The sequence below is a fragment of the Pan troglodytes genome, chromosome 19, assembly GCF_028858775.2.
Source record: "Pan troglodytes isolate AG18354 chromosome 19, NHGRI_mPanTro3-v2.0_pri, whole genome shotgun sequence".
In the NCBI taxonomy this organism is placed as follows: Eukaryota; Metazoa; Chordata; class Mammalia; order Primates; family Hominidae; genus Pan; species Pan troglodytes.
In genome coordinates this window covers 19,128,862-19,269,226 of record NC_072417.2, presented here as the reverse complement: position 1 = coordinate 19,269,226, position 140,365 = coordinate 19,128,862, and the positions used below count along the sequence as shown (strand labels likewise).

Sequence of the window (140,365 nt, the reverse complement as noted above, 5' to 3'; positions counted from 1 at the left end):
TGTTGGTCAGGCTGGTCTTGAACTCCCGACCTCTGGTGATCCGCCCACCTCGGCCTCCCAAAGTGCTGGGATTACAGAAGTGAGCCACCACTCCCAGCCACAGATTCTCTTTGACCAAACTTTAGTTAGGCTCCTCTGAGCCCTCTTTGACCTTGGGCTTCCATGTCTGTCCTTACTGAGTCTGATTTCAGCAAGAATCTTTTTTGCTTTTTGGCTTCTTTTTTTTTCCTTTTTGTGAAGAACCGAGTCTAGCTATATTGCCCAGGCAGGTCTCAAACTCCTGAGCTCAAGCTATCCTCCCGCCTCTGCCTCCCTAAAAGCTGGGATTACAGGCGTGAGCCACTGCACCCAGCAGTTTTGGCAACATTCTTAAGGCAGTTTAAAGAGAACCCTCCACCCTTGATAACTGATCACCCTCAAAAACTGATCAAATTCCTCACCCCCCACTCTTCTTTTTTTTTTTTGAGATGGAGTCCTCACTGTCGCCAGGGCAGGAGTGCAGTGGCACGATCTCGGCTCACTGCAACCTCCACCTCCTGGGTTCAAGCAATTCTCCTGCCTCAGCCTCCTAAGTAGCTGGGATTACAGGCGCCCGCCACCACGCCCAGCTAATTTTTTGTATTTTTAGTAGAGACAGGTTTCACTATGTTAGCCAGGCTGGTCTCAAACTCCTGACCTTGTGATCCTCCCACCTTCCCCTCCCAAAGTGCTGGGATTACAGGCATGAGCTGCTGCGCCCAGCCTCCCCCACTCTTCATATGTGATCAATCTCTAGCCTGCCTTTGGCAAGAATCCTGTTAAGTTGGTTTAGCAAGAATCCCCCCCCACTCTTGATGTCTCCTCTTAATAATTTTCCATCCGTGGATTTTCCTCACTCTGCTCCTTAGCTATAAATCCCATTGGTCGTTATTGTATTTGGAGTTGAGCACACTCTTTTTCACCTATTGTAATGTCCCTAATGCAACAGTCCTGGATGAAGTCCTCCTTACTATTTTAACAGGCTTCAGAATGATTTTTTCTTTAACATCTTTCCTATGAAGCCTTCCTGCTTGCCCCTAGGAAAAATTGATTCTGTGCTCTCTTAGCACTGTGTAAAAATTCCTTTTCTAAAGCCAATATCTTGGCCAGGTGCAGTGGCTCACGCCTGTAATCCTAGCATCTTGGGAGGCTGAGGCAGGCAGACTACCTGAGGCCAGGAGTTCGAGACCCACCTAGCTAACATGGCGAAACCCCATCTCTACTAAAAAATATAAAAATTAGCTGGACATGATGACATGCGCCTGTAATCCCAGCTACTCAGGAGGCTGAGGCAGGGAGAATTGCTTGAACCCTGGAGGCAGAGGTTGCAGTGAGTGAGCTGAGATCGCACCACTGGACTCCAGCCCGGGCAACAGAGTGAGACTACATCTCAAAAAAATAAATAAATAAAATGAATATCTTGTGGTATTATAGTCATTTATGTGTTTGTCTTCCCTTATAGCTTGCTGAATTCTTCATTAAAAACATAATGAGGATAGTGGTTAAGAATGGGGCCAGGCGAGGTGGCTCACACCTGTATCCTAGCACTTTGGGAGGCCGAGGCAGAAGGATTACCTGAGGCCAGGAGTTCGAGACACACCTGGCCAACATAATGTGAGATCCCATCTCTAGATAAAATAAAAAATTAGCCAGTTACATTGGGTGCGGTGGCTCACGCCTGTAATCCCAGCACTTTGGGAGCCTGAAGTGGGCGGATTACGAGGTCAGGAGTTCGAGACCAGCCTGACCAACATGGTGAAACCCCATCTCTACTAAAAATACAAAAATTAGCTGGGCCTGGTGGTGTGCACCTGTAATCCCAGCTACTCAGGAGGCTGAGACAGGATAATTGCTTGAACCTGGGAGGTGGAGGTTGCAGGAGCCGAGATCACACCATTGCACTCCAGCCTGGGCAACAGAATAAGACTCTGTCTCAAAAAAAAAAAAAAAAAATTAGCCCGTTACAATGGTGCATGCCTATAATCCCAGCTACTCAGGAGGCTGAGGTAGGAGCATTGCCTGGGCCCCAGAAGTTGAGGCTGCAGTGAGCGGTGATTATGACACTGAACTCCAGCCTAGTGACAGAGTGAGATCCTGTTGTTACTGGAAAGGAGTCCTGATCCAGACCCCAATGGAGGGTTCATAGATTTCCAGCAAGAAAGAATTCGAGGTGAATCCATAGAGTGAGAGCAAGTTTATAAGGGAAGTAAAGGAATAAAAGAATGGCTACTCCATAGGCAGAGCAGCCTGGTGGGCTGCTGGTTGGATATTTTTATGGTTCTTTCTTTCTTTCTTTCTTTCTTTCTTTCTTTCTTTCTTTCTTTCTTTCTTTCTCTCTCTCTCTCTCTCTCTCTCTCTCTCTCTCTTTCTTTCTTTCTTTCTTTCTTGAGATGGCATTTCACTCTTTTGCCCAGGCTGGAGTGCAGTGGCGCAATCTCGGCTCACCGCAACCTCCACCGCCCCCCACCCACCCCGTTCAACTGATTCTCCTGCCTCAGCCTCTCAAGTAGCTGGGATTACAGGTGCCGCCGCCACGCCTGGCTAATTTTTGTATTTTTAGTGGAGACGGGGTTTCACCATGTTGGCCAGGCTGGTCTCGAACTCCTGACCTCAGGTGATCCACCAGCCACGGCCTCCCAAAGTGCTGGGATTACAGGTGTGAGTCACTGAGCCCAGTCTCTTTTTTTTTTTTTTTTTTTTTTTTGAGATGGATTCTCGCTGTGTTGCCCAGGCTAGAGTGCAGTGGCGTGATCTCGGCTCACTGCAACCTCCACCTCCTGGGTTCAAGCGATTCTCGTGCCTCAGCCTCCTGAGTAACTGGGACTACAGGCACGTGCCACCATGTCCAGCTAATTTTTTGTGTTTTTAGTAGAGACAGGTTTCACCATGTTAGCCAGGATGGTCTTGATCTCCTGACCTTGTGATCCTCCCACCTTGGCCTCCAAAAGTGCTGGGATAACAGGCGTAAGCCACTACGGCCAGCCCATTATTTCTTGATTATATGCTAAACAAGGGGTGGATAATTCATGAGTTTTCTAGGAAAGGGGTGGGAAATTCCTGGAAATGAGGGTTCTTCCCCTTGATAGACCATATAGGGTAACATCCTGACATTGCTATGGCATTTGTAAACTGTCATAGTGCTGGTAGGAGTGTCTTTTAGCCTGCTAATGAATTATAATCAGAGTATAATGAGCAGTGAGGACGACCTTTCATCGCCGTCTTGGTTTTGGTGGGTTTTGGCTGGATTCTTTACTGCAACCTGTTTTATCAGCAAGGTTTTTATGACCTGTATCTTGTTCCAACCTCCTGCCTCATCCTGTGACTAAGAATGCCTAACCTCCTGGGAATGCAGCCCAGTAGGTCTCAGCTTTATTTTAGCCGGCCCCTATTCAAGATGGAGTCACTCTGGTTCAAACACCTCTGACACTGACTCTTTAAAAAAAAAAAAAGTGAAGGGTACAGTACTGGAGTCAGAATGCTTTGCTCAAATTCTTCTGATGGCACTTATTAGCTATGTGAGCATGGGAAAATAATTTTATGTCTCTAAGCCTTGCTTTTCTCATCTATAAAATGCGAATAATAAAAATACTTCCCTTAGAAGAATGAAATGAGATAAACTACTGTGTCATGCACAGAGTAACCACATACCCCCTCAATCTTTTTTTTTTTTTTTTTTGCCCTGAGACTTAGCAGTTGAAGATAGAAGTGAAAGATTTTCTCTGTAGGTCTGAATATAAATTCCCATTCCTTCCATATCCAGTTATAAAGGGTTGCAGCTACAGCCCTCCCACGACATTTCTATTAGAAATAAATCAGATTAAGGCCTGGCTCAGTGGCTCACGCCTATAATCCCAGCACTTTGGGAGGCCGAGATGTGCAGATTGGTTTTGTTTGTTTGTTTGTTTTTAATTTTGAGATGGAGTCTCGCTCCATCACCCAGGCTGGAGTGCAGTGGCGAGATCTCAGCTCACTGCAAGCTCCGCCTCCCGGGTTCACGCCATTCTCCTGCCTCAGCCTCCCGAGTAGCTGGGACTACAGGCGCCCACCACTGCGCCTGGCTAATTTTTTGTACTTTTAGTAGAGTCGGGGTTTCACTGTGTTAGCCAGGATGGTCTCAATCTCCTGACCTCGTGATCCGCCCGCCTCGGCCTCCCAAAGTGCTGGGATTACAGGCGTGAGCCACCGCACCTGGCCCGAGATGGGCAGATTACTTAAGGTCAGGAGTTTGAGACCAGCCTAGCCAACATGGTGAAACCCCGTCTCTACCAAAAATACAAAAATTATCTGGGCATGGTGGCATGCACCTGTAATCCCAGCTACTTGGGAGGCTGAGGCAGGAGAATCACTTGAGCCCGAGAGGTGGAGGTTGCAGTTAGCTGAGATCACACCACTGCACTCCAGTCTGGGTGACAGAGCAAGACTCCATCTCAATAAATAAATAAATAACTACATAAATACATAAATCAGACTAGCCTGGGCATGGTGGTTTATGCCTATAATCCCAGCACTTTGGGAGGCTGAGGCAGGAGGATCACTTGAGCCCAAGAGTTCGAGACCAGCCTGGGCAACACAGTGAGGCCCCATCTCTACTTAAAAAAAAAACAACACACAAAAAAAAACAGGTGCAGTGGCTCATACCTGTAATACCAGCCAGCACTTTGGGATGCCAAGGCGGGCGGATCACCTGAGGTCAGGAGTTCAAGACCAGCCTGGCCAACATGGTGAAACCCTGTCTCTACTAAAAATACAAAAATTAGCCTGGCATGGTGGTGGGCACCTGTAATCCCAGTTACTTGGGAGGCTGAGGCAGGAGAATTGCTTGAACCCAGGAGGCAGAGGATGCAGTGAGCTGAGATCATGCCACTGCACTCCAGCCTGGGCAACAGAGGGAGACTCCGTGAAAGAAAAAGAGACAGAGAGAGGGAGAGAGAGAGAGAGAGAGAAATCAGACTAATTGTTTTATTTTGTGCTATTGAATTTAGGTGCTGAAAATATCAACAAAATAACCTGTTGATAAAACAAAGTCTAGTTTATCCTTACTGCAGTGAGAAGAGCACTACTTTGACGGAGTTGTGGAGGCTCAAAGTAGGGAGCACATAGTGGTATATACTGAGTCTTTGAAATTTGGTTTAAGTGTAGGCTCTTTCAATGCGGGTTGGGGGTTGATTAGGATGGGGTAAGGATCATGATACAATCATTTAGGACTGGTAGACACAACAGAGTATTTTGAGGCCAGCGGTTGTATAAACACCCAACGAGTTCTTGTCCACTGCTCAGAGAGAGCCAATTTATCAAGACAGGGGAATTGTAATAGGGAAAGAGTTTAATACCCATAGAGCCAGCTAAATGAGAGAGCAGAATTTTATTATTATTCAAATCAGTCTTTCTGAAAATTTGGAGGCTGGGTTTTTTAAAGATAGTTTGGCAGGCAGGGGGCTAGGGAATGGATGCTGCTAATTGGTTGGGGATGCAATCACAGGGGTATGGAAAATATTTCTTGTGTGCTAAGTCTGTTTCTGGGTGGGGAGTCACAGGACCAGTTAAGAGTCCTGGGTTCTGGTGGAGCCATCTGATTGTCAGAAATGCCAAAGCCTGAAAGGATCTATCAAGAGGCCAATCTTAGGTTCTACAATAGTGATGTTATTTATGGGAGTAATTGGGAAAGTTGTAAATCTTGTGACTTCCAGAATAATGGCTGGTAATCATTTAACTATGCCAACATGTTAGCAGAATTCAGGCCCCTCTCATAATTCTAAATCTGTGGCCTTTTATTAGTTTTATAAAGGCAAGTTTAGTTTTTTTTTATTTTTTTCTTTCTGAGACAAGGTCTCGCTCTGTTGCCCAGGCTCGAGTGCAGTGTGCAATCACTGCTCATTGCAAACTCAAACTCCTGGGCTCAAGTGATCCTCCTGCCTCATCCTCCTGAGTGGATGGGACTACAGGCTGGAGTGCAAAGGTGCAATCTCGGTTCACTGCAACCTCCGCAATCTTGGTTCACTGCAACCTCCGCCTCCTGGGTTCAAGCGATTCTCTTGCCTCACCCTCCCGAGTAGCTGGGATTATAGGCGGCTGCCACCATGCCCAGCTAACTTTTGCATTTTTAGTAGAGATTGGGTTTCACCATGTTGGCCAGGCTGGTCTCAAACTCCTGACCTCGTGATCCGCCCGCCTCGGCCTCCCAAAGTGCTGGGATTACAGGCATGAGCCGCCATGCCCGGCCGGCCTTCATTTTTAATTTACTGAAATAGTTATCATGTTAATGTAGACAATAAGCTGTGTGGGTGCAGATGGTTTTCATTCTCAGTGCTTTTAGAAAATCTAATAAGTAAAATTAAGGGAAATGTATCCAGGATACTGAGGGCACTTGTCCCTGCAGACCGAGTTTAAAATGGAAGATATTATTTTGGTAACTCAGAAGGTGATTTGAACTTTAGACGGATGACCCCCTTCCTGGCTTACTCATCATTTCCCACCATCCGTTCAACTCAGTTGAATGCCACCAGTCTTGTGAGGAAGCAGATTAGGAATGCTCATTCCCGCTGGGTGTGGTGGCTCATGCCTGTAATCCCAGCACTTTGGAAGGCTGAGGCTGGTGGATCACAAGGTCAGGAATTCAAGACCAGCCTGGCCAATATGGTGAAACCCCGTCTTTACTGAAAATACAAAAATTAGCCGGGCGTGGTGGCGGGCGCCTGTAGTCCCAGCTACTCAGGAGGCTGAGGCAGGAGAATCATATGAACCCGGGAGGTGGAGGTTGCAGTGAGCCCAGATCATGCCACTGCACTCCAGCCTAGGCGACAGGGCAAGACTCTGTCTCGACAAAAAAAAAAAAAAAAAAGGAATGCTCATTCCCCTGCCTGAGATGGCACAGAAAAATTTCTTTCCACATTTAAACAGTGGAAGAAGGGGCACTTCCGAATTTAATCTTTCATAGACAGCATATACAGCATTTAACATCTTCTGGATGTTAAAGAAAAAAATATTCTGAAACTTGTTAAAATGGCAAGGAAGAATTTATTCAGGACCAAAGGGGAGATTATGCTGCACTCTGAATACAATAATGACAAGTGGGATTTATAGCCAACAAGCAGAGTGAGGGGTCACTGCATGGAAAATTACTAAAAGGAGATTCTTGTTAAACCAACTTAACAGGACTCTTGTTGAAGGCAGGCCAGGGTTATTAGATATTAAGGATGGGGGATTTTCTTTAAATTGACTTAGCAGAATTCTTTTCTTACTGAGTTTATTCTTTTTTTTTTTTTTTTTTTTTTTTTTTGAGACAGGGTCTCGCTCTGTCTCCCAGACTGGAGTGCAGTGGTGTGATCATGGCTTATGGCAGCCTCCACCTCCCAGGCTCAAGTGATCCTACCACCTCAGCCTCCTGAGTAGCTGGGACTACAGGGGCCCACCGCCACACCTGGCTAATTTTTTTATTTTTTGTGGAGACAGGGTCTCCCTATCTTGTCCAGGATGATCTGAAACTTCTGGGCTCAAGAGATCTCCCACCTCGGCCACCCAAAATGTTGGGATTACAGGCGTGAGCTACTGTGCCTGGCCATGAGTTTATTCTCTTTTTTCTTTTTGAGACGGAGTTCAAGGCCAGCCTGGCCAACATGGTGAAACCCCGTCTCTACTAAAAATACAAAAAAATGAGCCGGGCATGGTGGCGGGTGCCTGTAATCCCAGCTACTGGGGAGGCTGAGGCACGAGAATAGCTTGAACTCAGGAGGCAGAGGTTGCACTGAGCCAAGATCGCCCCGCTGCACACCAGCCTGGGCAACAGAGTGAGACCCTGTCTCAAAAAAAATAAAGACTCTTCGTGAAGTAGTGTTAAGTGGACCCAGGAGAAAAATGAAGATGACCTCTTAATGGCCCTTCAAATGTATAAAGCTTTCTCATTCAGGGAAGAAAGACATAAAGATGTAGCCCAGGCGCGATGACTCAGGTCTGTAATCCCAACACTTTGGGAGGCCGAGGCAGTTGGACCTCTTGAGCCCAGGAGTTCAAGACCAGCCTAGGCAACATGGCAAAACCCCATCTCTACTAAAAATACAAAAATTAGCCTGGCGTGGTGGCGGGCGCCGTATGGGCACCATGGTTGTCCCAGCTACTCAGGAGGCTGAAGTGGGAGGATCACCTGAGCCCGGGAGGTCGGGGCTGCAGTAAGCCGTGTTCGCACCACGGCACTCTAGCCTGGACGACAGAAAAAGAAAAAAGAAATAAAGGTATAAAAGAAAAAAAGAAAAGTAAACAGCTTCTTCCAGGGGATGAAGTAGGTTTCTTTCGGTGAGATTGCTGCTCAGGACTTAGGAGAGCCATCAAAGGCAGAAGACCGCTCCTGGGGCCCGGTCACCTGAACACTACAAGTCCCAGCAAGCGCCGCGCGGGGGCGGGGCTTGCTGACCGTTGTGACGTGTGGGCGGGGCCAGGCGGGACGGGCTCTCCCTTGGGTGCTTAGCCCCGCCCCCGTCCCACTCTGCCCTGTTGCTGTCGCGCCGCTGCTGGTTGCTGTCCCTGGTGAGTGCCTCAAGTGGAAAGGGGCAGTTAGGCCCTCGGGGTGCCCACATTCAGACTTGCAGTCCTGAGAAGGGGCCACGGGGGTAGAGGTGTGGCAAGTTTCGGTTCTCACCGCAGTTCACCCTCTGGGGTGATAGTGGGAGTGGTGTTCTGAAGGCCCTGGAGCCCCTCCCGCGGCCCGGGAGGGTTGCGGGGCAGTTTTGTCCTGCGGAGGGCAGCGCTGCAGTGCTGTGTGGCAGGGTGGGAGGCTCCTCGGGAAGAAGTGACACCCCTGGCGGCGGCGAGGGTCTTGAGGCGGCGGCTGCCGCCCCACGGGTCGTGGCGTCCCGTCCCCACCCGCGGGCCCAGGCTGTGGTGGTTCCGTAATCCCTCGCCTGGATGTCATCGCCGTTGGCTTCGAGGCGGAGGTGGAGCCTTGTTGCGTCACCCTGAGCAAGTTACTTTCTTTTTGGGCCTCAGTGTCCCTCTTTACGAGTAGGTTTGATCCCTGAAGCGCCTTGCTTTTTGCATGCTGCAGCTGTCGGAGAAGACGTTCTAGGCAGGAGGAAAGACGGTGTCGTGACCTGCCTCTACAGTTAATCCATTGCCCCTCCACCACTGACCCAGCTTAGTTTGGGAGCTAATGTTCCCACTCGTATATTATTTCAACCCCACTGGACGTGTTAACTCTTTTCTATCACTTGGATTCTTGCTTCACATGCAAGCCAACAAGTGACCATGGTTGAAGCTGAGTAAAATATGGATAATATAACTTATTCTATTATTGGAAACACCATTGCAAGTAAAGGACTTTATGTGGTAGGTCTTTGTAGCTTGTGGAGAATACATGATTAAGGAATATCCAGATGGCTCAGTTTCCCAGGTATTTTCAAGGGACCTGGAAACTCTATCCTTTGGCAGACATGACAGCTGTGGAATGGAAAGGGCCTTGAAAAAGGTAGTCGATAATCCTGAGTTACCTGGCACTAACAGGTCATATTGTCTTTCGAGTCAGATAGTACATCTGTGGCTCTTTAAAAATTTAATTTGGCTGACTAGGCGCGGTGGCTCACGCCTGTAATCTCAGCACTTTGGGAGGCCCAGGCGGGCAGAATCACCTGAGGTCAGGAGTTCAAGACCAGCTTGGCAAACATAGCAAAACGCTGTCTTTACTAAAAATACAAAAATTAGTGGGGCCTGGTGGCGGGCGCCTGTAATCCCAGCTACTTGGGAGGCTGAGGCAGGAGAATCGCTTGGACCCAGACAGCGGAGGGTGCGGTGAGCCGAGATGGCGCCACTGCACTCCAACCTGGGCAACAGAGTGAGACTCCGTCTCAAAAAACAAACAAACAAAAATTTAATTTGGCAGTATGTATTGATAGAATGTCATGTATCCTTAATTATTTTTAGATGAAAAGAGAGTTAAATGAACTCTTTCACTTCTTTTTTCCTTCACTTAGGATCATCATTATATCAGGCAAGGTCCTTGAAGATTTTCTAGCCTTAGCCATGCATTTTGCTGATGAGGAAACAGGCCAGAAAAGGGTACTGTGACTTGGCCAAGCTCTCAGAGTGGCAGAACTAAGATAGGAACCCAGCTCCCTTGGCTGTTAGCCTAGTCCCCTTTCCACCACACTTCAAACACTGTCACTGCCCATGTCACAGGGACATGGCATGTTAGAATCACCCCTGTCAAGGGAAAAGTGGATGGTCTCAGTAAAATGGAGATTAGTACACAGCTTTGAGCCCTTCAGAGTTTCCAGTTGCCCGCACCTGTTGTCCCAGAACTATTTTTTCCATCTTCCCCTAGAACTGGCGCCAGCACTATGGTGGTGTGGATGTGAGATGAGGGCCTGTTTAGAAAAAGCTGGACAGCAAATTCAAACAATTGTTAATGAGTAGTAATAAAGGCCTCCTGGGGTGTAAAATTTTTGTAAGACACTCTGAAACATTTTCATATTTTAGGTAAGGGTCTAGAATTAACTTGGAAATTTTGGGCTAGAGCAAATGGCTCGATAATTTGAAGACCAGTGATTGTGTCTTTGCTTTTGCTACCTGTTTCAGGGCCATCTACACACACCCATAGTATCCACTGCTGGTATTCTTTAAGGCTGGTTATGTGTAAGCATTTCTGCCGTGGCCAGGGAGAAACGGGATTCAAATCAATTCATCCATTTTTGCTAATTGCTAATCGTTTAGAAAGAAAAGTAAGCAGAAGGCCGGGCACAGTGGCTCACGCCTGTAATCCCAGCACTTTGGGAGGCCAAGGTGGGTGGATCACGAGGTCAGGAGTTAGAGACCAACTTGGCCAACATAGTGAAACCCCGTCTCTACTAAAAATACAAAAATTAACCGGACATGGTGGCACATGCATGTAGTCTTGGGAGGCTGAGGCAGGAGAATCACTTGAACCCAGGAGACAGAGGTTGTGGTGAGCTGAGATCACACCACTGCACTCCAGCCTGGGCAACAGAGAGAGACTCTGTCTCAAAAAAAAAAAAAAAGAAAAAAAAAAAAGTAAGCAGAAAGATAAAGGAATCCAATTAAATTGGGTTTGACTTTTATCTTTGTTTTTACTGTTCTCAAATGAAGAATTGATTTGCATGTCTTTCTTGCCTGTAGAAGCATTTGATTTCCTTCTGTGAACTAATCTGTAGTCTTCATTTCTCTTGAAATATATGCCCACTGGTATAAAAAAGGCTAATGTAAACATGTTGGCCATTTAAAAAATTTTCTGCTAAAAAACCTATCAGTGTAGTTTGCAGATGCAGTTAGAAAGAGCAGAAGTAGGCTGGGCACGGTAGCTCATGCATGTAATCCCAGCACTTTGGGAGTCCGAGGCAGATGGATCACCTGAGTCCAGGAGTTCAAGACCAGCCTGGGCAACATGGTGAAACCCTGTCTCTACAAAAATACAAAAATGAGCCAGGGATGTCAAGGCTGCAGTGAGCCGCATTCATGCCATTGCACTCCAGCCTGGATGACAAAGCAAGACCCTATGTCAAAAAAAAAAAAAAAAAAAAAGCAAGAGCAGAAGTAGAACAGGCTGCTGTTCCTTTTCTTCAGGAAGACATAAGAGGATCTATGTCCTCATGGAACAGCCCTGGGAGTAGTATACTAGGCTTGAAAAGCTCATTAGATGAAGATGTGTCAGGTTTTCTTGGAAGCTAGGAGACAGTTCAGGGGACTCATTTAAAAATACTTTCCCATTATTGCCTGCTCCTCTGAGGGCCCTAATCCTTTTGGAAACTGAGCTGAAAAAAGGTAATGACTATGTCAGAGGCCAAATAAAGTTGCCTCTGACAGTTTGTGGAATTTGTGCATTATTTTACCCATGCTTGATAGTTTGGTTTTTGAAAATCCCTATTTGTTTTCTCTGTTCATTCCTTATGTGGCCAATCTTTGATTTGAGGGTTGGAATAAGGAATTAGGTAAAATACCACTTTATAATTTCTAGGGGACCTAGCTCGTCCCACTAATTTTTCATAACTCAGTAGTTCTCTTGGCTTCTAAATTTAACTTTTGCTCTTATATTTCTTCTCTTTTCTTTACCTCTATGAATTGCTGCCAAGTTAGAAATGGATGGTAGACAGGTTCTATAGTGGGAAAGGTGGTTAAAGGAGGGGAAGTTGATGCTTAAGTCATTTTAATTTTCATGGGCCGGGTGTAGTGACTCACGCCTGTAATCCCAGCACTTTGGGAGGCCAATGCGGGAGGATTGCTTGAGTCCAGGAATTCAAGACCAGCCTGGGCAACATAGGGAGACCCTATCCCTACAAAAATACAAACATTAGCTGGGCATGGTGGCGCATACCTATAGTTCCAGCTACTTGGGAGGTTGAGGTGGAGGGTCACTTGAGCCTGGGAGGTTGAGGCTGCAGTGAGCCATGGCTGTGCCACTGTACTCCAGCCTGGGTGACAGAGTGAGACCCTGCCCCCCCCCCAAAAAAAAATAATTCTCTTTACATATCTTCCCTCCCCTGTCCACAAATACTCATTTCTAGACTACTTTGTCAGAAAGGTAATTTCCCAAGCCATTGTTGGAGCCCATTTCTCCCAGGAATTTTATCACTGGGAGGAAGGGAAGACTAAAGATTACTGACCTTAAAACTCAGTAGATACCCTCCCTCCAGGAAAAGCTGGAATACTTCCTCACTGACCAAGTTCGGGTTGGCATGGTTATGTTCTAGTTTACTCATGGCCCTTTGTGTCCACAGCTTGGTAAAAAGGAGAGAAGCCACTGCTGTTCTCATCTACTTGCCTCCTCAAACCTTTCCCCAGCCTTGGCAGAGGAGAATTTTAACCTTATTTCAAGAATGATTGAGTTCTCAATACCTCACATGCCATTGGATGCCCTCTGAGTCCCTTCTGGGAAGGTGATGAGATTTCTGAAATGGGAAACTCCATGGGGTCTTTTGCATTTTTGATAAGCAAGGAACCAAAGCTGTTCACTTTTCCAGACAGATTATTAGGTTTTCAGGTGAATGAAAAGAGCTAGAATTTCCTTTGACTATACACTCAAGCCTCAGAACATGAGCTCTTTTGTGTTGTCTATATATGTGCTGTCCTTTCTTAAGCATTCTGCTTATGAGCTAACTTAGATTGGTTGTTTTTCTTTTCTTTTCTTTTTTTTTTTTTTTTTGAGACAGAGTTTTTTGCTCTTGTTGCCCAGGCTGGAGTGCAATGGCATAATCTCGGCTCACTGCAACATCCGCCTCCTGGGTTCAAGTGATTCTCTTGCCTCAGCCTCCTGAGTAGCTTGGATTACAGGCACCTACCACCACGCCTGGCTAATTTTTTGTATTTTTAGTAGAGACAGGGTTTCACCATGTTGGCTAGGCTGGCCTCGAACTCCTTACCTCAAGTGATCCACCCACCTCAGCCTCCCAAAGTTCTGGGATTACAGGTGTGAGCCACGGCGCACGGCCAGATTGGTTGTTTTTCTGGGAATGAAAGAGAAACTATACCAAGCTACCCCATGCCCTTAGCTGGTCTTGCCTTTCAGAGTAGCATCCATTTTCACAACAGCTTGCCAGAGTTTGAGTGTGTGTAAGGTAGGTAATGGAGTGTGAATTTGATGGGTTCTTAAGGAAATCAAATCTGTTCCTTTTGGTTTTTTGGCACCATGCCACTTGAACCAGCCATGCCAGCTGAACCAGCCATACCAAGAAGTGACTTAGCACTTGGAGATTATCATCTCCTCACCCTATTTTAGAAAAGAGAAAGCTGAGAAACAGCAGTTTCTCCAAGGGTCAACAACAAATTAAGAGGGCTTAAAAAAATAAAACATACACACTCTTAGCCCCAGAGTCACCCTTACCATTGTTTACCTACAAAGCCCCTTCCTTTTTTACTTTTTGATGAATGATGTGCATATCTTGTGAGTTCATTTATCCAACAAATACTTAATCAGTGATTACTACACCTTAGGCATTGTGTTATGTATACAATGGTGATAGTGTTGTGAAGGAAAAGAAATGGGGGTAAGGTACTTGGTACCTGTGTACAATGAGGGTTTCTCTTGGATGCTATGGGAGAATGGGCAGGGAGGTTTCTCAGCTTGCAGACCCTTTATTTCCAAGTGGTCTACCGACATATGGAGGCCAGCGTATGAGGGGCAGTCCCGGAAGTCACTCTTTTTTTTTTTTTGGAGATAGAGTTTTGCTCTTATTGCCCAAGCTGGAGTGCAGTGGTGCGATCTCAGCTCACTGCAACCTCCGCCTCCCAGGTTCAAGCTATTCTGCCTCAGCCTTCTGAGTAGCTGGAATTACAGATGCATGCCACCACACCCAGCTAATTTTTTGTATTTTTAGTAGAAATGGGGTTTCACCATGTTAGCCAGCCTGCTCTTGAACTCCTGACCTCAGGTGATCTGCCTGCCTTGGCCTCCCAATGCTAGGATTACAGGCATGAGCTACCACACGCAGCACTCAGAAGAACACTCAGAACACTCTTATCTGAGTGTTCTTCATGATCCGCAAAGGACAAGTTAAGTAATTTTACATGCACAGATAAATTGGTGCTCCAGGCTTAGGACAGAGGGATATGCTGGCCTCCATATGACGGTAGACCACTTGGAAATAAAGGGTCTGCAAGCTGAGAAACCTCCCTGCCCACTCTCTCATAGCATCCAAGAGAAACCCTCATTGTACACAGGTAACAGTTTATTATAGGGAAAAATCTTGACCTAGACTGGAATGTGAACATTCCCCCACCTTTGAAAAACTCTTTTGAGCCGGGCGTGGTGGCTCATGCCTGTAATCCCAGCACTTTGGGAGGCTGAGGTGGGTGGATCACCTGAGGTCAGGAGTTCAAGACCAGCCTGGCCAACATGGTGAAACCCCCTCTGTACTAAAAATACAAAAAATTAGCTGGGCATGGTGGCGTGCACCTGTAGTCCCAGTTACTCAGGAGGCTGAAGCAGGAGAATTGCTTGAACCCCAGAGGCGGAGGTTGCAGTGAGCTGAGATACCGCCACTGCACTCCAGCCTGGGGAACAGAGCGAAACTCTGTCTAAAAAAAAAAAATGGAAAGAAAAACTTTTGAGGTTTGAGGTTGAGGATGTGGCTAAACTGTGTCACAAACCAGAAAGTCAATGCATTTTTTAGTTCCTTAACTCAATTTCAAGAATAGACAGTTTAGTGCTCCAAAGTCCTGTTGCCTTCTTTATGAAAAAACTGACTTCTGGGGAGTTGGAAGAGCAGGCCTGGTTGCTTAGACTTCAAAGTAAAACCAGTAAATAGATAGGATGGGGCTAGAATAAGTATTATGGTTGTTTGGGGGGTCTTGTTTTTTTGGTTATTGTACTTATTTATTTTTAAAAATTATATGTGTGCCAGCCAGGCGCGGTGGCTGACATTGAAGCAGGACGAGCCACAGACAAAACTCCTCAGACACCGAGTTAACGAAGGATGGGGTTTATTAGGCCGGGGGCATCAGCAAGACTCCTGTCTCAAGAGCCGAGCTCCCCGAGTGAGCAATTCCTGTCCCTTTTAAGGGCTAACAACTCTAAGGGGGTGCGCGTGAGAGGGTCGTGATCGATTGAGCAAGCAGGGGGTACATGACTGGGGGCTGCATGTGTCGGTAATTAGATCGTCACAAAACAGGACAGGGATTTTCACAGTGCTTTTCTATACAATGTCTGTAATCTATAGGTAAAATAACCGATTAGGTCAGGGGTCGATCTTTAACTACCAGGCCCAGGGTGTGGCGCCGGGCTGTCTGCTTGTGGATTTCATTTCTGCCTTTTAGTTTTTACTTTTTTTTTCTTTGGAGACAGAAATTGGGCATAAGACAACATGAGGGGTGGTCTCCTCCCTTCATGTCTGTAATCCTAGCACTTTGGGAGGCCGAGGTGGGCTCATCACGAGGTTAGGAGATCGAGACCATCCTTTCTAACACGGTGAAACCCTGTGTCTACTAAAAATTCAAAAAACTGGCCGGGCATGGTGGCAGGCGTCTGTAGTGCCAGCTACTCGGGAGGCCGAGGCAGGAGAATGGCATGAACCTGGGAGGCAGAGGTTGCAGTGAGCCGAGATCGCGCCACTGCACTCCAGCCTGGGGGACAAAGCGAGACTCCGTCTTAAAAAAATATATATATATAACAATTACATGTGTGCCTGTATGTGTACACAATCTTCCAGCATATACCAATAGCTGAATTTGTAAGATATTATATAGTATTTGCATGTGTATAGCTCTTTCTTCATCTTCTGTGTACAACTGAAATATTTTTTTCATGTCCTAGTAAAACCCTAAATTGAGAATTACGGACTCACTAAATGTTAGACCAGCTAGTCATTTAGAAAACAGTGCATGTGATTTGTTTAAGGGGCAGGAAGTATTAGGTGTCAACAATTAAAATCACTTTGTTTCTTTTTTTTTTTTTGAGACGGAGTCTCACTCTGTGTCCCAGGCTGGAGTGCAGTGGCGCAATCTGGCAATCTTGGCTCACTGCAAACTCGGCCTCCCGGGTTCCTGCCATTCTCCTGCCTCAGCCTCCTGAGTAGCTGGGACTACAGGCACCCGCCACCATGCCCGGCTAATTTTTTGTGTTTTTAGTAGAGACGGGGTTTCACCGTGTTAGCCAGGATGGTCTCAATCTCCTGACATCATGATCCACCCACCTCTGCCTCCCAAAGTGCTGGGATTACAGGCATGAGCCACTGTGCCCGGCCCACTTTGTTTCCTTTATGTACTGTTTTTGCCTCCAAAATGGTTTCTCTTTGTTTTTTTTTTTTTTGACAGTCTTACTCTGTCCCCCAGGCTGGAGTGCAGTGGCATGATCTTGGCTCACTGCAACCTCTGCCTCCTGGGTTCAAGCGGTTCTCCTGCCTCAGCCTCCTGAGTAGCTGGGATTACAGGTGCCTGCCATCGTGCCCGGGTAATTTTCGTATTTTTAGTAGAGACAGAGTTTCACCATGTTGGCCAGATTGGTCTTGAACTCCTGACCTCAGGTGATCCACCTGCCTCAGCCTCCCAAAGTGTTGAGATTACAGGTGTAAGCCACAGTGCCCGGCCTTTTTTCTTTGCTTTGCTTTTTTTTTTTTTTTTTTAGACGGAGTTTCACTCTTCTTGCCCAGGCTAGAGTGCAGTGGCACGATCTTGGCTCACTGAGACCTCCGCTCCCAGGTTCAAGCAATTTTCCTGCCTCAGCCTCCCAAGTAGCTGGGATTGCAGGCATGTGCCACCACGCCCAGCTAATTTTGTATTTTTAGTAGAGATGGGGTTTCTCCATCTTGGTCAAGCTGGTCTCGAATTCCTAACCTCAGGTGATCCACCTGCCTCAGCCTCCCAAAGTGCTGGGATTACAGGTGTGAGCCACCATGCCTGGCTTTTTTTGCTTGTTTGTTTTAATAGAGACAGTCTCACTATATTGCCCAGGCTGGACTTGAACTCCTGGCTCAAGCAATCCTCTCACCTCAGCCACCTGAACAGCTAGGACTACAGGCATGCACTACCCTAGTTTCCTATTTCGTTGTTGTTGTTGTTGTCATTGTTATTGTTTTGAGGCAGGGGCTTGCTCTGTTGCCCAGGCTGGGGTGCAGTGGCACAATCTTGGCTCGCTGCAGCCTAGACCTCCCAGGCTCAAGCCATCCTCCCATCTCAGCTTCCCGAGTAGCTGGGACTACAGGTGAGCACCACCACGCCCAGCTAATTTTTGTAGTTTTCTGTAGAGATGGGGTTTTGCCATGTTGCCCAGGTTGGTCATGAACTCCTGGACTCAAAAGATCCACCCGCCTCTGCCTTCCAAAGTGCTGGGATTACAGGTGTGAGCCACTGCGCCCAGCCACAACTTTCCTATTCTTGATCACATTTTATCTGTACTATAACCTAGAAAGGTGAAACACAGTGTATTATCCCCATTTATAGCTAGGGATCCAAACTTGTTTGCTGTCTTCCAAATGTGGGTTGCATTTTTCTGTTTCTTTGTTGTTACTCATGCTGTTTCCTTCACCTAGAATGCCCTCACTCAAAAACTCACTTGTCGAAATCCTAATCCTCTTTGAGGGCTAATCTAAGATTCTTCTCATTCCTTGAAGTTTTCTTTATTTTCCTAACCAGTTGCATCTCTCCCTGTTTTGAACCCCAGAGCATTTTGCACTTCTTATTCGATTCATTTGGCAGTCATTTGTATACTCCTCTATCCTCTCTATTGGATTGGGACCCTTTTTAAGGTTGTACCAGGAAAAAAAAACCCACAACTACAACAGTAATAACTATATAACTAACTATAACTAACATCTCTTAAACCCTTTATGCAGACTCTGTGCTAAGTACTTTGTCATTCAACATGCATCAACTTTGTGTGAAGTGCCTACAATGGCAGACACTGATTTAAGGGCTGGACATCTTACATTATTTCACTTATGCCTCACAAAAAACTAAATGGGGTAGATGTTATTTTTAGCCCCAATTTACAGATAAGGAAACAGGCACAGAGCCAGCAGATTATATAAATTGCCCAATGCCACAAATTTAATAGGTGGTGAAGCTGGAATTTGAACGCCACCATTCTAATTTAGAACCCATGCTTGTCACTACTGCATGTCAAATAATTTTCTCTCATTCCCATCCCCAGGTCCTAGCAGAGTATCTTATGTATGGAAGGTCCTGATAATTATAGGATAAATGGGATTGAATATAGAAGATGAAATCCAGAGAGATGGACTTTCCTAAAGTCATAGGGCTTGTTGGGATGAAAAATCTAGAATTTAACAGTTCCCAGCTCAGGCTATTTTATCTAGGCTGCCTTGCTTATTTAAGTCATTTAGAGAAAGGGGAACTAAAGTAGCTATAAGCCTCTGTTCATGTGAGGGTTGTGGTGCCTGTGGTGAAGAAGTTAAAGATATTGTCAGAAAATTCTCGTAGCATAGGAAGTTGTGACTGAGATGGCTCGAAGTGAAACAGAAAGCAAGTTGTGTAATCTCAGTATTTGTCAGGATTTTGCTTTTCCTGACTTGCTTTGCACAGAATGTTCCCTGGATGAAAGCCCAGAAATCACCAACATTTCAGACAATGCTTTCTGAGCCTTACTCTGTTCCACATTTCATAACAGGACCCCTACCATGGAGGAGACCATCAAAGATCCCCCCACATCGGCTGTCTTGCTGGATCACTGTCATTTCTCTCAGGTCATCTTTAACAGTGTGGAGAAGTTCTACATCCCTGGAGGGGACGTCACATGTCATTATACCTTCACCCAGCATTTCATCCCTCGTCGAAAGGATTGGATTGGCATCTTTAGAGTAAGTGGTTAATTCAGTACCAAGTGATCAGGAACTAGAGGTGATTCTTAGTTACCTAACTGTGTGACTCTCTGTGTATTATAAGCATTTCGTATGATATGTGTTGGCAGTTTTTAAATTCTAGCCAAGCTCCACAGCACTTCTCTCTTCACACATTAATGTGTGCTGTGGGACTCAAATTTTCATTTCAGTGTCAAGCTAAAATAAGATGGCAAATCATATAATCCTCAAATTTTGTTATGCTTTTTTTTTTTGCTTTTTTCTTTTCTTTTCTTTTCTTTTTTGAAATAGAGTCTTGCTCTGTCACCTAGGCTGGAGTGCAGTGGCACGATTCGTCTCACTGCTACCTCCACCTCCCGGGTTCAAGCAGTTCTCCTGCCTCAGCATCCCGAGTAGCTGAGATTACAGGTAGCTGCCACCACATCTGGCTAATTTTTGTATTTTTAGTAAAGACGAGGTTTCACCATGTTGGCCAGGCTGGTCTCAAACTCCTGATCTCAGGTGATCTGCCTGCCTCAGCCTCCCAAAGTGCTGGAATTACAGGCGTGACCCACCACGCCTGTCCTTATTATGCTGTCAAAAACCAAATATAAATGCTTGCTTGTTGTTGTTGAGATAGGGTCTTGCTCTGTCTCTCAGAGTGGAGTGTAGTTCACTGCAGCCTCAACCTCCTCCCAGGCTCAGTGATCCTCCCACCTCAGCCTTTTCAGTAGCTGGGACTACAGGTATGCAGAACAATGCCTAACAATGCCTAACTGATTTCTTTCTTTTTTTTTTTTTTTCTTTGAGACGGAGTCTCATTGCCCAGGCTGAAGTACAGTGGTGCAATCTCGGCTCACTGCAACCCCCACCTCCCAGGTTCAAGCGATTCCCTGCCTCAGCCTCCAGAGTAGCTGGGATTATAGGCGAATGCCACCACACCCTGCTAATTTTTGTATTTTTAGAAGAAACCAGGTTTCACCATGTTGGTCAGGCTGGTCTTGAATTCCTGACTTTGTGATCTGCCTGCCTCAGCCTCCCAAATTAAATGCTTTTTACATGATCCTATTTTGAAATATTTATGTATGACTTGACTGAGATGGCTGACCTCATATGTCATTTCTGAGACTAAACATTACTTCCTTACTTGGTATGATGTTTAGTTTGTTTTGATACAAATACCTCAAATCTGGAAAGGATATTGAGGATATTGACATCCTGTATCCAAAAAGTTTATTCCTGAATAAGTGCGTCTGACTACTTTATAATGATTTCCAAGGACTGAAAGTTTATGAGCTCTCTTAGTGACCTCTTCCAGTGTCTGATCACCCCGTCAGTTCAAGTACAGAATGGTATTTTTAAATTTTAATTAGCTTACTCTCTATGTCCCCTTTGCCCTCCCATCCGTGTCTTTCCCTCTTATACATCTCACATACACCATAATGACAAATCTTCCTATTTCCAGAGACAAGAAATAAAGGTCAAATTTAATTAATTTACACTGCCAACTCCCAACGTCAGTGACCTTTGGTTTGACACCTCAGTATGTCATGTGCCTATTTGCCAGTGCTATTCATCCTGAAATCAGACACCATTCTCAACTGCACTGTGAAGGAGCTGTTGCTTATTTATATCCTTCATTGAATTCCTTTTCCATAATTGTTTGGAACATCAAGCTTATTGATGAGCAACGGAAGCTGGAGGTAACAAGACTGGTGTTTGGAGATAGGGATAGTGGCCAACCAGCAGGACACTGGCAAGTATCATGACAGCTGTTGAGACTGCAAGGTGTCGAATCATCAGACTAAAAGGTGTGCCAACCCACCAGAGTGTTTTCTGTCTTAGAAAGAAGATGGTAGTTGTTTTTCTTCCTCATATGTAGCAAAGCGTATAGGTCACATTGCCTGGTAAGAGTTTTCTGCAATGGAGCTGTAGCTTCACTGTCTAGTACAGCTGCTACTAGCCACATGTGGCTGTTAAGCACTTGAAATGTGGTTAGTGTGACTAAGTAACTGGATTTAATTTAATTTTATTTATTTATTTAGAGACAGAGTTTCGTTCTGTTGCCCAGGCTGGAGTGCAATGGCGCAATCTCGGCTCACCGCAACCTCCACCTCCCAGGTTCAAGCGATTCTCCTGCCTCAGCCTCCTGAGTAGCTGGGATTACAGGCATGTGCCACCACGCCTGGCTAATTTTGTATTTTTAGTAGAGATAGGGTTTCTCCATGCTGGTCAGGCTGGTCTCGAACTCCCCACCTCAGGTAATCCGCCTGCCTCGGCCTCCCAAAGTGCTGGGATTACAGGTGTGAGCCACCGCACCCGGCCTGAGTAACTGGATTTTAAATTTTACTTAATGTTAATTAAAGTTTAAATAGCTTCATGTGGCTAGTGGCTATCATTGGTTAATGCAGGTACAGATCATGAAAAAGAGAATGATTCAAAAATTACTTACCAGACTTTAAAACGTAGTTTATAATGTCTTTTTTTTTTTCTTTTTGGAACATCGTTATATTTCTATTTTGCTTAGACTGGTTGTATTCCCCCAAGCACTTAGCAACCACCAGTAAAGACTTCACCATATATCATATGAAAATCTTGGGCGTTTTTCTTTTTTTAAGATGGAGTTTTGCTCTTGTCACCCAGGCTGGAGTGCAATGGCGCGATCTTGGCTCACTGCAACCTCTGCCTCCCCGGTTCAAGCGATTCTCCTGCCTCAGCCTCCCAGGTAGCTGAGATTACAGGCACCCCGCCTCCCCAGTTCAAGCGATTTCCTGTCTCAGCCTCCCGAGTAGCTGGGATGACAGGGACCCACCACCATGCGCAGCTAATTTTTGTATTTTTAGTAGAGACAGGGTTTCATCACGTTGGCCAGGCTGGTCTGGAACTTCTGACCTCAGATGATGCACCCACCTCAGCCTCCCAAAGTGCTGGGATTACAGGCGTGAGCTACCGCGCCCGGCCAATCTGGGGCTTTTTAAAAACAAGTGTTTAAAAATATTTTGTCCAGGTGCGGTGGCTCACGCCTGTAATCCCAGGAGGGAGGCCAAGGTGGATGGATCACTTGAGGTCAGGAGTTCAAGACCAGCCTGGCGAACATGGTGAAACCCCATCTCTACTAAAAATACAAAAATTAGCCAGGCGTGGTGGCACCCACCTGTAGTCCCAGCTACTCAGGAGGCTGAGGCAGGAGAATTGCTTGAACCCAAGAGGCAGAGGTTGCAGTGAGCCAAGATTATGCCACTGCACTCCAGCCTGGGCAACAGAGCAAGACTCCATCTCAAAAAAAAATTTTTTTTAAAGATGTATCTATATTTGGAATGCTTCATACATTTCAGAGGTATTACCATACCCCAATAAAGAAATAATCGTTAATCTGAAGAAGGGCTTCTAATGTCCCTTGTCCATAAAGCTATTGACTTGAATACCTACCCTGAGGACACACTATGCTAGGCCTATGTTGAGGGTGTGTGTGTGTGTGTGTGTGTGTATTGCCTAATTAAATCCTCACTGTGTGTGTGTGTGTGTGTGTGTGTGTGTGTGTGTATTGCCTAATTAAATCCTCACAGTGGGCCAGGTGCTGTGGCTCATGCCTGTAATCCCAGCACTTTAGGAGGCCGAGGCAGGTGGATCACCTGAGCTAGGGAGTTCAAGACCAGCCAGACCAACATGGAGAAACCCTGTCTCTACTAAAAATACAAAATTAGCCAGGCGTGGTGGCACATGCCTGTAATCCCAGCTACTTGGGAGGCTGAGGCAAGAGAATCCCTTGAACCCAGGAGGCGGAGGTTGCAGTGAGCCAAGATCATGCCATTGCACTCCAGCCTGGGCAACAGAGCGAGACTCCATCTCAAAAAAAAAAAAAAAAGAAAAGAAAAGAAAGAAAAATTCTCACAGTGCAGTAGCCCCCTGAGGTGGGTAGTAGTATCTCTTGGGCATAAGTAAGTAACATGAATATCCCTGAGAGATGGTGACTTTCCCAAGGCCTCACAGTGAATAAGCCGTGAAGCAGGTTTGGCTCCCAAACCTCTGGTTTTTCTCCTCTACTCTGCTGAATTCCTTTGAGCAACAGATAGTAAATTAGAGAATGAAGAGTTGGCTGTAAAGTTTCGTCCTTCACAGCTCACCTCAAATGCTCTCCCCAGTGTTCTTTCAGTGTAGTCTTAATCAGACTATTCAACTCCTCATCACCCCAGACACTGGTAGTATCTGGCACCAGGTAGGTACTCAGTAACTCTTTTTATTTTTTATTTATTTTTTAAAATTTATTTTATTTTGAGACAGAGTCTTGCTCTGTCACCCAGGCTGGAGTGCAGAGGTGCAATCTGGGCTCACTGCAACCTCTGCCTCCTGGGTTCCAGTGATTCTCGTGTCTCAGCCACTGAGTAACTGGGATTACAGGCATGCACCACTGTGCCCAGTCAGTAAATATTTTTAATACATACAAATATGTTACATCTTCTCTATAGTGAAAGCCACCACCAATGATGGAGCCTAAAGCAGGAAGCAGTCTGCTTTCCTTCCCTCAGTGTATAATCCTATGCTTCATACTCTCCTTGACTTAGGCATTTAAATGTTTCCAAGACAAATTGGAACAAGGACTACTCAAATGAAGAAGCCAAGGACAGAAATTGCAGGTGGCTAGAAGTTGTTTCCCTGTTCCAAGGCAGCAATAATTCTTAGGCCTTCCCAATGATATTTTGGTCACAGTGCATTAAGAAACTCCAGGATGTGAATGAGGACTCCATAAAATTCCTGCTTCCTGTACCACCGCAGGCTGCAGTGGCTCTGAGATGCTTACAGCAATGGGGTGTGTATTAATGAGACTCTAAAACATGCCCTAGGATGTTCTGATGAGTTTTTGGTATAGACTTTTCAACCCTGCTTTGATTCCTTAATATATAAAAATGGAATTTATTTTTAGTTCTCTTCTTACTGAGCTCAGACAGGGTCAAAATATGGCAATAAATGTAATTTTGCTTCTCATTTGCTGAGTGTTGTCCCCTTGAAGACACAATAGCTTCCTTTCTATTCTCTGGTGTGCTTTTATTTTCTAGATAAGATTTGAGCAATCTTTTACCCCCTTCACATTTGTGAGAATATTTTCCACTTAGCCAGCTTTCTGCTCTGAGGCGTGTTTTGCTGCATCCTTATGTCTTATGATTTATTGTATTCAATACCTAGAAGAGGCCTTTACAACTACCAGATTGTTGTTAATATCTTTATTACCAAAAAGCCATCATTAAGCATGCATGAAGAAAAAAAATTATATAGACCTGGAATCTCTTATCTGGTGCCTCATAATCTAAGAACCCTGTTCTCCCTCTGCCCCCAACACAGACATTATGAAAAATAATGTTTTTTTTTTTAATGCAGTAGTATATCCAGGTTGGTATATGACAAGGCTTAATTGGACACAATAGAGGACACACCAATAGAGAGGGCAGGTCAGAAGTGATTTCTGATTTAGAAGTCCAAAGAATGCCATTGTAAGAGGATCAGGGTTCATATTCCCAGAACTTTCCCCTTAAATCAGTCTCAGCTCTATCTCTGACTTGTAGATAGAATTTTTGGAGCTTTTTTCCTGGGTGGTGAGGAGCTAGTTTTCAAATCCTTCTAAGACTTGTATTTTGAGCTGTGTATGTGCACCCCAATTTTTGGTTGTATCAGACATTTTCCCATATGTATTTGTCATAAGTGAAAAATAAAATAAAAAATTAAAAAAGGTTTGAGCCCTGGCGTGAGAATCTTGTCATAATGAACTCATTCTATTATATTTTCTTTTTTCTTTTTTTGGAGACGGAGTCTCACTCTGTCACCCAGGCTGGAGTGCAGTGGTGCAATCTCGGCTCACTGCAACCTCCGCCTCCTGGGTTCGAGCAATTCTCCTGCCTCAACCTCCTGAGTAGCTGGGATTACAGGCGCACACCACCGTGCCAACTTATTTTTTGTATTTTAATGGAGACGGGGTTTCACCATGTTGCCCAGGCTGGTCTCAAACTACTGAGCTCAGGCAATCCACCCACCTTGGCCTCCCAAAGTGCTAGGATTACAGGCATGAGCCACTGCACCCGGCCTATATTTTCAATATATACAAATAAAAAGTGATTTTAAGAAGATGTAGCCCAATTAGGATTTTCCCCAGTCCCCTTTCAGGTACTAAATAAGAACTTATTGTCATTGCAGGTGGGGTGGAAGACAACCCGTGAGTATTACACCTTCATGTGGGTTACTTTGCCCATTGACCTAAACAACAAATCAGCTAAACAGCAGGAAGTCCAATTCAAAGGTGAGAAAAATACTGGATCAAAGGTGTTGAAGACAGTAGCCAAGACTAATTAATTCCCTTCAGCTTGAGCTTTCTGGGGCAGATAAAAAGACTTCCAGAATTTTACTTTTCTGAATAGATCTTATTTTGGATGAAAAATTATGTTGTGTTTTCAGCTTACTACCTGCCCAAGGATGATGAGTATTACCAGTTCTGCTATGTGGATGAGGATGGTGTGGTCCGGGGAGCAAGTATTCCTTTCCAATTCCGTCCAGAAAATGAGGAAGACATCCTGGTTGTTACCACTCAGGTTTGTAAAACTTCTCACCTCAATCCCTTACTGCCATTACGAGTAGCAATATAGGATAGGATGGAATTTGAGTTAATAAGGCTTTATTGAATATCTAACGGGTATCATTGGAAAAAATGTATGTAGTACTCACACAGACTCACTCAGGAATGACTTCGGAATGTTAACAAGACTCATAACAATAAGTGGTTTCTTCTTTTCTAAAACTTCTTTAACTCAGCTGGCATTCAGTTATTCTTTTAACTTTTCCAATTGCTTAATTTTTGTCATCTACACATCTTATCACAATGGTAAATGTAAAAGCTCCTTTGAGGAGAGAAGCACCAAATATTCTTATCTCTTTCAGTTCTGGCCTACAGCCTGTCTGTCATACGTGAGTATTAGATTCATTTTCTTACTTCATCATTTAACAGGACACCTACTTTTCATCCAGCACTATGGTAGGCACTGGGAACACAATGAAGAATCAGTTAAAACACTGTCCTTGGCCTCAAGGAGCTAAGTCCATTGGGAGAGACAAACAATACTAAGCGTCTGCAAGAAGAAGCTACATTCTTATATCATTGTTCCTTTTAATTTTAATGGATATAATTTTTGCTTGCCTTTCTTGGTATTGCTGCAATTATAAAGACATACCTCTGTTATACCCTTACCTAGGTATTAAGGAGCAGCCCCCATTTGGGATACATAGATGTCACTGCAGTGAATGGGAATCGGCCAGTCCCTCACCATCCTAACCTATGGGAATTTTCTGCTAGAGGGACTTGGAATATAGTTTATGGAATGTTCTTTTGTAGGGAGAGGTGGAAGAGATTGAGCAGCACAACAAGGAGCTTTGCAAAGAAAACCAGGAGCTGAAGGACAGCTGTGTCAGCCTCCAGAAGCAGAACTCAGACATGCAGGCTGAGCTCCAAAAGAAGCAGGTATGGCTGCTGGTTATAGGTGACCTTGGAGCGTGGAGATCAGAATTGGATGGTGCCTCTTATCCAGCACCATATTCTGTTTTGCCTGTGATCTCACCTTCTTATACCAGTATCTTTGAACAGGCATTAGTTTTGTTTGTTTGTTTGAAATGGAGTCTCACTATGTCACCCAGGCTGGAGTGCAAGGGTGCGATCCTGGCTCACTGCAACCCCCATCTCCCAGGTTCAAGCGATTCTCCTGCCTCAGCCTCCCGAGTAGCTGGGATTACAGGTGATCACCACCACACCCAGCCAGTTTTTATATTTTTTAGAGACAGGGTTTTACCATGTTGGCCAGGCTGGTCTCGCACTCCTGGCCTCAGGTGATCCACTCGCCTGAGCCTCCCAAAGTGCTGGGATTATAGGCATGAGCCACCGTCCCTGTCTGAATATCTCCTTTTAATTGTTCATATGTTGAAATGATATTTTAGGTACATTCGGTTAAATATACTATCATTTGGCCAGGTGCAGTGGCTCACACCTGTAATACCAGCACTTTGGGAGGCCAAGGTGGGTGGATCACTTGAGGTCAGGAGTTCGAGACCAGCCTGGCCAATATGACAAAACCCCGTCTCTACTAAAAATACAAAAATTAGCCAGGAGACTGGGCGTGGTGGCTCATGCCTGTAATCCCAGCACTTTGGGAGGCCGAGGCAGGTGGATCACAAGGTCAGGAGTTTGAGACCAGCCTGGCCAAGATGGTGAAACCCCGTCTCTACTAAAAATACAAAAATTAGCCAAGCATGGTGGTAGGCACCTGTAATCCAAGCTACTCAGGAGGCTGAGGCAGGAGAATTGCTTGAACCTGGGAGGCAGAGGTTGCAGTGAGCCAAGATCACGCCCCTGCACTCTAGCCTGGGCAACAGAGCAAGACTCTGTCTCAAAAAAAAATTAGCCAGGCATGGTGGCATGCGCCTGTAATCCCAGCTACTCAGGAGGCTGAGGCAAGATAATTGCTTGAACCCGGGAGGCAGAGATTGCAGTGAGCCAAGATCACGCCACTGCACTCCAGCCTGAGCAACAGAGCAAGACTTTATCTCAAAAAAAAAATTAAAAAAAAAAAAAATATATGTATACACATAGTATTATTAAAATTAATCTTTCTTTTTACCTTTTTAAAAATGTGCCTCCTAAGATTTTAAAATTATATGTAGCTCTCACTTATTGAACAGCGCTGTTCTAGGAAAAGGGCAGTTCTGTCTATTTTGTCCACTGTTGTGTCTGCAATGCAAGAACAGTGTCTAGTGTGGAATAGGCTCTGAGTAAATATTTGTTTAATGAACAAATTATAGGCTCCAGTGGAATGAGAAATTAAGGTGATGCATTTTTAATATAAAAAGAGCATTTTGTGACCAGGCGCGGTGGCTCATGCCTGTAATCCCAGCACTTTGGGAGGCTGGGGCACAACAATTGCATGAACCCGGGCGACAGAGGTTGCAGTGAGCCAAGACTGCGCCACTGCACTCCAGCCTGGGCAATAGAGTGAGACACTGTCTTAAAAAAAAAAAAAAAAAAAGAACATTTTCCTTTTATTTGAGTATTTCATTTACTGCTGTGTCATACTATGCCTGACATATAGTAAGTGCTAAATAAATATTTGTTGCCTGCCTAAGATACTCATTCAAAAGTCATAGAACTAGTCTGTCCCTTTGATGTTGTTTCAATCTATAGGAGGAGCTAGAAACCCTACAGAGCATCAATAAGAAGTTGGAACTGAAAGTGAAAGAACAGAAGGACTATTGGGAGACAGAGCTGCTTCAGTGAGTGCGTCCCATAATTCTGGGAGGGGAAGAGCTGCTGTACCATCAGTACCCTTAAGTACAGTCAGATTAGATTTCTGGAATTTGTGAGAAAACACTGTTATGACATTGATGATGTGATTCTCCACCCTTTGAATCATGAATTAGAAAATTGGTATCAGAATAGTCAGGAAAAATGATCTGATTTCAAATATTAACTTTAGGGATTGAATACTTGAAGTTTTTTGGAGTCAGGAAGCCAAAACAGGACTGCAATGGAGACTAGTAGATTTTTAAATAATTCTGCAGGCTTAGGGCCAAGCCAGCCTTAAATCACTTAAGGCCAGGGGTAGCTGACCTGGAATCAGTGAATTTTTCACATAGTTATCTCCACCTCTACAGACTGAAAGAACAAAACCAGAAGATGTCCTCAGAAAATGAGAAGATGGGAATCAGAGTGGATCAGCTTCAGGTAGGTAATGCCATATGTTTGTCAAAGGATATTTTCTTAGCCTTACCACTGCTCCAATTTGGTGGCCTAGAAAGATGTATTTCATTGCAGTGAGTGCCTAATGGCATACTTTTCAAAATATCACACTAAAGTTTCAGGTTATGTATTTTCCATTCTTGGACCAGGTAAGCCTCCACCCTACCCATGCCCCTGCTTTAAAAAAAAAAAAAAAAAATCATGATTCACAGCCGGGCGCAGTGGCTCATGTCTGTAATCCCAGCACTTTGGGAGGCCAAGGCAGGTGGATCACCTGAGGTCAGGAGTTCGAGATCAGCCTGGCCAATATGGCAAAACCCCGTCTCTACTAAAAATACAAAAATTAGCTGGGCGTGCTAATTTACAGGCGCACGTGTAATTCCAGCTACTCGGGAGGCTGAGGCAGAAGAATCACTTGAGCCCCGGAGGCAAAGGTTGCAGTGAGTAGAGATTGCACCACTGCACTCCAGCCTGGGTGACAGAGCAAGACTCTGTCTCAAGAGAAAAAAAAAAAAAAATCATGATTCACAAGGAACTTAGTGATTTGTTCATGTATTACTAAGGTAGTTGACCATGAGCTCTTAATATAGATGACAATCATCTATATCAATAATCAAACTTTAATCTTTTCAAGCAAAATCGTACTCAAAAGTCTGGAATATAGAGCAGATAGCAGAACTGCTCTCATTTTTAGGAAGCTGTGCCTTAAAGAGGTGCTTTAAAGAGTGATTTGTCTAATTTTACTCAGTTGGCAGTTGGGAGTTGCTAGGGAAACACATCTCTTTGTTATTGTATGTTAAAAAGCATTGTTCCTGTTTTGTTTTCCTTCTTTTATATCTTGGTTATGTTCACTATTTTTGTTTTAGGCCCAGCTGTCAACTCAAGAGAAAGAAATGGAGAAGCTTGTTCAGGCAGATCAAGATAAGACAGAGCAGTTAGAGCAGCTGAAAAAGGAAAATGACCACCTCTTTCTCAGTTTAACTGAACAGGTAGAGTCATGAGAGAAAACAACACTTTTAGGCATTTGCAAGAAAATATACGTTGTTCTTTGTATAAAGAACATTTTAATGTTCTTTAATATACCTGGATGTCACTGGCTTTAGGAAAGGGCTCAGAGGAAGCTATCTGAAATGAGATAGCTCATGGCTTTCTTCAGAAACTGACGAGAGAAGACTTGCCTCTCCCTATGCATTCTGCTTGCTCATTAGCTTAGCAGGCCCTTCCATGGTGTGTGTGTGCATGTGTGTGTTTTCCCAGCAATGGTACTGAAATCTCTTTTTGTGCAGAGGAAGGACCAGAAGAAGCTCGAGCAGACAGTGGAGCAAATGAAGCAGAATGAAACTACTGCAATGAAGAAACAACAGGAATTAATGGCATGTCTGTCTTTGGATGGTTATGTGGGAGGGAGCCTATAGGGATGTAGAAGAAAAGGATATGGGCCTATTTTCCGGTTGATGGACAGGATAAATAAGAGAGTGTTCACCTCTAGATGTTTTGCTTTCTAGCCAAAAGGACAGAGAATCTGCCATTTATAAAATGTTTAGAAGTGGGCATTTCTAATATGTGATAAGTAATAAAGGAATATTGCAAGTTAAACTTCATGACAAGATGTAGTTAACTAGATCCTTGGACTAGGGCTCACACAGAATAACCCCTACCCTCTTCTTATGGAGTTACAATAGGGGCAGACAAATGAATGGTTATAAAGGGCTCTACGACAGGAAAATATACCACCCAAAGCAAATCTTGTTATAATTAATATATTAGCAATTATCATCATTATCAATTATGTAGGAATGAAAGGCTAATTGACTAATAATTTCCTGTAATATATTGTTGAAAAAGAGTCCCCATGGTGTTGACAGGTGCCTGGAAGCCCCGTTTACTTAGTTGATCCAAGGACATGAGTAATCCTGATGTCTGAGGGATATCCAGTCATCTGATTATAATTCACATCATATATGCATCATCCAGTCAACCATTGAGTACCTACTGTATCTAAGATACTGTATGCTTTAGCATGATATAGGAAAGAGTAGAACAAAGTTTGCAAATCAACAGATCATAGGTCAAGGTCAGACCACAGAAATGTTTTAGAAAGTAGTTACCAACATTTAAAAATAGGAATATTTCCCATAAAAATTTGTATTTCCAACTTCCTTTGGGAAATGAAAGGACCTAGCAACATTGAGCCCACATTCCTGTGCAGCAGCAATAGCTAGAGCTGAGTAGCTGCTGTCCCTATAGATTCTCCATCTAGCTGCAGTCTGCACTGTTTTATTGCATTCAATTCCTTCGTTTGATTACATTTCTTGCCTGCTCTCTATAGGCACATTCCAGTTTGTGACCTCTGATGTAGCAAATAAATTACTGTTTTAAATGATCTATAGTCCCGGCTGGGTGCGGTGGCTCACGCCTGTAATCCCAGCACTTTGGGAGGCGGAGGCAGGTGGATCACCTGAGGTCAGGAGTTCGAGACCAGCCTGACCAAAATGGCGAAACCCCGTCTCTACGAAAAATACAAAAATTAGCCGGGCATGGTGGTGGGCGCCTGTAATCCCAGCTTCTCAGGAGGCTGAGGCAGGAGAATCGCTTGAACCTGGGAGGCAGAGGGTGCAATGAGCTGAGATCGCGCCATTGCACTCCAGCTGGGGCAACAGAGCAAGACTCCGTCTCAAAAAAAAAAAAAAAAAAGGTTTGAACTTCTTTGTGATAGGTATGGATTTCCTTGGTTTTCTTTTATTTATATATATATATATATATATTTTTTTTTTTTTTTTTTTTTTTGAGACAGTCTTGCTCTGTCACCCAGGTTGGAGTGTGCTGACCTGATCTCAGCTCACTGCAACCTCCACCTCCCGGGTTCAAGCTATTCTCCTGCCTCAGCCTCCTGAGTAGCTGGGATTACAGGCACCCGCCACGATGCCCGGCTAATTTTTGTATTTTTAGTAGAGACGGGGTTTTGCCATGTTGGCTAGGCTGGTCTCGAACTCCTGACCTCTGGTGATCCACCCACCTCAGCCTCCCAAAGTGCTGGGATTACAGGTGTGAGCCACTGCACCCGGCCAATTTTCTTAGTTTTCATGGAATATTTTTCAAGACCTAGGGGCTCCCCACCTGGCTGATAGCAATCCTAATTCCTCATACATCCTAAAAGGCCGCTAAATATGAGTACTGTGTATCTTATGCTTCAGGAGCCTAGGAACAAGAAAGCGGCACTAACTGTGGAGGAGCAGTTAGCACAAGAGGTGGAACGCCTTAAGGCAAAGGTAGAGGCCAGGAAAGCCTATTTCTTAGAGAAGTACAAAGAGTGTCAACGACTTCACAAACAGATCAGCCAACTCGGGGCGGCTGCACTGGTAGGTGACAGAGATAAGGGGGCCCAGGAAAGCAAGAGGTGCAAAGGTTAGTGGTTCTTAGACCAAGTCCAGAAAATGGTACACCCTTGTTAAGGTGAGAAAGTTATCTTTGCACTAAAAAGAGGGATGTAGTGTATGGCCAGAAACTAGCATGGGGGGTCCCTGGAAATACTGGCCCCAACTTAGCCACAGGTCTCAGGGAAGGTTTTTGTAACTATCAAGCAGGTTTCTGTGCAGACTCAGAGAGCCCTTTCTTATTTCTGCCTTTTGAGGAAGTGAAGCAGGACTAGAAGAGCCATCAGGAGCCAACGGGGATGGGAAGCAAGGAGCCTGCAGTCAGCACTGTCAGTGGGTAGCCCCCTCTGGCATTACTACCTCAGGGTCGGCTAGACATGCACAGCAGTTTGGGCACCAGCATTCAAATAAAAAATCTTGGATGAAAAACCACAACTAGTAGGCTTAGCTTAAGTGTGTTTGTGAGGTATGCACATGTGCATGTATGCAGGTAGAAGATGGGAAGCTCTGAAGCATGAAACCAGTTAGGTCAACCCATCACACTGGGATGCTTATGGCCCCAGTCTGAGCTCCTTGTATCCTTGGACAAATGCCTTCCTGTGTTCCCTCTTCCTTCATGAAACTTGAGCACAGATGCCTATTCTCACACTGTAGGAAGGAATCACACCAACCCAAACCTAAGTGCTTCAGGCTTCACTGAGTGAGACGTTTATTCAAAACAAAGATTATTGTTTTCATGGTTGGGTGGGATTCAACAAGGTTTCATTTATCCCTAATTCTGATAAGTCAGTCTTGAGATTTTCCCCAAGGTTGCTTTTTCCCTCCTTGGTCACTTATACCCTCAGCTAAACCCAAAAAAAAAATTGGCATCTTGATGCCAGCTCAGGCCCTCAGGTGTCTTTTTAAGTCACTTCAATTTAGCACCCTGCCCATAGTACCATTTCTTCCTCCCAGCTGCGTTCTCCTCCATCTCAGTCTCCCCGCTTTGCAATGCCAGATCCTCTACAATTTCCCACCTTGTACCCAGACTGCAATATGTGACCCTAATCCTAATTTTTTTTGTTGTTGACAGGATGAAAACTTTGACCTGTCAAAAAGACTGAGTGAGAACAAAATTATATGTAATGCTCTGCAGAGAGAGAAAGAGAGATTGGAAGGAGAAAATGATGTAAGTGTGTGAAAGAGGGTAGAAAACCCCAAGGTTTTAAGGGGAAGGATCAGGGTGGCCCAGAGATGTAGTGATAAAAATAAAAAGCTAAGGGCCCTTTCTGGGACAGTGGGTGAAACAGTTGTTCCTAAACAAAGAGTAAATTTAATCTAATTTCCTAATCTACCACAAAACCCTGTCTTTATTCTACAACTGAAATTTGTTTGGCATGGCAATAGTCACCTTGAAAGAAGCCACACTGATGAAGACCTAACTTATTTTTGCTTTTAACTTCACAGCTAATATGTGTTGCCTTGGGGGATAGGGGAATAACGTCCTACATAACTTTATGCTAGTGGGGAACTCCTTTTCTTCAGCACAACTTTTTCCTTTTTCTCTGCTGCCAAACCAGGAGCAGAAGTGGTGGTCTGTACCAGTGCTGGACCCATGGTAGGCCCCTAATAAATGCTGTGCGTTCATTCATTCATTCATTCATTCATTGGTTCATTCATTCATCCAACCAACATTTATTATTGATTGAAGATGATATGGCAAAAAATAAAGTGGTTGTACTTGAAGTCAAGGTCATTCTCATGTTCTTTTCTTTTTTTTTTTTCTTTTGTTGTTGTTGTTGTTTTTGAGACAAGGTCTCACTCTGTCACCCAGGCTTGGAGTGCAGTGGCACAAGCTTGGCTCACTGCAGCCTTGATCTCCTGGGCTCAAGTGATCGTCCTGCCACAGCCTCCCAAGTAGCTGGGACTATAGGCATATGCCACCATGCCCGGCTAATTTTTTTTTTTATTTTTAGTAGAGACAAGGTCTTGCTGTGTTGCCCAAGCTGCTCTCAAACTCCTGGGCTCAAGCAATCCTCCTGCCTCGGCCTCCCAAAGTCCTGGGATTACAGACATGACCCACCACGCCCGGCCCATTCTCATGTTCTTGCTCAGCATCAAATAATAGGTGTCCATGCATTCTGGCTGCTACTCCTGTATCTATACTTCCATCAATTCTTCATCTTTACCCTTTTTTTTTTTTTTTTTGAGACGGAGTTTCACTCTTCTTGCCTAGGCTGGAGTGCGATGGCACGATCTCAGCTCACCGCAACCTCCACCTTCCGGGTTCAAGCGATTCTCCTGCCTCAGCCTCCTGAGTAGCTGGGATTACAGGCAATTGCCACCACGCCTGGCTAGTTCTGTATTTTTAGTAGAGACGGGGTTTCTCCATGTTGGTCAGGCTGGTCTCGAACTCCTGACCTGAGGTGATCCACCCGCCTTGGCCTCCCAAAGTGCTGGGATTACAGGCGTGAGCCACTGCACCCGGCCCTTTTTTTTTTTTTTTTTTTTGAGATGGAGTCTCACTCTGTTGCCCAGCCTGGAGTGCAGTGGCATGATCGTGACTCACTACAACCTCCGCCTCCTGATCTTTACCCTCTATAATCCTTCTGGCCTATGCCTCCTAGTATCATTTTTACTATTTTTTTCTTTTTAAAATTGCGGTTAAAACACATAAAATTTGGCTGGGCGCGGTGGCTCACGCCTGTAATCCTAGCACTTTGGGAGGCCGAGGCAGGCGGATCACAAGGTCAGGAGATCGAGACCATCCTGGCTAACACGGTGAAACCCCGTCTCTACTAAAAATACAAAAAAAAAAATTAGCGGGCTTGGTGGCAGGCGCCTGTAGTCCCAGCTACTCGGGAGGCTGAGGCAGGAAAATGGCGTGAACCCAGGAGGTGGAGCTTGCAGTGAGCCAAGATTGTGCCACTGCACTCCAGCCTGGGTGACAGAGCAAGACTACGTCTCTAAAATAGAATAGAATAGAATAGAATAGAATAGAATAGAATAGAATAGAATAGAATAGAATAGAATAGAATAGAATAGAAAAAAATAAAATTTACCATCTTAATAATGTAAAAGTGTACAGTTCAGTAGAGTTAAGTGCATCACAGTGCTATGCAACAGATCTCCAGAACTTTTCCATCTTGCAACATTAAAACTTCATACCTACTAAAACATTAATTCTCCCTCAATTTCTACTTTTGATTATATCATTTATGCCAGTGTGTTTCATAATTGCAGAAGGCTTTTTGGGTTCTCTTTCTAGTCTTGTTATTCCCATTCTCTCTTTTTTGTTTTGTTTTGCTTTTGTTTTGTTTGTTTGTTTGTTTTTTAGAGTCTTGCTCTGTTATCCAGGCTGGAGTGCAGTGGCACCATCTTGGCTCACTGCAACCTCCACCTCCCAGATTCAAGTGATTCTTGTGCTTCAGCCTCCTGAGTAGCTAGGATTGCAGGTGCGCACCACCACACCCAGCTAATTTTTGTGTTTTTAGTAGAGAGGGGGTTTCACCATGTTGCCCAAGCTGGCCTTGAACTCCTGGGCTCAAGCGATCCACCCACCTCAGCCTCCCAAAGTGATGGGATTACAGGCATAAGCCACTGTGTCCGGCCTATTCCCATTCTCTTAATTTATACCTTGAGTTTGAAATCCCTGTTTTCCTGAGTTAGTTTGATTGTGGGGGGGGGCAGGTGCACACACAGTTTGCAAAACAAAGGGAAAGATTTGGTATTTAGAAGCTTTGTTAAGAACTGTAGGCCGGGCGCTGTGGCTCACGCCTGTAATCCCAGCACTTTGGGAGGCCGAGGCGGGTGGATCACGAGGTCAGGAGTTCAGGACCAGCCTGGTGAAACCTCATCTCTACTAAAAATACAAAAAGTAGCCAGGTGTGGTGGTGCACGCCTGTAATCCCAGCTACTCAGGAGGCTGAGGCGGGAGAATCGCTTGAACCCGGGAAGTGGAAGGTTGCAGTGAGCTGAGATCGCACCACTACACTCCAGCCTGGGCGACAGAGCAAGACTCTGTCTCAAAAAAAAAAAGAACTGTAGTAAAGCCCTCTTAAGATGATAAGGGAATTTTGCTTATTTTCTTTTTCCTAAGAACTTGAAATGCTGTCTGTGCCACTTTTAGTAATTTTTTTCTCTTTTTCATTACCTCCCTCCCACCCTGCCTTCTTACTCATTCTCTGTGTTGATATATCCATTTGAATGGGATAAGACATGAAGAAGGAAAAATTATTTTAGGTGAATATTTGCATTGTGTAAGAAATTATTCTAGGAAAGAAACTGAAAAAATACTCTGCTCTCAATAATATACAACACTGGGAGGCCAAGGCAGGAAGGTCACTTGAAGCCAGGAGTTTGAAACCAGCCTGGGCAACAAAGCAAGAGCCTTTCATCTCTACAAAAAATTTAAAAATCAGCCAGGCATGGTGTCGTGTGCCTGTAGTCCCAGCTACTAAGGAGGCTGAGGTGGGAGGGTTGCTTGAGCCCATGAGTTCAAGGCTGCAGTAAGCTATGATCTCACCCCGCACTCCAGCCTGGGTGACCAGGCAAGACCCTGTCTCTAAAAAAAACAAATTTAACAACAACAATAATAATATACAATAGTTTCAACGTTAATATACCTATCAGAATAGTTGCAGTGTTAATATAGCTCCTGCCACTTTCATATATCTACATATTTGTTCCTCCCTGTAGTTGGCATGTATTTAGAGATTTAAAATTCTTTTTTGTATTAATATAAACAAAATGTAGTAAATATATTTAAATTCAGGTATAGGCTGGGCACAGTGGCTCACACCTGTAATCTCGACACTTTGGGAGGCCAAGGCGGGCGGATCACTTGAGGTCAGGAGTTCGAGACAAGCCCGGCCAACATGGTGAAACCCATCTCTACTAAAAATACAGAAATTAGCTAGGCGTGGTAGTGGGTGCCTGTAATCCCAGCTACTTGGGAGGCTGAGGCACAAGAATCACTTGAACCTGGGAGACGGAGGTTGCAGTGAGCTGAGATGGTGCCACTGCACTCTGGCCTGGGTGACAGAGCAAGACTCTGACTCAAAATAAATAAATAAATAAATTCAGGTATAAAGAACTTAGATCTTTGGAATATTGAAACTGCTGCCTTCTCTTCTGAAGAATTATGGATTATCAATTATTGAGTTTCTCCAGTGCCACATTGCTAATTGAGAACTACCTGGGAGGGGCATCTCCTAGCCAGTTCCTGGTGGCCATTCTTGGTATTGTCTTTCAACATGTCTATAAATCCTCTATCCTTAGCTTTTGAAGAGGGAGAACAGCAGATTGCTCAGTTACATGGGTCTGGATTTTAATTCTTTGCCGTATCAAGTACCTACTTCAGATGAAGGAGGCGCAAGACAAAATCCAGGACTTGCCTATGGAAACCCATATTCTGGTAAGACAACTTTCCCATTCCAACTGGAAGGACCCTGCCTGCATCCCTTTCCCCTACTAAATTTTTGTTTCTGAGGTGCTAATTAAGACCAGTCTCATTGTTAAGACTTGCTGGGCAGAAGCTGAGGACCCAGTAGAAAGATTGCCAGGCGAGAAGTGTTAATTGAGAAATAAATCTGAATCCAGAAGACACAAATCAGATCATTCGCCTAGAGGCAGCAGACACAAATTGAGTCCCGTGGCTATATTCCAAATGTGTAAATCAGAGAAATGTCTTTATGTAGAAGATATACACATACAAAGCTGAGGAAGCTAATTAAGGTTTTGAAATGGTAGCAAGAGAGGCAAGTTATGCCGCCCAGGAACTAGCGGTTACAGCAGCCACCCTGATGGCTGACCAAGGATGACAGAAACGTGCTCCACAGAGACTCCTCGATGGTAGGACAGGAAATGGGGGTGAAAAGGACTTGGGGTAACATGTCCTTGCCAAACAGGGAGCTTTTCTCATTTGTCTCCAAAAGCAATATGAGATCTCATTTACTTTTTGGGACAGTTAAAGCAGCAGTATTATCTTTAGAGTTACAACCAGATGTTTATAACAGGCAACAAGTTTATTTTTCCTTTAAAATAAGTTTGTGGCCGTGCGCGGTGGCTCACACCTGTAATCCCAGCACTGTGGGAGGCCGAGGCGGGCAGATCACCTGAGGTCAGGAGTTCGAGACAAGCGTGGCTAACGTGATGAAACCCTGTCTCTACTAAAAATACAAAAATTAGCCGGGCATAGTAGTGGACTTGGCTCACTGCAACCTCCGTCTCCTGGGCTCAACCGATCCTCTCACCTCACGGCAACCTCCGCCTCCTGGGCTCACCTGATCCTCTCACCTCAGCCTACCAAGTAGCAGAGACTAAGGCACCAGCCACCACACCCAGCTAATTTTTGTATTTTATGTAGAGATGGGGTTTTGCCATGTTGCCCAGGCCGGTTTCGAACTCCTGAGCTTAAGCAGTCCACCCACCTCAGCCTCCCAAAGTGCTGGGATATGTGAGCCATCGTACCTGACTGTGGATACAGTCTTAAAACCTATTCTCAGATAGTCATTAAATTGTTACTGTTTTTATTAAAATCTCATTTTCCCCACTCTGAAAATAGCTTTGTTGTTTTTTTCTGACTGTATAACATATATATATGTATATATATATATATATATATAAATAAAGCCTGTGTGTGTGTGTGTGTGAAATGAAAATACAATTTTCATTTGTAATTTTATTTTGAAATAATGAAAATACAATTTCAGGCTGGGTGTCGTGGCTCACTCCTGTAATCCCAGCACTTCGAGAGGCCGAGGCAGGCGGATCACTTGAGGTCAGGAGTTTGAGACCAGCCTGGCCAACATGGAGAAACCCTGTCTCTACTAAAACTACCAAAAATTAGCCAGGCATGGTGGTAGGCACCTGTAATCCCAGCTACTCAGGAGGCTGAGGCAGGAGAATTGTTTGAACCCAGGAGACAGAGGCTGCAGTGAGCTGAGATCACACTAGTGCGCTCCAGCCTAGGCGACAGAGCGAGACTCTGTCTCAAAAAAAAAAAAAAAAACGATTTCATTATTTATGTTTTCTTTTCACCTTATCATTGACCTAGATCCCCTCTATCAGAAGTAACGGTATACATATGAGAGAGAAAGAATCAGAGGCATTGAGGAGAAAGGGAACAATGAAAGTTACAGGAAATATCTGCCAGAACACAGTTGGAGAAGCTAGGGATGGTATTTTCTCATTGAATGAGATATTTTTTATTCTTTTCAGGTATCCAAGAAAGTTCTTCCCCCAGCCCAGTAAGTATTTGATTCATGAGAATATTCCCACAAAGCACTTGAAAATTTCCCTTCCTGCTCCAGTTCATGGGAGAACCATAGGGAGACAGGTTCATTTTGATAACTCCAGAAGTCAGCTGGATCAGTTTGTTTTGGGCCCAAGGCTGAGCCAGCCTGTTGTGGAAGGGAGATGAAAGCACAGTTCATCCATCAGCATTTTGCTTAGGATCTATACCTTTGAATTGTTTGGTAGCATAAGTAGGGAGGAGATCTGAACCAGGCAGCTAGCCAAACAAGTTCTGTCCAGTGCCCCTTCAAGGCTAGAAGCTATGTTGGCTATTTCAGCAATATTAGGCCCTTTCAATTCTGGGGTTAGACGAAGCCTGGTAAGCATCTTCAAATGTGCATTCTCTTCATTCATTCACTATTTCTTGAGTGCCTAACCATGTGCCAGTCATTATGCTAGGCACTGAGGATACAGTGGAAGACAGGATGGCCACATCTGTGCCACATATAGCTTACATTTGTACTGACCTCTTTGCTCTTCCTCCCAGCTCTCCATCAAGAAATGCCCTATCTGCAAAGCAGATGATATTTGTGATCACACCTTGGAGCAACAGCAGATGCAGCCCCTTTGTTTGAATTGTCCAATTTGTGACAAGATCTTCCCAGCTACAGAGAAGCAGATCTTTGAAGACCACGTGTTCTGCCACTCTCTCTGAGTGTCCCAACCTCTTGGATGTATACAGAGATTTTATAGAATAGAACCTATAGCTTCTACCATGAGTTATATGAGTCAAGATCCTGCCTAACCTGAAATTATTAGGGATTTACTCAGCCCTGCTGCCGCTAACAGTGGAGTTATGTCACTGATCTGAAGGTCACTGTTAAGGGCTTCTGCTGCCATCCTTGTGGGTTGCTACCTTTAAGTCGCATAACTCTAGCTGTATCATCCTCTCACCTGTCATTCTTCTGAGGGTCTCAGTACAAGGGCCCTGGGATGGAGCCAACCTGGGTATTCACAACAGGCCTGACTTGATACTAAGTGATTAGTTTTCCAAGTTGTCCCACTGCCATTCAAAGTCAGCCCTTGAGTGTATTTGTTCTCAGTCCTAACCCTGGGGCCAGAGATTGGTCCGAGGTTGAGAATTCCTTCCTCCTCATCCTTGGTGTTGCTTTCTCCAAATGATTGTTTTAGACTAGCCAAAAATGCCGTGGCAAAGAGCTCAGAAATCCAATTTGGATACCAAAGGTTTCTCATGTTAATTTCTCAGCCCCCAAAGAAGCATCTTACTCCTGAACCTTAGACAGGAAGTATTGTTTCAGTCACAGAAAGCTTTTCTGGGTACCTCTGGTTAGCACTTTCTACTCTCTGATATTTCCTATGTACATAGCTTTTATTGTTGTAAATCCTTTCTTAATGGTTAAATAGGATTGTTAGCAACTATGGGTTTGCAGTTTTCTGAGTAGGTGAGTTTTGAATATGGGTAAATCAGAATAATGAGACAACTTGTTAATCTCTTTAATACTAAAAATAAATTACTCTTCTATTTCAGGGACTTAGGTAATTTAAAATAAACCTTCAATTTATGGTCTTCTATTTTGAAGCTCATGGGAAAATTGTGATCAAAAGGGCTACGGGAAGGGCAGACCCCGCCAATGATTTCTCTTCACCTGTCTTAAGTATTAAATAAAAAAGAGTGTCCTGGCAGTTATCTTGAGGTGGGGAAGGAGGTGATGAAACATTAGTTTGTGAAATCCAAGGCCCTGGCTTTCCTTCTTTCTTTCTTTTTTTTTTTTTTTTTTTGAAACAGTCTCTCTCTGTCACCCAGGCTGGCGTGCAATGGCACAGTTGACTCACTACAGCCTCTGCCTCCCAGGTTCAAGCGATTCTCATGCCTTAGCCTCCCAAGTAGCTGGGATTACAGGTGTGTGCCACAATGCCCAGCTAGTTTTTGTGTTTTTAGTAGAGACAGGGTTTCACTATGTTGGCCAGGCTGGTCTCGAACTCCTGGCCTCACGTGATCTGTCCACTTCAGCCCTCCAAAGTGCTGGGATTACAAGCGTGAGCCACTGTGCTGGGCCCGAGGCCCTGACTTCTTGCTGTAACTTTCCATGCATTTTTTTAAAAAGGAGCAGTGTGGATTTTGGCACCCTTTGTGAACTAAGTTCAATGCGCTCTATCCAAATTTGCCTAATTGAACTATAAGAAAGTAATAATTCCATTTTCTATCCCCTCAGGGACTGAACAAATGGAAATAACTCCCAGGCAGTATCAGCTGGTCACTACAGAGACTTCCACAAAAACTTTTGAATGATGTGAAACACGATGTCATGAATAAGGGTTGAGCCAACTATAGCTCTGTGTTCCTACTGGGCTTTCCCTAATGTAGTTGGGAGTTATGCCCTAGACTAACTGTATTGTCCTAGTCACAGCTCCTTGCTTTGATTTCATCCTTGATAAAATGAAGATGAAACTTACACTACTTCTCCAAGCCTTTTGCTGTCTTAAGAATAAGACCTGAGATTAACACTAACCCTAGAATAGAAATGTAATAGGGAGATGGTAATAAAGGAGTTTTTCTGGCACATACCCTCCCTACAGAATTTCTGTTGCTCCCCAGATCCAGTGAAGAATTGCAGTTTCATTTATTTTGTACTAGTCAGCTCTTAATTAAGCACATGAATGGAGAGGAACAGTGGTGCACATAATCCAAATCAGTGAATACCATTTTCTGGTGAATTACCCACCCCTTTGCCCCTGCTACCCCGAGGGTTACCATGATTGTCAACAGCAGCAGGAGCCCTTCCACAGGGCTTGGTAAAAAAAACAGTTGAGGTGTTAATGACCCTTTTTGCTGGGTGTAAAACAAAGCATCTTTAACCACTGTTCATTATCCCCAGCTGCTCTTACCAAGGCTTTGAAGGGGGAAATTATGCTCTAGGCAGCCACTAGTAGTAAACAATAGTTCTTGTTTTTGAGACAGAGTTTCACTCTGTCACACAGGCTAGAGTGCAGTAGGCGCTCACTGCAAGCTCCGTCTCCCGAGTTCACACCATTGTCCTGCCTCAGCCTCCCGAGTAGCTGGGACTACAGGCGCCCGCCACCGCTCCCGGCTAATTTTTTGTACTTTTAGTAGAGACGGGGTTTCACCGCGGTAGCCAGGATGGTCTCAATCTCCTGACCTCATGATCCACCCGCCTCGGCCTCCCAAAGTGCTGGGATTACAGGCATGAGCCACTGCGCCCAGCCAACAATAGTTCTTATATAACCCACTGCCCACCCTGGCCTTCCTCCATCCCCCTCGCACCCACACATTATATAGCTGTAAAATACCTGCAAAAAATCGGAAGTTATGGGAGCAAATAGTATATATCTGAGTTGAATTTTTGAATCTTTGTCTTGTTATGGCAACAGGTTTTCCTTCCTAATTTCTTTTCTCTTGGTCTAATATTAAAATGTTTTTGCATTACCTTAGCATGCTTACTGGATGGGCAGTGAAGGGAGAAGAAAGTCACCCTGGTACATGTGAGTGTGAAAGAAAGCTAACTTAAAAAAAGGAGGCCGGGCACGGTGGCTCATGCCTGTAATCCCAGCACTTTGTGAGGCCGAGGCGGGTGGATCACGAGGTCAGGAGTTCAAGACCAGCCTGGCCAACATGGTGAAACCCCATCTCTACTAAAACTACAAAAAATTAGCCAGGTGTGGCGGCAGGCACCTGTAATCCCAGCTACTCGGGAGGCTGAGGCAGAGAATTGCTTGAACCCGGGAGGCGGAGGTTGCAGCGAGCTAAGATCGCACCACTTTACTCCAGCCTGAGCGACAGAGCAAGACTCTGTCTCAAAAAAAAAAAAAGAGAGAGTTGGCAAGATATTTGGTAAACCTAGGCCTTAACACCTATAGCTTCAGCTCTTTTCCCTGGTCTTGCTAAAAATTGGGATGAAATGTGACTGCCTTGATGTTCAAATATCATTCTCCTGTGATTTGATTTTCTACGGTGGCAGTGGCTTACACTGAGGTAAGCATACTCTAACCTGGTCTCCTAGGAACAAATGTGGATGAAATGTGGATGCAGTCCATTACCTGGGAAAAAAGCAAAATGGACTCTACATAGAGACAAGATCCAAAGAGATATTCATCTGATTGCCCTGAGTTAACCAACAATAGGCCATAAGCTCAGTGAAGTTACACTGGCCCCAGTGCTTTCCTTAGCTGCTCTCATATAAATATTCAAAAGTCTTAGTCGGTGCTCACGCCTGTAATCCCAGCACTTTGGGAGGCCGAGGTGGGCGGATCACGAGGTCAGGAGATCGAGACCATCCTGGCTAACATGGTGAAACCCCATCTCTACTAAAAATGCAAAAAATTAGCGGGGCTTGGTGGCAGGCACCTGTAGTCCCAGCTACTCGGGAGGCTGAGGCAGGAGAATGGCGTGAACCCGGGAGGTGGAGCTTGCAGTGAGCCAAGATCGCACCACTGCACTCCAGCCTGGGAGACAAGGTGAGACTCTGTCTCAAAAAAAAAAAAAAAAAAAAAAAAGTCTTGGCCGAGTGCAGTGGCTCATGCCCATAATCCCAGCACTTTGGGAGGCTGAGGCAGGTATATCACGAGATCAGGAGTTCGAGACCAGCCTGGCCAACGTGGTGAAACTCCATCTCTACTAAAAATTCAAAAACTAGCCAGGCATGGTGGCGGGCTCCTGTAATCCCAGCTACTCGGGAGGCTAAGGCAGGAGAATCGCTTGAACCCAGGAAGTGGAGGTTACAGTGAGCCGAGATCGCACCACTGCACTCCAGCCTGGGTGACAGAGCAAGACTCCATCTCAAAAAAAAAAAAAAAGTCTTTAGGCCAGTGTGATGGCTCACACCTATAATACCCCGTGCTGGTATTGTTTGAGGCCAGGAGTTGGAGACCAGCCTGGTCAACATAGCAAGACCTCGTCTCTCCAAAATAAATAAATAAATAAATAAATAAATAAGCTAGGTATGGTGGCATGCACCTGTAGCCTCAGCTACAGGGGAGGCTGAGGCAAGAGGATCCCTTGAGCCCAGGAGGTTGAGGCTGCAGTGAGCCATAATTGCACCATTGCACTCCAGCTTGGGCCAGAGAGTTGAGACCCTATCTCTAAAAAAAATTAAAGTAATAAAATATCATTACATTCTTGTACCGCTTTATAGTTTAGAATGTATTTCACATATTCCCTGTGTGCCTCTCATAATCCTCCAACACAAGGCAGCTATTAACTCATTTTTATGGATGAATAAGCTGAAACATGCAGAAATAACTTGCTAAAGGTGGAAACAATCCAAATGTCTATCAGCTGATGAATGGATAAATAAAATATGGTGTATCCATACAATGGGATATTATTTGTCAATAAACAGGAAGTAGTCATATATGTTGCAACATGGATGAGCCTTGAAATTATGCCAGGTGAAAAAAGCCAGTCAAAAAGACCACATTATTGTATGATTCCATTTATTTGAAATGTCCAGAATAGGCAAATTTGTAGTAACAAAATAGATTGGTTTCCTAGGGCTAGGGGTTGGGGGGAAATGGAGAGTGACTGCCAATAGGTACGGAGTTTCTTTTGGGAGGATAAAGAAAATGTTCTAAACTTCATTGTGGAGATGGTTACACGACCAAATATACTAAAAACCATCAAGTTACATACTGTTTTTTTTGAAACAAAGTCTCACTCTGTTACCCAGACTAGAGTGTGGTGTGATCTGGGCTCACTGCAACCTCCACCTCCCGGGTTCAAGTGATTCTTCTGCCTCAGCCTCCCGAGTAGCTGGGATTATAGGCGTGTGCCACCACAACCAGCTAGTTTTTGTATTATAGTAGAGACGGGTTTCACCATGTTGGCCAGGCTGGTCTCGAACTCCTGACCTCAAGTGATCCCCCCTGCCTCAGCCTCCCAAAGTGCTGGGATTACAGTCCTGAGCCACCGCACCCAGCCGAGTTATATACTTTAAATGGATGCATCTTATGCATTGTGAATTCGATCTCAAATTATCATTTGAGACATGAAGGATGTCTCAAATACAAACACAGAGCAAGTTAAACACTGTTGAACTTGGATAGATTACGGTGATGTCAGTACAATCACTGCCACAACTGTGCTGTGTTCTCCACCTATCTTGGACTGGAGGCAGCAGCTTCAGTGCGATAGAATCAAGATTAATAGGGTCAAGGGAATTAGTGATAGCCCACCATTTGGCCAACAGCATTAGTGGTCTCTGGTAATATCTATTCTGTGGAGATGGATGTACCCAATAAAGTTGGGGGACAGAGTCACTGGCCCACAAATCCCAGGTAATCACATTAAGAGATCCAGCCTGCTCTGCCTAATGTTATTACTTTCTCCCTGTGGAAAGGAGAAATATGACACTCCAGGGGACTACATTCATTGTTTACTCAGTCAATCAACATTTATTGAGCACCCACAGTGTGCAGAGCTAGTATCAGACCAGGATTTAAAAAGTAAAAAGTTCTTCCCCTGAGGGATCTACAAGATTAATGAAGTCTCTGCCCTCAGGGAGCTGGGAAACTGCTGGGGGAAAACGTCTTCGGTTTCAGGGCTCTCCCAGTCAGATGGGGAAAAGAGAAAACCACCCAGAAAAGCAATGTAAAGATACTCACAGCACTACACTCTGACCAACTGAGCTAACCGGCAGCCCTAAGGACTCTTAAAAGATAAGGGAAGTCATCCTGCAAATTAAGGACTTGGCAGCTGTGGGACCTCAGTGTTAATTAAAGGTGTTTTGAAAGCCCAAGTTAAGGATGTTAGAGAAGTGTGCTTTGGAAGAGGCAGAGAGAGAGAGATGGCAGACAGACACGGGGAATGTATTCTGAGGTTCTCTGCAAAGGCAGAAGGAGAAGCAGTACCAGAATGCAAAGGACTGGTAAGCAAAAATACTAGAACATAAAAAGAAATCAGTTTCTGTCCTGAAAGACACCACAACCTAGTTGAGCCACATTAACAAGCTTATTTGCGCTAACAAGGGGTAGGGTAAGGGTGGGGAAGGATTGTGTTATGAGGATATAGGAGTGGCTCAGAATCCCAGGTTGCAAGTCTCCCAGCACTGTACTCGGCCATAGTTCTTAAACCGCATGTGAATCTATAATTATCTCAAAGAGCATGTTGAGATGAGGGAATTGCAACCATGTGTGAGGTGAGGGTATAGTGTTCTAGTGTGTCATAGTGAGAGACAAGGCTCCATCCCGAGGCTGTAGGGGACAGTCCATTCTTTCAGTGGTTGTTGGTGTCCCTTGACTTGTGGCATCACTCCAAAACCTGCTTCCATGGCCACAGTGCCTCCTTCCTATGCCGCCGCCTCTCCTCAGTGTGTGTGCTCTGTGTGCCCTCTTATAAGGACATATGTCATTGGATTTAGGGCCCAGTTGGCTAATCCAGGATAAGTCTTTTCTTCAAGATCCTTAATCACCTTTTGTCATATGAGGCATTACTTGTTCAGTATGTAAAGGGTATGAGAAGCCTGTGCAATGTGGCAAGACTCCTATCTACAAAAAAAGAAAAAGCCAGGCTTGGTGGCATGTGTGGACATCTCTTTTTGGGTGGGAGGGCACCATTCAACCCACTACAGAAAGTTAGGGGCAGATAAATGATTACTAGGATTCTGACCCAGCCAATCAAGATAGAACACACAGAAGAAACAGCAGCCTTCAGGGCTTGAACTTCAGGGAGGGAAGTTCAAGTTTTAACTGAATTTGAGGGTCTTTTGAGGATACTCAGTAGGCAATGGGATAAATGTTTCAGCAAAGAGCTGGGTTGGAGCTGCAGGTTATTCCTGACATGAGTGGCATAGCTGAAACCAAGGGAGTGGACGAGCAAATCTGGAGAGAAAAGATAGGGCAGGCTGAGGACAGACCCTGAATAATGCTAACTTTAGGAGTCAGGCAGGGGACCAGAAGCCATCCATGAAGGGAAGAAAAACCAGGAGAAAATGGGCAGGCTGAAAGCCAAGCAAGAAAATAGTTTCAGAAAATGAGTTCAATAGTGTCAAATACTAGTAGGGTAGGACTGGAAAGAAACATTTGATTTTAGGAACTTAATGTTGACAGGCAGATAAGCTTTTTTCTCTCTTTAAAAAAATTTATTCTCATTAAAGAACACTTGAAATGCATGAAGTACAAAAGTATAGTTACATCAACCAAACACAATTATTAGCATTTCCATCCATTTTTTAAAACATTGTTTTCAGTCAGGGTCTTGCTCCGTCACCCAGGCTAGAGTGCAGTGACACGATACTTCACTGCAACCTTCACTTCCTGGGCTCAAGTGATCCTCCCACCTCAGCCTCAGAGTAGCTGGGACTGCAGGCATATACCACCACGACCCAGTACATCTAGTTGTTTCTATATATAGGTGAGCTTGTGAGTTTTTTTGGGTTTTGAGATGGTATCTCACTCTATCTCACCCAGGCAGGAGTGGTGTGATCATGGCTCACTGCAGCCTCAACCTCCTGGGCTCAAGCAGTCCTCCTCCCTCAGCCTCCTGAGTAACTGGGATTGCAGCCACATGCCATGACACCTGGCTAATTTTTTAAAAAAAATTTTTGTAGAGACAGGGTCTTGCTATGTGGCCCAAGCTGGGCTTGAACTGGCCTCAAGTGATCCTCCTGCCTTGGCTTCCCATAGTGCTGGAATTACAAGTGTGAGCCACCATGCCTGGCCTAGGTGAGTGTTCTCTTTTTTTTTTTTTTTTTTTTTTTAACACAAACAGAACTAGGTGAGCCTTCAAGGAAAGAAAAAAGACTGTGTGCATGTGTGCGTGCATGCCCGTGAATGCCTGCCTTGATTTCCAAAACACGCGTCCTCCTTTAAATCCTCCCTGAGCTGGAGACTGACTTGTGGGCCCTGGGAGAGTGTGTGGGAGTGTGGAGAGTGACCTCTGGACCTGGGTACTTTCCGGCCCCTCCTCCCATGGAAGTTGCTGCACTGATTTGGCCTGTGCAAACACCAGGCACTTTTCGCTGGGTCAATATTTCACATCCGTTGTCAGGGTCTAATCCATCTTCAACATCTGTTCCCTGGGATGTTGTGCACTGCTCTGCCACCTATGACCCCTCATGGTCTTTGTCCCCAGAAGAGGATCTCTACAAGGTCCCCAGGGCTTTCTCCAGCTTGAGGCTGCTCGGTTCTTCTCTTTTTTTCCTCTTTAAACCCTCTCACCTTTGCCTGAGCCAATAATCTCCCTCAAATTACAGGGAGAAGCCCCCTCTGTCTGGAAGCCTTCCCTGGCTCCAGAACACAGAGGGACGTGGTAGCTGCTGTTGTGTAGAATTCAGCAAACCTCACCTGCCAGTGGGTCCAGAACATGTTCTGACCCAGTGTCCTGCTTGCCACCTTGTACTTCCTGACTGCTGCTTCCTGCTGTGAGCCTGCTGGAGCCCTGGGGACACACATTTACTTGAATAACATCTCAAAATAGACTGGGAAGACAAAATGTACTACAAGGGGCCAGGCACCGTGGCTCATGCCTGTAATCCTAGCACTTTGAGGGGCCGAAGCAGGCGGATTGCCTGAGCTCAGGAGTTCAAGACCAGCCTGGGCAACAGGGTGAAACCCCATCTCTACTAAAATACAAAAAATTAGCTGGGCGAGGTGGTGGGTGCCTGTAGTCCCAGCTACTCAGGTGGCTGAGGCAGGAGAATTGCTTGAACCAGGAGGTGGAGTTTGCAGTGAGCCAAGATCATGCCAAGGCACTCCAGCCTGGGCGACAGAGCAAGACTCCATCTCCAAAACAAACAAACAAACAAACAAGAACCCAAAATATACTACAAGGTGTAACTAGAAATTGTTTTCAAGATTGGTGCTTTTGCACCATTGATTAGACGAGGCAACCAAGTGCATTTATTTTGATGCATGCCTGTCTTGTTCCTCTAATCAACTCCCAAGAACAGGGACAGACTGGGCATGGTGGCTCATGCCTGTAATCCCAGCACTTTGGGAGGCCGAGGCGGGCAGATCACCTGAGGTCAACGGATCGAGACCAGCCTGACCAACATGGTGAAATCCCGTTTCTACTAAAAATACAAAAATTAGCTGGGCGTGGTCGTGAGTGCCTGTAATCCCAGCTACTTGGGAGGCTGAGGCACGAGAATCACTTGAACCCGGGAAGTGGAGGTTACAGTGAACCGAGATTGCACCACTGCGCTCCAGCCTGGGATACAGAGCAAGACTCGTCTAAAAAAAAAAAGAAGAAGAAGAAGAACAGGGACAAATTTCTGTTCATTCTCCTCAGTGCAAATCTCTGGCCCCAGCTTTCCTCATTATTATTCAAACCCAACATATATTCGGCATTTACTATAAGCAAGTGCTGTTATTAAGCCCATTTATAGATGAGGGAGCCAAGGCTTAGCAAGGATAAAGACTTGAAGGCCGCACAGCTGCAGGAGGCCAGGCTGGACCAGGGTTTATGTTGTTAACACTAAATTGTTTGGAGAAACAGCAAACCCAGCTGTGGGGGAATGGGAGGGGTGGGTGTGGAGCCTGAGGCTAACTTCCTCCCACCCAGCCATTCTGTCCTCTCTGCAATAAAATTCATAGTCCAGGAAATTCCCTGCAAGTGACAATGACTCTTAAACTTTCCTGAAGATAAGAATTGCTGGGCCAGAGCCTCCCTCACTGCTTGCCATCCCTTCAGCTGATGGTCAGTAACTCTTTCTTTGCCAGTAGCCTGCCTGGCCTTCCAGTTTACCAGAGAGGCCCTGGTGATGAACCAGGCCCACCTCCCATCTTCCGGAACCCATCCCCGCCACCTCACCCAACCCCACCCTCCTTCCCTCTTTCACTCTGGGAGTTTTTGCAGTTCATCTGCTCAGCCAAAGAGAAGTAACTGCTAATGTTAAGCCGAAATTTGGGTCAGGCCAGGAGGCACCTTTAAAATAAAAAATTTACTCGGGTACAGGAAACAGCTATAAATGATCTTGGAAATGCAGGCACTCCATCTCCTGGTTACACACTCCAGGCAATGCCCAACAGAGCATCTGAAGGGGCCTTGCTTATCAACTGTCATGGATTCAGGAAGCCAAACAGACCTGCCTGTTACCAAGGTGTCTCCTGCAGGCCCCTGCCTCCAGAAATGACCACCCCTGAGATGAAAACTTCTCTTGGGAAGAAACTGAGAAGGAGCTTTTAACAATTTGCTCAGGGCTTCCCACTCTTTGTTGCTGGGACATTCTTTCTGTAGCCAGCTTCAGTCCCTGTTAACACATAGTGAACAACAGGATTATTTTTGTTGTGTTCCACATCTGCCGTGTATAATCTCCTTTTATTTTTTTCTGAGTTAACTTTGTTTTCTTTTTTCTTTGTTTTTTTTTTGTTTGTTTTTCTGCTGACTACCTACTTATCTGTCATAACTTTGTTTTTATTGTGGTAAGAACACAATGTGAGATCTAGCTTCTTTTTTTTTTTCATTTTAAACAAGAAGTTTATTTAAGCAACAAGACGCTTGACTTGAAGGGAAAACTATGTAGGATTCTTTTTTGTTTTAGAGTAATTTATCCTTACTTAAAGACAGATTACCCTACATGTAACAGCTACGTACAAAAAAGTTATAAAATTGTCCTTGGTTTTACAATGATAAATGAAAAACATTAAAATTCTCCAATTGAACAAGGTATGCAAGGATTTTTATGTTGTTGTTGTTGTTGTTGTTGTTGTTTTGTTAAAACAATGAGAGCAAAATAACTTACTGGAATATAAAGATAGGAGCTGAATGAGCATGCCACTAATGGAGAAAGGGGGTATTGTCACAGAATCAGTATTTTTCCCCATCCCGTCTCCCCTTGATGTCAGTCAAAACATACCATTGGCTGTTCAGTTAAAAAAAAAAAAATGCAATATGCTTGTGCACATATACCAGTTACTTTACGTACAATAAAGGAATGGGGAAGAGGGAAATGAAAGAACAGAGAAAACTATACGGTAGTGGTCAGGATGTGGTGGAACCAAATTGCAGTTTTCTAATTGAGAATGTAATCTTGGTCTTTAAAGAACAGAGTTCTGGAGTAAAGAAGCAGGTTCCCTTTTCAGTAGACACCTCCCGTCTGCTGTTGGAACACATCAATTGTATCTTCATTCTCCATTTCCAACTGTGCAGGTGTGTCTGTTTCATTGACTGGTTGCCCGTCGAATGGGAATCTGATCTACCTCATTGACAATCCCTGTTGTTCACAATAGGCTTTCATTAGTTTACTGAGTGGTGTATGCCTCTTAATCTTAAACTGCACCACAGAACCATCCTGCCCCGCCACCTTCAAATTAATATGATCGTTGTTCTGTCTTGACTCCTTCCTTGGGCTTTTCGTCGGCCATGGCGAGCGCTGGAGTCTCCTCAGCTGCCGCTTCACAAAAGAGGTACCAGGTCCGCACCAAATGAGCACACAAGCAGCACCAGAAGCGGCAGAAGAAGGCGAGATCTAGCTTCTTAACAAAATTTTAAGTGTAACATCTCCTTTTAATTTGGATAAAATAGTAGGTATTGGGCCGGGCGCGGTGGCTCATGCCTGTAACCCCAGCACTTTGGGAGGCCGAGATGGGTGGATCACCTGTGGTCAGAATTCGAGACCAGTCTGGCCAACCTGGTGAAACCCCGTCTCTACTAAAAATACAAAATTAGCCGGGTGTGGTGGCGCGCACCTGTAATTCCAGCTACTCGGGAGGCTGAGGCAGGAGAATCGCTTGAACCCAGGAGGCAGAGGTTGCAGTGAGCCAAGATCGCACCACTCACTGCACTCCAGCCTGGGCAACAAGAGCAAAACTCCATCTCAAAAAAAAAAAAAAAAAAAAATAGGCTGGGCGCAGTGGCTCACGCCTGTAATCCCAGCACTTTGGGAGGCCGAGGCGGGTGGATCACAAGGTCAGGAGATCGAGGCCATCCTGGCTAACATGGTGAAACCCCATCTCTACTAAAAATACAAAAATTAGCTGGGCGTGGTGGCGGGCGCCTGTAGTCCCAGCTACTCCGGAGGCTGAGGCAGGAGAATGGCGTGAACTCGGGAGGCGGAGCTTGCAGTAAGCCGAGATCGCGCCACTGCACTCCAGCCTGGGCAACAGAGCCAGACTCCGTCTCAAAAAAAAAAAAAGTAGGCATTGAGTGCTTATATGGTAAGCACTGTGTTAAGCACTTCATATTTGATTATTTTAACCCCCACAACAAAACATTAATCGTTAATATGTGATAATTAACAAAGTTACGAATAAACCCATTTCACAGATGGGTCACAGAGAGAGGTTGAGTAAATCACGCATGGTCATACAGGGTTGGGATTTTTTTATTTTTTTGAGACAGAGTCCTGCTTTGTTGCCCAGGCTGGAGTGCAGTGGCATGATCTCAGCTCACTGCACCCTCTACTTTCTGGGCTAAAGCAATCTTCCCACCTCAGCCTCCTGAGTGGCTGAGACTATAGGTGTGCACCACCATGGCCAGTGAATTTTTGTGTTTTTTGGTTGTTGTTTTTTTTTTGAGACAGAGTCAGGGTTTCACCTTGTTGGCCAGGCTGGTCTCACCCACCTCGGCCTCCCAAAATGCTGGGATTATAGACGTGAGCCACCGCGCTCCACCAGAATTTTTGTATTTTTTATAGAGACGGGGTTTCACCATGTTGCCCAGGCTGGTCTCAAACTCCTGGGCTCAAGCGATCTGCCAGCCTCAGCCTCCCAAAGTGCTGGGATTACAGGTGTGAGCCACCATGCCCTGCCTACAGAGTTGGGATTTTAATTCAGGCAGTCCAACTTCAGAGCTCTTGCACTTAATTACAGATGCTCTGTGTCTCTTTCCAGTTCTCCTTTCTCCAAATGGGATCATTCTACCTCTGTAAACCCGTCCTTATGACTTCCCTTTGAGTCAGGAAACCTAGTGCTGATGCCAAAGACCCTGAATAGATTTCTATTAGGGACGAGAGCCATGGAACGTTCCCTTTCCATCACTTAATTCAATCTCTGATGAAGTCCACACCAGTCATTCCCCCTGCACAGCCATCTTGCTCATATCCTTCTCAACAAAGTGGCTCCTAACCCTATCTGGAGGACTAGATAGCCATTCTGGCAGAACAGTGGCCCTAGTCACAAGGGAAAAAGGAACCCCTGTTTGCAAAGCAGCTGTATTTGCTAAGTAAGACACTTTGACAGGCTGAGCATGGCCTGCAATCCCAGCACTTTGGGAGGCCAAGGCGGGCAGATCACTTGAGGTCAGGAGTTCGAGGCCAGCCTGGCCAACATGGTGAAACCCCAGCTCTATTAAAAATACAATAATTCGCTGGGTGTGGTGGCAAGTGCTTGTAATCTCAGCTACTCAGGAAGCTGAGACAGGAGAATTGCTTGAACCTGGGAGGCTGAGGTTGCAGTGAGCCAAGATCACACCACTGCACTCCAGCCTGGGCAACAAAGTGAGACGCCATTTCTTAAAAAAAGAAAAAAAGGACACTGACAAAATGCCTTTTAAGGAAATGATATTTGGGGAGATATGCTGTCAGTAGTTTCGATAGGAACTCAGCATTGATTTCCTACTGAGGAAACAGCAGAGAACATCTGTGAACATCTGTGGTTGGGTTCTCCTTCATGTTTCACCTCTTTCACATACCTCACACACCCCTGCATCCATCCTGCCCATCCTCTATTCCATTTGTCCTGTCATTTTTGACCCCGAGTTTTGACAACCCCAAACCTTGTCCCTCCATAAAGTAGACAAGCTAGTAGGTCATCATGGCGAAGAGCCCAGACTCTGGAACTAGACTGTCTGGTGGCAACTTTAGACAAGTCACTCAACCGCTCTTGGCTTTGGTTTCCCCATTTGTAAAATGGCATTGACAATTATAGTCTCTGCTACAGCTAGATGAGTTAAAATGGGTAGAGCATTTAGAGCAGCGCCTGACACACGCTGATTGTAAGCACTCAATACGTGTTCTTCCCTGCCACCTGATTAACAGCTTTGTGAAATTGGGCAGGTCACTCTGAAAGAGGGTATGATTATGATGTAGTGATTAAGAGCACTAGGTTTGACATCAGATGCCCATGTATCTTGACTTTTTTTTTTCTGGAGACAGGCTCTCATTCTGTCACCAGGCTGGAGTACAGTGGTGCAATCTCGGCTCACTGCAGCCTCAATCTCCCAGGCTTAAGTGATCCTCCCACCTTCAGCCTCCTGAGTAGCCAGGACTACAGGCATGCGTACACGACACTTGGTTCTGTTCTCGTCTCCTGTCCATTCCACCCCCGAGCCAGCAGTCCCAGGAGACAGCCTCTTCCTATTCAGTATCTCCCCCATGTAGGAGCTTAAGTAAACGAAATACCACCACCCCTCTCCCATCTTACCTTGAGATTAGGAAAGACTGTGGTTGAGGGCAGCCTGTGTTACTGAATGTTATCTTCGTGGGCTTGGCTCCAGAGCCCTCAGCAGGAAGAGGGACTGGACCTGCAGCCTCAGACTCAGCGCTGGGACTTATAATGAACAGAGTCCTGAGCCCTCTGGTGGGGAGTATTGGGTTCCATTCTGCTTGCTCCTTGCAGGGCCTTTCCAAGAAGTCAAGGGCCCTTGACACTTTAAGGAGTGCCCACATCATGTCAAAAATATTAAAATGCACTCACATCCCACAGAATTTTTTTTTTCTTTTTGAGATGGAGTTTCGCTCTTGTCGCCCAGGCTGGAGTGCCACCACGCCTGGCTAATTTTTGTATTTTTATTAGAGATGGGGTTTCCCCATGTTGGTCAGTCTGGTCTCAAACTCCTGACCTCTGGTGATCCGCTCGCCTCAGCCTCCCAATGTGCTGGGATTACAGGCGTGAGCCACCATGCCCCGCCTGAAATGTGGTTTATACATAAACTATATATACAAACTGAGTTGAGTTGCAATTGGTTTTTTGTTTTGTAGCCATTTATTTCAATATTTATCCAATGCCATTTTGCAACTGTCTTTTTTATTTTGAAAACAATAACTTTTTTCCAGGTTTCAATAATAAGCCCTAGCTCCTAAGCCATTGTGTCTAAGGGATGGGCCAGCAGTCCCTCCAGTGCTTAGGCTGACTTGGTTGGATTCCCTGGTCCCAGAGCTTGTCAACTCCAGAGCCCATGTGAACCATGCCCACCCTATCTATCTATTCATCCACCCATCCATCCATCCGTTCGTTCATTCGTCCATCTGTCCATCCTTCCATCCATCTATCCACCCACCCATATCTATCTGAGCTGTCTATGGTAGAAAAAAAGCAACTTGGGCAGAGGCTAGAGAAGACAAGCATGGTGTGAGACTGCCCTCTAGAGATTGCTCCAGGAAAGTGCAGGTGGGGAGCTCCCTCTTTCAGGATAAGATCAACCCCACCACTCGTTCACTCATTCACATTTATTGAGCGAGTACCTACCTATACCCGGCACCGTGTACTTACCTGTTCTGGGAACAAAAGACAAATACAAAGAGAAACACCACACGTCCCTGTTCTCCAGGAGGTCACCATGTTGTAGCAGTGACTGCAAACACATAAACAAATGATTACTGTTCTGTGCAATGACTACTGGAGTAGATGTGCACCAAGTTCTATGGGAGCACTGAAGGCAAGGAAATAAGTCTGGGGCAATAGGGGAGGTCATCACAGGGAAGGTGGCATTCAAGATGGGCCTTGAAGGATGTGTAGAAGTTTGCCATGTAGTGCTGGGGAAGAAAGGCATTCGGGGCAGAAGGAATGGCAGTGTAGAAATGCAGGCTTGTTGAGGGCCAGCGAGAGGTGTGGCAAAGCTGGAGCATGCATAGTACTGAACAGTCAAGACCCAGCTAGAGAGGCAGGTGGGACCAGATAGTGAAACTCCCACTCAAAAAACAGGAAGTGAGCCAGGTGTGGTGGTGCTCACCTGTAGTCCCAGCTACTCGGGAGGCTGAGATGGAAGGACTGCTTGAGCTCAGGAGTTTGAGGCTGCAGTGAGCTATGATCACACCTGTGAATAGCCATTGCACTCCAACCTGGGCAACATAGTGGGACCCTGTCTCTTAAAAAAAAAAAAACAGAAAACAGGCCATGCCCAGTGGTTCATGCCTGTAATCCCAGCACTTTGGGAGGCCAAGGCAGGAGGATCACTTGAGGCCAGGAGTTCAAGACCAGCCTGGGCAACATAGCGAGACTGCATCTTTACAAAAAAAAACAAACATTAGCAGGTCATGGTGGCATGAGCCTGTAGTCCCAGCTACTTGAGAGGCTGAGGTGTGAAGACCACTTGAACCCAGGACGTGAAGGCTGCAGTGAGCCATGATCGCACCACTGCACTCCAGCCTGGGTGAGAGAGAGAGAGAGACCCCGTCTCAAAAATAAAACAAAGCCGGGTGCGGTGGCTTATGCCAGCACTTGGGGAGGGTGAGGTGGGCAGATCACCTGAGGTCAGGAGTTTGATACCAGCCTGGCCAACATGACAAAACCCCATCTCTAATAAAAATACAAAAAATAGGCCAGGCGCGGTGGCTCACGCCTGTAATCTCAGCCCTTTGGGAGGCCGAGGTGGGTGGATCACGAGGTCAGGAGATTGAGACCATCCTGGCTAACACGATGAAACCCCGTCTCTACTAAAAAATACAAAAAAATTAGCCAGGTGTGGTGGTGAGTACCTGTAATCCCAGCTACTGAGGAGGCTGAGGCAGGAGAATGGTGTGAACCCGGGAGGCAGAGCTTGCAGTGAGCCGAGATTGCGCCACTGCACTCCAGCCTGGGCCACAGAGCAAGACTCCATCTCAAAAAAAAAAAAAAAAAATAGCCCAGTGTGCTGATGGGCACCTGAAATACCAGCTACTCAGGATGCTGAGGCAGGAGAATAGCTTGAACCTGGGAGGCGAAGGTTGCAGTGAGCCGAGATCACATGCTATTATTGCACTCCAGCCTGGGCAACAGAGTGAGACTCCGTCTCAAAAAATAAAAACTAAAAAGCAAAAAATAAAATATATAAAACAAAAAACAAAACAAAAGTAGGACATGTCGCACTTAAACTTAAGACTCTTTTTCTTGCAGCAGTGGTTTAAACAGAGGAACAAACAGGAAGATCTTGTCGCCTTTGAGGGGCTGTGGTTGGGCCCCTCAAAGTGACTTTGGAGGTTCTACGCCACTCATGGTCACCCAGTCCCCCAGTTAATCCCAAGTGGGAGCTCCCAAGCAATTGCTGTGCCTGACAGAATGTGCCAGGTACTTGATATGAGGTTTGTCAAATGCCCAGATCCCAGTGATTGCAGTCACCCTGCCCTCTCCCGTTTTCTGCAGACTGAGACGCGGGCACCCAGCACCGCACCTGGGCCCACTTCATCCAGATCATGAAGGTGGAGGAGACTGCAGCCAGCAAGTGCAACTGGCCAGCAGTCACACAGCTCCATGACTCCAAGGTTGAGTTCCTGCTGCCTCACTGGGTCCTCTGTGGCCAGCAACAAGCCACGTGTCACCACCAAGAGGCCCGACATCTTACAGGTGAAGGGCCCTCTCACCCTGGGTGTGACCAAATAAACTCCTCAAGAACACCAAACCAAACAAAACAGGACGTGATGCTCTGACCAGAACTCTGTGCCAAACAAGAGGGAGGCCTGACCCAGCCATTCAGAGATTCTCCGTGGAGGGAGAATCAGGCATATCCAGGACCAGGATCTCAGACACTGAGACACAGTACCTGCCTCTCAGGTGGTCTCAGCTGAAGACATTAGTGCTGAGATGATGAGGCCAGGGTGGGTGGGGAACTTTCAGGTGGGAGTACGGGTGAGAAAAGGGAGCAGAGCATGCTAAGAGGAGCCAGGAGAGCTTCCAGAACACCTGTGGCTCTCCTATCTCCCTAACAATTCCTGCTTCACTAGAGTTTCCTTCCTGGACAGGAATCCTGTCTTCACCGTCAACTGGCTGCGAGACCTTGAGAAAGTCACTTAATGATGCACTGGCTGGGTGAGGTGACTCACGCCTGTAATCCCAGCACTTTGGGAGGCCAAGGCAGGAGGACCACTTGAGCCCAGGACTTTGAGGCTGCAGTAAACTATGATTATGCCATTACACTCCAGCCTGGGCAACAACAGAGAGAGACCCTGTCTTAAAAAAAAAAAAATGCTGGGTACGGTGGCTCATGCCTGTAATCCAAGCTCTTTGGGAGGCCGAGGCAGGCAGATCACCTGAGGTCAGGAGTTCGAGACCAGCCTGGCCAACATGGTGAAACCCCATCTCTACTAAAAATACAAAAATTAGCTGGGCGTGGTGGCACATGCCTGTAATCCCAGCTACTCAGGAGGCTGAGGCAGGATAATCGCTCGAACCCGGGAGGCGGAGGTTGCAGTGACCAGAGATCGCGCCATTGCACTCCAGCCTGGGCGACAGAGAGTGAGACTCCATCTCAAAAAAAAAAAAAGAGTAATGGAAAGCCCATCCTTAAGCTTTTGTAGGATACATGGTGGCCCAGCCAAAGACTGGATTTAATAGCCCTCCTTGCAACTAGTTGTGGCCATGAAACTAAGTTCTGGCCAATGGAAGGTGAGCAGTAGGGAGTTGTGCAACTTCTAGATCCCATGCTTAGAAGGAAGAAAGTTGCTTGCTCTTCATTTTTCTCCTTCCTGCTGATTGAGAAGTGTTAACACCTGGCGTAGCCACCTTAGCCACAGAGATGGAAGCCACATGTTGAGGATGGCAGAGTCACTCTGAAAACCCCGGGCTGCTCACCTCTTACTGCTACATGAAAAATAAATGATCTTCTTTCAGATCTATCTTACCTAAGCCCCTGGATTCTGGTGCCTCTTTGTTATAGCAGATTACCATGTACCTTTAATTAATGCAGCATGTTTTTTAAAAATAATCCTTTCCTGTTAGAAACGTGGGCAAAAGGCATTAGGTGATGGTTTACTCACACAAAAAAGGGCTACAAATGGCCTTTACATATGTGAAAATATGCTGAACTTCACTTAGAAGAGAATGCAAGTTAAAACCACACTATGAGACTATTTTACATTAATCACATTGGCAGAAATTCAAAGGCTCAACCATACACTCTGTGGCAAGGCTGTGTGGGAAATAGGTATTCTCATAGTTGGCTGGTGGGAGTGCAAAATAGACCAGGCGCAGTGGCTTACGCCTGTAGTCCCAACACTTTGAGAGGCCAAAGTGGGAGGATCGCTTGAGGCCAGGAGTTCCAGGCTGCAGTGAGCTATGATTGCACCACTGCACTCTAGCCTGGGCAATAGAGAAAGACCCCAACTCTAAAAAAATAAAAAATAAAAAAACAGAAGAAAATAAACGTATCAGAATTGGCACTATCTTCCTCCAAGAGGGCAAAAGCTTGTCCCCTTGCTCCATGAGGGGAGTATTTCATGCTCTGGAGCTCCCCATGGGCTCAGGCTGCATCTGATCTCCAAATGAGATCAGATCCTTGCTTCCCCTTTCCCCGTTTCCCCCGCTTCCCCCGCTTCCCTTATGTCCTGCTCCGGAGAACAGTCTGTCCATCAATCACTTGCACAAGCATCCCGGTTTCAGGCTATGCTCTAGTGAACCCAGCCTAAGATACATGACGCTTACTAACCAGTCAATAGCAAGGAAACGGAATGGCCAGCACTCGCTTCAGGCTCTGCCTCTGTGTGAGTTGCTGACACACAGAACATCGCAGAGGAGGAACACCGGGCCCAAACCGGTGAGTGATTAAGAAGTAAGAAGAAAACATGGTTCTTGGTAAGGCAATCAAACTAACAGAGGTGCTCTGGAAAGTCACACTCTTGGGGGAAGAAAAGAAGTAACCCTTGACCAGGCGCATGGGCTCACCCCTGTAATCCCAGCACTTTGGGAGGCCGAGGCAGGTGGATCACCTGAGGTCAGAAGTTCGAGACCAGCCTGGCCAACATGGTGAAACCCTGTCTCTACTAAAAATACAAAAATTAGCCGGGCGTGGTGGTGGGTGCCTGTAATCCCAGCTACTCGAGGCTGAGACAGAAGAATTGCTTGAACCAGGGAGGCGGAGGTTGCAGTGAGCTGAGATCGTGCCACTGCACTCCAGCCTGGGTGACAGAGTGAGACTCCATCTCAAAAAAAAGAGAAAGAAAACTGCAAGATATTTTCTTTGTTTTTGTTTTCAGACAGGGTCTCACTCAGCTGCTCAGGCCGGAGTGCAGTGGCACGATAATAGCTCACTGCAGCCTTGATCTCCTGGGCTCAAGCGATCCTCCCACCTCAGCCTCCTGAGGCCCGGCTTTTTTTTTTTTTTTAAGTAGAGATGAGGTCTTGCTATGTTGCCCAATATGGTCTCAAAATCCTGAGATCAAGTGATCCTCATGCTTTGGCCTCCCGAAGTGGTAGGATTAAAGGCGTGAACTACTGCATCTGGCCAGATCTTAGCTGTTGGAATAAGGGTATTGATTCATTAATTCAATAATTTACTAATCGAGCACCTACTCCATGCCAGGTACTATCCTAAGCACAGTGAACAAAACAGGCAAAGATCCCTGCCCTCAAGGAGCTTAAATTATAGAAAGAATAAAGATGAAAAATATAATAGTAAACATAACAAATAATGATATGGGTAAGAAGTTCATAGAGACTAGGGAAGAGACAATTGCAATCTTAAATAGGGAGGTCAGGCAGGTCTCACCGAAAAGGCAAGATTTGAGCAAGACATGAAAGAAACTAGGTGCTGGGGGCGGTGGCTCACGCCTGTAATCCCGGCACTTTGGCAGGCTGAGGCGGGAGGATCACCTGATGTTGGGAGTTCGAGACCAGCCTGACCAACATGGAGAAACCCCGTCTCTACTAAAAATACAAAATTAGCTGGGCATGGCAGGCCTGTAATCCCAGCTCCTAGGGAGGCTGAGGCAGGAGAATCGCTTGAACCCGGGAGGCAGAGGTTGCGGTGAGCTGAGATTGCGCCACTGCATTCCAGCCTGGGAAACCAGAGCGAAACTCCATCTCAAAAAAAAAAAAAAAAAGAAAAAGAAAAAGAAAAGAAAAACCCAAACCTCGGGTCTCTCCAAAGTAGCTCCCACTGAGCTCCCTCTGCTGGACAAATGTGAAATTGCTTCCCTTTTTAAAGATAATCTACCGATAGCTGTGGAATGCAACAACCATGTAAGACTAACCTTCCAAAATGGATTAGAGGCCCGGTGCGGTACTTTGGGAAGCCGAGGCGGGCGGATCACTTGAGGTCAGGAGTTCGAGACCAGCCCGGCCAACATGGTGAAACCCCGTCTCTACTAAAAATATAAAAATCAGCCAGGCGTTGTGGTGCACGCCTGTAATCTCAGCTACTCGGGAGGCTGAGGCAGGAGAATCACTTGGACCCAGGAGGCGGAGGTTGCAGTGAGCCAAGATCCAGTCACTGCACTCCAGCCTGGGTGACAGAGTGAGACACTCCCATCTCAAAACAAATAAACAAAAAAGTGGATTAGGGGAGAAAGGCTCCCATGAGACACCTCCACCCCCATTATTCACCATCCATACCCTGGGGCTAAGGCCCTTAACTGGAGAGGAACTGGGATGGATGAAAGCACCCCCCACCCCGGGCCAGGCGCAGTGGCCTGTAATCCTGGCACCTTGGGAGGCCGAGGCCCATGGATCTCTTGAGGCCAGGAGTTAGTTCGAGACCAACACGGCAAAACCCCGTCTCTAAAAAAAAAGAAAGAAAGAAAAGAACCCCCCCAAGCAAGCCTTGCTCTGAATCCTTACTAGGCCTGGAAATTCTCAAAGAAGACAAGCTTCCTGGTTTGAGTTTTTTAGCAGTGACTCCCCCTAAATGAAATGCTCAAGCCATCAGGTGTTTTAGGAATTGTAGCACCAGGAAAAAACAATACATAGTGCTGGCCAACCGAGGCCTGAGATTTTTTTTAAGCCAATGTTGCAGGAAGACAACCCCAGACAGACATACAAAAGATTCCCGCAATCGTAGGAAGTGGATGGCTCAAACTGCACAGTTCCCAACAGGAAACCCTACTCATTGCTTGTCTTTGGAGCATTCCTGAAGGATGCTTGTTATACAAGGGAAGTCTTCCAAACAGGTAGACCATAGGGACCAAAGAACTCACTGTCCAGGAAGTGAGTTACATAAAAACGAGGCTTGTGAACTTTGTTGGTTCTGTCATTGGCTGCTTCTATCATTTACCTGTACAGCCTTGTCCAGCAAGACACAACACAGCTCCTGGACCAATGGCCAAGTATGGTGCTTCCTTGGAGGTGTCCCTTTTCTTAATGGTAGCTATTGTGAATGTCCCTTTTTTTTCCTCCCACTATTGCATGTGAGTAGTGATTAATAGTAGGTATTGCCAATCAATTAAAATTGGGAAATTGTAATGGTCAGTAATATATAAGGAAATATACCTTAAAATTGATACTACATATGTGTGTATATTTAGGAATATTTTGTGTTCGAAAAATTCAATGAACCAATAAAATTAGATTAACATGTCTTGGTCACTAAAATGCTGGCAGGTGCAAAACTGATTATAGAAATAAATTGGGAGGCCAGGCGCGGTGGCTCATGCCTGTAATCCCAGCACTTTGGGAGGCCGAGGCAGGTGGATCACGAGGTCAGGAGTTCAAGACCAGCCTGGCCAAGATGGTGAAACCCCATCTCTACTAAAAATACGAAAATTAGCCAGGCATGGTGGCAGACACCTGTAATCCCAGCTACTCGGGAGGCTGAGGCAGCAGAACTGGAATTGCTTGAACCCGGGAGGTGGAGGTTGCAGTGAGCCGAGGTTGCACCATTGCACTCCAGCCTGGGTGACAGAGCAAGACTCCATCTCAAAAAAAAAAAGAAAGAAAAGAAATAGATTGGGCTGGCCGGGAGAGGTGGCTCATGCCTGTAATCCCAGCACTTTGGGAGGCTGAGGCAGGCGGATCACGAGGTCAAGAGATCAAGACCATACTGGCCAACATGGTGAAACCCCGTCTCTACTAAAAATACAAAAATTAGCTGGGCATGGTGGCGCATGCCTGTAGTTCCAGCTACTCGGGAGGCTGAGGCAGGAGAATCGCTTGAACCCAGGAGGCAGAGGTTGCAGTGACCAGAGATCTCACCCTTGCACACTAGCCTGGCGACAGAGTGAGACTCCATCTCAAAAAAAAAAAAAAAAGAAAAGAAAAGAAAGAAAAGAAAAGAAATAGATTGGGCTGGGTGCAGTAGCTCACACCTATAATTTCAGCACTTTGGGAGGCCAAGGCAGGAGAATTGCTTGATCCTAGGAGTAGTGAGACCAGCCTGGGCAAGATAGTGAGACTCAGTCTCTACCAAAAAATTAACAAACTGGGTGTGATGGTGTATGCCTGTGGTCCCAGTTACTCAGGAGGCTGAGGTGGGAGGAATGCCTGAGCCTGGAAGGTCAAGGCTGCAGTGACCCATGATTGTGCCACTGCACTCCTGCCTGGTTGAAGGAGCAAAATCCTGTCTCAAAAAAAAAAAGACTGTACCATTTGACTCTTTTTTTTTTTGAGACGGAGTTTTGCACTGTCACTAGGGCTGGTGTGCAGTGACACAATCTCAGCTCACTGCAACCTCTGCCTCCCGAGTTCAAGCGATTCTCCTGCCTCAGTCTCCCGGGTAGCTAGGATTACAGGTGCCTGCCACCACGCCTGGCTAATTTTTAAATATTTTTAGTAGAGACGGAGTTTCACTATGTTGGCAAGGTTGGTCTCAAACTCCTGACCTCATGATCCACCTGCCTTGGCCTCCCAAAGTGCTGGGATTACAGGCGTGAGCCACCACGCCCAGCCCATTTGACTTTTCTTTAAAGACAGGGTCTCGCTATGTTGTCCAGGCTTCAGTGCAATGGCAAAATCATAGTTCACTGCACCCTCAAACTCCTGGGCTCAAGCAATCCACCCACCTCAGCCTACCAAATAGCTGGGACTGCAGGCCTGTACCACCACGCCCCACTAATTTTTTGTAGAGATGGGGTCTCACTATGTTACCCAGGCTGGTCTCAAACTCCTAACCTCAAGCAATCCTCCCACCTAGGCCTCCCAAAGTACTGGGATTACAGGTGTGAGCCATTGTGCTGGCCTCACATTTTTTAATTTTTTAAATCAGAAGAGAGGGAGAAGGAACTTGGAAGTTAGTGCAAAGATAATGACTGAGAACCGTAGACTGAAGGTCTAAGTTGTTGAAAAAATGGAATGCAGGCTGGGCACGGTGGCTCACGCCTGTAATCCCAGCACTTTGGGAGGCCGAGGCGTGTGGATCACGAGGTCAGGAGATCAAGACCATCCTGGCCAACACGGTGAAACCCGTCTCTACTAAAAATACAAAAAAAAAAAAAAAAAAATTAGCCGGACATGGTGGCAGGCGCCTGTAGTCCCAGCTACTCGGGAGGCTGAGGCAGGAGAATGGCGTGAACCCAGGAGGTGGAGCTTGCAGTGAGCCGAGATCACGCCACTGCACTCTAGCCTGGGCAACAGAGCAAGACTCCGTCTCAAAAAAAAAATTATTTATCTATCTATCTATCTATCTATCTATCTATCTATAAATTAGCTGGGCGTGGTCGTGGGTACCTGTAATCCCAGCTACTGGGGAAGCTGAGGCAGGAGAATCGCTTGAACCCAGGAGGTGGAGGTTGCAGGGAACTGAGACTGCGCCACTGCACTCCAGCCGAGTGACAGAGCAAGACTCTGTCTCAAAAAAAAAAAAAAAAAAATTAGGCAGGCGTGGTGGCAGGCGCCTGTAATACCAGCTACTTGGGAGGCTGAGGCAGGCGAACTGCTTGAACCCGGGAGGCAGAGGTTGCAGTGAGCCGAGATTGCGCCATTGCACTCCAGCCTGGCAACAAGAGCAAAACTCCATCTCAAGCAAAAAAGAAAGGCTGGGTGCAGTGGCTCAAGCCTGTAATACCAGCACTTTGGGAGGCCGAGGCGGGCGGATCACGAGGTCAGGAGATCAAGACCATCCTGGCTAACACGGTGAAACCCCATCTCTACTAAAAATACAAAAAAAATTAGCCGGGCGTGGTGGCGGGCGCCTGTGGTCCCAGCTACTCGGGAGGCTGAGGCAGGAGAATGGCGTGAACCCGGGAGGCGGAGCTTGCGGTGAGCCGAGATCGCGCCACTGCACTCCAGCCTGGGAGACAGAGCGAGACTCCGTCTCAAAAAAAAAAAAAAGAAAAAAAAAAGAACTTTTGCTTTGGACCCAGACAGACCTGGGTTCAAAGCACCTAGCACAGTATTTGTCATATAATGAGGTATCAATAAATGATAGCTTATAACACTAACACAAAGAAAGACTGGATAATCTGCTCAGAAGATACCAGTTATGTGTTGTAGCCATGGTAGTGAGCTCAAAACTCCACTCTCCTTTTTGTTGTTGTTGTTGTCGTTGTTGTTTTTGAGATACGGTCTCGCTTTGTTGCCCAGGCCAGTGCAGTGGTGCAATCAGAGTTCACTGAAGCCTTGACCTCCTGAGCTCAAGTGATCCTCCCACTTCAGCCCCCTGAGTAGCTGGGACTACAGGTACCTGCCATTACACCGAGCTAATTTTTTTTATTTTTTATTTTTTTTTAGAGATGAGGTTTCGCTATGTTGCCCAGGCTGGTCTCCAATTCCTGGGCTCAAATGATCTGCCCACCTTGGCCTCCCACACACTTTCAATTATACCATGCTAGCAGGATATTTTAAATCTCCACATGATATGAAAATGTGCTGGCCCAGCACAGTGGCTCACGCCTGTAATCCCAGCACTTTGGGAGGCCGAGGCAGGTGGATCACCTGAGGTCAGGAGTTCGAGACCAGCCTGGCCAACATGGTGAAACCTTGTCTCTACTAAAAAAAAATTTTAAAAATTAGCTGGGCGTGGTGGCCCGCACGCTGCAGTCTCAGCTACTCGGGAAGCTGAGGCAGGAGAATGGCTTGAACCCAGGAGGCGGAGGTTGCAGTGAGCCGAGATCTCGCCACTGCACTCCAGTCTGGACGAAAGAGTGACACTCAGTCTCACAAAAAAAGAAAAAAGAAAAAAAAAAGAAAATGTGCTGGGCACGGTGGTTCATGCCTGTAATCCCAGCACTTTGGGAGGCCAAGGCGGGCAGATCACGAGGTCAGGAGTTCAAGACCAGCCTGGCCAACATGGTGAAACCCCATCTCTACTAAAGATACAAAAAAATTAGCCAGGCATAGTGGCGCGCACCTGTAATCCCAGCTACTCAGGAGGCTGAGGCGGAGAATTGCTTGAACCCGGGAGGCAGAGGTTGCAGTAAGCCGAAATCACGTCATTGCACTCCAGCCTGGGTGACAGAGCAAGACTCTATCTCAAAAACAAAAGAAAAGAAAAGAAAAGAAAAGAAAAGAAAATGTTTTTCTGGCCAGGTGCAGGTAGCTCACATCTGTAATCCCAACACTTCCAGAGGCTGAAGTGGGAGGATCCTTGAGGCCAGGAGTTTGAGACCAGCCTGGACAACATAGCAAGATCCCACCTGTAGTCCTAGATACTTGGGAGAGTGAGGAGGGAGGGTTACTTGAGCCCAGGAGATTAAGGCTATAATAGTGAGGGATGATTGCACCACTGCACTCCAGCCTGGGCAACAGAGTGAGACCCTGTCTCTAAAAAAAATATATATATATATTAAAAAAAAAAAGTTTTCTTAAGAGTCCAGACTTGTGAGTTGCCAGATTAGTGTAATTTTTAAAATATGTTTCTATTATAAAGTACCCATACTCATAAAAATATAAATCAATTTATTACACCCTCTAGAATTAACTATTAATTTTCAACATTTTTTTCATTCTTTTTCCATGCATATTTTTTCACAATTCTATGCATAGTTTTGCATTATAAAATATTTCTCAATATAAAATCTTCTTCAAGGCCAGGCGCGGTGGCTCATGCCTGCAATCCCAGCACTTTAGAAGGCCAAGGCGAGCAGATCACTTGAGGTCAGGAATTCAAGACCAGCCTGACCAACATGGTGAAACCCCTTCTCTACTACAAATACAAAAATTAGCCGGACATGGTGGCGCGTGCCTGTAATCCCAGCTACTTGGGAGGCTGAGGCAGGAGAATTGCTTGAACCGGGGAGGCAAAGGTTGCAGTGAGCAGAGACCGCACCACCGCACTACAGTGTGTGAAACAGAGTGAGACTCCGTCTCAAAAAATAATAATAATAAAAATAAAATATTCTTCAAAAACATGGCCGGGCGTGCTGGCTCACGCCTGTAATCCCAACACTTTGGGAGGCTGAGGCGGGCGGATCACGAGGTCAGGAGATCGAGACCATCCTGGCTAACACGGTGAAACCCCGTCTCTACTAAAAATACAAAAAATTAGCCTGGCGTGGTGGCAGGCGCCTGTAGTCCCAGCTACACGGGAGGCTGAGGCAGGAGAATGGCGTGAACCCGGGAGGCAGAGCTTGCAGTGAGCCGAGATAGCGCCGCTGCACTCCAGCCTGGCAACAGAGCGAGACTCCATCTCAAAAAAAAAACATGATTTTATTTCCTGTTTTATTTCTGCTTATTTCATCAAGTGAAAATATCATAACTTATTTCACCTTTTACTGTCAGTAGAACATTTACTTGTTTCCAATTTCGACAAACTCTGCAAATGCACATCTTTTTAAAAGAATCTGCATTTCTGATTCTTCAAAATAAATTCCTAGAAGTGATATTACTGGATGAAAAGTGGATGGAGAGCTTAAAGGCTCTTAGTTACTCAAGAATTACTGGGTCAAAGAGGATGGCCCATTCACAGCCTTTGAATAAAAATAAATATTGCCAAACTGCTTTCAAGGAAGGTTTTCTAATTCATCCTCTCACCAGCAATATAGGAGAGCGTGTGGCTCACATTAATAAAAAGAACTCTGCTGTTTTGAGCAGTACTAAGCGGAGCGTTTAAACTTATATTTCTTTGATTAGGAAGGCTGACATTCGTTCCTGCAATTCATATTTCTTCCTTACTGAATTGCCTGTTCCTATCCTTTGCTCGTTTTTCTATAGGGATATTATTTCATTCTTTCAGTGTTGTTTTTACAAAATAAACAATTTTTTTGTTTGTTTTTTCCCCCGAGACGGAATCCTGCTCAGTTGCCCAGGCTGGAGTGCAGTGGCGCGATCTCGGCTCACTGCAACCTCGGCCTCCCGGGTTCAAGCAATTCTCCTGCCTCAGCCTCCCAAGTAGCTGGGATTACAGGCACGCGCCACCATGCCCGGCTAATTTTTGTATTCTTAGTAGAGACGGGGTTTCACCATGCTGGTCAGGCTGGTCTCGAACTCCTGACCTCAGGTGATCCGCCCGCCTCGGCCTCCCAAAGTGCTGGGATTACAGGCGTGAGCCACTGCACCCGGCCCAACAAATGTTTTAGAAAGCCATCTGGATGCTAGTCCATGACTGCTGAACACCGGCTGAGGTCCACAAAACTGCGCTCACCGCTTGGGGACTTTCCAGCCGGCCTTTACTCTCCATGGAAAGCGGTCTTTCCACAAACCTCCACGGTGGGAATTACTGCAAAGGCATCGGCTCTCCCGGCCTCGAATATCTCGCGGGATCTCAGCTGTCCTTGGTGGCCCCCCTCAGCGCAACTACCAATCCCAACATGCAACGCGCCCCGTGGCCCAAGCGCCCGAATGAAGGCTCGGGGCCAAAGTCATGTGTCTGACTGCGTCACACGTCCCGTCATCTCTCCCACGCCTTTTTCTTCAGCGTCCACCTTGGTCGCCATCTTGTGCGCGAGGTTATGGAACCTCTGAGTCCCGCCAACTCTATGGTCGAGCGTTTCAGGGATCGGCCAATCGTAATCCAGATCTCGTAGGAAAGCCCCGCCTCTATCCGCATGGAGGCGGGAATTGCCACGAAGCTCCTGTGGAGGGAGAGGAAGCAGCTGCGGAAAGCCAATAAGAGTGGAGGAATCGATGACGTCAACCAATGGGGACGCGGGAATATTACGGCCAATGAGAATGGAGAAGGTCCAGGACACGTGGGTGGGGGAAGTTGAGCGCTGAGACCAAGGGCTAAAGCTGGGAGGTGAGTCTGTCACCTTGAGCCGGGCGAGCGCTGTGGGCCAAGCAGGGGTTGCAGGGCAGTAGGAGTGCAGGTGACTTGGGGCCGGGAGCCAGCAATAGGCAGGGTTGTGGGCTGGGCAGTGTGGAGGGGTATTTCCCCCCAGTGCTGGGAGAGGCTATGGCAATCTAGATATGGCCTTATCAATGAATGTTAATTACCAACGGTAATGAACGATTGACTGCCTCGGCTGGGGCGGGTCGGGGACTGCTGTGTAAGATGGGCAGGATCCTGCGCGACACCTGCCCAGTATCCGCTTCCAGTCTTCCCGAGAGACCATTCCCTTTCGCAACATTTCCTTCCTGGGGCTTGGGCACATTTCCTTGACTTCCGATCTCCATGACTTTGCTTTGAAGACCCGCTGCTCTGTCCCTCTGACCTCTAATGCCCTCCTCAGCTGGGGCACGGTGCAAGGAAGAGCGTGGTCTAGAGAGGACGGACGGGGGTGAAGGGGACGACCAAAGGTCGTCATTATAAGCAAACAACCAGGTCTCAGTGGGATTATTATTACTATTTTTTCCCCCTCTGCAGACTGAAAAAATGCAGACCGCCGGGGCATTATTCATTTCTCCAGCTCTGGTAAGGTGCCGCGCCGCGGTGCTCTGTAGTACCAGGTGTATGGTGTGGACGCCATCAGTGTTTAATGAATGAACCCAGGGGAGCTTGGCGTCCTGATGATGTAGGCTCTTTGAGGTGGCTGTAGGATGTGATGAAGGTAACCCCTGTTTATCTGGGCCTGTGAACCAAGCTATCTTGGCTTTGGAATGTGGTCAGAGATTCTGGATTTGATTTTTATCCCCAGTCTGGCCTGGCCATAGAGACAGCCCACTAAAACAGTGGTTTTCAACAGTGGCTGCACGTTAGAATCATCCAGGGAACTTTTTATAATCCTGATGCCTAGGCTGCACCTTAGACCATTTGCATCAGACTTTGGGAATGGGGGTGGAACCCAGGCATCTGTATCTTTTAGACTTCTCCAGATGATTCCACTGTGCAGCCAAGTTTGAGAACCACTGCACTAAAAATTATTTCAAAAAAGCCATGTTACAGATGGCTCTCCTTGGATGGCTATTCCAGTCGGTTTCCGGGGCTGACTGGCCCACTCCATTTAGGGTGTGTAGCTGTGAGTGTATTTTAGCAGAATAAAATTTCCCCCATCTGATTACTTGGTGATCTGGGTATAAACCTTTCCTGTACCTGCTTTGGTATTAGTGTGGGTTCTTGTTCCATTCTGGGAAGCTGATTAAGGCTGTGCCCAAAGAAGTGAACTTTGGTTTGGTTTTGAATGGTGAAGGTTGCCACTGCTGACTATATCAAGCTATTGAGACAGCTGTCTCTGGGGCAGGCCTATCTGATAGGAACAGGAATAAATTGACCTTGAAATACATTGAACTTATTCTGTTTATGAAATCTGTAGTCATTTTTGACAGCTCAGCAATTAGGATTTTTTTTCCTTGACTGATTTGGTAGGATGTGGCTTTCTGATTTTACAGATCCGCTGTTGTACCAGGGGTCTAATCAGGCCTGTGTCTGCCTCCTTCTTGAATAGCCCAGTGAATTCATCTAAACAGGTAAGGGAGGAATAGCTCTCTTAGGAATGTTCCCAAGGCCCAGGGTGGTGGCTCACACCTGTAATCCCAGCTCTTTGAGAGGCTGAGGCGAGAGGATCACTTGAGCCCAGTTGTTCAAGACCAGCCTGGGCAACACAGTGAAACCCCATCTCTACAAAAAAAAAAAAAAAAAAAAAAATTAGCCATGTGTGGTGGCATGTGGCTGTAGTCCCAGTTACTCCAAGGCTGAGATGAGAGGATTGGTTAATCCCAGAGGTCGAGACTGCTGTGACTATGCCACTGCACTCCAGACTGGGTGACAGAGCAAGACCCTGACTCATAAAAACCCATTAATTAATTTTTTTTAAATCAAGGAATGTTCCCAGACAGGGGTCCTTCAGCTTAAGTTGCCTTTAGACCAAAGTGGGAGGAGAGTTGGAGAATCTGTATGCTTTAATAGTTCTAAGTCCCCCAAGGTAAGCCTTGTAGGTAAGAAACTTATAAAAGTGAGGTGTGCCTAACCCATGAAATTTCCCTAGTCCTGTCTGACAACAGACTCTAAGACTAATTCCCAGCATACTCTGCAATCAGAGTATTCTGCATTTACCAGGCAGTTTGCCAACGGTGTCAGAGCTCAGGTGGGTGGGGTGAAGGAGGTAGAGTCAGCCACCTGTCCTTATGCCATACTATCTCTCTGCTATCTTGCCTGCCTTGCTTCTCTTTCTAGCCTTCCTACAGCAACTTCCCACTCCAGGTGGCCAGACGGGAGTTCCAGACCAGTGTTGTCTCCCGGGACATTGACACAGCAGCCAAGTTTATTGGTGCTGGGGCAGCCACAGTTGGTGTGGCTGGTTCAGGGGCTGGCATTGGAACCGTGTTTGGCAGCTTGATCATTGGCTATGCCAGGTAAGTTTGGGTGGTCTACAGCATCTCCCACTGTAAATTCCACCCTGTTTGGGGAAGCCTCAGCTGGAGGAGCTCCCTTCAGGAGCCTTCAGGTTGATTTCATCTACATCATAGTTTCTCCAGAGAAAACATGCATCCAGCCTGGCTCACTTAAACTTACCAGGTTGGTCCACTCTGCTTGTCCATCCAAATCCCCAGGATCTGTGCAGGCTAGGCCCTCTCCCAGGAGTAACACGCCCCATTCACCTCACCCTCCTGTGTCCTCCCCTCCCCTCACCCCTTCCTCTCCCTCAACTGGCAATGATCTCTGTCCCTCCCAGGAACCCGTCTCTCAAGCAGCAGCTCTTCTCCTATGCCATTCTCGGCTTTGCCCTGTCTGAGGCCATGGGGCTTTTCTGTTTGATGGTCGCCTTCCTCATCCTCTTCGCCATGTGAGGCTCCATGGGGGGTCACCGGCCTGTTGCTGCTGCAACTCCACACCATTCTTGGTGCTGGGGTGTGCTAAGCTTTACCATTAAACACAACGTTTCTCTAAACCCCTGTCTGTGCCTCTGTCCTTTGACCTTCAGGAGGGCCTTGGTAGAAGGGTGAGGAGAGGGAATTTGCTCAGCCATGGGTGATGGGAACTCCTCAGGGCTGAGAAGGAGCACTGCCATGACTGTAAGAACAGAGGGTTCTCATGTTCTCCCAGGAGGAATATGGGTTTGTCTGAGTAATGAGATTTTTGCCTTTTCCCTTCAAATTTATTACAGTTGGCCATCTGTATCCATAGGTTCCATATTTGTGGATTCAACTAACAGTAGACAGAAAATATTCAGGGAAAAAAGTGAATGGTTGTGTCTGTACTGCACAAGTACAGGCTTTTTTTTACTTGTCATTACTCCCTAAACAGTACAGTATAGCCATTATTTATATAGCATTTACCTAGTATTTAGGTATTGTAAGTAATCTAGAGATGATTTAAAGTATATGGGAGGATGTGCGTAGGTTATATGCAAATACTACACCATTTTATATAAGGGACTTGAGCATCTGCAGTATCCACTGGAGTCCTGGAGCCAATCTCCCACAGATACCAAAGGATAACTGTAACAACTGCATATTAATAGGTTACATTTTTGAAGGGCTTAATTTACACCAAGCATTTTACATTCGTTATCTCAACAACCCTAAGAGTTATAAGCACAACTTTAAAACTGTTTTGCAAATGACAGACCCAGGGTTTGGGGAAGCAAAATAACTTATCCAGTATCACAGAGCTAGTAAGTGGCAGATTGGGGATTTCTCCCCCAGGCCAGCTTAAACCTTAACTGCACTGTTGTCCTATCTATTTTCTTTCTTTTTTTTTTTTTTTGTCCCATCTATTTTCATTCTGGTCACACAACAATTAATGTGGCACAGAAAGGGAAACTTAGTCCCAAAGAAGTTGTATAGCAGGTGAAAGGTAGAGGTAGGCTTCTATCTGCCTGTGTTTAGCCCCATTTGTAGGTTTCATTTTCACTGTCAATTAGCCTTTCTCAGAGTATCTAAATGTTCTTAAAGCAGATAAAGTACACAATCCTGGTTCTTGGAGAATTTATCACCTTAGTTTTGCTAGGATAAAAGACTGTCTGGAGCCAGGCATGGTGGCTCACGCCTGTAATCCCAGCACTTTGGGAGGCCGAGGCAGGCGGATCACCTGAGGTCAGGAGTTCGAGACCAGCCTGAACAACATGGAGAAACCCAGTCTCTACTAAAAATACAAAGTTAGCCAGGCATGGTGGCACATGCCTGTAATCCCAGCTACTCGGGAGGCTGAGGCAGGAGAATCACTTGAACCCAGGAGACGGAGGTTGTGGTGAGCCGAGATCATGCCATTGCACTGCAGCCTGGGCAACAAGAGCAAAACTCCATCTCAAAAAAAAAAAAAAAAGATGATTTGGGGGCGTGTGCCAAATAATGAATTCCATAAAGAGCTTCGTCCAGCATCTTCCTTGGGTTCTCAAAGTCTATGCCCACCAGTCTTGCCCCTCTTGGCTAAAGTGGGACTGATAACCCACGTAAAATTAGCTAAGTTGACATATCAACAGTTGCTGCTTCTCTAAGTCCTTGCAGGAGCAAGCCATGGACAGAGAACTCATGCAAAGATGCTGGGAACGTGGTCTGTCTCATTGGATGGCTTCAAAAGGAGTAGTAACGTAAAGTGGGATCCATTCTGTGAAAACTTTATACATCGACTGCAAAATGTGAAATAGTGAAACCAAGAAAATATCTAATTGGTGTTAAGAACACCTTCTAACTGAAAGGCAACTAGCAAAGAGGGTTAAAACATACAGAAAATTTGGATTCCATTTACGTGCAATTTAAAGACAGTCATGTAGGTATTTAAGCATCTTCCTAGGGACCTTAGGGGAAGCAAAGAAATCTGATTCTAATGTCCTTGCCTTCAAGGAGTTTGGGGCACCAACAGAGTAGAAATAAGTACACCATGCCCTACATCATTGTATATGTGGGTACATGAGCTATGTGCTATAGAAGTTCCCAGAGGAAAAAGGAGGCTGGTGTGAGTTATAATAATGTGGGCTAACATTTGAGCACCTGTGTGTCATGCACAATGCTAAGCACTTTCCACGATTAACTTCCAACATCCCTATAGAATAAGTCAGTTTACAGGTAAGTAAGCAAATGAAGAGGCTCAGAGAGGTGAGGCATTCTGCCTAAATTCTACTAAACCACAGCTGGTTAGTAAAGCTGGGATTCAAACTCCAGAACCTGTGTTCTTAGCTTTGTGCTGACTCATCTGAGGTTTGCACAAGTGTGGTGACTTGCCCAAGGTCATAGCGCATGCCAATGATTCGAATCCCAGTCTGACATTTATACAATCATGGCCTTTCTACCCCAGGATTTCTTGACCTTGGCATATTTGGGGCCAGATAATTCATTGTTGTGGAGGGGACTCCCTCGTGTAGTGTATGTTTAGCAGCATCCCTATCCTCTACCCGTTCAATGTCAGTAGCAACTGACATCCCCACCCAAGTTGTGACGACAAATTGCCAAATGTCAGAATGTTGACAAATGCCCCCTGGCTGGGGGGCAAAATCATGCCCAGTTGAGAGCTACTGGTCTACCACAATCTGCTGCATCTCCTCAGCCTTTTCACCTTAAGAAACTCCCTCAAGTTTGCCCACAACAAGCCAGTGACAACCAGAAGCAAAGCCCAGGAATCTCACGGCTGAATAGGAAATGGAACTCAGGTTAAACTGGTGACTGATGTTTCACCAAGAGAGCAATGGATTAACTGGTAATGCTGTTACACAAACAGAATGGCACAGCTGGCTTCCTACCAGGTCACTTCCTACCACCTCCAGTGGCAATCAAGAAGCAGCCCCCAGGGAAGGTGTTGCTCTATCTTTCCTGTGAAATTCCAGGAATCCAGTTTTTGCCAAGAGGCTGGTAAGAATTTCCTGCTCTTTGGTCTCGGCTGCAGAAGCAAGATGAAGGGAACGTCAACGTTTGGCAAGCGTTGCAATAAGACACACAGGTTGTGCCACCAATATGGCTCTAAGGTCTACCACCTTCAGAAGTCAACCTGTGGCGGGCCAGGCGCGGTGGCTTACGCCTGTAATCCCAGCACTTTGGGAGGCTGGGGGTTGGGGGGGGGGGTGGATCATGAGGTCAGGAGTTCAAGACCAGCCTGGCCAACATGGTGAAATCCCGTCTCTACTAAAAATACAAACAAATTAACCGAGCACAGTGGCAGACGCCTGTAATCCCAGCTACTCAGGAGGCCGAGGCAGAAAATTTCTCGAACCTGGGAGGTGGAGGTTGCAGTGAGCCAAGATCACACCACTGCACTCCAGCCTGGACAACAGAGTGAGACTCCATCTCCAAAAAAAAAAAAAAAGTCGACCTGTGGCAAATGTGGCTACCCTGCCAAGCACAAGAGGAAGTATAACTGGAGTGCCAAGGCTCAAAGATGAAATGCCACTGGGACTGGTCGAATGAGACACCTAAAAGCTGTATACCACAGATTCAGGCATGGATTTCGTGAAGAAACAACACCTAAACACAAAAGGGCAGCTGTTGCAGCATCCGAGTCATCTTAACAATTTCAACCAACAGGCCGGGTGCGGTGGCTCACCCCTGTAATCCCAGCACTTTGGGAGCCAAGGCGGCTGGATCACAAGGTCAAGAGATCGAGACCATGCTGGCTGACACAGTGAAACCCCGTCTCTACTAAAAATGCAAAAAAAAATTAGCTGGGCATGGTGGCACATGCCTGTAGTCCCAGCTACTCGGGAGGCTGAGGCAGGAGAATTGCTTGAACCTGGGAGGCAGAGGTTGCAGTGAGCCAAGATCGTGCCACTGCACTCCAGCCTGGGCAACAGAGCGACACTCCATCTTAAAAAAAAAAAAAACTTTCAACCATTAGTCATGCAATAAATATTCTGGTTTTTTAAAATAATAATAAAAATTTAAAAAGAATTTCCCTTCATGAAGGGCTCCAAACAGCCTTGGAATGGCTGCATTTATAAACTCAAGTCAGCAGAATTGGGAATGTGGTTGGTGGGCCCACGGAGTCCAGGAGAGTCAGGGGAGAATGCCTCCTTACCCCCTACCAAGCTAGTTAGTCCCAGAACTTTATCATTAAGGTTCTTTATCTAGGGTCTATGGACTGGTCCATAGATGAGACCATTTTGTTTAGTGTAAAATATTTTTAGTGGATACAGCAATGCATTGTTCTTGGGAGAGGGCCCATTGTATTCATTATATTCTCAGAGGAATAGTGAGCAGAAAACAATTAGCAACCATCACCTTAAGAGTTCAGCAATGGTGGCAAAGAGAGGGAATTAACGGGATAACACATAACAGATATTAAATTATTAAAAACAGATGTCATGGCTGGCGCGGTAGCTCACGTCTGTAATCCCAGCACTTTGGGAGGCCAAGGTAGGTGAATCATGAGGTCAGGAGTTCGAGACCAGCCTGGCCAACATGGTGAAACCGCGTCTCTACTACAAATACAAAAAATTAGCTGGGCGTGGTGGCAGCCACCTGTAATCCCTACTACTCGGGAGGCTGAGGCAGGAGAATCGCTTGAACCCAGGAGGTGGTGGTTGCAGTGGGCCAAGATCGCGCCACTGCACTCCAGCCCAGGTGACAATACGAGACACCATCTCAAAAAAAAAAAAAAAAAACAGATGTTACAATCAGAAGCTTCAAAACATCTAGTCCAAGTTCTGATTATTCTCTTTAGTGTAAGGTTTATGACGTGGTGGGAATTCTTTTTCATTTATCCCTGGCATTTAACCAAGACAAAAGGCTGGGCCCTGGAGGTCTACCCCAGAGGGCCATGGGACCCAGGATTTTAGGGAAGGGAAGGAGAAGGATCTTCATGGTGTATCTCAGAGGATTGAGGCACAGCAGAGACCTGAACCCCAGGACACTTGCTAATGCCTGTCAGATGGAGGGCACTTGCCTAGGTGCCACGAGCAATGTGCTACCAAACCTTGTTGCACCAAGAGACAGCCCAATGCACTGTAGTCAGTGCTAAGGAGAGAGAGGCTTTGATCCAGGTTCCTGAGTTCCACTCAGTTGTGTCAATTACCTCTGAGGGTATGGAAGTGGCTCCAAGGATGCACATGTTTGCCCTCTGCCCAAGCTGCCAGGGGAAAGCAGCTAAGTGTTGGCCTTGAAAAAGTGAGCACGGAACTAAGAAGCACCAGCTTATGTTCTGCTCCCTCTGTCTGGCCCTTCCTCTCTCCCCAAGCTTAGAGGCCTCCCAGAGGTAGTTAACTGGTCCTTTAAGCAGCTGCCATCCCCTGCAGCCCTTCAGGCCCTGACTTGCAGGTTCTCTGTGCAAGCTTGGCTCAGCCTTTTTGGAAATATAATAGGTATAATACTGTTAAAATGAGGATACTGGAGGAAAAAAGAAGAAAAAATAAGCATGGCAGAGGAAGTAAATGCTAAGATATATAGCTGCCAAGCATGGTGGCTCATGCCTATAATCCCAACACTTTGGGAGGCTGAGGCGGGACAGCCATTTGAGGCCGGGAGTTCAAGAGTTCAAGACCAGCCTGGGCAACAAAGTGAGACCTTGTCTGTCTGTCTGTCTGTCTCTCTCCTCCGCACCCCCCCACCCCCCCCCCCCGTCTCCCTCTCTCTCTCTCCATATATATATATATGGCAACAAAGTGAGACCTTGTCGCCATATATATACATATATATATATATATATACATATATATATATATATATATGGCAACAAAGTGAGACCTTGTCTCCATATATATACATATATATATGGCAACAAAGTGAGACCTTGTCTCCATATATATACATATATATATATATGGCAACAAAGTGAGACCTTGTCGCCATATATATGCATATATATATGGCAACAAAGTGAGACCTTGTCTCCATATATATACATATATATATATATATATATATGGCAACAAAGTGAGACCTTGTCTCCATATATATACATATATATATGGCAACAAAGTGAGACCTTGTCTCCATATATATATATATATATTTTCTTTTTCTTTTTTTTTTAGACTGAGTCTCACTCTGTCGCCCAGGCTGGAGTGCAATGGTACGATCTCTGCTTGCTGCAACCTCTGCCTCCCGGGTTCAAGCTATTCTCCTGCCTCAGCCTCCCAAGTAGCTGGGATTACAGGCACACACCATCACGCCCAACTAATTTTTGTATTTTTAGTAGAGATGAGGTTTCACCATGTTGGCCAGGCTGATCTCAAACTCCTGACCTCAAGTGATCTACCCACCTCGGCCTCCCAAAGTGCTGGGATTACAGGCGTGAGCCACCGCACCTGGCCTCTAAACATATTTTTAGATAAAAACTGTAAGATCTATAGCCAGGGGAAGGGCAGCTGGCTACCGTGTTCTCATTTCCATTCTGCTCACCAGTTATGCAACACCCACTGAATGTCAGGTCCAAGTGATAGAAAGATAGGTGCCCCCATGCTTCTTGCCCAGAAGGAGGAGGTCATATCTAGTGGCCAGAGGGATGAGTAAAAAGCCATTAAAATAAAAAGTAGTGCATGTTATAATAAAGGTATGAGTAATCAGCCATGAGAACCAGAGGAGGGAGTAATTAAAAATAATAATAATAATATGCTTGGAAGTGTCAGTGTTTAGCAGAGAAAGTAATATTCCAGCCAGCCTTGAAGAATGAGTAAGAATAATAAGAGTTAATAATTATTGAACATTTCCAGTGACCAGGCATTGTATACATTCATTATCACATGATCTTAGTAGCTACTATTATTTTCTCAATTTTGCTGATGAAGAGCAGAGGTTCATAGAGGTTAAACAACTAGGATTTCCCTACCTAGGATATGGTAGAGGTAAAGAGTATTCCAGCGGGCAGCAGTAGCTCATGCCTGTAATCCCAGCACTTTGGGAGGCCAAGGCGGGCGGATCACCTGAGGCCAGGAGTTCGAGAGCAGCCTAACCAACATGGAGACACCCCGTCTCTACTGAAAATACAAAATTAGCCGGAAGTGGTGGTGTATGCCTGTAATCCCAGCTACTTGGGAGGCTGAGGCAGGAGAATCGCTTGAACCCGGGAGGCAGAGGTTGCAGTGAGCTGAGATCGCACTATTGCACTCCATCCTGGGCAACAAGAGTGAAACTCCATCCCATCTCAAAAAAAAAAAAAAAAAAAAAGAGTATTCCAAGTAGAAAAAATGGGCAAAGGCTTGGAGGGGGAAGAAGGTACACTGGAAAGTGAGATGCCACTTATTTGTACAGTCCTTGCCACTTTACAAAAGCTTCTGGAAATGCCACACTTAATCCTCAGGGAAACCTTGAGAGGTAGGAATTTTCACTATTCTATATTGCAAAATATAGGCTGCAAAAATAGGCTTCAAAGAAGGTAAGAGATGCAGATTAAAAACCTGAACCTCCATCTAAATCTAAGGTAAGGGTTTTCTGTTCATTGCCCCATCACTACCAGACCTTGTACTTGAAAATAATGGTCCAGTGGTGAGATACACTGAGGAATCCCCTCACCCCATGGGCCACCTCTGGGCCTTTGTATTCTGTAGCTATGGAGGAGCTATGGAATACTGTTTTTCTTTGTACAAGGTTACCAAGCAAACTGACCTTTGACCACCTTACTGAATAATAATCAAGCAAAATTCTGGAGTCCTTTTTTTTTTTTTTTTTTGAGACATAGTCTCCCTCTGTTGCCCAGGCTGGAGTGCAGTGGCGTGTTACCTCCCAGGCTCAAGCGATTCTCCTGCCTCAGCCTCCCAAGTAGCTGGGATTACAGGTGCCCACCACCACGCCCAGCTAATTTTTGTATTTTTAGTAGAGACGGGGTTTCACCATGTTGGCCAGGCTGGTCTCAAACTCCTGACCTCAAGTGATCCGCGCACCTCAGCCTCCCAAAGTGCTGGGATTATAGGCATGCGCTTCGCGATCTCAGTTCACTGCAACCTCCACCTCCCGGGTTCAAGCAATTCTCCTGCTTCAGCCTCCCGAGTTGCTGGGACTACAGGCGCGTGCCACCACGCCCAGCTAATTTTTGTATTTTTAGTAGAGATGGGGTTTCACCATGTTGGCCAGGATGGTCTCGATCTCTTGACCTCGTGATCCACCCACTTCAGCCTCCCAAAGTGCTGGGATTACAGGCATGAGCCACCGCACCCAGCTGGCAACCACTGTTAACATTTTCTTGTGTATCCTTTTTTCTTTTTTTTTTTTTGAGACAGTCTCACTCTGTCGCCCAGGTTAGAGTGAAACAACACGATCTCAGCTCACTGCAACCTCTGCCTCCCAAGTTCAAGCAATTCTCCTGCCTCAGCAGGAGTAGCTGGGATTACAGGCGCCTGCTGCCATGACCAGCTAATTTTTGTATTTTTAGTTTAGACGAGGTTTCACCATGTTGGCTAGGCTGGTCTCGAACTCCTGACCTCAGGTGATCCACCTCAGCCTCCCAAAGTACTGGGAGTACAGGATGAGCCACCACTCCCGGCCTTGTGTATCCTTTTATAGATATTCTGGCATCTTTATTATGCTGATAAAACACTATACCAACAAAACGCAAAATCTGCATAAAATACTACATTGATTCATTTCATTTCATGTTGCGCCTAAGCTGTGCCATGCCCTGTGCTGGATTCACATATAATACATTGTCTAGAGCCCCAAGGGTGTACACGTTGTGTGCGTATGTGTGTTAAGAGGGGATGGGGATGGCTTATACCTGTAATCCCAGCACTTGGGAGGCTGAGTGGGGTGGATCACTTGAGATTAGGAGTTCGAGACCAGCATGGCCAACAGGGCGAAACCCAGTCTCTATTAAAAATACAAAAATCAGCTGGGCATGGTGGCCCACACTTTACAAAAACTTCTGGAAATGTCATAGTTAATCCTCAGGGAAACTTTGAGAGGTAGGAATTACTGAAAATACAAAATTAGCCGGACGTGGTGTAGTCCCAACTACTCAGGAGGCTGAGGCACAAGAATTCCTTGAAACTGGGAGGCAGGGTTGCAGTGAGCTGAGATCAGGCCACCGCACTCCAGTCTGGGTGACAGAGCAAGACTCCCTCTCACAGAAAAAAAAAAAAAAAAGGAGGGGGGGTGGAGGCAACAGGTACCAAGGGACCATAATTAGTACAAGGTAAAATATAAGTGTGGGAGTGTCACATAGTGGTTAGCACTTGTTCTCAGAAGTCAGATTTGGTTTACAGTCCCAATTATGCGACTTGCTCTCAGCATGACCCCATGTAATTCACTGAACCTCTGTAAGCCTGTTTTTCCATCTATCAGACCAGATTAATAATAGTACCTACGGCCAGGCGCGGTGGCTTACGCCTGTAATCCCAGCACTTTGGGAGGCCAAGGTGGATGGATCATAAGGTCAGGAGTTCAAGACCATCCTGGCTAACACAGTGAAACCCCATCTCTACAAAAAATATAAAAAATTAGCCAGGCGTGGTGGTGGGCGCCTGTAGTCCCAGCTACTTGGGAGGCTAGGGCAGGAGAATGGTGTAAACCTTGGAGGCGGAGCTTGCAGTGAGCCGAGATCGCACCACTGCACTCCAGCCTGGGCGACAGAGCAAGACTCCAAACCAAAAAAAAAATAAAAATAAATAAATAATAGTACCTACTACTTCACTGGGTGTTGAAAGGAATAAAGCCAAAGTATACAAAATGCCTGCCACATATTAAACACTCAATAAATGTCTGCTAAAAAAATAATTTTTTAGGCCAAGCATGGTGGCTCACGCCTGTAATCCCGAGCACTTTAGGAGGCCAAGGCGGAAGGACTGCTTGAGCCCAGAAGTTCGAGACCAACCTGGGCAACATGGTGAAACCTCGCCTCTACAGAAAAATACAAAAATTAGCCGGGCATCGTGGCACGTGCCTGTAATCCCAGCTACTTGGAGGGCTGAGGCAGAGGTTGCAGTGAGTTGTGATCCCATCACTGCATTCCAGCCTGGGTGACAGAGCAAGACCCTGTCTCAAAACAAATCAACCTTTAGCTCTCCATAAATGTTGGTCATTATCCTTCAGGTCTGCATTCCATTACTGTAAATTCATAAAACTCTAAAAGGCAGGAAGTGTGGGGTGGGTGGATGACTTCTGTAATCCCAGCACTTTGGGAGACCGAGAAGGGCGGATGACTTGATCCAACTCCAAAAGGAGTTGGAGACCTTCCTGGCCAACATGGTGAAACCTCGCCTCTACTAAAAAAATACAAAAAACTAGCCAGGCATAGAGGCGCCTCTACTAAAAAAATACAAAAAATTAGCCAGGCATAGAGGCATGCTTGTAATCTCAGCTACTGGGGAGGCTGAGGCAGGAGAATTGTTTGAACCCAGGAGGCGGAGATTGCAGTGAGCCACGATTGCGCCATTGCACTCCAGCCTGCGTGACAAGAGCGAGATTCCCTCTTTAAAAAAAAAAACAAAAAACAAAAAAACTCTAAAGCCAGACTCTTTTTTTTGAGACGGAGTCTCACTCTTTCACCCAGGATGGAGTGCAGTGGCTCCGTCTCGGCTCACTGCAACTTCTCCTTCCCGGGTTCAAGTGATTCTTCTGTCTCAGCCTCCTGAGTAGTTGGAACTACAGGCGCCTGTCAACACACCCGGCTAATTTTTGTATTTTTAGTAGAGACGGGGTTTCACCATATTGGTCAAGCTGGTCTCGAACTCCTTACCTCAGGTGATCCACCCACCTCGGCCTCCCAAATTGTTCGGATTACAGACGTGAGCCACCGTGCCCGGCCCAGACTTCTTTTTTAAAAAACCAAACTTGGTGGCAAAACATCCAAAGTGAGGCTATTCATTTTACTTGGTACGAATGTTCATACACTTTGATGCAGAAATGTCAATAGGTTTGGTTACCCGGCGCTGCCCCACTCCTTGCTTGGTGTGTCATTCCAAAGTCTGAAATACATCTGGCCCCACTGGTTTCCAGTTAATATTGATCCTATATTTTTGCTAGGGAAAAAAGTTTTTGTTTTTGTTTTGAGACAGAGTCTTGCTCTGTCGCCCAGGCTGGAGTGCAGTGGCACGATCTCCGCTCACTGCAAGCTCCGCCTCCCGGGTTCACGCCATTCTCCTGCCTCAGCCTTCCGAGTAGCTGGGGACTACAGGCGCCCGCCACCACGCCCGGCTAATTTTTTGTATTTTTAGTAGAGACGGGGTTTCACCGTGTTAGCCAGGATGGTCTTGATCTCCTGACCTAGTGATCCGCCCGCCTCAGCCTCCCAAAGTGCTGGGATTACAGGCATGAGCCACCGCGCCCGGCAAGGAAAAAAAGTTTTTTAGGAAGGCTCCTGTCATTCTTAGTCCATAGGATTTTTTTTGAGACGGAGTCTGGCTCTGTCGCCCAGGCTGGAGTGCAGTGGCGTGATCTCAACTCACTGCAACCTCCGCCTCCCGGGTTCAAGTGATCCTCCTGCCTAAGCCTCCTGAGTAGCTGGGACTACAGGTGCACGCCACCACGCCCGGCTAATTTTTGCATTTTTAATAGAGGCGGGGTTTCACCATGTTAGGCTGGTCTCGAACTCCTGACCTCGTGATTCGCCCACCTCGGCCTCCCAAAGTGCTGGGATTACAGGCGTGAGCCACCGAGCCTGGCAGATTATTTTTCACTTTAAACATTTTAGGAAAGACCCAAAGAATCCTCAGGGTTTACACTCACAGTCCCTCGATTCCTGTATATTCCAAGATTTGTGGGAAGAAAAAGTACTAAGCTTGGAGTCAGGAGGCCTGATTTTTCTTCCCTTCACCAAGCTTCTCTAGTTCTGTTTCATTATCCCCACGGCAACAACTAGCAACAGTGACTGGCATTTAGTAGGCCCTTCATAAATATATGTTGAATAAACTCTAAAAGAGGTAGCTTTTCATTCCAAGTTGAGTTCTCTCTTGGTCCTGTTGCAGGCAAGGGCAATGGTACCCTGCCCTAGGTGCACAAGTGTGCAGGAGGGATCAATCGCAGAGCCTTTCCGAGAGAAGGGGCCCAAAGCGAGTCAACTTCTCTACTGAGCTTCCCATGAGGGTGCTGGATCCCCAATCCTAACCATGGAGACGTCTGAGGGTCGCCGCCGTTAACGGGAATGATATGGCCCTTCCTCCCCCACTCCCCCCTCTCTTCTCCCCTTTCAACACTTGAATTGGGCTCTCCGCTCCTTCCGCACAGCGCAGGACCCACACGAGCCCAGAACCATCGCGGCCTGCTAGTTCCCACCCCTCCCGTCCTGGAGGACCGTAGGTGGACGCTCTTGCAGAGCGCCTCTCGCTGGTTGGGGCGGGGGTGGGCGGAGCCAGCACCGTCTGGGCTGTGGAAGCGGAGGGTGGGGACACTCTGGCCCGGTTCTCGGTGGTGCGGGAGCGGGCGGGAGCAGCGGCCGCTCTGGTCGGCGGACGTGCTGCCGAGTAGTCCCGGAAGCGAAGCAGCGATGGCGGAGAGTCCGACTGAGGAGGCGGCAACGGCGGGCGCCGGGGCGGCGGGCCCCGGGGCGAGCAGCGTTGCTGGTGTTGTTGGCGTTAGCGGCAGCGGCGGCGGGTTCGGGCCGCCTTTCCTGCCGGATGTGTGGGCGGCGGCGGCGGCAGCGGGCGGGGCCGGGGGCCCGGGGAGCGGCCTGGCTCCGCTGCCCGGGCTCCCGCCCTCAGCCGCTGCCCACGGGGCCGCGCTGCTTAGCCACTGGGACCCCACGCTCAGCTCCGACTGGGACGGCGAGCGCACCGCGCCGCAGTGTCTACTCCGGATCAAGCGGTGAGCCGGGGTTTTTCCTCCCCCAGCCCCGAGCTCCGGGGCTCGACCTTCCCCGCCCCCCACCCTCTCCCACTACAACTCACCCCCCACCCACTGCGCTGCCCTCGCGGCGGCCCACCTCCACGGCCCAAATCTTGCCAGCTCCGGGCGTCGGGATCCAACTCCCTTCTCCCCCCACCCTCAGACCCGCAAGCACCAACCCCCGCCTCGTGTGCCCAGATCCGACCCCGCCCCTCGACAACCTCCCGTGAGCCCTCCGTCTCCATTCCAGCCACCCTCCCCCACACCTCCCACCTCCGGGTGGAAACCTGACCCTTTCGCGCTTCAGTAACGCCCCCTCCCGCCTTCGGCGCCGCCCCTATTTCCCCTTCCCCACCCCAACCTTGCTAGATGCTGCCCGCAGGCCCCACCCATCGGTCCCCTCTCTTCTCCTCTGGAGCCCCGTTCCTAACACAGACGAACTCAGCTTCCTTTGCCTTGCGTCTGACTCGAGCCAGCCTTTCTTTTTATCCTCCGTTTTTCTCAGATTCCCTCCACACAGTCTTTTCCCCAGGTCTAGATCGCTTCCCTCGCCCCAATCTTTCCTTGAACCCCTTTTCCAGTGTCCCAAAGCTGTCCACACTTACGCCTCTTCCAGAAACACAGGCTACCTCCCCCCACTTCCCCAGTGCCACTCTGGATTGTAATATCCCACTCAGGAGCTTCTTTCTTGTAATTTCCCTCCCCCCCACCCCCCACCCTCCCCGGGTCGTCTGTTTTACTTTTATGAAGCAAATATACTCATCAAATATAGGAACAAAGGCCTAAGTCCTTTCTGTGCTTATTTCTTGGGTGACTGATCTTAGATCCTATCATTTAGTAGATGATGTTTTCCAGAAGCACATAGAATAGTACCTATCGCATAAGAAAAGGGCAGTGCTCTTTAGCTGCTATTAATCCTGAAACCTGTTTGACTTCTCCCCATGCCCCCATCACAAGCATCTTCGTTTAGTTCTTATTCCCCATGTTCCACGTCCTTTCAGATGTCTCTGTGTCTACTTTTCAAGGTTGTAATAAAAATTAATACAATGTGTGTAAAGTACCTGGCACAGTGCCTGACACAGGAGGTCAACTGTGGAGGGATTGCCACCTCTAACTGAAACTCAGCACTCAACTCTTTTCCTCCTTCAGCCATTTCAGTCATCCAATTCTGACATACCTTTGAGTTTGGCCAATGCTTTCCTCTGCTCTGTCGCCTATTTGCCATTTTTATGTCCCTACCCACCCTGGCAAGTCCCTAGACTTTTTGCCACCTAGAATGTTCTTTAGCCCCTTGCTCTCAACTGATCCATTCCAGTTGGTGAGATATGAGTCAGAAATCTTATCTCCTATGGAAGTGCACATGTCATCTTCCAGATGGGAGATTCTTAGCAATTTCTGAGGGTCCCTCCCCAGCCTGAAGAGATCTCTACCCTGAGACACCCCTGGGCAAGAAGACCACCGTGATAGTCTTACTCCCTGCTGGCTGGCTTGCTTCATACAATCCCCTTACCAATAAAGGTCCACTGTATAGTTTATAGAATTAGTTTTTTAGTGGAGTTGATGATGCCTTACCAGTTACTAAAAAATCTTCATTTAGCATTCAGTCGTAGTACCTGGGAATCATGGAGGTGGGGAGTGAATGAATTGCCATGTGGGAGGAAGTGAGAGTAAGTGGAAAGTGGCTTTTCCAGGCTGACATTTGATGCCATTGGGATCTCTGATTTTTTTTTCCCCTCTCCCTCCCCTCCCCCTGAGGAAACAATGCCCTTTTGATAATAATTTGCTCTCTGCCTGCCTGACAAGTACTCAGCTGAGATTTCTCAGCCAACAAGACAGTACAAACACTTGCGGTACCAAGCACCACTTTCTCAAACCCTGGCCTCATTGAGGTAATAACAACTGTCCTGCTCAAGGGATTCCCCCTTTCCCCCCCTTCCTCACTCCTTCCCCCACCTCCTCTTGGTGTTATACAGGGATATCATGTCCATTTATAAGGAGCCTCCTCCAGGAATGTTCGTTGTACCTGATACTGTTGACATGACTAAGGTATGTAACTTGATGGGGGTTGGGGGGTTTTGGGAAATGGGGGCCATAAGGTTGCAAAAGCCTAAAAGAGATTATTCAGCTCACCTCTCTGATTACACAGATGAAGAAATCAAGACCCCAGGAGAGTAAGTAGCTTGTCCAAGGTCACATAGTGAGGTGGAGCAGCGCTTTGAAGAGGTGTCTGTTATTAGTGTACCCCATAGGTACTGATTGGCTTGGAAAATCCCAGTTCATGTCTGTTGTCGCAGCTTGACTATTTATAGGGCATTCTTTCACTCTCAAAAGTGCTCCTGTTTGGATAATAAATTATATGGTCACCCTATCCATTGTACTACCCACCTCTTCCCCCATCCCGTTACTCTTGACATTAACTATGCTATGGTACTATAAATCAGATGTAGGGAAGGTTGGGAATAGGGCAAGCTTGACTGAAGTGTTTGTGGTTAAAGGACTTTGCTCAGGATCCTGTCCTTACTGGTTGCGTTTAAGTATCCCTTCCACCCCAAAGACTATACCTCTCTTGTCCTCTGCTCAGAGAGAAAGCTTAATACATAATGTCACATTTCTCTGGCATAGATACCTAGGTTTCTCTGTCACTGAATGCTCTACCCACAGAAGTGCAGTTGCACTTAAACGGATGTTAGAAAGAAATCATATTTCCTAAACCTAATGCTGTTTAAGTGAAACACATAGTTTTCTTACAGTAAATTTCTTACAGTAAAAATTCAGATTTTGTATTGTTGGTGTATCTTTTTTTTGTTGTTTTGAATAGATTTCCCTTCATATTTATTTTTTTTTATGTAGTTAGAAATGTTTTTCCTAGGACATCTTGTCCTCAGTCAAATACCAGTGTTAATGGCCTAGTACCTGGGGTCCCAGAGTTGATGCCATGTTGAGACCAGTTGAGTTTACTATTCCAAATGACTGAGAGCCAGAATATGACGTAGGGTCTTGCCAGGAGGGCAAGGTGGGAACTATAGACTTAGGCATTGGATTGCCACGTCCTTTTCCTTTTGCTGTTCAAATGCTTAGCAGCCTAAATGTCTAGGAGCCTTTGTGGAAGAAGAAATATAACTGAGTCAGTTCAGGTTTTCCTCCCCTCAGGGAGGGAAATCCTGTTGAAGAATTATGGCTTGAGGGGGAAGAGAATTTAGTGTAATTTTCAGGGTGGCTGATTTTTTTTTTTTTTTTTAAACAGTATTGGGGAAAGTTCTGGGACTGATCTAATGGCTCTGAGTGGACCCTGAGTCTTCCCCATTTTCAGTCATGATGTGCTGCCTGAGCCACATCCTCCACAATAGGTTTGATCCTCTGCAGAGGAAGCAAGCAGATATCCTAGGCATCCATCACACCCCCTAACCCTGCTCTGTTACTGGCACTGGGCTGTGGCCTCCAATCTCTTTCCTCGTCTCCTTTCATCATACTTTCCCTTCGTGCCACATAAATGTAGGGTGGGGTTGCATCATATGCATGTTTGGCCTGGGCAAATCCGAACATATATTCAGTCAAAATCTGTGTCGATTTCTCAAAATTAAAAACGCTAGGGTTATATTTTATAGATAAGCATATTATATTTTTCCACAGTGGTGTTTTGTCCATTATATGTAACACTGATCAGGGAGGTCTGCACAAAAAAAAAAAAAAAAAAAAATGCTTTAAGAGAGTTTTAGGGGATACTCGAGTGATTTTGACTAGATTCAGTTTTCGCCTTGGACTCTAACTTTAGAAGTAACCCCTGAGTAAGATGTCATTCCACTGTAATGAGATTTCTTAAAATTCCAAACCTACGTATTAGTATGAGTGAATACAGGATGTTCCTTCTGCATGGTGAGGATATAGAACGTGTACCAGATTGTGGGCTCTGCTTCTGGTGTGGGTAGTAGGTGGAGGGTAGCCAGGAGGGCTTGGGGTGGGTCGTCACCTCACAATTTTGAGATGGGGTTTTATTTTGCAGATTCATGCATTGATCACAGGCCCATTTGACACTCCTTATGAAGGGGGTTTCTTCCTGTTCGTGTTTCGGTGTCCGCCCGACTATCCCATCCACCCACCTCGGGTCAAACTGATGACAACGGGCAATAACACAGTGAGGTTTAACCCCAACTTCTACCGCAATGGGAAAGTCTGCTTGAGTATTCTAGGGTAAGAGGAGACTTTTAAGTAGCCAAGTCGGTTGTTAGCAGATAATTACTCTAGGTCAGCCTTTATCAACCGGAGTCCCTCATCTGAACTACAGAACACAGAAAATGATTGAGTGACTCTTCTCAAATCTCCTCAGGATGGTATGTGACTAGTATCATTCTAGATGCAGAGGGGAGAAGTTAATTTATTACAGTGGAAACCTTTGAGAAGTGGTTCTCTTAAGAGTGTGGCCCTGAGCATCTGGGAACTTGTAGCCAAGCACTTTCTGGGGCCCTATCTTAGACCTACAAAAGAAACTCTGGGGTTGGGGCCAAAAATCTAGTTTTTTTGGTTGTTGTTTTTTGTTTGTTTTGAGACGGAGTCTTGCTCTGTCGCCAGGCTGGAGTGCAGTGGCACGATCTTGGCTCACTGCAACCTCTGCCTCCCAGATTCAAGCGATTCTCCTGCCTCAGTCTCCCAAGTAGCTGGGGCTACAGGCGTGCACCACCACACCTAGCTAATTTTTGTATCTTTAGTAGAGACGGAGTTTCACCATGTTGGCCAGGATGGTCTCGATCTCTTGACCTCATCATCCACTCACCTTGGCCTCCCAAAGTGCTGGGATTACAGGCATGAGCCACCGTGCCCGGCCCAGAAATCTGTTTTTTACAAGCTCTCCAGATGATTGTGGTGCATACTGCAGTTTCAGAACCACTCTCTTGGGGGTGTTAAGGGCTTATTTTCTCTCCTGAACAGGTTGAGAAAGGCTGTAGGTCTGTGCCATTCAAGATTTGGGGTGTCTTAATTTGAGTCTTGCAATAAGTTGCTTTGAAGGCAGTGGCGGCGGTGGTGGTGGTGATCATTATGGTTTCATTTTTGTTTTGTTTTGTTGGTAGAGGCAGGTGTCTCACTATGTTGCCCAGGCTGGTCTTGAATTCTTGTCCTCAAGCAGTCGCCCTCTTGTGGCTCCCAAAGCACTGGGGTTACAGGCATGAGCCTCCATGCCTGACCTGATTATAATATTTTAATAATGACAAATGTCTGAGATTGGAAATCACATTAGATATGAAATGAGTTTCTAGTGCATCTTCTTTCTGGATGCTTCTGAGGTTTTGCTTCATAGAGTTCCCATTTTAGTTGCCTTTGGGGGCTGAAAACTCAATGTGGACGTCTTCTAGCATATTTTGGATTGGTGTTTTTATAGTGGTCTGAACTTCTCTGGGACAGAGAACACGTGCAGGTTGAAGTTGAGAAAGTACCCCCAAACTGACTATTCTGTTTTCCTGCTATCCAACATGTTTCCAGGTTTGTGTGAGGGAAGGGCAGCATTTGAAATAAACTTAAGAGACATGATTCATTTTTCTAGAACTTGCTCAGACCCAGGGATATGTTCTGCTGTGATTTTGGCAGTGAAGAAGTCCTTTAAAGGAGGTTGTCCTTAAAGAAGTACTTCATCTCGTTAGGGTACTTAATTAATTGTCTTTGCTGGTAGGCTAAAACCCATGATGATAAAGAAATTTAGTCGTTGCTTCTGTATGAAATTTGTTCGCGAAAGCGTGTCTCAAAGTAGGCTCTCCCTCATTGGGTCAATATAAAACTCTTTTGAGATACCAGCCACAGGACAGTGGGGTAAAAGTAGTAGAAGTGTGTTAGGTAGAAAAGGAGAAGCTGCCCTGAAATTGAGAATTTGCCATAAAGAATCACAGAGTAGAAAATTTCAGCCGGGTGCGGTGGCTCACACCTGTAATCCCCAGCACTTTGGGAGGCCGAGGCGGGTGGATCACCTGAGGTCAGGAGTTCGAGACCAGCCTAGCCTGACGAAACCCCGTCTCTACTAAAAATACAAAAATTAGCCAGGCATGGTGGCGCATGCCTCTCTAGTCCCAGCTACTCGGGAGGCTGAGGCACGAGAATTGCTTGAACCTGGGAGGCAGAGGTTGCAGTGATCCAAGATCACGCCACTGCACTCCAGCCTGGGTGACAGAGGGAGACTTCGTCTCAAAAAAGAAAGAAAAGAAAATTCTTAGGTGTTCCTAGTTGACTGTATTAGCTTTATCAGCCATGTTTTTTTTCCCTCTTTACCTAGAAAACAATGTTGGGCTGACTTACTGACAAAAGAAATTTAACGAGAGTTGCCTCTGTTGTAAAGCTTCAGAGAGCAGTAGGTCTAGAGTTCCTGGGGGAGCAAAGCTGAAAAGAGAGAGGCACTTAAGAGCGGTCCCCAGTGAAGTTACTATTAGGCATTACTGACTTGGGCTTTCCTCAAGTACAGCAGGGAAACAGAAGCGGGCAGTCAACTTGAACAAGCCAGTCCTGGCTTAGGTTGTGTTCGGCTTCCAGCTCCGGTGCCATCTCTTCAATTAATTGAGCTAAAAATAAATGTCATTAACATCCAAGCTGTCCCCTCCCCCTAATACTTGGTTGGGTTTATGAAAGAGAGGAGCAATTTTGGTATTTGACATTTTCCATATATTATTTTCAGACCTTCCACTGTCTGGAAGCACCCCTTATTCTCTTCCTGTTCTTTGGCAGAGTTGTGTAGTCTTAAGAGAATTTGACACTCCTTGGGGGTTTGATACAGAACTGGATCCCCAATAGCCCCACCACATGGCCTCTAACCAGATGGCTTCAGTCACCTGTGTCCCTTTATGCTCAACTTCTCTCTCCCCTCACTAACTCCATCACCACCCATAAACGAGCTCTTTGAGATCCACGGAGATTAACATTTAGACAACTTTGGAGCTAATTGCTTACCTAATTTCTTTTGTTTTGATTGTCGTAACTGTTTCTAGTACAAAGAAAATCCCTTCAAAGTTACATAGCTTGCTATTACCTGTTCTTTTGCCCCCCCTTGATTTGAGGATTAGGCAATTGACTGATTTCTGGTGAAATCAGAACATGAGCATGAGACAGAGGCTGGGAAATTCCAGAGTATTAATAGTGAAAGAGAAACTTATGGTGAGTCACTTATGGTGGTGTTGCCGGGCCCCAGGGTACTTGTTCCCTATTCTTTCTCTGCCTCACCCTCCATTCCTTCTGATGTGTTTACAGTACGTGGACTGGACCTGCCTGGAGCCCAGCCCAGAGCATCTCCTCAGTGCTCATCTCTATCCAGTCCCTGATGACTGAGAACCCCTATCACAATGAGCCTGGCTTTGAACAGGTAAGGCCAGATGGGCCTGGCTCTGGGGTGTAGACTATTGTTTTTGTTTGTTTGTTTGGTTGTTTTTTTTTTTTTTTTTTTTTTTTTTGGAGACAGAGTCTTGCTCTGTCACCTGTCACCTAGGCTGGAGTGCGGTGGTGCAATCTCAGCTCACTGCAACCTCCGCCTCCGGGATTCAAGCCATTCTGTCTCAGCCTCCCAAGTAGCTGGGACTACAGGCGTGTACCACCATGCCTGGCTAATTTTTATATTTTTAGTAGAGATGGGGTTTCACCATATTGGCCAGGCTGGTCTCCAGCTCCTGACCTGGTGATCCGCCTGCCTCGGCCTCCCAGAGTGCTGGGATTACAGGCGTGAGCCACCGCGCCCAGCCAGAATAGTGTTTTAAGAGATCTGCTTGGGAGGTTTGGTTTTGTTTTGTTTTGTTTTGGACCTAGCACAGCCCCATGTACTACATTTGTTGGTATAGGGAAAAAAAAGGGAATTGACACGTGTTTTTTAGTAATGAAATTTTTTGCCGACCACTGTGGCTCACACCTGTAATCCCAGCACTTTGGGAGGCTGAGGCAGGCAGGTGGATCACCTGAGGTCAGGAGTTTGAGACCAGCCTGGCCAACCTGGTAAAACCCCATCTCTACTAAAAATACAAGAAATTAGCTGGGCGTGATCACTTGAACCCTGGAGGCAGAGGTTGCAGTGAGCTGAGATCACGCCATTACACTCCAGCCTGGGTAAAGAGCGAAACTCCGTCCCCCCACCCCCCAAAAAATAATAATGGCCGGGCGCGGTGGCTCACACCTGTAATCCCAGCACTTTGGGAGGCCGAGGCAGGCAGATCACAAGGTCAGAAGTTTGAGATCATCCTGGCTAACACAGTGAAACTCAGTCTGTACTAAAAATACAAAAAATTAGCTGGGTGTGGTGGCAGGCGCCTGTAGTCCCAGCTACTCAGAGGCTGAGACAGGAGAATGGCGTGAACCCGGGTGGTGGAGCTTACAGTGAGCCAAGATTGGGCCATTGCATTCCAGCCTGAGCGACAGAGCGAGACACCATCTTAAAAAAATAATAATAATAATGAATTTTTTTATTTGTGAGAGTTACAATAAGTATGTGACTTGGATTCCTTTATAGCATGGAAGTCAATGGACTCATTTGGAAATTAATTCTGACCTGCTTTGGGGGTTGTGGCATCCAGTGGGTTCTATGCGCCTGTATTCTCAGCATCCCCTAAAGTTGCTCTGTAGGGACTACTACCCAGCCAGCTGTTCTTCTGGGGTTATGAAGGACTGTTACCTGCAGAGTCAAAGGAGCTAGTCATTAGGAGTCCCGGGCAAGACTTTTTGAGTTAACAGTGCTAACGAGAAGGTGGAGAAAACTCACATTTTTCCAAGAGCATGCTCTGTGCTGGACACTACCAAGTTTTTATATATAATTTCTTGTTTAACCTTCATACTATGTGAGGTTAAATATTGTTATTCCCATTTTCAAGTGAAATAATGTTGCTTCAGAGAGGTTAATTAACTTTCACAAAGACACACAGATCAGGATAGGGCCCCAGACTTAACATTGGAGCCCAACTTCTCCCACTCTTCCGATGTGCCTTCCTGAATTACTCATGAGCACGGGAAAAAGTTCCAGTGATAGTCCCAAAAGAAAATGATTCCGGATAGGTGATTAGAACAGCTTAATTAATTAATTTATTTTTTGAGACAGAGTTTCACTGTTGTTACCCAGGCTGGAGTGTAATGGCACAATCTCGGCTCACAGCAACTTCTGCCTCCCAGGTTCAAGTGATTCTTCTGCCTCAGCCTTCCGAGTAGCTGGGATTACAGGCACGCACCACCACACCTGGCTAATTTTTTGTATTTTTAGTAGAGAAGGGGTTTCACCATCTTGGCCAGGCTGGTTTCGAATTTCTGACCTCAGGTGATCCACTCACCTTGGCTTCTGAAAGTGCTGGGATTACAGGCGTGAGCAACCATGCCTGGCCAGCTTAATTTATTTTTAAACTACTACATATGACACCAACTTTGATTATTCCTCTATAGACCTGAACAAAGGATAATAAAATACCTTTCAAAAATGAAAAATAAAAAATTTTTTTGAGACAGAGTCTCACTCCATCGCTCAGGCTGGAGTGCAGTGGTGTGATCTCGGCTCACTGCAGCCTCCACCTCCCAGGGTCAAGCAATTCTCCTGCCTCAGCCTCCTGAGTAGCTGGGACTACAGGCGCACACCACCACGCCTGGCTAATTTTTGTATTTTTAGTAGAGGTGGCGTTTCACCATGTTGGCCAGGCTGGTCTCGAACTCCTGACCTTAGGTGATCAGCCTGCCTCGGCCTCACAAAGTGGTAGGATCACAGGTGTGAGCCACAGAGTCTGGCCTCAAAAGTTAACAAAAATTATTTCCTAACCCATCCTTTCTCCAAACATTCATTTCAGGAGGAGAGTCTAATTGAAATAGACCTCATTAGCAGGAGCTGATTTTTAGGTCTTGTCTTTTTTTTTTTTTTGGAGGCAGACTGTCACTCTGTCACCCAGGCTGGAGTGCAGTGGTGTGATCTCAGCTCACTGCAACCTCTGCCTCCCAGGTTCAAGCGATTCTAGTACCTCAGCCTCCCAAGTAGCTGGGATTACAGGCACACACCATGACGCCTGGCTAATTTTTGTATTTGTAGTAGAGATGGGGTTTCGCCATGTTGGCCAGGCTTGTCTTGAACATCTGGCCTCAAGCAGTCTGCCCACGTCAGCCTCCCAAAGTGCTGGGATTACAGGTGTGAGCCACCATGCCCAGCCTTGTGCTTTTTATTTTTTACTTCTATAATGACTCGCAGTTGTTTTTATTTTATTTATTTATTTTTTATTTATTTATTTACAGGCACACACCACCACGCCCAGCTGATTTTTGTATTTTTAGTAGAGACGGGGTTTCACTGTTTTGGCCAGGCTGGTCTCCAACTCCTGACCTCATGATCCACCTGCCTCGGCCTCCCAAAGTGTTGGGATTACAGGTGTGAGCTACCGCGCCTGGCCCATCGGCTACTTTTATCAGAGGCCAGGGCTCTAATTGACTGGGGTTGGTGGTAAGAGGAGAAGAGCACAGGAAAAATTAAAGGAGTGGAGGCCATACTCCCCTTCTATTCACACCATAGTGAGACCCTGTTTATATTGGCTTTCTAGACCAAAGTTGAAGTTTATCTTTCGAAGCTTCTGATAGATTTATTTCTAATTGTACTATTTCTTTGAGACAAAGTCTTGCTTTGTCACCCAGGCTGGAGTACAGTGGCACAGTCATAGCTCACTGAAGCCTCGAACTCCTGGGCTCTAGCCATCCTCTCACCTCAGCCTTCTGAGTAGCTGGGACGACAGGTGCACACCACCAATGCCCAGCTAATTTTTGTATTTTTTGTAGAGATGGGATCTCACCATGTTGCCAATGCTGATCCTGAACTCCTGAACTCAAGCGATCCGCCTGCATCGGCTTCCCAAAGTGTCGGGAGTACAGGCATGAGCCATCGGGCCCAGCCCTACTTCTGATTTATAATAATTGGTTCAATGATGGTGGGACCCTAGAGACATATAACAGGTAAAGGGGTTAACCAGGAAGCATCCTTTACTTGTTGATGCCTGAAGGTTTTCTACACTGAGACTCTTCACTTCATTTATAACTTTTTGTCCCACCATCATTCTTTCTGTCTTTTTTTTTTTCTCCCCCTAAAGAGACAAGTGTTTCCCAGCCTGGGCAATGTAGTGAGACCTTGTCTCTACCGAAAAAATTAAAAAAAAAAATAGCTGGGCATTGTGACATGTGCCTTGAGTCCCAGCTACTCGGGAAGCTGAGGAGAGGAGCATCGCTTGAGCCCAGGAATTCGAGGCAGCAGTAACCTCTGATCATGCCACCACTCTCCAGCCTGGATAACAAAGCAAGAGCCTGCCTCTTAAAAATTTTTTAAATAAAAGACAAGCGGGGTGCGGTGGCTCATGCCTGTAATCCCAGCGCTTTGGAAGGCTGAGGCAGGTGGATTACCTGAGGTCAGGCGTTCAGGACCAGCCTGGCCAACGTGGTGAAACTCTGTCTCTACTAAAAAATACAAAAACTAGCTGGGCGTGGTGACAGGCGCCTGTAATCCCAGCTACTTGGAAGGCTTGAGACAAGAGAATCGCTTGAACCCAGGAGGCGGAGGTTGCAGTGAGCTGAGATCGTGCCATTGCACTCCAGCCTGGGTGACGAGCAAAACTCAAAAAAACAAATAAATCATAAAAAATAAAAACTCGGGGCCCACCATGGTGACGAATGTCTTTAGTCCCAGCTACTCAGGAGGCTGAGGTGGGAGGATCGCTAGAGCCCAGGAGTTCGAGGATTGCTAGAGCCCAGGAAGTCAAGGCTGCAGTTAGCTGTGATGGTGCCGCTGCACTCCAGCCTGGGCAACAGCAAAGACCCTGTCTCCAAAAAGAAAAACTGAAAAAACAGGAACTTACTTTGTTGTCTAGGCTGAACCCAAACTCCTGGGCTCAAGTGATCCTCACACCTTGGCTTCCTGAGTAGCTGGGACTATTAGTTTATGCCACCAGGCTTAGCAACCCTACCATCATTCTTATGTTTGGTTATTTCCCACATAATCTTTACCTGATAGACCTTTCACTTCACATTCAGGAAAATATGATGGATCTAGTTTGCTGGTTATAGGCCAAATGACCTGTAACCTGTTGGTATATTTGGAGGGTGGTGGGGGTGAATGGTGTCAAAAATAAAGGTGTGGTTGCTCTTCATGGATCTGCCATACAGTGGGAAAGGTATCTTTTTAGTTTGTGTGACTGGCTGACATACCCTATACTAATCTTGAAGTCCCTTCCCATTGGTTTTCTTTTTGCTCAATTTTTGGGATACTCTGGCATCTGTTACATTATAGGAGAGACATCCAGGAGACAGCAAAAACTATAATGAATGTATCCGGCACGAGACCATCAGAGTTGCAGTCTGTGACATGATGGAAGGAAAGTGTCCCTGTCCTGAACCCCTACGGTATGTGTCAAGAGGGCTTGCTTGGTATTCCTTTCGGGCATTTGGGTAGTTGGCACCTTTGGGGCAGAGTACAGTGTTGGGTACCAGAGGGAGATAAGGAAAGATGTGGTTCCTGCTTTTAAAGAACAAGTGGCTGAGGGTTACCCAAGAGGAAGTTCAGAGAGCTACTCTGTTGGAGAATGCCATGCCTTTGGGAGAGGCAGTCCACACCCTCAGGGAGCTTCCAGTTTGATGAAGGCTTGGACGTACTTTTTTCCAGCCAAATGTGTAGAGTACTTCATAATAAGACTCATTTCTTAGTGCTGAAGTTATTTTTAAGTGCCAAAACTGGATGAGCAACGTCAGGGTTAAATAAATAAACTTCTAGGAGAATTTTGAGTAAGGTTTGGGATTAGGGATGGCTGATGAAAAACAATGGAGGTGGAGCAAGTCATGAGTTGAAGTTGGGATTCAAATGGTGAGTATTGACTTGGTGGTGGCTCACGCCTGTAATCCTAGTAGTTTGGGAGGCTGAGGCGGGAGGATCACTTGAGCCCAAGAGTTCGAGACCAGCCTGGGCAACATAGGGAGACCCCATCTCTACAGAAATTTTAAAATTAGCCAGGTGTGATGGCATGCTCCTGCAGTCACAGCCAGTCAGGAGGCTGAGGTGGGAGAATTGCTTGAGCCTAAGAGGTTGAGGCTGCAGTGAGCTGTGATGACACCACTGCACTCCAGCCTGGGTAACAGAGCAAGACCCTGCCTCAAAAAGAAAACTAATGGTGAATATTACAGTCACACTCATAATTCCCGATGTGTAGGGGAAGTCAACCACGGGCAGTTAGGTGTTCCTTTTTCCATTTTCCATTTAAAGATCGTTCTAGAGGCAGGGCGTGGTGGCTTACACCTGTAATCCCAGCACTTTGGGAGGCCAAGGAAGGCAGATCACCAGGTCAGGAGTTCAAGACCAGCCTGACCAACATGGTGAAACCACATCTTTACTAAAAATACAAAAATTACCCGGGTGTGGTGGCACGCACCTGTAATCCCAGCTACTCAGGAGGCTGAAGCATGAGAATCACTTGAACCCGGGAGGCGGAGGTTGCAGTGAGCCGAGATTGCGCCACTGCATTCCAGCCTGGGCAAAAGAGTGAGACTCAGTCTCAAAAAAATAAAAAATAAATAAAATGAAAAGATCTTTGTAGAAAACAGATCTGGACTTGGGAATGGTAGGTATTTAATTTGGCATTAAGGTTAGGTAAAGAGGCCAGGTGTGGTGGCTTGCGCCTGTAGTCCTAGCACTTTGGGAGGCCCACGCAGGCAGATCAGTTGAGGTCAGGAGTTCCTGACCAGTCTGGGCAACATGGTGAAACCCCGTCTCTACTAAAAACAAAAATTAGCCAGGCGTGGTGGCATATGCCTGTAATCCCAGCTTCTCAGGAGGCTGAGGCAGGAGAATTGCATGAATCCGGGAGGCAGAGGTCACAGTGAGCTGAGGTTGCACCACTGCACTCCACCATGGGCTACAGAGCAAGACTCCATCTGAAAAAAAAAAAAGGTTAGGTAAGGAAGGGGTGACCTGTACCCCTGGGTTTCTCACTTACACTTTTCTGCTTGTTTTCCAGAGGGGTGATGGAGAAGTCCTTTCTGGAGTATTATGACTTTTATGAGGTGGCCTGCAAAGATCGCCTGCACCTTCAAGGCCAAACTATGCAGGTAATAGAACCCCTGCTGCTAATTGCAGAAGCCCTACAGCTGGCCATGTAAGAGCCCCCCACAAGCGTGGCATCCACAGCTGTCATAGAATGACACAGCTAAGGCTGGGTTCAGTGGCTCATGCCTGTAATCCCAGCACTTTGGGAGGCCAAGGCGGGCGGATCACGAGGTCAGGAAATCGAGACCATCCTGGCTAACATGGTGAAACCCCGTCTCTACTAAAAGTACAAAAAATTAGCCGGGCATCGTGGCGTGTACCTGTAGTCCCATCTACTCAGGAGGCTGAGGCAGGAGAATCACTTGAACCCAGGAGGCAGAAGTTGCAGTGAGCCGAGAATGTGCCACTGCACTCCAGCCTGGGCAACAGACCGAGACTCTGTCTCAAAAAAAAAAAAAAAAAAAAATAGCCAGGCGTGGTGGCTCACGCCTGTAATCCCAGCACTTTGGGAGGCTGAGGTGGGCAGATCACCTGAGGTCGGGAGTGTGAGACCAGCCTGGCCGACATGATGAAACCCCGCCTCTACTAAAAACACAAAAAATTGGCTCAGCGTGGTAGCATGTGCCTGTAATCCCAGCTACTTGGGAGGCTGAGGCAGGAGAATCGCTTGAACCTGGGAGGCCGAGGTTGCAGTGAGCTGAGTGCACTCCAGTCTGGGCAACAAGAGCGAAACTCGGTCTCAAAAAAAAAAAGAATGTCACAGCTAAAAGCAACCTATATCATTTGAGGGACTGAGAGCCAGAGAGGAGACTGATTTTCATGAAGTCATAGGGAACTCTTTACTTTCCTTGGTCAGTAGCCTCTTTTTTTTTTTTTTTTTTTTAAGGCAGGTTCTCACTCTGTTACTCAGGCTGGAGTGCAGTAGCTGGGTCACAGCTCACTGCAACCCCAAACTCCCAGGCTCAAGCAGTCCTCCCACCTCAGCCTCCCAAGCTGGGACTTACAGGTATGCACCACCACAGCTAGTTTTTGTTTTGTTTTGTTCTGTTTTTTGAGACAGTCTTGCTCTGTTGCTCAGGCTAGAGCAATCTCAGCTCACTGCAACTTCAGCCTCCCACGTAGTTGGGATTACAGGCATACGCCATCATGCCCAGCTAATTTTTTGTGTTTTTAGTAGAGACAGGGTTTCACCATGTTGGCCAGGCTAGTCTTGAACTCCTCACCTCAAGTGATCTACCTCCCTCGGCCTCCCAAAGTGCTGGGATTACAGGCCCTGTTTTGTTTTGTTTTGTTTGGTTGTAGAGATAGGGTCCCACTCTATTGCCCAGGCAACTCCTGGGTTCAGGTGATCCTCCTCCTTTAGCCTCCAAACTGGGAGGCTGAGATTATTACAGGTGTGAGCCACTGCACCCAGCCCATAGTGTTTTCAAGCTAAGATGCGTTCAGCCCTCCCAGAATCTTAGGGATTATATGAATCCTCTATTCGAATTCTGTTCCCAGCCCTGAGGGGTGATCACAGAAACAGTAGCTTAGAGAAACAACATACCTGTAGTGTCACATGTTGAAAGATTCCTATTCAAAGATGATAACCATTGTTCATTCTTTGCCTCTACTGGGAAAAGTGTGCTTTTGCTTCCCATAAGAACTCAAAATTTAGGCTTGTTTTAAGGAAGAAGGCTATCATTGACCAAATTGTAGATAGACAGCCAGGTGCGGTGGCTTATGCCTATAATCCCAGCACTTTGGGAGGCAGAGGTGGACAGATCTCTTGAGGCCAGGAGTCCAAGACCAGCCTGGCCAACATGGTGAAACCCCATCTCTACTAAAAATACAAAAATTAGCCAGGCTTGATGGCTCATGCCCGTAATCTCAGCTACTTGGGAAGCTGAGGGATGAGAAATGCTTGAACCTGGGAGGCAGAGGTTGCAGTAAACTGAGATTGCACTACTGCACTCCAGCCTGGGCAACAGAACAAGATTCTGTCTCAAAAAAAAAAAAAAAAAGAAAAGACCAACACAAATTATAGATAGACTAATGTAAACCACCTGGTTGGTAAGAGGATGAGAATTCTCCTGTCCTGGAGAATCAGTTCTTGTGTGTTTGGATCATCTTACTGGTGGTCTTGCTTAGAAATGGGATACTCGTGGGGCCTGGTGCAATGGCTCATGCCTGTAATCCCAGTACTTTGGTAGGCCGAGGCAGACAGATCACTTGAGGTCAGGAGTTTGAGACCAGCCTGGCCAACACAGTGAAATCCTGCCTCTACTAAAAATACAAAAATTAGCCAGATGTGGTGGTGCATGCCTGTAGTCCCAGCTACTTAGGAGGCTGAGGCACAAGAATTTTGCTTGACCAGGGAGGCGAAGGTTGCAGTGACCCGAGATCACATTGCACTCCAGCCTTGGCGATGGAGCCAGACTCCGCCTCAAAAAAAAAAAAAAAGAAAAAAAAAGAAATGGGTGACTTGGATAATTGACTAAGATTTCTTAAGGCTCTCTCCAGCTCTCGTACTATGTCTGTTCACCCACCCCAACACCAACAGCAGTAGGAGGAGATGACTTATGCCCTCCAGTGCTACTTATAAATGGTAGTTTTCCCTTCCTTCCTTCCTTCAAGGACTTTCCACCCACCTGTCTCATTTAAGCACAAAGGGCGGGGCTGGCTCAGGGCTAAGTTGTCTCCTAAACCCTTTTTGAGAGTGTATCAATGACATATGTCCTAGTTTGTTCCCCATCAGGAATTGTAATTGCTGGTATCCAACAGCATTAGCAATATCAGTGTGTAAAGGAAAAACAACTGGTGATGAGGGATGGGAAGGAGTACAGCATCTGGGCAGGAGGAGAATTAGAGGAGCTGGAGCCACGGATGAAAGAAACAAGATTTGCAGAATTGACAGCTCCATAGTAGTAAATGTGGAGCTCAGTCTTGAGGGAGTTAACTCTCATGAACGAGAAGTGCAGGCTGTAGTCCCAGTGACAGTGACTAGCATCCACTGCCATCCCACTCAGGATGAGGGTAATGTGTGGGCAGAAGTATGGAAAGAGTTTCTGTGAGAGAAGCAAACAATGTGAGAGGGAAAGTTGTGTACCTTTTGGGGGCTGTTGCACTGCTTTGCTGCCTGAGTCCCTATATAGTATTTTAAACTCTTTTTTATACCATCCACTCAACTAGTTGTTTTTGAGACTTTGGGGACAATTAAACCTTTCTGTACAACGTTTAGGGATCTTTGATCTAGAACGAGAAGGACTAAGATCGAGGCTGGGTGGCCCTGGAGCAATGCCCAGAAACCTGGATGGGAATGGAGTGACAAGTCCCTGGGGAGGAGTACAGGTGCTTATCTGAAAGTCAGAACTCTTGAATTCTAGACCTGCTTCTGACCTTAGAAAAGCAGATTACCATTTTTGAGTACAGAGAATAAAGGGCAACTTTTACCTTCTGTGGTTTTTATGAGGTTAATTAAAAACATAGGCATACTTAACAATTATAATTCTGGTCTTGAATTTCTCATCCCTATCTATCTCACCCTTACTGTCCCTTCTTCCGGATATTGGTTTGCTTTTGAGGAATACCAATACTTTTTCACTCTAGCCCAAGCTACACCTATTTGGGGCGGTTAAGAGTGTCTTTTTTTTTTTTTTTTTTTTTGAGACCGAGTTTTACTCTTGTTGCCCAGGCTGGAGTGTAATGGCGCGATCTCGATCTCAGCTGACTGCAACCTCCGCCTCACTGCAACCTCCGCCTCCCGGGTTCAAGTGATTCTCCTGCCTCAGCCTCCCGAGTAGCTGGGATTACAGGCATGCGCCACGACGCCCGGCTAATTTTGCATTTTTAGTAGAGACAGGGTTTCACCATGTTGGTCAGGCTGGTCTCAAACTCCCAACCTCAGGTGATCCGCCCGCCTCGGCCGCCCAAAGTGCTGGGATTACAGGCGTGAGCCACCGCACCTGGCCCAGGTGTCATATTTTTAAGCAAAGGTTATTTTGCCTGCTGTTTGGGACTGCCTGTGCTGTTAGGGACTGCCTGTGCTGTTAGGCCTTCCTGCTCCCATGGCTCAGAAGTTAAGCTTTCATTTCACATGGGCCTGAAGCTGCTTTCTCTAGGATCAGCCACCCAGACTTGAATCTTCCATCCCCTTGTCTCCTTTCCCCACAGGACCCTTTTGGAGAGAAGCGGGGCCACTTTGACTACCAGTCCCTCTTGATGCGCCTGGGACTGATACGTCAGAAAGTGCTGGAGAGGCTCCATAATGAGAATGCAGAAATGGACTCTGATAGCAGCTCATCTGGGACAGAGACAGACCTTCATGGGAGCCTGAGGGTTTAGACCCTGCTCCCATCTCCCCTTTCCCCCACTCAAGAGTCCCAGCAGAATCCCTTCCCCCCACCCCAGGGATGGAGAGGCACTGTGTATCTCCCTCCAGACTCGAAGTCATCCTGCAAGATGGCAAGAACCAAGCAAGCTCGGATCCCAGGGTGTGGGAGTGGGGGCCTGTTCCCGGTCTGACCTCCTTGGCACTGGAGCATCTGGGGCTTCGTTCATCCATTCATCCCATATCAGGGGCCAAGGTACCTTTACAGGAGCACCTAGAGCGAAGGCCTTTGGCAAAAACAAAACAACCAACACACCTCTCCACAGGGCCAGCTCCTTAGGGATAAGTGGAAGACGGAAATTGCAATTCCAAGAGGGAGTGTGCCCAAATGATTTATGGGGATACCTGGAAGGGAGCTTGGGGTGGGGGCTGTCTGTGACACTTAAGCAGTCTGGGTGGTTGTCTATTTGTCTGTCTTCAGTCTTGAAGCAGGGCTTCCCAATGCCCTTTTCCTCCCTGCCTTCCTTCCCCCATTATTTCCCACAGGCCAGCATAATTTTGTTTTTCCTAATTTATAGTCACTGTTCTAGACAGACCAAAGAGAAGGAACAGTGGTGGAGTCTAGGCTGCTGATCAGTAAGCTTTACCTAGCACCTGAGCACCTTTCTCCCCTCCCCCCTTTCCTCACCCTTTTCTAGATGTAAGACAGAAGGTAAATGTGACTGGGACTTAATCAAGGTCTTGGTAAAGCCTGCATGGCACCGTAAGAAGCTGAAAATACTGTTTGTTCCCGCAATCACTGATTTGAAAAGTTCCCAACACAGGCAGCTGCTGTGTATATGGGATTAGAGCCACTACATAGAATAGTCTCTTACAGATTTTCATAAATACTAGTCACAATAAGGGTATTTCTCTTGGGGGTGGAGTAAGGGGGAGACTGATGCTAGTCCTTGTTGTATTTTGTTGGGCTGTCCTTGTGTATTTTCACCCCAGCCTGTAGTCCTCCTCACTTCAACCCCAGGGATTTGTGGGGAGCAAGGGTAGCCAATGGCAGAGGGGGTTGGGGCTGGGACTCTGGAGGCTCCTCCCCTTCTTTCTCTTCCTTCTGCCTCCCCCGTGCCCCCAGCTGCTCTTGTCACTGGCTCTGATGGGTATTTGCCTGGCTATGTTGCTTCTCTATCTGTATTTAGCTGCAGTGATCCTTTAGCTGGTTGGCTCAGAAAAAAAAATGTGCTTTAGGTGCCCTGTAATCCTGGGCATCAAGGGAATCCATCCTTCCCCTTTTTGATATGTTCTCCCCGTACTTCCAGATTTATTGTTATGGCTCCCAGTGGGTATTGGCGATTCTTGTGATGCAGGGCCTCAGTCAGTGTCCAGCCATGCATAAGGGAGAGGATAGTGTGTACCTCCCCTGCCCTCTGCAATGAAGGTCTCTGCCTTGTGGATCATGGGACTCCCCTTGGAGGATCTGTGCAAAGGGGGGCTGGGCACAAAGGAGAATGTCCTATTTGGGAGGGCAGGTAGCAAAGGAACTGGACAGGGATTGGTGGGCTTGGGGAACGGAAGTTTATCTTGGATACCCTTGAAGAGGCTGGGTCTCTTCACATGAAGATCGAAAAGGGACCCTGCTTCCAATTTCCCTCTTCCATTCCTCGAGCTACTCCAGGGCTTAGAAGAATGCTCTTGGTCTGTGGGTCCATTGTTGTCTGTCATCCATTTAAATGTTCCCACTTTCAAGTGACAATCCTCTCCTTGGCCCTGCCATAGGGCAGAGCATGTCTGGCATAGCAGCCTGACTTTTATGCCCTAATCTTGAGTTGAGGAAATATATGCACAGGAGTCAAAGAGATGTCTTTATATCTGACTGTATATAAATGAAGTTTTTTTGTTTTTTTGTTTTCCTTTTTGGTGCAATAAAGTTTGTTTTGGCAGAAGCAGGAAGTGCCTGTGGGTGTGGGAGGGCTTGTGTAAAGGAGGAATGGGATCATCTTGTCAACCACACCTCACCTAGGCCTGGAACTGTTAGGGAGAAGGAAAGTGCCATGAATTGTCTGGAAACCGAAGACTTGCATAACATGGTGGAAGGGCAGGGCTGGGTGGGGAGAGCAGGACAAGTTTTCTCATTGGAAATGGGGTCCATGCTCTGGCAGTCAGTGACATCTTAGTTTGAGTGGTTTCCAAAGACAGACCTATTCCAGAGCTTGGAGTGAGCATGTCCTACAAGGATAGGCAGAGGAAGAGATGGGCCCAGGCTATATCCTGCTAAAGGAAGGGTCTCAGTATGGAAAAACCATTGAGTTTTCAGATTTCCAGTACTAAACTAGCACTTTTAGGATCTTAGCCTTTAGACCATAAGGACTTTGGGAGCCTTAAACAACTCTGGCCTCTTCCCTTATCACCACTTCTAGTTGCTATAGGAGATTCTTGCTTTCTGATGCAGAGGCTTTTACTCTTGGCTGACCACGTGTGTAGAAAAATGTCTACACACAGTATGTGCTGCCATTCTGTACTATGCAGTGATACATGAAGGCATGGGCTCGGGTTAATAGGCCTAGGCGCCAGCTTTAGCTCGGCTGAAGCTGGCGGCCCCTGGCAAATTACTTTGATTGAATCACCTGTGATGTTGAAGGCTGCCTACTTGGTGAAATTTAAGTGAGCTGTATGTAAAATGGCACAGGGTAGGTGTTCAGTAAATGAGTCCCTTTCCCACTACTGAGGCTAGAGGGACCTGGCAGTCACTACAGGAGGGTGAGAAAGCTAGTAGGGAATTTAAGAAAATAGAACATTCCCTAACTATTGTTTGATTCCCCTCAGATTCCATTGTTTTCTTTCCTCCAATTTAGCCACGATTGGACATTGACTTCTATTTCCTTCATACTCACAGCTAACTCTGTCATAACCTAGAGCCTCTACAGAGGAAGCCAGAAGAGACTGAAAGTGAATATTAATTATTTACTGGTCCATTAGGACCAGCTAGTTTGAGATAAGGAACATTTTATTTAAAAGGTTTGAATTAGCATAGGCTGTAATCTATGTCTCACAGCTACAAAGACTAGACAGGCCAGGAAACAACCCGCATTCTAGGCCCAGCTCTTCCATGAACTTGCAGATGACCTACAAAAATCATTTTATATGTGCTTGCTGTTCTCTCTGTTAATCAGATTATGCTTACTGAACGAGCGAGGTTTTCCTCCAATAAAAATGCAACGTGAAGGCACTTTTCAAAAATAAAAGAATGAGGGAAGAAAGAAAAACTTGGAACTTTTTTTCTATTTTTTTTATAAACAAAATTGCCCAGGTTTATTTGCCACCTCCTCCTCCTCCTCCCTGCCTGCTGCTGTGTGCCCTTCCACACGCAGTCAGGGGAGGGCTTCTCTGGCCTCCTCAGCTGTAATCTCCTGGGAGTAGAGGTCAGTGAAGAGAGCTGGCAGCCAGTAGTGGGCCTCCCCTGGGGCCTGTAAGTCCAGCCACGCCAACCCTTCCTTCAGCAGGTGTTCCTGGAGGGAAAAGGGAAGAAGAGCAGTTTGAGAACAGGGAGGTTCCATAGACAAAGGGTAGGTAAGCAACCCCCACACCTATTTTGGCTTCAGTGAGGTTTTCAAACTAAATCTACTAAGTGCCTTCAAACCTTTACACAACCAACTAAATGAGCTGTTTGGCCTTGGCCTTTGCCTGAATTTGAAAAATGCTACGAAGTCATTTAACTTGTGCTGCTGGGGAAGAGGGGTAAAGCCTAGCATAGTGGGATATAGTGGAAAGAACACATAGCTACAGAAATATTTGCTGTATGGCCTTCAGCAAATCACTGCCTCCATTTTCCCAGAAACTGTTAAACAGAGATCAGTGTTTAGCTACCTTTGAATTAAGTTATTCCGGGTAGCAAATATGATTGACCATACTTATGCAAGAATAGACTCAGTTCCTAGAGCTGGAAATATGCTCAAAATGGGTTGTTTCTGTCCAGTATCATTAGGTAAATAATTATGTTATCCCCATTTTACAGATGAAAGGTTTAGACAGTTGAATTGTTTGGATAAGGAAAAAAGGTACTGAAGCCGGAGTTCTTACATTCTTACATTGCTCCCTCTTCACATCATTCATTCTTCAGTACGATGAAATTTGTATATATAAAGCTAGAGTATATACTATGCAATATAATGCTTAGTGGATAATTAGATATGTAATTAACAACTTCACTGTACTAACAGTGTTACTTCGAGTACAAACTACATTAATCTCCTGACCAGCAACTCCAGGCTCAGCATGTTCAGGAGAGAGAGTGTCAGTTCCCCAAGTAGCAGGGGCAGCCTGGTATTGTGTGCACGCCAGAGTTAGGAACCTGCCTTCCTAGTTCTACCTTTTTGGTGTCATCTTCAGAGAAGTGCTGGGCTTCCTTCTAGCATGGCAGCAGTAGCCTTCAAGGCAGAAGGCCAGCAAAGCAATGCTGAAGTTCCTGCATTTGTGGAACCCACATCCTCCCAACTGGGGCCTGCCTGTCTTTTCTGGACTGTTCCAAAGTTGCATACCAGCACTTGCCGCGCTCGCTCGGTCTCCCATTTAAGACTGGCTTTGATCTCACTGACAGTCACGTAGCCATTCTTCTGAAGGAAGGAGGAATGGGGATTGAATCAGTTAAGAGTGCACCTTCCCTTAGAACCCAGGATCTGCCCAGGAACAAGAGACTTACCCAGACAGGAGGAAAAGCTGTCAAGCATGAGAGAACACAGAAAATGTTTAAAGGTTCCAGCGGGGAGAGAGAGAAGTGACTTTCAGCATGACAGAGGTAGGTTGGTGGGTTCAATCCTAAAAGTGGGGTCCCGGCCGGGCACGGCGGCTCATGCCTGTAATCCTAGCACTTTTTGGGAGGCCGAGGTGGGTGGATCACCTGAGGTCAGGAGTTCGAGACCAGCCTGGCCAACATGGTGAAACCCCATCTCTACTAAAAATACAAAAATTAGCCAGGCATGGTGGCACACGCCTGTAATCCCAGCTACTCGGGAGGCTGAGGCAGAAGAATCACTGGAACCCGGGAGATGGAGGCTGCAGTGAGCCGGAGATTGCACCACTGCACACCAGCCTGGGTGACAGAGCGAGACTCCATCTCAAAAAACAAAAAAGTGGGGTCCCTTGTACTAACATACTGAGTTAGACTTCTGCAGAGCACTCTAGAGCATGACAAGGAAAGATTCTGGACAATTGATGGGAAGAAATGATGATAATCATAAACTGCTAATAATCTCCATTATTTAAATATTCAGCCCTTGCCCTGCCTCATTCTGCTCATCCTCCAATACAGAAAAGCCCCTACCTTATTTAGTTCTATTTTACGTTATAAAGGAAACTGGGCCAGGTGCGGTGGCTCACCCCTGTAATCCCAGCACTTTGAGAGGCTAAGGTGGGTGGATCACCTGAGGTCGGGAGTTCAAGACCAAACTCAGGCCTGGCCAACATGGAGAAACCCCATCTCTACTAAAAATACAAAATTAGCTGGGCGTGGTGGCACACACCTGTAATCCCAGCTACTCGGGAGGCTGAGGCAGGAGAATCACTTGAACCCGGGAGGCCGACATTGTAGTGAGCTGAGATCACGCCATTGCACTCTGGCCTAGGCAACGAGTGAAACTCCATCTCAAAAATAAAACTGAACACATCTATCCTAAATACCTGATGGGGATTTGGGGGAAGATGGCATATGCTTAAGGCATGATGAGGGATGGGGGCATGGCAAACAAGATTTTTTAAAATCTGTTTTTGAAGAATCCATAAAGTAGTTTCAAAAGACATCAAAGAGTCTGGCTACCCAAAGAAATCTAGTTAGTTGTCTGCATGTCTGTCTACCTGACTAGACTGTAAGCTCCTTGAGAGCAGGAATTTTATCATCTTTATATGCCCCACAGCCTGGCCCAGTGCTTTGCACTGTAGCTGCTCAATAAATGTCTGCTGAACAAGCACAGGCCTGAGTAGTTCATCCACTGGATAGTCTCAGCAAAAGACCTGCATAATGGGGAGCACGAGCTGAGAACTGCTCCAGACTTGCATCACAGACTGTCCCTTGCACACACACACACTCGAAGGTGCACCAGTACCTCTGCCAGCTGTAGCACCACGGTGTGATCCATATTGAGCTCAGCTGGAACAGACTGAATGAGGTAAGTGCCGCCCACAGGGATGATGCCGAAGCCAGTGCCAAGTGCCTTTAGTTTCTTGATGGCTCTGATCAGGTCATCTCTGAGGTAAGGAAGAGTTGCTTAACGACCCTTGGCAGAATCAGACCTAACAACACAGTTTCAGCTCTGCCCTGGGCAGGATACTGACAGAAAATTTAGAAGACTGCACAACTGCCAGGCGCAATGGCTCATACCCATAATCCCAACACTTTTGGGATGCCCACATTGAGAAGACTGCTTGAGCCCAGGGGTTAGAGACCAGCCTGGGCAACATAGCAAGACCTTGTCTTTACTAAAAATAAAAAATTAGGGCATGGTGGCAATCGCCTATAATCCTTGGGAGGCTGAGGCAGGAGGATCACTTGAGCCCAGGAGTTCAAGGCTGCAGTGAGCTGTGATTGTGCACCACTGTACTCCAGCCTGGGTGACAGAGCGAGACCCTGCCTCTAAAATAATAAAAGGCTGCACAACACTCAACTACGTCAGTAAAAAGACAGGGTCAAGGAGCAATAAGTGATGCTTGGACAATCATGGGAGATACACAGGAGTCAGGCTCTCTGCTCAGCAAACCACTCATTCCAACATCCAGACAGAGGTCAAAGATACACCTGCAGATGCCCATCAGGAAATGTGAATGAGTGAGCTGAAGAGGCAATGGGGGTAGTGTCACCTGTGGCAAACTAGAGAATGCTTATCTATTTTAAAGGGGGCAACCCAGCTGGTTATTATTGCCAAGTGGCAATTCAAACCCAATACTGCCAAGTTTTCTGATTCTAATTGAAATCAGAGAAAAAGAAAACCTATAAAACAGTGTGTAGATCACATATCCAGCCCACATACAGAGTTTAAAACCTCTGCCATAGCTCAAAAAATGTTATCACCCAAACAGCCAGGGAAAGGGCACTTTTAGGTAGATTGGAATGCATTCTCCAACCCCCAAGAATAGCAAACTGAAATGCTTCAAATGCTCACCCTGTCTTCATGAAATCTGCAATGAGTATGGCTAGTAATCTTTTGTTATCACTTTCCTTTTTTTTTTTTTTTAAGAGATGAGGTCTTGGCTGGGCGCGGTGGCTCACGCCTGTAATCCCAGCATTTTGGGAGGCCGAGAGTTCGAGACCAGCCTAGCCAACATGGTGAAACCCCATCTCCACTAAAAATACAAGAACTAGCAGGGCGCCAGTGGCAGTTACCTGTAATCCCAGCTACTCAGGAGGCTGAGGCAGAAGAATCATTTGAACCCAGGAGGCGGAGGTTGCAGTGAGCCGAGATTGTACCACTGCGCTCCAGCCTGGACAACAGAGCAAGAGTCCATTTCAAAAAACAAACAACAAAAAAAGTAGAGGTGACGTCTTGCTCTGTGTCCCAGGCTGGAGTGCAGTGGTGCAATCATAGCTCACTGCAGCCTAGAATAATGAGTGCATGCCTCAACACCCAACTAATTTTATTTTTTGTAGAGACAAGGTCTCACTACACTGCCCAGACTGGTCTCGAACTCCTGTCCTCAAGCGATCCTCCCACCTCAGCCCCCCAAAGGGCTAGGATTACAGGTGTAAGCTATTGCACCCAGCCTCGTTACTTTTCTTTGAATATTCAAGGTCTTCAAGATCTCATAGTAGGCTGACTCTGGAAGTTACATCAAAAACAGCCTTTTATCTTTTCTCAAACTGGACTCGCACATAGAGGCTGGAGAACTAGATCAATTTATATTCCATCATCTCACTACCACCTCCTTCCCCAGCCTTTCTAGGCACCTACACTAGTCTCCTTGGCCTCAAATAATCTCAAGACTATATACAGCCCTGGCCAGCCGTGGTGTCTCACACCTGTAATCCCAGCACTTTGGGAAGCTGAGGCGGGCAGATCACTTGAGGCCAGGAGTTCAAAACCAGCCTGGCCAACAAGGTGAAACCCCATCACTACTAAAAATACAAAAATTAGCCAGGCGGCCAGGCGCAGTGGCTCACACCTGTAATCCCAGCACTTTGGGAGGCTGAGGTGGGTGGATCACGAGGTCAGGAGATCGAGACCATCCTGGCTAACACAGTGAAACCCCGTCTCTACTAAAAATACAAAAAATTAGCCGGGTGTAGTGGCAGGCGCCTGTAGTCCCAGCTACTCGGGAGGCTGAGGCAGCAGAATGGCGTGAACCCAGGAGGCAGAGCTTGCAGTGAGCAGAGATCACGCCACTGCACTCCAGCCTGGGCGACAGAGTGAGACTCTGTCTCAAAAAAAAAAAAAAAAATTAGCCGGGCATGGTGGTGCACACCTGTAATCCCAGTTACTGGGGAGACTGTGGCACGAGAATTGCTTGAACCCAGAAGGCAGAGGTTGCAGTGAGCTAAGATCGGGTCACTGCACTCCAGCCTGGGTGACAGCAAGACTCTTTCTCAAAGAAAAAAAAGGCTATAGCCCCAAGTTTGTTAAAAAATAATACATGAAAAAATGCTTAGAAGGAACTACATTAAAATATATAGCAGTTGTAATCTCTTAATTGAGAAATAATGGTTTTTGTTTCCTTTTTTAAATCTATATTTTCTGTTTTCTAAAAATAGCCAGCCATACTGGCCCATGCCTATAATCCCAACTACTTGGGAGGCTGAGGTGGGAGGATTACTTGAGCCCAAGAGTTTGAGGCTGCAGTAAGCAATGATCTTGGTAGCAGTAAGCTGTCATCGTGCCACTGTACTCCAGCCTGGGCAAAAGTGAGACCCTATCTCTTATTTTTTGTTTGTTTCGTTTTTTGTTTTTTTTTTTTCCTGTATGATATGGAGATCATACAGATTTCTAAGCTAGCCTAGACATGAGGAATAGGGAGAAAAGAGTTCCATCTGAATTTTAAAGACCTCTTTCTGTACTCCAAGGGATTGGAAGACAAGACCTACTGACTGACATCCTGGGCGAACTTGCCCCTTCCCTTCAACACCTGTTGATGTAGTTCCTCCAAAGTTATCAGACCTATTGGAGACAGGGAACAGAAATCAGAAAAAGAGATTACCCACTTTAAATAAGTTGACAGTCATTACAATTCCAGTGGCCTACAAGTAGCAAATAACATTCTAGTTCCTAATTTTTTTTAACACTCTCCTTATGAAATAACTGACCATAATATGAGAAATGGATTCTGAGACCTTGCTAGGCCTGTCAACAGAGAGCTATGAAAATCTAAAAACAAAAGCAGTATCATCTTTGAAAAACTATAAATGTCCTCTTGACGTCAAGGCCGTGTCTATAGTTGATGATGATTTGTAAATGGTTTTGAGTTTTCTTTCTGTAACTTCAATCCACACCATTTAACGTGCTTACTAAGAAAGATAGCATCACCAGATGACAAATTTTAAGGTCACATTTTAGGGAACACAGACTCAGTTGGCATTCCCATACGTCGGAGAGACAGTGCAGGACTATAGTTACTAATGAGAAAATCACTCCAGACACATCAGACATCAGGGGAAAAGGCCTACTTCCTACCTCCCTACTATTTTCTGTACTGACTAGGGACTAGACCTTCCTGGCCAAAGATCTTTGGAGAACAGAGACAATCGTTCAGGTAATTCTATTTACCCTTGGCCATGGAGACTTGCCATGGATTCAACTGCATGAAACAGCTAAGATGTCTCTCAAGTCCTTAGAGGCCTGTAGACTGCAGGATGGAAACGATAATCTTTTACGGTTTTCTCCCTCTCAGAGAAGTCCAGAGTCCAGTTCACAGGACCTAGCCACCCTCACCTCCATTCCGATGCTTCAGCGCCAGGCACACTTCGATAATTTGGACACCTAGTTCGTAATAGAAGTCCCCCACGCCCAGCATCTCAGACCAAAATCCTTTTCCAGCTACAAGACAGAAAAACAAAATCTCGGTTATTGATTAATTTACATCCCTTCTTTTCTTTCAAACCTGCATTAAAACATCTATCATATGGGAAGTCTTCCCTGCATGGCATGAAGTTCTTCTGCTCCATCTGCTACTCAGGAAACAATCGGACTCACGGTAACTCCTGCTGAAGAACAGGGTCAGACGGTTCCAGAGGGCAGGCAATCTAAAAGTCATTTCTGGCCGGGGGCAGTGGCTCACGCCTGTAATTCCAACACTTTGGGACACCGAGCTGGGTGGATCGCTCGAGACCAAGAGTTCAAGACCAGCCTGGCCAACATGGCAAAACCCCATCTCTACTACTAATAAAAAAACATTAGCCAGGAGTGGTGGCGTGTGCCTGTAATCCCAGCTACTTGGGAGGCTGAGGCAGGAGAATTGCTGGAACCCAGGAGGCAGAAGTTGCAGTGAGCCAAGATCGCGCCACCATACTCCAGCCTGGGCAACAAGAGCACAACTCTCTCAAAAAAAAAAAAAAAAAATACAGCCGGGGACAGTGGGTCATGCCTGTAATTCCAGCACTTTGGGAAGCCAAAGCTGGTGGATCACAAGGTCAAGAGATCGAGACCATCCTGGCCAATACGGTGAAACCCCGTCTCTACTAAAAATACAAAAACTAGCCGGGCGTGGTGGCGCGTGCCTGTAATCTCAGCTACTCAGGAGACTGAGGCAAGAGAATCGCTTGAACCCGGGAGGCAGAGGTCGCAGTGAGCTGGGATTACGCCACTGCACTCCAGCCTGGCAACAGAGTGAGACTCCGTTTCAAAAATAAAAATAAAAATAAAATAAATAAATAAATAAAAATTTAAAAAATAAAACAAAAGTCATTTCTATTTGGCTAATTCTGGCTCAGGATACTGAAAAAACGAGTTTCCATTCACAAAGCATACAGTGAAATATAATGGGAAATATGGTCTAGACAAGACTAAGAGAAAGAATATGCAGACTCAGCATTCAAAAATCCACTGAATGTTCTGTGAGTTACCAGGAGTGTAGAAATAAAAAATAAATAAATAAACAATCCACTGACGACAATATTCTATTCAGTGAAAAATGCAGGTTGGGCGCAGTGGCTCACACCTGTAATCCCAGCACTTTGGGAGGCAGAGGCAGGCGGATCACCTGAGGTCAGGAGTTCGAGACCAGCCTGACCAACATGGAGACACCCCGTCTCTACTAAAAATACAAAATTAGCCAGGCATGGTGGTGGGCACCTGTAATCCCAGCTACTTGGGAGGCTGAGGCAGGAGAATTGCTTGAACCTGGATGGCGAAGGTTGCAGTGACCCAAGATCACGCCATTGCACTCCAGCCTGGGAATCAAGAGCAAAACTCCATCTCAAAAAAAAAAAAAAAAAAAGAAAAAGATGTAGGTTGTAGAGCAGTAGTAATTATATTATAATCCCATATATGTTTACAAAGTTGGGGCCAGGCCAGGAGCAGTGGCTCATGCCTGTAATCCCAGCACTTTGGGAGGTTGAGAGGGGCAGATCACGAGGTCAGGAGATCAAGACCATCCTGGCTAACATGCTGAAACCCTGTCTCTACTAATCATACAAAAAATTAGCCGGGCATGGTGGCACATGCCTATAGTCCCAGCTAGCTACTCAGGAGGCTGAGGCAGGAGAATCACTTGAACCCAGGAGAAAGAGGTTGCAGTGAGCCAAGAGTGTCACGCCACAGTACTCCAGCATGGGCAACAGAGCGAGACTCTGTCTCAAAAAAAAAAAACACTGGGGCCAGGCACGGTGACTCACGCCTCTAGTCCCAGCTCCACTCGGGAGGTTGAGGCAGGAAAGTAACTTGAGCCCTGGAGTTGAAGGCTGCAGTGGGCTGATTGCACCAATGCACTCCAGCCTAGGTGACAGAAACCTCAACACTAAAAAATAATAAACTAGTAATTTCTTTCTTTTTTTTGGGGGGGGGGGGGGATGGAGTCTCGCTCTGTTGCCTGGGCTGGAGTGCAGGGGCACGACCTTGGCTCACTGCAACCTTCACCTCCCGGGTTCAAGTGATTTTCCTGCTTCAGCCTCCCGAGTAGCTGGGATTACAGGCATGTGCCACCATACCTGGCTAATTTTTTGTATTTTTAGTAGAGACAGGGTTTCACCGTGTTAGCCAGGATGGCCTCATCTCCTGACCTTATGATCTGCCCGCCTCAGCCTCACAAAGTGCTGGGATTACAGGCGTGAGCCACCGCGCCCGGCGAATAATTTTTTTTAAAGTTTATAAGTATGAGGAAGGGCTCAGTGCAGTGGCTCACACCTGTAATCCCAGCACTTTGGAAGGCCAAGAAAGGCCGATCACTTGATCCCAAGAGTTGAAGACCAAACTGGGCAACATGGTGAAACCTCCTCTCTACAAAAAATACAAAAATTAGCCAGATTTGGTGGTGCAGGCCTGTAATCCCAGCTACTTGGGAGGCTGAAGCACAAGAATTGCTTCAACCTGGGAGGCAGAGGTTGCAGTGAGCCAAGATGGCACCACTGCACTCCAGCGTGGGTGACAGAGCAAGACTGTCTCAAAAAAAAAAAAAAATTTTTTTTTTTAAACAAGGTCTCACTGCAGCCTCAACTTCCCAGTCTCAAGCAATCCTCCCACCTTAGGCTCCCAAGTAGCTGGACAATAGACACATGCCACCACACCTGGCAAATTTTTATACTTTTTGTAGAGATGGAGTCTCGCCATGTTGCCCAGGCTGATCTTTAACTCCTGGATTCAAGTGATCTGCCTGCCTTGGCCTTGCAAAGTGCTGGGATTACAGGCATGAGCCATTGCACCTGGCCAAAATTAAATATTTTTTAATAAAGAGGGAAAATGCCATAAAAAATTCTACTGTAGATCATTCAAGGAATGATCACAGACACTGGCTACTCAGCCTATAGTCGGTCTATCTTCCATATCAGACTGGGAACTAGCCATCCTGCTAGGTACTCCCTAAAGACGACACCCTTGGCCAGGCGCAGTGGCTCACGCAGGTAATCCCAGCACTTTGGGAGGCCGAGGCAGGCGGATCACGAGGTCAGGATATCAAGACCATCCTGGCTAACATGGTGAAACCCCATCTCTACTAAAAACACAAAAAATTAGCTGGGCGTGGTCGCGGGCGCCTGTATTCCCAGCTACTCGGGAGACTGAGGCAGGAGAATGGCGTGAACCCGGGAGGCAGAGCTTGCAGTGAGCCAAGATTGTGCCACTGCACTCCAGCCTGGGCGACAGAGCAAAACTCCATCTCAAAAAGACAACACCCTCTGGGTCTTCCTGCAGGCCTTTCTAGCGGATGCCCCAACAGTGGTAACAACAACTATGTGAGCTTCTGTTCCTCAGGTACTCTATAAGAATGCTGGACCCCTACAGACAACTTCTTACAGGCCAGCGGATCCACGCCAATGGTTGCACACATGTCCTGGAACTGCACACGGAACTCAGGATTCTTCCGGATCTCCTGCTTGTGTTTGCTGGCAAATTCCTCCAGGTTGGTCTTGAACATGTCCAACTGCTTTGACATCTGTTGGATGGACAGGGAGTGGTGAAGGGCAGCCCAGCCAAATGATAATCAGATGCCAAAAACAGGTCCCCAGCCCTGTGGCAGGGCAAAGGCTGAAATAACCAGTCTCCCTCAGCCTACCATTATGCTGTTTACCATCTCTCTTTTTATCCCTGCCTCTCCTTCACAGTTCTGTTGTCAGCAGAAATGGGATGCCGTACTGTTTTCTCACTTCCAAAATATACAATTTTTCATGTATTCCTCTTCTAAAATCAGCATGCATTTAATAATCAAGGTGCACATATATACAACCAAATATATGCACAAAAAAAGAAAAAGGTGTATATATAATGTGGTATTCCTTTTCTTTTTCCCAGAAAAACTTATTAATTTGAAGATGTACCTAATAATTCATCATATCTTAGAAATGAGGGAATGCAGTGTTCACCCATTAGAAAATCTTTACCCCCCCTGCCGACAGAAAGGCTGGACGGGAAAAAATGAAGCGTCACATGAATCTGTTTATAACCTTTGAGTCTGGCCAGGAATGGTGGCTCACATCTGTAATCCCACAACGGATCACTTGAGCCCAGGAGCTCAAGATTAGCTGGGGCAACATAGCAAGACTGTCTCAATCAATCAATATATTTTTTTAAAATTTTTTTGAGACAGAATCTTGCTTTGTCGCCCAGGCTGGAGTGCACTGGCACAATCTCAGCTCACTGCAACCTTCGCCTCCCAGTTCAAGTGATTCTCTTGTCTCAGCCTCCCGACTAGTGGGGACGACAGGCACGCACCACCACACCTGGCTAATTTTTGTATTTTTAGTGGAGACAGGGTTTCATCATGTGGGCCAGACTGGTCTCGAATTCCTGACCTCAAACAGTCCATCTGTCTCACCCTCCCAAAGTGCTGGGATTACAGATGTGAGCCACCGCACAGGGCCAATCAATCAATCAACCAATATAAATTTAAAAAACAAACAAAAAACTTTTGAGTCATGAACCTCCCTGGGGATCAACTCCAGATAAAGAAGTGCTCTGGGAGTGTAATTTGCCAGATTGCATTTCATGTTAAATACAGAAGACTTGGGGATTTTCTGACTTTGTATTACCCCTTCTCTTTTCCTAATTAACAAGGACCATCTTCTATCCCACCAAAAATAAGCACTCCTAGCCCAATATTTATTTCTCACATAAAACTGTTAGAAACCTCCACATTCTTAGGCGGAGGTTGCAGTGAGCCAAGATCACACCACTGCACTCCAGCCTGGGCAACAAGAGCGAAACTTGGTCTCAAAAAAAAAAAAAAAACAAAAACAAAGAAACCTCCACATATTTTAATCACCATTTTCAGTTGATTCCGGCATGCCATCTCCCCTGTGAGTGGGAGCTTTTGAAGAGCACAGCCTGGGTTTACTATTTTTCCTCAGCTCACAGCCCCATTTTCCTGCTCAACGGCTTCCTCCACTTCTTCCCCAATCACAATCACTGGGTCAACTCGGAGCACGTACAGAGAAGGGAAGGGCTGGAAAAGAAAACTGCACAGGAGCTGCACCCCCCATCACTCACACACTGTCCTGGTATGTGCCTGGATGTCATGATGGTGGTGTGGGTGCCACAGGTTAGGCAATATTTTCATTTTATTCTGAGGTATTTAAAATGAAAAGCCCCAGAGGACCTAAATCAATAACAGCTCTACCACTTACTACCCATATAACCTTGGATATATTACTTAACACCCCAGTGTCCTCAATTTCTGCCCACCTCGGCCTCCCAAAGTGCTGGGATTACAGGCGTTAGCCACCGCACCCGGCCTTTTTTTTTTTTTTTTGCTTTTTTTTTTGAGATGGAGTCTTCCTCTGTCCCCCAAGGTGGAGTGCAGTGGCATGATCCTGGCTCACTGCAACCTCTGTCTCCTGGGTTCATGCAATTCTCCTACCTCAGCCTCCCCAGTAGCTGGGACTACAGGAGCCCGCCACCACGCCCAGGTAATTTTTGTATTTTTAGTAGAGAGGGGTTTTCGCCATGTTGGCCAGGCTGGTCTCGAACTCTGGACCTCCGGTGATCAGCCTTCCTCAGCTTCCCAAAGTGCTGGGATTACAGGCATATGCCACAGCACCCAGCTCTCAATTTTAAACTCAGAATACGGCCGGGCGCGGTGGCTCACGCCTGTAGTCCCAGCACTCTGGGAGGCCGAGGCGGGTGGATCACCTGAGGCCAGGAGTTTGAGAACCAGCCTGGCCAATATGGCAAAACCCTACCTCTACAAAAAAAATACAAAAATTAGGGCCCGGCACAGTGGCTCACGCCTTTAATTCCAGCACTTTGGGAAGCCAAGGTGGGCGGATCACGAGGTCAAGAATTTGAGACCAGTCTGACCAACATGGAGAAACCCCGTCTCTACTAAAAATACAAAAATTACCCAGGCGTGGTGGCGCATGTCTGTAGTTCTAGCTACTCGGGAGGCTGAGGTTGGAGAATAACTTGAACCCAGGAAACGGAGGCTGCAGTGAGCCGAGATCGTGCCACTGTACTCCAGTCTGGGCAACAGAGCAAGACTCCCTCAAAAAACAAACAAACAAACAAACAAACACCTCAGAATAATAGGGTTCCTTCCTTATGGGACTGTAATGAGGATTAAACAAGACAGTCTATGTAAAAAAAATAGACAAATGCCTGGGACGTTACAAGCATGTAATCACATCAAAGATGTTAGCCATTATTGTTATTAGCAAGTCACCTAAAAGATCTCAGCGGCTCAGAAATCAAAATTTGCCAAACACCCTATTTCTAGTTCAGTCTACACAATCAAGTTCGTATCCAAGGTGTCTTGGCCAGACCTGGTTAGGTCTCCCTCCCTGCCTGGGGCCCCCCAACCGACTTACCTGAGCTAGCTGGTCCTCAGCCAAGACCGTCCCTCGCTCCTTATACTTGGCCTGTCAGACAAAGAGACCAGCATAAGTTAAGAGAGTGGGCGCTGGAGGCCAGGCGCGGTGGCTCACGCCTGTAATCCCAGCACTTTGGGAGGCCGAGGCGGGCGGATCACGAGGTCAGGAGATCGAGACCATCCTGGCTAACACAGTGAAACCCCGTCTCTACTAAAAATACAAAAAAATAGCCGGGCGTGGTGGTGGGCGCCTGTAATCCCAGCTACTCAGGAGGCTGAGGCAGGAGAATGGCGTGAACCCTGGAGGTGGAGGTTGCAGTGAGCCGAGATCGCGCCACTGCACTCCAACCTGGGCGACAGAGTGAGACTCTGTCTCAAAAAACAAAACAAAACAAAAAAACACAGAGTGGGCGCTGGGGTCCCCCATTTGTGCTGCCACAGCTTTGGGATGAAAAGAAGAGGGTCTCTCTAAATTGTTTTCTTAGGGAGAAGGATAGGGTGAAGGAGTAGAATCGACGACTGTAGATTTGTGAGTAGAATCCCATTTGTAGTTAAACTTGGGTAAGTGGGAGAAAGGGCTGGGCATCTGGGAACGCTGCCAATCCACCGGAAGCTGGAGAAATTCTGTGTCCCGGGGCCGAGAAGCCAGTCTCAGATTCTGTTGGGAGGTGATTAACGGGTAGGACACTGCTCCGGGACAATTCAGTCTCGCAAGGGTCAGGGGCAGGTTGTGGGTCGGCCTTCTTCCTGCTCACCTCTGCAAGTTTCTTCTTGGCGATGGCGCCAGCTCCCACCCCGCGGCGGTGCATCCCCACCCTGGGCCCGCGGGCCGCCCAGCTGCCGGGACCCCGGGTCTCCACGTCCCGGACTCCGCCGCAGGCTCCCCAAGGCGGAAGCCCGAGCCGCGCGTCATCTGCACGCGCCGGAAGCCACGAGCCGCATTTCCTGCCGCGAGGCTGAGTGTCTCCAGTTCCTGCCAGCCCGGCGACCCCGCCTTTAGCTGGTGGCCAAGATTCGCAAAGCCTCGCGGCGAGGAAAGCACGAGTATTCAAGCGCGGCAGAGGCCCTCCTTGGCTAGTGCTGGGACATGGAGCCCCGGCAGCCAAGGCCAACCTTGTGCATTCTGCCCACGTAGGCGCCTGGGGCCCTGGTCTTCCTCGACTGCCCCTCCACTGCCTGGAGGTCATCAAATGCCCCTGGATCACCTCCTACGTTCCACACGCTGTGTTGGCCATCCAGGGTTCCATATTGAACATAAAACAGCCCTCTGCCCTAATGGAGTTAACCTGTTGGAATCACATACAAAGGATTCTGACTACCAAGCGCCTTGAAGTTAAGTTGAACTCTGAAGACAGATTGCCTGGCTACAAAGCTCAGTTCCACTACATATGGTCCAGGAACTTAAGACAAATTATTTTAATGTCTTTATGTTTCACTATCCGCTGTAGTGAAATAGAATAATACCTACTCATGGCCTGACGCGGTGGCTCAAGCCTGTAATCCCAGCACTTCGGGAGGCTGAGGCGGGCGGATCACCTGAAGTTAGGAGTTCGAGACCAGCCTGGTCAAAAAAGGCGAAACCCCGTCTCTACTAAAAATACAAAAAAATTAGCAGGGCGTGGTGGTGCGCATCTGTAATCCCAGGTACTCGGGAGGCTGAAGCAGAAGAATCGCTTGAACCTAAGAGGCGGAGGTTGCAGTTAACCGGGATCGCACCATTGCACTCCAGCATGGGCAACAAGAGCGAGACTCCGTCTCAAAAAAAAAAAGTAGTAAATTATATAGTGCAATGCCTGGCACACAAATAAATATCATTTATGATTGTTTGAGATAAAATCAGGCATCTGTAGCCGGGCACGGTAGCTCACACCTGTAATCCCAGTACTTTGGGAGGCCGAGGCGGGTGGATCACGAGGTCAGGAGTTCAAGACCAACCCGGCCAAGATGGTGAAACTCCGTCTCTACTAAAAATAAAAAAAATTAGCCGGGCGTGGTGGCTGGTGCCTGTAATCCTAGCTGCTCGGGAGGCTGTAGCAGAGAATTCCTTGAACCTGGGAGGCAGAGGTTGCAGTGAGCAGAGATCTTGCCAATGCACTCCAACCTCGGTGACAGAGTGTGACTCCATCTCAAAAAAAAAAAAAAAAAAAAAAGCAAAGAAAAAAGAAAACTCAGCTGGGCGTCGTGGCTCATGCCTGTAATCCCAGCAATTTGGGAGGCCGAGGCGGATGGATCACCTGAGGTCGGGAATTCGAGACCAGGCTGACCAACATGGAGAAACCCCTTCTCTACTAAAAATACAAAATTAGCCAGGCGTGCTGGCACATGCCTGTAATCCCAGCTACTCGGGACGCTGAGGCAGGAGAATCGCTTGAACCCAGGAGGAGGAGGTTGCGGTGAGCCGAGATTGCGCCATTGCACTCCAGCCTGGGCAACAAGAGCGAAACTCCGTCTCAAGAAAAAAAAAAAGAAAAGAAAACTCTACAGCATGGGAGCGGGCCCAAGCATAGGGGCTCAAAGGTTCTGTTACAGAGTTTTTTGTGACTTTGAATGCCCTCTACCTGGGGTACACACGCCCTATGTAAATGAAAAGGATGAAGTAAAGTTACAAAGTCCCATTTACTCAGTGTATGCCCTATGAAAAGGATATTTCCTCTCATAGCTGAAGTGTGTTGCCTGCCTCTAGACCCTATGTTCCTGCCTCAGTGGCAGCCTGGATTTAATTCATCTCAGTTGTAGTAATCCAAACTAGAAATGATGAGGGCCAGAACAAAGACAGTGGCAATAAGGAAAGCGAGAATGGGACAAATCCAAGAGATATTAAGAAAGTAGAGTGAGGCCAGGCGCGGTGGCTCACTCCTATAATCCCAGCACTTTGGGAGGCCCAGGCGGGTGGATCACGAGGTCAGGAGTTCAAGACCAGCCTGGCCAATATGGTGAAACCCTGTCTCAGTGGTGGCACAAGCCCGTAGTCCCAGCTACTCGGGAGGCTGAGACAAAAGAATCGCTTGAACCCGGGAGGCGGAGGTTGCAGTGAGCCAAGATTGTGCTACTGCCCTCAGGCCTGGGCGACAGAGCGAGACTCTGTCTCAAAAAAAAATAAAAAAAGGACCAGGCGCGGTGGCTCACGCCTGTAATCCCAGCACTTTGGGAGGCCGAGGCGGGCAGACCACGAGGTCAGGAGATCGAGACCATCCTGGCTAATGCGGTGAAACCCCATCTCTACTAAAAAAATACAAAAAAAATTAGCCGGGCGTGGTGGCGGGCGCCTGTAGTCCCAGCTACTCGGGAGGCTGAGGCAGGAGAATGGCGTGAACCCGGGAGGTAGAGCTTGCAGTGAGCCGAGATTGAGCCACTGCACTCCAGCTTGGGCGACAGAGTGAGACTCCATCTCAACAAAAAAAAGAGAAAGGAAGGAAGGAAAGAAAGAAAGAGTGGTAAAACAAATAGGGTGGCATGGGTGGGACAAGGACGAGAGATGCTCAGTTTTCTACCTGGGGTAACATGGTAGTGCCATTCAGAGAGGGGGGCCACAGAATGAAGACGATATTGGCGAACTAATGAAGCGTAGAGCATTTTTGTTTTTTTGAGACAGAACCTCACTCTGTCCCCCAGGCTGGAGTGCACTGGTGCAATCTCGGCTCACGCAGCCTCTGCCTCCTGGGTTCAAGCGATCCTCCTGCCTCAGCCTCCCGAGTAGCTGAGACTACAGGCGCATGCCACGACACTGGCTAATTTTTTAAAATATTTTTTTATTTTTAAAAATGCGCCACCGGGCATGGTGGCGCATGCCTGTAATCCTAGCTACTCGGGAGGCTGAGGCAGGATAATCGCTTGAACCTGGGAGATGGAGGTTCCAATGAGCCGAGATTGTGCCATTGCACTCCAGCCTGGGCGTCAAGAGTGAAAATCTGTCGCCAAAAAAAAAAAAAAAAAAGAGCTGGCTGGGCACAGTGGTTCACACCTGTAATCCCAACACTTTGGGAGGCCAAGGCAGGAGGCTTGCTTGAGCCCAGGAGTTTGAGACCAGCTTGGGCAACATATGAAGACCTGTCTCTGTTTTTAAAATAAATTTTTAAAAAGAGCTGGACTGGGAGGATCTCTTGGGGCCAGGAGTTCAAGACCAGCCTGGACAATATAGCAAGACCCCGCCTCAAAAAATAAAAATAAAAAGAGCTGGACTGAGTTACAGTTTTGGAATCAACATAGTGAAACCATGAACGTGAATTTTACTAGGAAGGTTTCAAGTAAAATGATAAAAAGAGGATGAGAGCAAAGGTTGATGGCAAGACATGTAGCTGCCATTTTGGACCTAGAGGAATGGTGGAACCATGAGTCCAATGAGCTTCGATCCCTAAGGATTTTACAGAGCAGACTGTCATACTAGCCCTAGGCCACCAATCTCTGAGTGTTTATTTATTTATTTATTTTGAGACAGAGTCTCGCTCTGTCGCCAGGCTAGAGTGCAGTGGCACGATCTTGGCTCACTGCAACCTCTGCCTCTTGGGTTCAAGCAATTCTGCCTCAGCCTCCCGAGTAGCTAGGACTACAGGAGCACGCCACCATACCCAGCTATTTTTTTTTTTTTTTTTTTTTTTGTATTTTAGTAGAGACAGGGTTTCACCATGTTGCCCAGGCTGGTCTTGAACTCCTGAGCTCAGGCAATCCGCCCACCTTGGCCTCCCAAAGTGGTAGGATTATAGGCGTGAGCCCAGCCTATTTTTTTATTTTTATTTTTAATTTTACTAGAGCACAAACGCAGTCCACCGCTACCACAAATTACGCAGTCGAGTTTCCCACATTTGGGGAAATCGCGAGTCGGCACATCCGGAGTGCAATGGATGAGCCTCGCCCTAGGAAAACCACCTTCAGGATCATGGTATCTCCCCTGCCAGGTAAGTATTGAGTGTTTATGAGAAAGAGAAATAAAGTCCTGTCTTACTGAAGCCACTATTATTTTGTGTTTTCCTGTTATTTGAAGCCAAATCTATCTCTTCTTCTTTTTTTTTTTTTTTTTTTGAGATGGTGTTTTGCTCTTGTTGCCCAGGCTGGAGTGCAATGGCGCGATCTCAGCTCACCGCAACCTCTGCCTCCCGGATTCAAGCAGTTCTCCTGCCTCAGCCGCCCAAGTAGCTGGGATTACAGGAATGCGCCATCACACCCAGCTAATTCTGTATTTTTAGTAGAGATGGGGCTTCTCCATGTTGGTCAGGCTAGTCTCGAACTCCCGATCTCTGGTGATCCGCCTACCTTGGCCTCCCAAAGTGCTGGGATTACAGGCATAAGCCACCGCGTCTTGCTTTTTTTTTTTTTTCAGTTGGAGTTTCCCTTTGTTGCCCAGGCTGGAGTGCAGTAGCACGATCTCAGCTCACTGCAATCTCTGCCTCCTAGGTTTAAGCGATTCTCCTGCATCAGCCTTCCGAGTAGCTGCCACCATGCCCGACTAATTTCTGTAGTTTTAGTAGAGACAGGGTTTCACCCCTGTTGGCCAGGCTGGTCTTGAACTCCTAACCTCAAGTGATCCACCCGCCTTGGCCTCCCAAACTGCTGGGATTACAGGCGTCAGCCATCTTGCCCAGCTGCCAAATCTAATTTTTTTTGTGTTTTTTTGGAGACGGAATCTCGCTCTGTCGCCCAGGCCGGAGTGCAGTGGCGCAATCTCGGCTCACTGCAACTTCCACCTCCTGGGTTCAAGCAGTTCTCCTGTCTCAGCCTCCTGCGTAGCTGGGACTACGGTGCACACTGCCATGCCCAGCTAATATTTTGTGCTTTAGTAAAGACGAGGTTTTACCATGTTACCCAGGCTAGTCTGGAACTCCTGAGCTCAGGCAATCTGCCCGCCTCGGCCTCCCAAGGCGCTAGGATTACAGGCGTGAGCCACTGCGCCCGGCCTTTTGTTTTGTTTTGTTTTTTGTTTTTTTTGAGACAGAGTCTTCCTCTGTCGCCCAGGCTGGAGTGCAATGGCATGATCTCGGCTCACTGCAACCTCTGCCTCCCGGGTTCAAGCAATTCTCCTGCCTTAGCCTCCCGGGTAGCTGGGACTACAGGCGCACATCATCACACCTAGCTAATTTGTGTATTTTTAGTAAAGACAGGGTTTCGCCATGTTGGCCAGGCTGGTTTCAAACTCCCAACCTCAAGTGATCCACCCACCTTGGCCTCCCAAAGTGCTGAGATACCATGCATGAGCCACCACCCCCAGCCATCATATGAGGTCTTAACTACATAACTTCCAAACACAAAACTTGGTCCCATAGGTACTCACTGACACCATCTAGATATACCTGCTTCCTCCCTTACTCTTTGACTCATTATACAGTGCCCTAAGGTATACACACTGATCCGCTCGCTCACAGTGAAGACCTTAGATTTAATCATTCATGCCTTCAAATGCATACGCACATGCCTAGTCCCTTTTTTTTTTTTTTTTTTTTTTGTGATGGAGTTTCGCTGTTGTTGCCTGGGCTGGAGTGCAATGGTGCGATCTCGGCTCACTGCAACTTCTGCCTCCTGGGTTCAAGCTATTCTCCTACCTCAGCCTCCGGAGTAGCTGGGATTACAGGCATGTGCCACCAAGCCTGGCCAAGTTTTTGTATTTTTAGTAGAGACGGGGTTTCTCCATGGTGGTCAGGCTGGTCTTGAACTCCCGATCTCAGGTGATCCGCCCGCCTCGGCCTCCCAGAGTGCTGGGATTACAGGCGTGAGCCACTGCGCCTGGACTTTTTTTTTTTTCGAAACCGAGTTTCGCTCCTGTTGCCCAGGCTGGAGTGCAGTGGCGTGATCTCAGCTTACTGCAACCTCTGCCTCCTGGGTTCAAGAGATTCTCCTGCCTCAACCTCCCAAGTAGCTGGGACTACAGGCGCTTGCAACCATGGCCGGCTAATTTTGGCTTTTTAGTAGAGACAAGGTTTCACCACATTGGCCAGGCTGGTCTTGAACTCCTAACCTCAGGTGATCCACCTGCCTTGGCTTCCCAAAGTGCGGGATTACAGGCGTTAGCCACCACGCCTGGCTATGCCACCACGCCTGGCTATGCCTAGTCCCTTAGATGCACGAAGTGGACCTCAATGGCTACGCTGAGTGTAGCCACACTCAGGCAGACATGCTCATCCTCCTATGCAGATACATTTGTACCGTTTTATAATTTTAGGGAAAATATGCTGACCAGTGATATCCTGGTAAGGGTTTAACAACTACCTTGCCAGGTTGGGAGAGGGGAACCCTGATTTGTAGCATTTGCCTATGTCCATGGTGTAAATACTCTGATCATGGGCTTGATATGTTGCCAGGATGGTGTACGGTGGCTATTCACAGGTGCCATCACAGGGCACTACAGCTTTGAACAACTGGGCTTAAGTGATCCTCCTGCCTCAGTCTCTCAAGTAGATGGGACAAGGCACTCGCCACTGTGCCTGCTTCCAGCACATCACTGAATGCTGACCATTACGGAATCCCTCGTTTGCTTTAAGTGACTCATTGGCTTCGTGGCAGGGTGGCTAAGAACATGGTCTTTTTGGGGGGAGGGGCACGGAGTTTCGCTTTTGTTGCCCAGGCTGGAGTGTAATGGTACAATCTTGGCTCACCGCAACCTCCACCTCCTGGGTTCAAGCGATTCTCCTGCCTCAGCCTCCTGAGTAGCTGGGACCACAGTCATGCGCCCCCACGCCCGGCTAACTTTGCATTTTTAGTAGAGATGGGGTCTCTCCATGTTGGTTAGGCTGGTCTTGAACTCCTGACCTCAGGTGATCCACCTGCCTCGGCCTCCCAAAGTGCTGGGATTACAGGCGCGAGACACTGCGCCCGGCTAGAACATGGTCTTTTATTTTTATTTATTTATTTTTTTGGAGACAGGGTCTCACTATGTCACACAGGCTGGAATGCGGTGGTGCCATCATAGCTCATTGTAACCTCGAACTCCTGGGCTTAAGGGATCCTGTGGCCTCAGCCTTTCAAGCAGCTGGGACTACAGATGCATGCCACCATGCCTGGTTAATTTTTTTTAATTGTCGTAGAGACAAGGTCTGGCTTTGTTTCCCTGGCTGGTCTTGATCTCCTGGGCTCAAGCCATCCTCTCACCTTGGCCTCCCTAAATACTGGGATTACAGGCGTGAGCCACCTCACTCAGCCTCCAGTTGACCTCTAAGGTTTCTTTCAGCTCTGACATTCTTGGTTTCTATTCCTTTAAATTCCTGGAGCTCCTGGAATCTGTACACACAATTTAGAGCAAGCCTTTGTTTAGAGGGTTTATTTTAGTGATTCTCCATGATAGAACGGATTGTCTGGGGGAGAAATTTGAATCTGCATTTCTGGGGTCTTGGATGTCTTCGGGGGAGGTTAGTGGATCAAAAAGAGTTAGTTTTGAGCTGGACATGGTGGCTCACACCTATTAATATAATTCCAGCCACGGAGCAGAAGGGGGTGGAGTACCGAGGCAGGAAGATCTCCAGCCCAGGAGTTTGAGGCTGCTGTGAGCCATGATCACACCACTGCACTGTAGCCTAGGCAACGGAGGGAAACCCCCAACTCTAAAAAAAGAAGTTAGCTTTTTTCCATTTGTACAATGTTCTTACTATGGGCTCGGCATTGTGCTAGGCATTTTGTAAACATTGTCTTCCTTTTTTTTTTTTTATCATGATGATCTCATTTAAAGCCTTATCATAACCCTTTAAAAAATGATAATATAACAATTGTTATTAACCATGCACTGCACTGCCTCTATGAGGTAGAAAATTAAAAGCCTTAAAAAGCCTACAAAACTACCTATCGGGCTCTATGCTCACTGCCAGGGTGACAGGAACTGTACTCCAAACCCCAGCATCATGCAATGTTCCAGTTTAACAAATCTGCACATAAATATCTGTATCTAAAATAAAAGTTGAAAAAAAATTTTTTAAAGTAAATTTGGCTGGGCGCCATGGCTCACACCTGTAATCCCAGCACTTTGGGAGGCCGAGGTGGGTGGATTACCTGAGGTCAGGAGTTCGAGACCAGCCTGGCCAACATGGTGAAACCCCGTCTCTACTAAAAATACAAAAATTAGCTGGGCGTGGTGGCACACGCCTGTAATCCCAGCCACTTGGGAGGCTGAGGCAGGGGAATTGCTTGAGCCCGGGAGGCAGAAGTTGCAGTGAGCTGAGCTCTTGCCACTGCACTCCAGCCTGGCCGACAGAGCGAGACTCTGTCTCAAAAAAAATTAAAAATAAAAATAAAAGAAAAAAGAAAATTTAAAGTAGGCTGGGTGACACAGCAAGACTCTGTCTCAAAAAAAAAGGAGTTTTGTTTGGTTAGCAGAATGCCTTGAGGCACAATCCTACCCCTCCCATTGTCTTGCGCTCTCCCCATTTTGCTCACAGCCAGAACTTGGGCCGATCTGGTTGCCACTGTCTCCCTGATTTGATTTTATTTATTAATTTTGGTTTTAGGTAATTTATTAGGATAACTTACAGACAGAAGGGTGGTCTTGGGTGGCCGCAAGATGGGTAGATCTCCACAAAACAACCCCCAGACCCAGGGCTTATATCCTGGGGAAAAGTATAAATGCTCTGGAAGTAATGTGGAGGCGTTTACAAGCTTCACAGCCTATGATTTCTGCAACAGCATCAAGGGTTGTTTTGGAGGAAACTTACAGTGAATAAGTGTTCTACAGAAAGCGTAATACATCAAGTAGACATTTTGGAGGCACTTCTGGGTAAATCAGAAATTACATGTCAGATTAGGATTTAAAATAAAGTCCCTCTCTTGACCACACTCCACTCATCTAATCCGGCTCATACAATCTCATGCACCCACCTCTTTCACAACGGTTCCTCAGCCTGTAGAGAAGGGGGTGCTGCAGTCATTTCCATGGCATGGGTGGACAGGTTGCATTAATTTGTTTTATGCTTGTTAGCAGAGGCCACACCAACAATACAAACAATGAAACCTGGCCAAGTGACTTTAGGAGCTTTACAGCTGGTCCTGGGCTTTGTATCTTTTGCGGGTTGATGGCCCATACTCTGGATTGGAGAAGCATACACAAGGCATCAAGGTGTTGCTTTCCCGGCTTCCGGGGTGCCCTGGTGTCTTAGCTATGGATCTCCCAATATCTGCAGGTCACAGAGTGACAGAAGCTGCAGCACAGTTACATGGATCTCCCAGAGCAGAGGATAAGGAGCAGTGAAGATAGGACGGTGCTCTGATTGGAGCAAGAAACCCACTCCGTGATATATACATATATATATATATATATATATATATATATATATACTTTTTTTTTTTTTTTGAGATGGAGTCTCACTCTGTCACCCAGGCTGTAGTGCAGTGCTGCAATCTCAGCTCACTGCAACCTCTGCCTCCCGGGTTCAAGCGATTCTCCTGCCTCAGCCTCCCAAGTAGCTGGGAGTACAGGCATATGCCACCACACCCAGCTAATTTTCTGTGTTTTTAGTAGGGATGGGATTTTGCCATCTTGAACTCCTGGCCTCAAGTGATCCACCCGCTTTGGCTACCCAAAGTGCTGGGATTACAGGCGTGAGCCACCATGCCCGGCCATTCACTCCCTGATTTTATTTTATTTATTTTATTTTATTTTATTTTATTTTACTTTATTTTATTTTATTTTATTTTTTGACACGGAGTCTTGCTCTCTCACCCAGGCTGTAATACAGTGGTTCATTTAAAGCCTTTTTGGGAGGCTGAAGCAAGCCAGTTACTTGAGGTCAGGAGTTCAAGACCAGCCTGGCCAAATGGTGAAAGTTGTCTCTACTAAAACTACAAAAATTAGTCGGGCATGGCAGTGCACACTTGTAATCCCAGCTACTTGTGAGGCTGAGGCAGGAGAATTACTTGAACCCAGGAGGCGGAGGTTGCAGTGAGCCGAGATTGCGCCATTGCACTCCAGCCTGGGCAACAAGAGCGAGATTCAGTTTCAAAAAAAAAAAAACAAAAATGAAGGAAGGTCTTTATGACTCAAGGATCTTTTAAATAAGTAAATAAATATAAAAATTAAAGTCTGGGCCTGGTACAGCAGCCCACACCCCATAATCCTAACACTTTGGGAGACCGAGGCGGGAGGATCACTTGAGCCCAGATGTTCAGGACCATTCTGAGCCAGATAGGGAGACTCCTTTTTTCTTTTTCTTTTTTTCTTTTTTCTTTTCTTTTCTTTTCTTTTTTTTTTTTTTTTTTGAGACGGAGTCTTGCTCTGTCTCCCAGGCTGGAGTGCAGTGGCGCGATCTCGGCTCACCGCAAGCTCCACCTCCCGGGTTCACGCCATTCTCCTGCCTCAGCCTCCCGAGTAGCCGGGACTACAGGTGCCTGCCACCATGCCCGGCTAATTTTTTTGTATTTTTAGTAGAGACGGGGTTTCACCGTGTTAGCCAGGATGGTCTCGATCTCCTGACCTCGTGATCCACCCGTCTCGGCCTCCCAAAGTGCTGTGATTACAGGCGTGAGTCACCACGCCCGGCCTCTTTTTTCTTCTTATTTTTTTGTGAGATGGGGTCTTGCTGTGTCGCCCAGGCTGGAGTGCAGTGGCACAATCTCTGCTCACTGCAAACTCCGCCTCCCGGGTTCACGCCATTCTCCCGCCGCAGCCTCCCGAGTAGGTGGGACTACAGGCGCCAGCTACCACGCCTGGCTAATTTTCTTTTTGTATTTTTTTTTTTTAGTAGAAACGGGGTTTCACCGTGTTAGCCAGGATAGTCTCGATCTCCTGACCTTGTGATCTGCCTGCCTTGGCCTCCCAAAGTGCTGGGATTACAGGCGTTAGCCACCGCACCTGGCTTTTTTTTTTTTTTTTTTTTTTTGAGACGAGTCTCGCTGTGTCACCCAGGCTGGAGTGCAATGGCGCAATCTTGGCTCACTGCAACCTCCGCCTCCTGGGTTCAACTGATTCTCCCGCCTCAGCCTCCTGAGTAGCAGGGATTACAGGCACCCACTATCATGCCTGGCTAATATTTTTTTGTATTTTTGTAGAGATGGGGTTTCGCCATGTTGGCCAGGCTGGTCTCAAACTCCTGACCTCAGGTGATCTGCCCACCTCCGCCTCCCAAAGTGCTGGGATTACAGGCGTGAGCCACCATGTCCAGCCGAGACTCCTTTTTTCTATCTTTTTTTTCTTTTCTTCATGTCAGAAGGGTAATGAGCCAACATTGTAACAAGGTTCAAGGGTGGCACATCTCACACATGCCCGTGAACACCCAATCATCACACTCATGCACTACAAAAGGATCAGAGGATCAGACCTTTTCTCTACACAGATTTTTTTTCTTTTCTGGTTAATTGGGCGTGGCGGCACATGCCTGTAGTCCAAACTTCTCCCAGCTACTTGGGAGGCTGAAGTGGCAAGATCGCTTAAGCCCAGGAGATCGGGGTTGCAGTGAGCTATGATTACAGCACTGTACCCCAGCATGGGTAACACAGCAAGACTCTCCCAGTAAAACAAACAAAACCACAAAAAAACTAGAGGTCTTTCTTTGTCACCAGACTTTAAGCTCTTCGGGGGCAAGGATTGTGTCCCTTTTCTTCATTGCTGTATATACAGTGTTTAGCACAGCCCTGCCAATATTAACTTTCCAATAAGTGTTTGTAGAATAGATGAATTAACAGATGCAAGTAAAAACCATATTTCCTTTTCTTTTTTTTTTGGAGACAGGGTCTCACTTTGTCACCCAGGCTGGATGTAGTGCAGTGGTGTGATCTCAGCTCACTGCAACCTCTGCTTCCTGGGTTCAAGCGATTCTCATGTTTCCACCTCTCGATTAGCTGGGATTACAAGCGTGCACCACCACGCCTGGTTCTTTTTTTTTTTTTTTTTTTTTTTGTATTTTTAGTAAAGACAGGGTTTCACCATGTTGGCCAGGCTGGTCTCAAATTCCTGACCTCAAATGATCCTTTTCTTTTTTTGTGTGTGACAGAGTCTTGCTGTGTTACCCAGGTTGGAGTGCAGTGGCACAATCTCAGCTCACTGCAACCTCTGCCTCCTGGGTCAAAGCGATTCTCCTGCCTCAGCCTCCTGAGTAGCTGGGACTACAGATGCCTGTCATCATGCCCAGCTAATTTTTGTATATTTAGTAGAGACGAGGTTTTGCCATGTTGGCCAGGCTGGTCTCAAACTCCTGACCTCAGGTGATCTGCCCACCTCAAGCTCCCAAATTGTTGGGATGACAGGCTTGCGCCACCATACCCGGCCCTCTTTTTATTTTTTATTTTAAAGACGGGGTCTCAGGCAGGTATGATGGCTCATGCCTATAATGCCAGCACTTTGGGAGGCTGAGGCAGGCGCATCACCTGAGGCCAAGAGTTCAAGACCAGCCTGGCCAACATGGCGAAACCTCATCTCTACCAAAAATAAAAAATTAGGCCTAGCGCAGTGGCTCATGCCTTTAATCCCAGCACTTTGGGAGACAGAGGCAGGCGGATCACTTGAGGTCGGGAGTTCGAGACCAGCCTGACCAACATGGAGAAACCCCATCTCTACTAAAAATACAAAATTAGCCGGGCGTGGTGGCGCATGCTTGTGATCCCAGCTACTCGGGAGGCTGAGGCAAAAGAATCAATTGAACCTGGGAGGCGGAGGCTGCAGGGAGCTGAGATCTCGCCATTGCACTCCATCCAGCCTGGGTAACAAAGGCAAGACTCCATCTCAAAAAAAAAAAAAAAAAAAAATTTAGCCAGGCGTGGTGGTGGGCACCTGTAATCCCAGCTACTCGGGAGGCTGAGGCAGGAGAATCACTTGAACCCAGGAGGCAGAGGTTGCAGTGAGCCGAGATTGCACCATTGCACTCCAGCCTGAACGACAGAGTGCGACTCCAACTCAAAAAAAAAAAAAAAAAAGATGGGGTCTCACTCTGTTACCCAGGTTAGTCTCGAACTTCTGGGGTTAAGTGAATCCTCCAGACTCAGCCTCCCAGAGTACTGGGATTACAGGCATACGCCACCATGCACAGACCATATTTCCTTTCCATTGGGTGGTGCCCACACACAGAGGTACACAAAGACAAACATGCCCTGTTAGTGCTCAGTAGTCATTTTAATAAATTTTCACAATGGGCTCGACTTATCTCAGCATAAACTTTATTGGTTTGGGTTCTCTTGGCTATTCTGGAGTGGGGCTGAGGCAGGTGCTAAGTGAAGGGCAGAATCCAGTCCTGAGCTGGGTGTGGTCAGAGTCACCGAGACCTGGGGAGAGTGGGGAAAGGAGAGGAAGGTTGTTATGGACTTGGAGTCGGCCAAGCACATTTATCCTGGGACCCAACCATTGTTGAACCCCTCCTACCTTCAAATCACCTTTTCAAATATTTTAATTTTTATCAATTTACTTTTTTTTTTTTTTTTTTTTTTGAGACAGAGTCTCGCTCTGTCGCCCAGGCTGGAGTGCAGTGGCGCGATCTCGGCTCACTGCAAGCTCCACCTCCTGGGTTCACGCCATTCTCCTGCCTCAGCCTCCCGAGTAGCTGGGACTACGGGTGCCTGCCTCCACGCCCGGCTAATTTTTTGTATTTTTAATAGAGACAGGGTTTCACTGTGTTAGCCAGGATGGTCTCGATCTCCTGACCTCGTGATCCACCCTCCTCGGCCTCCCAAAGTGCTGGGATTACAGGCATGAGCCACCGTACCCGGCCTCATTTTACTTATTTTTTAAGAGACAGTCTCACTGTGGTGCCCAAGCTGGAGTGCAGTGACTGTTTACAGATGTGATCATAGATCACTGCAGTCTTGAACTCCTGGCCTCAAGCAATGCTCCCACCTTTGCCCCATCAAATCACCATTTTAATGATAAGTAATCAAAATAATTCACAATATCCACTTTCTTACGGAGATTTTCTTACACCCTCTTCTCCATGGATCTGCTCACACTCCTGTCCCTTCTTCCCCTCCTGAGGTTCCTGTCCCAGATTTGCTCCCTCAATCCCTCCCTAGCTGCTCAGCATCAATGTCTGAAGTGTTTTGGTTTCCATGCCTCTGTGTCTGCATCATGAGGGTCCTGTCTCACCCTTTAGGTGGACAGGTCTCTTCATAATATTTAGTGCCTCGATTCTGGGACATAAGGAATGGACTGAAGAATTTTCTAGCTGATGAGGGGGATTCAAGAGACCGTTGAAGCCAGCAGTGGCCACAGAGAAAGGAAACATGCCTCCAACTATGTAGTTTCCCAGCACCAGGAAGGTGCCATGGCCCAAGGGTACAGAGGGAAAGCTGAGAACAGGATGGGCTCAGCTCGGTGGGTAGGATTGGGGATTGGCAGGCCACAGGATGGGCTCAGCTCGGTGGGTAGGATTGGGGATTGGCAGGCCACAGGATGGGCTCAGCTCGGTGGGTAGGGACAGGCGGGCCACAGGATGGGCTCAGCTCGGTGGGTAGGGACAGGCAGGACACAGGATGGGCTCAGCTCGGTGGGTAGGGACAGGCGGGAGACAGGATGGGCTCAGCTCAGTGGGTAGGGACAGGCGGGACACAGGATGGGCTCAGCTCGGTGTGTAGAGACAGGCGGGACACAGGATGGGCTCAGCTCTGTGTGTAGGGACAGGCGGGACACAGGATGGGCTCAGCTCTGTGTGTAGGGACAGGCGGGACACAGGATGGGCTCAGCTCGGTGGGTAGGGACAGGCAGGACACAGGATGGGCTCAGCTCGGTGGGTAGGGACAGGCGGGGCACAGGATGGGCTCTCGGTGGGTAGGGACAGGCGGGGCACAGGATGGGCTCTCGGTGGGTAGGGACAGGCGGGGCACAGGATGGGCTCAGCTCTGTGTGTAGGAACAGGTGGGACACAGGATGGGCTCAGCTCGGTGGGTAGGGACAGGCAGGACACAGGATGGGCTCAGCTCGGTGGGTAGGGACAGGCGGGGCACAGGATGGGCTCTCGGTGGGTAGGGACAGGCGGGGCACAGGATGGGCTCTCGGTGGGTAGGGACAGGCGGGGCACAGGATGGGCTCTCGGTGGGTAGGGACAGGTGGGGCACAGGATGGGCTCTCGGTGGGTAGGGACAGGCGGGGCACAGGATGGGCTCAGCTCTGTGTGTAGGGACAGGCGGGACACAGGATGGGCTCAGCTCGGTGGGTAGGGACAGGCAGGCCACAGGATGGGCTCTCGGTGGGTAGAGACAGGCAGGTAGGGATAGGCAGGGGAGAGCATCACCTCGCCTGGAAGAGTGAGGAAGAAGAACAAATAGTAATCAGAGTTGCTAACCTTGCTGAGCTCTTATTACTCCTCAAAGATGGCCCTCAGGTCTCCACTTGAATTGTCTTTTTTTTTCTTTTGTTTTTTTTCTTTGTATTTTTCCACTTGCATTCTCTTACTTAAAGCTGACAACAATCCCGTGAAATGATTCTATACCTCTGATTTTAGTGAAAACACTGAGGTTCAGAAAGGCTATGTAATCAGCCAGCATGTGGAGGGGCAAAGATCTGAATCCATGTCTGATGCCCAAGCTCAAGTTAGAACCGCTGTGCAACACCACACTCCCCTACCTGAGCCTGCAGAGGTTTGTCTGATCCACCAAGCAGGCCAACAGCTCTTGAATCAGCAAGTCCCGCAGCAAATCTTCATCGCTGGGGTTCTTGGCTGGGGAGCTGCAAGGGAACAGTCTCTGGCTAACTATTTTAGCCTGAGCCTCGCCCAGAGAGGGTAAACACAGGGTTGGGGACACCACTGAGGGGCAGCCGCGGATGGGGGGAGGGAGCCGACACAGCTGCCTCTCCGTTGGCTCAGCTCTGAGATCTGGAACCTCCTTTCTGCCAGCCCCACCCAGCGCTGCCTGCCTGGGGAATATGGACTCTTCATACAGGGAGAGTCAAACAGAATTCTGGTATGAGATATTCTGCCCATCCACCTCTGCCAGTGTTCCAGAATGCAGAGAGTACTTTGGGCACATTCACTCTTTGAAATGACCTGTGCCATTCAGAGAGGGGATAACTGATTTCAGGGGAGTGGGCCTGGGAAGATCCCCCACTCTTTCACAAACAGCCTTCCCGAGGTTTGGCAGGGAGAGGTGGTGAGGCCAGGACCTGAGGTCTCTTCTTTCCTGCCCTTCTCCTGACTCAGTGACTGTGCTGTGCATGAAGTCATCAATATTAGAAACCCTATCCCTGAAACCCCTCCTAGCACCCCTCCCGTTTCTCCAAGGCTTCTTCTTTAAGCTTGGGCTGACCTCCAGGAGTTTGCTCAATGAAGACCCCTCTTTGAACTCTGAGAGGAAGAGTATGCTTATCTCAGGTCCTTGCTCTGCTCTGGGGTCAGGGAGAGGGAACAAAGAGGTGGGGGCGGGGCAGGAGGCTTGGCTCCCTCCCTTCCCTCTGCGCCCTGACTCACCTCTGTGGCTCCACTGCCTCCTCCTCCTTCCTATTAGCTTGACTGGCCAGCTCCAGCGCCCGAGCCTCCCTCTGGGTGATGTTGTGTTTCCAGCTGGGAAGATAAAGATTAGAGAGTGGGCAAGCTGCGGAGACTCCAGTCTAGGGACACTTGAATCTTTTAATACCTGAACCCCAAAAGCAGAGGGTACCTTTTTCCACTCAACCCCACCTACCAGTGGTCTTCAGCTGCCTCCACCAGTGAACAGCTTTTCAGAATCTACCGTGCTGACCAGAGAGGGCGGGGAAAGAGACTTGGCATAGAGCAGGGAGAAGGACGAGGACAGTTAATCTTCTCTTCATTTTTTTTGATGTGTGTGTGAGAGACAGGGTCTGGCTGTATTGCCCAGGCTGGAGTGCAGGGGCACCATCTCAGCTCACGGCAACCTCTGCCTCCCAGGCTCAAGCCATCTTCCCATCTCAGCCTCCCGAGTAGCTGAAACTACAGGCAGGCATCACCACACCCAGTTGATTTTTGTACTTTTTGTTTGCCATGTTGCCCAGGCTGTTCTCGAATGAACTCGTGAGCTCAAACAATCCACCTACCTGGGCCTCCCAAAGTGCTGGGATTACAGGTGTGAGCCACCATGAACAGCCAATCCTATTTTCTTTCCTTTTTTTTTTTGAGACGGAGTCTCGCTCTGTTGCCAGGCTGGGGTGCAGTGGTGCAATCTCAGCTCACTGCAACGTCCGCCTCCAGGGTTCAAGCAATTCTCATGCCTCAGCCTCCCGAGTAGCTGGAATTACAGGCACGTGCCACCACACCCAGCTAATCTCTGTATTTTTAGTAGAGACGGGATTTCACCATGTTGGCCAGGAGGGCCTCAATCTCCTGACCTCGTGATTTGCCCGCCTCGGCCTCCCAAAGTGCTGGGATTACAGGTGTGAGCTACTGGGCCTGGCCCTAGCCAATCCTGTTTTCAAAGTCTAAAGTGGCCACCGCCAAGCAAGCAGTCATTAGAAGGAGCTCGTCTCTCCCTTGCTTCATCCTCAGACCCCTGGGGATCCTCTCTGAGCTCCCATACATCTTCTGACTCCTCCCCTTTGAAGTAAAGGATTAGGGCCAACACAGTGGCTCACACTTGTAATCCCAGCACTTTGGGAGGCCGAGGAGGGCAGATCACGAGGTCAGGAGATCGAGACCATCCTGGCCAACACGGTGAAACCCCGTCTCTACTAAAAAAATGCAAAAAAATTAGCCGTGCATGGTGGCGGGCACCTGTAGTCCCAGCTACTCAGGAGGCTGAGGCAGGAGAATGACGTGAACCCGGGAGGCGGAGCTTGCAGTGAGCCAAGATCGTGCCACTGCACTCCAGCCTGGGTGACAGAGCAAGACTCCGTCTCAAAAAAAAAAAAAAAAAAAAAAAAAAGGAAAAAAAAAAGAAGTAAAGGATTAGGGAATAGCCCTGGTCCCTACCCCTAGCCTAGACTGGTGCCCAAGTCAGGGTCCTGGCCAGAGCTACCATGTCTGACTCCCCATCCTTGCCTGGTGAAAGGTGCCACCCAGGCTGGGTGTGGTAGCTCACACCTGTAATCCCAGCACTTTGGGAGGCCAAGGCAGGTGGATCACCTGAGGTCAGGAGTTCGAGACTAGCCTGACCAACATGGAACCCCGTCTCTACTAAAAATACAAAATTAGGCCAGGCGCAGTGGCTTATGCCTGTAATCCCAGCACTTTGGGAGGCTGAGGTGGGCGGATCACGAGGTCAGGAGTTTGGGAACCAGACTGGTCAACATGGTGAAACCCTGTCTCTACTGAAAAAAAAAAAAAAAAAAAATTAGCCAGGTATGGTGGCACGTACCTGTAGTCCCAGCTACTCAGGAGGCTGAGGCAGAAGAATCGCTTGAACCCGGGAGGTGGAAGTTGCAGTGAGCCAAGATCGAGCCACTGCACTCCAGCCTGGGCAACAGAGCTAGACTTCGTCTCAAAAGAACAAAAAAAAAATACAAAATTAGCCAGGCGTGGTGGCGCATGCCTGTAATCCTAGCTACTCGGGAGGCTGAGGCAGGGGAATCGCTTGAATCCAGGAGGTGGAGGGTGGAGGTTGTAGTGAGCCAAGATTGCGCCATTGCACTCCAGCCTGGGCAACAAGAGCAAAACTCTGTCTCAAAAAAAAAAAAAAAAAAGAGAGAGAGAGAGGCCGGGTATGGTGGCTCACGCCTGTAATCCCAGCACTTGGGAGGCCGAGGCAGGTGGATCACGAGGTCAGATCGAGACCATCCTAGCTAACACGGTGAAGCCCTGTATCTACTGAAAATACAAAAAAAAAAAAAAAAAAAAAAAAAATTAGCCGGGCGTGGTGGCAGTCGCCTGTAGTCCCAGCTACTCAGGAGGCTGAGGCAGGAGAATGGCGTGAACCCGGGAGGCGGAGCTTGCAGTGAGCCGAGATCGCGCCACTGCACTCCAGCCTGGGCGACAGAGTGAGACTCCGTCTCAAAAAAAAAAAAAAAAAAAGGAAAAGAAAAAGAAAGGTGCCACCTGGGGTTGTGCATCACGTGGCCTGTGTGGCCACAGCCGGTGGCCTCCTCTGAAGGTAGGAAGGCAGAGCCCGGCACAGGGAACAGGAGGAGTGTAAGCAGCGACTCACTCATTCTTCTTCCCCTTTTGGGCCAGCAGCCAGTTCACAAAGTCTTGTTGGTGAATTTTGTCCATGGCAATACTGTAGTCACTGATGAAAGTCCCTTCCGCGTACCTGGGGCCTCGAGGTTGAGGGCTGCTCACCTTAGCATGAGATCCAACAGGCAGGGAGGGGAGAGCGCTGGAAACAAGAGTGTGGAGAAGGGGCAGAGATGGGGGGAGAATCACAATGCTAGGGTAAATGACTGTCACTAACAGGAGGCAGACACTTGAAAACAAACCAGTCCGTTTTTATGGAGACTCCCTGTGGATCCACTCCCCCACCCCACCCCACCCCACCCCACCCCAGGCTTTATCCTCAGCTCCAGGGCCCACTTCCTGCAGCCTCAGTGTGTGTGGCTCTGGATTCTGGGCAAAAAGAGATCAGGGGGCCAGGGGCGGTGGCTCATGCCTGTAATCCCAGCACTTTGGGAGG

At 46.9% G+C, this 140,365-nt stretch overlaps 6 protein-coding genes, 3 non-coding genes and 1 pseudogene across 19 annotated transcripts in view; 5 read left to right on the top strand and 5 right to left on the bottom strand.

Annotated features, from left to right (window-relative positions):
* Positions 1–8,409: 8,409 nt before the first annotated feature.
* CALCOCO2 (calcium binding and coiled-coil domain 2) lies at positions 8,410–42,067 on the top strand. 8 transcript variants are annotated; one of them, XM_054669829.2, is made up of 14 exons: positions 8,410–8,535; positions 19,073–19,262; positions 25,425–25,527; positions 25,683–25,816; positions 26,614–26,739; positions 28,450–28,538; positions 28,920–28,989; positions 29,871–29,993; positions 30,291–30,377; positions 32,199–32,363; positions 33,451–33,546; positions 37,638–37,773; positions 39,579–39,607; positions 40,141–41,297. In XM_054669829.2, the coding sequence occupies exons 2-14, from the start codon at positions 19,083–19,085 to the stop codon at positions 40,306–40,308; spliced, it is 1,506 nt and encodes a 501-aa protein (XP_054525804.1). In that variant the 5' UTR covers positions 8,410–8,535; positions 19,073–19,082; the 3' UTR covers positions 40,309–41,297.
* A 6,086-nt stretch (positions 42,068–48,153) lies between these two features.
* Positions 48,154–58,052, top strand: LOC129137733 (protein GVQW1-like; the record flags this gene model as incomplete). Its single annotated transcript, XM_054671218.2, has 2 exons — positions 48,154–48,290; positions 57,846–58,052. Coding segments are annotated over 2 exons (249 nt in total), but the record flags the coding sequence as incomplete, so codon positions are not given.
* LOC104002787 (small ubiquitin-related modifier 2-like) lies at positions 51,564–52,035 on the bottom strand (annotated as a pseudogene).
* LOC112206151 (small nucleolar RNA SNORA68) lies at positions 57,566–57,693 on the top strand. The gene has a single exon (XR_002940352.1). It is a non-coding gene; the product is annotated as a small nucleolar RNA SNORA68 (small nucleolar RNA).
* Positions 58,053–69,202: 11,150 nt separating the features above from the next.
* ATP5MC1 (ATP synthase membrane subunit c locus 1) lies at positions 69,203–72,547 on the top strand. 2 transcript variants are annotated; one of them, XM_001172743.6, is made up of 5 exons: positions 69,203–69,519; positions 70,087–70,134; positions 71,049–71,126; positions 71,833–72,011; positions 72,332–72,547. In XM_001172743.6, the coding sequence occupies exons 2-5, from the start codon at positions 70,096–70,098 to the stop codon at positions 72,444–72,446; spliced, it is 411 nt and encodes a 136-aa protein (XP_001172743.1). In that variant the 5' UTR covers positions 69,203–69,519; positions 70,087–70,095; the 3' UTR covers positions 72,447–72,547. The 2 variants fall into 2 exon arrangements, with proteins under 2 accessions (XP_001172743.1, XP_511941.1); XM_511941.6 differs by having other exon boundaries at positions 69,466–69,589.
* Positions 72,548–83,508: 10,961 nt separating this feature from the next.
* UBE2Z (ubiquitin conjugating enzyme E2 Z) lies at positions 83,509–105,504 on the top strand. The gene is made up of 7 exons (XM_511942.8): positions 83,509–85,253; positions 87,248–87,320; positions 89,275–89,462; positions 92,493–92,604; positions 97,516–97,628; positions 99,233–99,323; positions 103,414–105,504. Exons 1-7 carry the CDS (start codon positions 84,595–84,597, stop codon positions 103,582–103,584), a joined length of 1,407 nt encoding a protein of 468 aa, XP_511942.6. The 5' UTR covers positions 83,509–84,594; the 3' UTR covers positions 103,585–105,504.
* A 1,318-nt stretch (positions 105,505–106,822) lies between these two features.
* On the bottom strand, positions 106,823–120,904 carry SNF8 (SNF8 subunit of ESCRT-II). 3 transcript variants are annotated; one of them, XM_016931506.2, is made up of 8 exons: positions 120,742–120,904; positions 119,985–120,035; positions 116,980–117,118; positions 113,467–113,571; positions 112,623–112,695; positions 109,657–109,798; positions 108,097–108,171; positions 106,823–107,067 (listed from the first exon to the last, which is right to left on the bottom strand). In XM_016931506.2, the coding sequence occupies exons 1-8, from the start codon at positions 120,793–120,795 to the stop codon at positions 106,930–106,932; spliced, it is 777 nt and encodes a 258-aa protein (XP_016786995.2). In that variant the 5' UTR covers positions 120,796–120,904; the 3' UTR covers positions 106,823–106,929. The 3 variants fall into 3 exon arrangements, with proteins under 3 accessions (XP_016786995.2, XP_016786996.1, XP_054527192.1); XM_016931507.4 differs by having other exon boundaries at positions 113,302–113,571; positions 120,742–120,885; XM_054671217.2 differs by lacking the exons at positions 119,985–120,035; positions 120,742–120,904 and adding an exon at positions 118,445–119,038.
* Positions 120,905–124,726: 3,822 nt separating this feature from the next.
* LOC112206136 (U1 spliceosomal RNA) lies at positions 124,727–124,886 on the bottom strand. Its single transcript, XR_002940339.1, has one exon. It is a non-coding gene; the product is annotated as a U1 spliceosomal RNA (small nuclear RNA).
* Positions 124,887–132,090: 7,204 nt separating this feature from the next.
* On the bottom strand, positions 132,091–132,194 carry LOC112206183 (small nucleolar RNA U13). Its single transcript, XR_002940382.1, has one exon. It is a non-coding gene; the product is annotated as a small nucleolar RNA U13 (small nucleolar RNA).
* A 4,235-nt stretch (positions 132,195–136,429) lies between these two features.
* Positions 136,430–140,365, bottom strand: part of GIP (gastric inhibitory polypeptide) — a 7,177-nt gene continuing 3,241 nt past the window's right edge. The window contains exons 2-4 of the mRNA XM_016931504.4: positions 139,901–140,071; positions 137,275–137,367; positions 136,430–136,535 (exon numbers count right to left, since the gene is read on the bottom strand). Coding sequence (XP_016786993.3) covers positions 136,430–136,535; positions 137,275–137,367; positions 139,901–140,071 — 370 coding nt within the window. The remainder of the gene's footprint in view (positions 136,536–137,274; positions 137,368–139,900; positions 140,072–140,365) is intronic.

What these genes read in the sequence shown, in the direction of transcription:
- CALCOCO2 (XM_054669829.2), top strand. Translation starts at nt 19,083, where the DNA reads ATGGAGGAGACCATCAAAGATCCCCCCACATCGGCTGTCTTGCTGGAT. An exon ending in ATTGGATTGGCATCTTTAGA is followed by an intron (nt 19,263 to 25,424) that starts GTAAGTGGTTAA and finishes TTGTCATTGCAG; the next exon opens with GTGGGGTGGAAGACAACCCG. An exon ending in AGAAACAACAGGAATTAATG is followed by an intron (nt 30,378 to 32,198) that starts GCATGTCTGTCT and finishes CTTATGCTTCAG; the next exon opens with GAGCCTAGGAACAAGAAAGC.
- ATP5MC1 (XM_001172743.6), top strand. Translation starts at nt 70,096, where the DNA reads ATGCAGACCGCCGGGGCATTATTCATTTCTCCAGCTCTG. An exon ending in TATTCATTTCTCCAGCTCTG is followed by an intron (nt 70,135 to 71,048) that starts GTAAGGTGCCGC and finishes CTGATTTTACAG; the next exon opens with ATCCGCTGTTGTACCAGGGG. An exon ending in CAGTGAATTCATCTAAACAG is followed by an intron (nt 71,127 to 71,832) that starts GTAAGGGAGGAA and finishes TTCTCTTTCTAG; the next exon opens with CCTTCCTACAGCAACTTCCC.
- UBE2Z (XM_511942.8), top strand. Translation starts at nt 84,595, where the DNA reads ATGATATGGCCCTTCCTCCCCCACTCCCCCCTCTCTTCTCCCCTTTCA. An exon ending in ATACTGTTGACATGACTAAG is followed by an intron (nt 87,321 to 89,274) that starts GTATGTAACTTG and finishes TTTATTTTGCAG; the next exon opens with ATTCATGCATTGATCACAGG. An exon ending in ATGAGCCTGGCTTTGAACAG is followed by an intron (nt 92,605 to 97,515) that starts GTAAGGCCAGAT and finishes GTTACATTATAG; the next exon opens with GAGAGACATCCAGGAGACAG.
- SNF8 (XM_016931506.2), bottom strand. Translation starts at nt 120,795, where the DNA reads ATGCACCGCCGCGGGGTGGGAGCTGGCGCCATCGCCAAGAAGAAACTT. An exon ending in CCAAGAAGAAACTTGCAGAG is followed by an intron (nt 120,036 to 120,741) that starts GTGAGCAGGAAG and finishes TTTGTCTGACAG; the next exon opens with GCCAAGTATAAGGAGCGAGG. An exon ending in TGGTGCTACAGCTGGCAGAG is followed by an intron (nt 108,172 to 109,656) that starts GTACTGGTGCAC and finishes TCCTTCCTTCAG; the next exon opens with AAGAATGGCTACGTGACTGT.